Source organism: Serinus canaria, chromosome 5 (assembly GCF_022539315.1).
Source record: "Serinus canaria isolate serCan28SL12 chromosome 5, serCan2020, whole genome shotgun sequence".
NCBI classification, from domain to species: Eukaryota; Metazoa; Chordata; class Aves; order Passeriformes; family Fringillidae; genus Serinus; species Serinus canaria.
In genome coordinates, this window is record NC_066319.1 from 13351755 (window position 1) to 13470197 (window position 118443).

The 118443-nt window shown below is 41.3% G+C and overlaps 3 protein-coding genes across 6 annotated transcripts in view; all 3 read right to left on the bottom strand.

The window, feature by feature from the left end:
- The window catches only part of PLEKHA7 (pleckstrin homology domain containing A7), a 144898-nt gene extending 140971 nt beyond the window's left edge, over positions 1–3927 (bottom strand). For all 3 annotated transcript variants that reach the window (XM_050974958.1, XM_050974959.1, XM_030240013.2), the window contains exons 1-3: positions 3817–3927; positions 3643–3719; positions 3457–3514 (exon numbers count right to left, since the gene is read on the bottom strand). In XM_050974958.1, the coding sequence (XP_050830915.1) occupies positions 3457–3514; positions 3643–3719; positions 3817–3899 (218 nt within the window). In that variant the 5' untranslated portion in view covers positions 3900–3927. The remainder of the gene's footprint in view (positions 1–3456; positions 3515–3642; positions 3720–3816) is intronic.
- A 43014-nt stretch (positions 3928–46941) lies between these two features.
- RPS13 (ribosomal protein S13) lies at positions 46942–51094 on the bottom strand. Its single transcript, XM_030240684.2, has 6 exons — positions 50973–51094; positions 50672–50720; positions 48986–49064; positions 47938–48107; positions 47607–47707; positions 46942–47019 (listed from the first exon to the last, which is right to left on the bottom strand). Exons 1-6 carry the CDS (start codon positions 50993–50995, stop codon positions 46986–46988), a joined length of 456 nt encoding a protein of 151 aa, XP_030096544.2. The 5' UTR covers positions 50996–51094; the 3' UTR covers positions 46942–46985.
- A 656-nt stretch (positions 51095–51750) lies between these two features.
- PIK3C2A (phosphatidylinositol-4-phosphate 3-kinase catalytic subunit type 2 alpha) lies at positions 51751–101789 on the bottom strand. Of its 2 annotated transcripts, none has more exons than XM_030239987.2 (33): positions 101677–101789; positions 89187–90361; positions 83577–83677; positions 81744–81901; positions 78738–78858; positions 77995–78106; positions 77357–77436; positions 77180–77243; positions 74724–74867; positions 72688–72730; positions 72387–72600; positions 72145–72267; positions 70560–70727; positions 68242–68350; positions 67352–67494; positions 66545–66733; positions 65988–66081; positions 65637–65731; positions 65129–65309; positions 64483–64587; positions 63385–63477; positions 63006–63135; positions 61419–61555; positions 60602–60771; positions 60179–60335; positions 59650–59759; positions 58262–58469; positions 56349–56473; positions 55833–55950; positions 55659–55740; positions 55127–55236; positions 54775–54900; positions 51751–54195 (listed from the first exon to the last, which is right to left on the bottom strand). In XM_030239987.2, the coding sequence occupies exons 2-33, from the start codon at positions 90294–90296 to the stop codon at positions 54013–54015; spliced, it is 5103 nt and encodes a 1700-aa protein (XP_030095847.1). In that variant the 5' UTR covers positions 90297–90361; positions 101677–101789; the 3' UTR covers positions 51751–54012. The 2 variants fall into 2 exon arrangements, with proteins under 2 accessions (XP_030095847.1, XP_030095846.1); XM_030239986.2 differs by having other exon boundaries at positions 83577–83683.
- Positions 101790–118443: the final 16654 nt, after the last annotated feature.

The window sequence follows — 118443 nt, forward strand, 5'->3', positions numbered from 1 at the left end:
ACATGGAGATCTGGAAGAATCAGATTATACATCACTTATTTAATGTTTTATGTCCTGATTTTAGGATAAGAGACAGCACTGCCCTAACAGGGCTGGCCACTATCAAGAAAACCTGAGGAATATTTGGAAGAGAGAAAATAATTTACAAAGCTATGGATGAGCACAAATGGGAAGAACTGGAATGTAGCCTCCTAACATAAATTACAGTTCTTAAAATTTAAAGCAGTGAAGAAAAAGAAAAACCTGCATGTTTCAGTCAATTGGCAGCATTCACATGTGCTGTCAGTGTGGGTGTCTTCCCTAAATAGGCAAACAACCTAAAATGTAGAAAACTGAGAAGTTTTTGAAGCCAAGAAAGCACTTTTGTTGTTTGAGAGCATCACAAAAGCAGAGGACTCTGTTCACTCACATGCAACAAAGATGACTTCATGTTGCAAGAGGTGCAGAGAAGAACCACAGGAGAATCAAACAGATGGAGAGCCCTTCTTAAAGGGCTCCACAAAGAACTTGGCTTGCTCAGTTGAGCAAAACAAGGCTAAGAGGGAATGTGATTCAGACAAGCATCTCGTGTAAATCACCAAAGGGAAAACAGCTCCCCTTCCACTACAGGACAGCTGCCCAACCACAGAACAACAAAAACATGCTGAACCACAGCACATTCATTTGGAAAGCTTCTATCCAATGGAAGTGGAGTTTAGGAAACTTTCAAACTCCTGTTAGGTGGAAAGGGGAGAAAAACTTACCTGGTTTTGATATGAAGCTTGACCACCTTATAAACCTTTGTTTCACTTTATGATGAGTGAAAGGTGATGACTTTAAGGTTTCAAACCTTTGTTTTACTGTATGATGCTTCAAGTTTGTCCACAGTATTGAAAGAAGCAATAAAGACGTGGAAGTAAATGGACATAAGATTTCATAAGTTTTTTTACAAAAAAGACAACTCACATCCAATATTTTATCTAATATTTTCATGACCTCTGTCCCAGAACTTAGTTGTGTAAGTGGAGTTAGGCAGTATATATTGAAATAAAATGTTTGATTGAAGTTATTTAAATAATAATAATACTTAGTAATACTTTTAATTTCATTAGAGAAATAAGACTTACAAGATCCATTAAATGGCCAATGTGGTTAAACTACAATAGGCTGTATTAATTGTAGAAATTACCACAGGGGGGAGGGGTTACTTGGAATGTTCCTCCCGACACCCTTCAATAAATTAGTATCCAAGGAGTAACAATGTGTTTGTGAAATTTCTCTTGACAACACCAGACTGGAACTGTCACCAGTACAAAGAGGACTGGGTAGTTATCCAGGAATGTTCATGGCTTTTGAGAGCTGGAATGCCAGAAAATGAAATTTAAGAGTAGAACATGTGAAACCATGCATTTAGGGGCCAGTAACCTTTTCTGTAAGCTGAGAACTCATCACGTAGAAGCAACACAGGAGGAATAAACAGAGCAGTGAGGTATGGAAATCATCATCTAAGGATACTGATGTTTACATGAGCCCAACAAGAGCTCAGTAAGCCCATGGAAGAAAAAATGAGAAATTCCACTGGGCTCAGGGAGCCCTTGAGCTGAAATCAGAGAGGTTAGAGCAGTGCTGGGAGAAGTACCACTGCTGAAGAGTTAAATTTTGTATTCCATATCAGGAGGATCTTTGGTCTCAAGCAGTTCAACTGAACAGATTTATGTTAAAGCATTGCTTTGTCTCCTCACAAAACTTTGCCTGTCTAAAGATGACAGAGTTTATTAAACTGCTCAGTAAAATACACACTCCATTCCTTATTTCATTTCCTGCAGCAGTTCCAGCTCAAGGTAAAGAGCACTATTAGCACAAGTTATGAAAATGCACTGCACAGAACTCTAATTCAATGGATCAGAAATCAAAAGTTTTGCAACTGCCTGACAAACAAGACAAGAGATGGTCTGACAAACAGAGCAGTTGGGAAGAGGAATTTAGGCTGCTGTAAAATTGCACGAGTCAGTTTCTGGAAAAGACAGCAAAACAAACAGATGTATTCCTACACCTAGGAAGTTTATGTACCCATGTAAAGGATCTGTTTACAGTACATTTACAGACTGGACATTTTAGAGCTCCATCTCTGGCCTGTGCAACCAGCAGAACTTTTATTCCTTATTTTCAACACACTGGCCATAGATAAAGGGTGGCAGCTCTAAGTGTTACTGAGCTGCTCTCCAGTGCTTTGCTACTACCTCCTCAAGAGTCAAGGGCTAAACTATCTGCCCAGCCCAGCCCTGTAAGGAATTCTCTGGCTCAGACAAATGAAGATTGAATGCCTTTTTTCTTCCACTTTAGGTGAAAAAAGGACATTTTAGGATCATCTGGAATTTTATTTAACAAACATCCTGCATGTGAGGCATTTGTTATACCTTCAGCCAATTGCTCCTTCACCCAGCCCAGTATGGTTTGGAAGTTTGGTATTTACTAAAAACCCAAGTTACCCAAAGATTTTGGGGTACATTCCGCAGGCATTTCAGCACTGGACAACTGTGACACCGCTGTCAGCATTTATTGGGGCAGTCCTTAACAATCTGGGAGTTCTGCACTGGAGCAATGAGTCTGAGCATTTTCCAGTCGTTTTCTGTTGGTTCCATTAAATTTGTCAGGCATTCAGATTTGCAAAGGCAAACCCAAAGACACACGTGACACGTGACTCTAGATCCAAGATGTACCAGAGTTTTACTCATTTGATTAAATCTCTACTTTTACATCGGTGTTTGTCTTTGTAAAAGCCTTATATCTGCGATGTTTGAAAGAAGCTCTCTTAGTTATCCTACTTTACTGCAACACGCTTGCGTCTCATAGAATAGAAGCGCCTCAATAAGCAGCACATCCCTGCTTGTAACTGCTCTCTGAACAAGAAACGCCACATGAAAGATCCCGACAGCCACCACCAGCCCTGGCAAGTCAACTTCATCCACTCAGCCCCGTCTCCGGACAGAGACACTGGAAGCCTTTCACTTGCAAAACTTCCCGAGGCTGCGTCCACAGCCGCGAGCCATTTAAAATAACAAAACCACCATTCACCTTCCACCTCGGCCGGCTCTCGGCACGGCAACGCTCCACCTGCCGCAAACCTCACCGTAAATAGCGGGGAGGGGGGGAGCAGCCAGCTCGCAAACAAACACACACAAAAAAACCCTAAACAAACAGGGAAAACCGAAGTGCCGCCTCCAAGGAAACCTGTTGCTGACCACCGCCGCAGCGCGGATGGGGGGGGATCCCGCATCCCGCCGCGCCCGGAGCCAACTTTCCCGCTGGCACGGCGCAGCCCGGTGCCGCTGTGGCCGGCGCGGATCATTAATGAGCGCGGCGGACGTGCGGGGTCGGTGCGGGGGCGGCCGGGCTGAGCCGGGCCGGGGCCGGGGCCGCGCCGGCAGCGCCCCCCGGCCCTGGGCGGTCGGCGCGGGGCCGGGAGCCGGTACTCACTCGATGAAGTAGCTGGCGCCCTCCTCCGAGAAGCCCTCCTCCCATCCGCGGGGCAGGTCTGCAAGGCACGGGGGACGGGGAAAGAGAGAGAGAGAGAGAGCGGGAAGGAGGGGTGAGAACTTCGCCCGCGGAGCCTCCCGGCCGCGGCGCGGGAGCGAGGAGGGGGCGCCGGCCGCGGGCACCCACCTGAGCGGATCATGTGGCCGGAGTTGACGGGCTCGCCGGTGCGCGGATGCAGCCAAGTAGTGCTGCGGGTCAGGTCGCTGCGAGGGAGGAGAAGCGGAAAACATGCACCTGTTAGCGAGGGCGGCGGCGGCGGGGCCGCGCTGCCCCCGCGCCCCTCCCGCGGCTCCCCCTTACTCGATGAAGAAGACGCGCCCGTCCCTGCAGACGCCGTAGGACCAGTGCTCAGGTAGAGTGTCCCGCCCCACCGCCGCCGCCATGTTCGCCGTGCGCGCCGCCGGCCGGGGCGGGGGTGCGGGCGGGCGGACGGCCGGCGCTCGGCGCCCAGCGCCCGGCTCTGCTCGGCAGCGCCACCGCGGCGCGGGCGGGGGGCGACACCTCCCGCCCCTCGGGAGGCCGCGGGTACGGCGGCGGGAGCGGGAGCCCGCCGTGCTGCCGCCCGGCTTTGTCCGCCGCTGCCCCGCGCCCGCCCCCCGGCCCCGGCGCGGCGCAGCGGCCCCCGGCGGGCACCTCCGCCGTCACCCCCGCGGGCAGCGCGGCGCGACGGGAGCCGCACATCCATCCCCGCGGGCGCTCTCTGCCCGGCGGAGGGACCGGGATTGTCCCGTGGCCCGCTCCCGGAGCCCTGGGAGCCGCGCCCGGAGCGAGGGATGTACAGGTGTGAGCGCACCTGGCTGCCGCCGTGCCCCGGGGACGCGCTCCCGCGGCGCCAGGTGAGGAGGGACAGACAGGCCGCGGGGACTTTGAACCTCGGGCACAGGGTTCGGGGGCACCGAGGTTAAAACATCGCACACAGGCAGCAGCAGCAGCCGGCCGACAAAGCAGAGCTGTCACCGGCACCGGGAGAAACCTGTGCCAGCCCCTGTGCTCATCCATGACCTAGAAAAGTCAGGAGAGAGCCCGCTCGGTGCATTTCAGTGGGGCTGGGCCGGCTCCCCGTCAGACCAAAACCCTTCCTGGTGCCGGTGTGGTGTGTGAGGAGCTCCAGCTAGAGTTAAGTGCTCCAGTCAATCAGAATGTGGTTGTGGGACAAAGTGGATGGGACGAGCAAGGAGTGGTGTGCCCTATAGCAGAGCCCGGAGGTTTCTTAGTCTCATCCTAGCGCCAGCCAGCAGAGCAGGGATGGGTGCCAGGTGGGGAGTCCTGGCCAGCGCCTCGGCTTGGCCGAAGTGCGAGCTGCAGCAGGACTGACAGAGCCAAGGGGTCCAGCGTGCAGAAATGCCTCTTTCAATGAGGGCAGCAGCGGCGGAGCCAAGCGTGGCTCTGGGGATTCGTGCTGTTCTCATACTAGGGGAAACAGAGGGATCCAAAAGGAAGGAAATAGGACATTCGCAGGCTTGGCGTGAAAGGAGAGTGTTAAACGGGAAAGACAGGCTGCAAAGAGGGGTGGGAAAGAGTAGGTGGGTCTGACTGGGGTCGGGTTAGTAAAGAAAAACAGAGGAGACCAACTGAGGACACGGCTGTGGGGGAGAGGGAGAATGCCAGCATGCAGAAGGAGAGTGTAAGAGGGCAGAGTGCTGCAGAACAGGGAAAATGATAACGTTTGCTTTTCCTTCTAAATAACCGAAATAAATCATCAGAAGAAAGTAGGAGGCCAGAAAAACAGCAACAGACAGGAGAGAGAGGGTTTGGTTTATTTCACCCAGTTTCAGACAACATTGCAGGTCTGGTGCATCAGGATAGCTTTGTGCAGACTTCCCTTTTTAACCACTGTTGGAGAAGATACTATACTGTATTTGTACACACCATACTAGTGTCATCTAACAGCCAGGAATGGTCATTAACAATCCACAGAATTTTAGTTTATCTGCAGTTACAAAGCAGGAGAGAGTATCTTGTAGCCCTTTATCCTAAGTCAGAATTGTGATTAAAAAAAACTTCTAATAGTAAAGCTTCTGTGCTGCCTTTTAGGTTTTTTTTTTTACCTTATTGGGTTTCCATGGCAAAGTTTTTTTTTTGGGGGCGGGAGGGGGCTGCAGGAGTGGCTTCTATCAGAAGCTGCCAGAAGCTTGCCTTACATCCAACAGAGGCAATGCCATCCAGGATGGACACAATGCTGGCCAATGTGTTGGATGAGGGATTTTAAAAGGAAATAAAGTTAGCGTGAAGCAGGAATTGGGACCAGAGAATGAGTGAGATGATGTGAGATGAACAGCCCTGCATGGTGAGGCAGCTGTGCCCCTGCAGCCCTTGGAGGACCACGGGGATGCAGAGATCCACCTGCAGCCCGTGGAGGACTCCACTCCAGAGCAAGTGGATGCCTGAGGAGGCTGTGACTCCGTGGGAAGCCTGTGCTGGAGCAGGGACCTGCACACTCAGGGAGAGAGGAGCCCGTGGTGGAGCAGGATTGCTGGCAGGAGTTGTGACCCTGGGAGGGACCCACGCTGGAGCAGCACATGGGAAAGGACTTAGTTGGATAAGTGGATGGAGAACTGTCTTCCAGGGGAGGGACCCGATGCTGGAGCAGTGTGAGGAGTCCTCCCACTGAGGAGGAGGAGTGGCAGAACCAACATGTGATGAACTGACCTCAGCCCCCATTCCTCATCCCTCTGTGCTACTGACAGAGAGGAGGTAGAGAATCAGGAATAAAATTGAAGAATGAGGGGGTAGGGGAAGGTGTTTTTAAGATTTGATTTTACTTCTCAATGTACTATTCTGATTAGATTGTTAATAAATTAATGTCCCCAAGATGAGTCTCTTTTTCCCGTGGCAGTAACTGGTGAGGGATCTCTCCCACAAGCCTTTCATTATATTTTCTCTCCCCTGACAATTTGAGGAGGAGGAATCACAGAGCACCTTTGGTGGGCACCTGATGTCAGTGTCAAACCCACCACTGAAGCCCTAAAAATTCTGGTTAATTCTGGTTAGGTGTGAGTTATTACGGAACTTGCAATAAAGTCAGTTCCAGTGCAATTTCACAGTCAATCAAATAGAAGTTACTTTGTGTCATTGCATGTTTAGGTCTGTGCAGAAGAGATTAAGCCCATCTCTTACCCTGGAGTCACTCATTGCCATGATGCTCTGGAGCAAGTCTTCTGTGCTCCATCAGCTGCAAGAACTCATTGTTACATTTAGCTTCTAACTCCACCAGGACAAAATAGGCTTATCCACCTCAAATGAATTGTAACTTAATTGATCAAACATTAGTGTGGTTTGGGTTTTGGGTCCTAAAAGCATCTGTGCTGGCTCAAACAAAATGTCTGTTTAGCCTAAAATTCTGTCTGTCCCATGTCCCAGCAGGAGCAGGTGCCAGGAAAGATCACAGGAGCCAGACAGTCATGGGCAGCTCCCCAGCTTCTTTCCTTAGCTCCAGTACCTGCATCCAGGGCTTGCCTGCAGAACCTGTGGGCTCAGAAAGCTCTTGCTCAAGGTGCTGTTTCTATCTCTAACTCCTAATGGATCTTTTCTGTGAACCTGTCCAGACTAGAGCCCACATAACTTCTATCACCCTGCAGCACCAAAGTGTTCCTAATGCTCATCTTACCTGAGCTGTGTATGAAGAATCACTTTTTTTTTTTTTTTTGTTATGAACCCAGATCCCATTTCATTGATTTTCTTCAGTTCTCAATGAAAGAGACTAGGGTCACCAGTGCAGCCTCCTGCAGTGTCAGCACTGATTTTAGACCAGTGGCCCAGGCCTTTGTCCAGGTTAGGATGTGAAAATACTCCAAGGACAGAAATGCAACAGCCTCTCTTATCATTTAGTTCCCATATGCCTGTGGTGAAAATACCTCCATTATATCAAGGTAGAAACTCCCTGTTTCAATTTGTCACCGTTGTCATATGACCAAATCTTGAGTTGATGCATCATGGTGCCTGAGGCATTAGCACATTATCACATACTCCTGCATATTACAGAGAATCCATTATTGAAAAAGCATATTTTCTCACTGTAACTTGTAGAGCTCTATTCCAAAATTAAGATCAAGATGAAAACATAGGCTAGATTCATGAAAGTTCACAAGCTGACTTGTGTTGGCCTCATTAGGGGGTAGGTTTGTGATTTAGAGCCCTGGAGGAAGAATGCCTCCAGGCATCTTTCATTAATAAGTTTACCAGATTCTTCTGTTTTTTCTGTTGGTTTTGGTTTTTTTTTTATGTCAGGCTCTAGTTCCAGTCCTCCCTGGCTGATACCAGACATTTTTCTATTACCTATCATTCATTGCACTCTGGAGGCACTGTCTGGAAGAAGCTATTTGGGGTAAAATTAGAACTTTAGGGCCACAATATCAGGAACTCAGCTAAAGGAAGTGAAATATGGTCTTCAACAAGGGTCTAATAAAAGCTAGGATATTTGAGGCTCCCTTTGTTGATAACTGGGTAATTCAGGGAGACATCATGAGGTCCCTGAATACTGCAAGTTTGAACCCACTTTTGACAGCTTTATAGGAATGTGTCACTAATGTTACTTGCTCTGTCTGCATCCTCTGGGAACACTTTTTTTGATGAATTCATTAAATTGGGAGAGCAGTGATACATTTTAAAGTATGCCAAAATCTGTGTCTGCACTTTCATTGAAACAGAGAATCACAGAGAAGTTTGGGGTGGAAAGATTCTTAAAGATCACCTCCTTCCAATCTCCCTGGGGGACAGGGACATCTTTCACTACCCCAGGTTGCTCAGAGCCCCATCCAACCTGGCTTTTAACACTGCCAGGAGTGGGGCATCCACATTCTCTGGGCAACCTGTGCCAGTGACTCACCACCCTCACAGTAAAGAAGTTAATGCTAATATATATTCCAGACCTGTTCTCTTTCAGTATAAAACTATTACCCTTTTCCTACCACTACATGACCTTGCTATTTCCAGAATAAACTCCATGAATATGGACATCCTTTCTAACTCATCCCTTTCTTTTCAGCCCTGGCCCTGACAACCCAGTTCTACCCTGGCAGTGGCAACATCCCAATACTCTCATTTCCTCTTTTTTTCCACTTCCATTACACACACCCCCACCCCTTACACCATTCAGGTCTGCATGTTTCCCTGCACTTTTTCAACCCTTCATATATGCTATAACTTTTCAACAAAACATGCAGTAGGAATCTGCAAATAATGCTGGAGACCCTATATGAGAATTACAAAAAAAAAAAAAAAAAAAAAAATTTCTTTCAGTCACAATTAGATCCAGTGTCTAGAAGGTTAGAGACTCACAGCTGGATTTCAGCATGGTGTGTACTCTAATGATCTATTTCCTATTTTTCAGAGAATTCAATACAATTGAATTTGATGATCTTAGAGGGCAAAAGCTGCTGCTATTTCAGGAAGCTTAAATGAGGTACAATGCATAGAAAAGCCTGCTAGTTATGACTTTTTCATCATGACCTGTATATTTTATAAAGCATAAGCACGACTTATAAAAGGTGTGAGGCCAGACAGAGGCAGAGCACTTGAAGAGTAATGAATCTGAATTATTAAATCCTGGTTAAGAAAGCTTATAAGCCATAATGCAAACCCTGTATAATGCCCTTTAGCTGCAAAACATGTATTATGCCTTTTAGCATGATTTTCCAGCTCTGCTTGGAACAGCTGAGAATTAAAATCATGAAAGGTTTCATGGTGAGACGGATTAATTTGCAAGACAATTTCAGAGCAGTTCATTGTCTGATTATACTGAAATATAGGTTGTGCAACCACATTGTTCTTCAGAATTGTGCAGTGTGATTCCCTTTTAGCAGTGGTAAGTGCTCAAGACACCAAATTAATACATTGATTCTTAGAAGTAGAAGAATGCATTAATCAGACAATAGGGGAAATAGGGAAGAGATCTTGGAGACTTTAGGCAAATCCACAATCAGGGAAAATTTCCAATGCCATTACTATAAAACCACAACACTTTTTCAGATTATGGAAGAACTACACTAAGGAATCACTGTGGTATATTTGTTCAAATTAGGAAACAACTTCAGCTATTGGATTCTCAGACAGCATGAGGAAATGCCATCTCAGGGGAACAGTACCAACAGAACTCATCAATTTGAAAAGTGGCCACACACAGCTAGAGCCAGTATCAGGCTGCAGGATGAAGAAGCACTTAATGAAATAGACTGAACATGCAAAAAGATTTTTTCCCAGTCTGATGTCTTAAGTTTAAAACATGAAAGGAACAAATTAAAAAGATTCAAGTCCAAGACCAAACATTACCTTAGTGGGTAGGGAAAGCAAACAAGATAACAAAAAGATCACTGTTGTATTATTTTGAAACTAAAATATAGTTGATGAGATTTAATACATACCAATCAATTTTCTTTCTTGTTCATCCATGTCAGAGTGAGTAGAAAACAGGCTTGTTTTATGGCAAGATAAATTTAAAGATAGATGATACATAGAAATTTTCTCAAATTTAATGGGCAGTAAAGCAGCCTAAGTAGGAATATTCTCTTAGGTATTCCTAAGGTATTTCCCTTATCACCAATTTCTAAAGGCTGACTCAGATAAAATTTTGGTCAGGGAAATTAGAAGTATGATTATTTTGTCTCAAGTCAGGAGCTATGAAAAGATGATCTCACAAGATCCATTTTAGTCTATATTTCTATGAAAAGAAATGCTGGTTCAAAATGTGAAGATTTTTAGAAATAGATGGACATCCAAAGTTGTCATCAGCTGATAGGTACCAAAGAGCACCTTTATTGACTGGCTATCTAGTTGACAGGAAGAACTCACAGCAACCTCTTGAATTTAAAGATTTCTGTTATTTGCTAGGAGAGGAAGGACAATCCCTGATACAGCTAAGAAAGATAAGCAACTTGCACAATGGTACTACTGATGACATGACTAAATATAAAGCACATACTTGTTCCTGATCTGGAGTGTTTTCTGTTGAACCACACAACCTACAGAAGTCAGGAGAGCTAGACAGAAGGAAGGGCTGCAAGAGGCACAAGACATGTACAAAAATTTGGCACACCATCTGCAAGGCATCACCCATTTCCAGTCTAAGCACTTTCCAGGACAGAATTTATATATATATATATGTATATATATATATATCTTAGTACAATGCCAAATAAATCTTGAGCAGAACAGAAAATGTATTGTTGCCAATAGATTGTGTTTTACCTTTTTATAAGTGCTGACATTAAATGAAACATCTTTTATGCTTCATATACTGGGCAGTTTTTGTTATGGGGAAAGTGACAGCAAATTTTAGACAAAGTAAGATTTTTGGAGTCTATTTTCCTTGCAATAGACTGAGAAGTTTCCCTAAATTTCCACAAGACTTGTGTCTCAGAATTCTAAGAGCACCAAAAGATAAATATAGCTGATAAAATAAGAAGGATTAAATAATGGTAAATCTATTGTTGAAGGAATTCCAAATACGGAAAAAGGAATTATTCATTTTCCTGGCCACTGGAAAGAATATAAACAAGTTCAAATTGTATCCACAGTTCCTTTGAGGAAGATGTGGAGCATGACATTGTACAAGAATAGTTTGGAGGCTCACTGTCTCCCTGTGCAGCAGGATCTGACTGGAGACTGCACACAGGCAGCAGCCCAGACCGTGACACTGCTGGGCAAGACAGATGGGAAAATGACATTGAGAAGGCAACACTGGTGCTGCATAACAAATCCAAACTTCTCCTTCCAAAACATGCTGAACTCTGCTCTGAGTAAAAAAAAGGTCATTATCTTTAGTTAAAAGGTTTTTTTCAAACCACTGTCGATTTTCAAAAGTATGATCTCACTGAAAGTACCCTTTGTGAAATCCAGAAGATATCTTCAAAATAGTTCTGTTTTCCTTACAAATGTCCTTCGTGTGTAAAGACATCTGACTGATTTACCTTCTAGATGCAAACATCTGAGTATATCTAATTATCTCTCTCTCACCTGAATATCCATTTGCCCAAAAGAATTATATTCATAGAATCAAGTTATGCACGTCCCCTGAAATGCACAAAAATGCACACAAAAGCAAAAATGAATGAATGCATTCCCTAATTACTGTAAATTTACAACTTCCTGTCACACAAGCTTTATGATTACTATATTTAACATAGTCCCATCTCCTCTTCATTTTCTCTCTTTTGCATTTCACAAAGTCTCAATAATTTACATACCCAGCACCTAGAATCCACACACTAGGATTGTGATTTGGTAATCAAAAATTAAACTAAATAACTCATAATTTTGTCATGACAAGTCTTATCATTCCATACAGAGGTGGCAATAGTTAAATGTCTGAACAGTGCTCAAGTTGTCTGTAGAAGGGAGAAATACAAAAGAACAATTGTGTGCCAAAGTCACAGGATCATTTCCAGAAATTTAACTTACATTTTATAATGAACACTTAAGGGGTTTTTTTGGTTTTTTTCCCTTGGCAAAGGACACTGTAAGCCTGGCAGCACTGAGAAACCCTCAGTTCTTCAATACTGATGTACCTGTGACTATCAACATTTGGTTGTTTTAAAGCAGACACTTGAAGTCAATTCCATATTTATGAACACAGACTCCCTGTCACCCCATGACATCTTGAGTATGAAGAGATCCTTTTTTAAGAAAAGGGACAAATGCAAACACAAACATCACTTATCATTAAGACTAAAATCTTCAAGATTTTAAATCAAACTTTTCAATTTTCTGATGTTTCCCCAGGAATTATGCATTTGATTTCTTTCCCCAATATGAGATGCCTCACTTTATTCCCATCAAAGCTTTTTTCCCCAGTTTTGAGTCCACCATTCCATGACTGCTATTACCCTTTTTCCAGCCCTTTTGGCAACTGCCATTTTTTGCAATTACATATCATATTTAGGGCAAGCAGAGTGTCACATATTCCCACTAGGACTTTTCACTAGGACATTTTTCTAATGAAATTTAAGACTTCTGAATTCACTTTCCAGGCTTCTCCCTAAGCTGGCTCTCCATTTGCTTTGGAAGAACCAACACTTCACCCTGGAGTGCCCACAGTAGCAACAGAAACTAACCTGTTCAACAAGATGTTTTCAAATTTGAGTATGGCCAAGATAAAACAGATTTTCACCTCATTTTTCTTAATATACCCATGAATAACTTGCTGCTACTCTGTAGATCAGTTACCACACCTCTATGCAAACTAACAGCAATCCCCACACAAGACTCCAGACAAGATTTCATTTTAGCATCTTCTGCCCTACCTTTCCAGAGATGGTACTTTCTCAGCAGGCTTGGAACTTGCCAAGGTCTCAGTCCTCTTCCTGAAAAATCTTTTGCCAGGCAGAACAATCTCTTCCCATTGTGGTCTCCCAAATCCTTTTTCAAAGACCCCTTTACAAAAGAATCTAAGATATTGATTATCTGCTTGGCTCCAGAAGGAGGTAGCTGAGGGTTAATCATTCTCCCTCATTTTTCTGGCAACATGGAGTGTACATACCTCATCACAGCTTTCCAATATCCCACTTCTCTCCAGTTTCTTCCTGCTTTTTGTTACAACCCTAGCACATGTACCTTCTTGACAATCCTCCACATCTATTTTTGTTTCTTCCTGTGCTTGGGCTCAGGTCCTTCAGTGGTTTTCATTCCATAGTCTCCTGCTGCACACCTGTACCCCTTCCACTTCTTGCTTCAATGATTTGCAGCAGCAATCAGTTTCCAAAGGCAATGTGATAAACCATCTATATGTGAGCACGGCAAAAACAGTAGCTATAGTAACAGGAAGGCTTTAAACAAAACTGAAAAAAAGAAAAAAATCTGAGAGATATCACTCAACTGTTCCTCCATCCCCAAATATTGCACAGTTCCATGAATGCCCTCCTGTGGTTTTCTTTTGCCTGATTGTATCTCTACCTAGCCCAAAATACAGGGAGATAAAAATAAAACTTTATTTTTCTTGGCTTAAGGAGGAAAAATAAATAAATAATCACACACAACAAAACTAGGAAAAGGTTTTCTCTTTCCCTGAAAGAAAGAGAAAAAAATATTGAGTTTTGGAGTTTGGAGTTTAAGTTGCAAACCCAAGGCAGGCAGAAGTGTCACTGTCCCAGCAGTAAGGCCTCATGTTGATACCTGTGACCCATCTCACTGTCACACAGAGCTGCAGAGCCATCTCTGACAGTGCAGAACAGCACAGGTAATTTAAAAACACAGGTGCAAGAAAAAGAACCTTCTGCAGGTTCTTGAGCAGAACTCTTGAATCTAACTGGGCTGAGTCAAGGTAATAAAGAAAATGCTTTTTTTCTAAATGTCATATATTTTTCATTCCCTAGAACTTGTGTAGGTGGACTTCCACAGAAAAGACCAAAAGTGAGTCAGGGCCTCAGCTCACTTGACCTCTCAAAAGGTCACAGAACATTGTTCAGTAATTCAGCCCACTGATACCTGAGTCACACCTTTTCATTCCTGTATGTTAGAATGTGCATGTCAAAATAAACAATACAGAGTTAATTCATACTGAAAAAGCATCATTATTTTCTATAGATTAAAAGAAACTAAAGCAGCTTTATTTACTGTAGCATTATCTTCCAAAAAGTTATTCTTTCTTATTTGATCCTTCTTTCTTTGAAGGAGTAGGACTATTCCATATATCTTTTAAAAACATACAAATGTGTTGCTCTTGTCAATAAAACCCACCTGAAATAGATTTCCTTTTAATCAGTGAAGTAAGCAGCTAAGCAAATCAAGAGAGAGAATTATGTATTTCTGTAAAAAATTGTCAAACTGGAATATTATTATATCTGATTCAATTTTACACATTGACATCTCTCCATTGTTATTGATTAATGGTTAAAGCTCTCTAAGGTTGTTATACAACACTGTTATAAATAACTTTTATTATTTAGATACATAATGGATGTGATCTCTACAAATGATGAATTGTATCCCCCTTCTTTATTACAGCATCCTCTGAAATCTAATTTAAATAGTAGCTAAGCAGATTAAATTCAAAAGCAAGAACAACAGCAAGGCAGTTTGCAAAATGATAAATTTATGGCGTTTTTCTCTCAGTGTTGTAGAGTTTTGCCCCAGAATGTTTTATAAAGTATCATCTTTCTTAATATCTTATTAGATCTCTGTAATCTGGATTTACATATTGATTCAATCCCTTTCAATGTCAATCAAGACATGAAAATGTAATAAAAAACAACTCTAATTGCTCCTCGGAGACTTTGCAATAATTACTCCCATATCATATCAGTGAGGCAGACTTCTTTAACATGTTCTGGTTTCCAAGCATAACAATTGTACGTTTCTTTTGGGCACTGCAGACTCCTCAAATCAGCATTTCACTCACTGAGATGTTGAAGGCTGCCTTAACAACATATCACATAGGGGCTACAGTTGATCAAATTGAAACTGTATTCTGTCAACAATAATTATGTGGGTGTTTTGCTCATTTCCTGCCGTAGCTGTCCCATGGCAACAGCGTGAAAACAGCGCTCGTTTTTTAAATACATAAATGACTGCTTTGATGACACATTTCTGGCTCAGGTTTGGTGAAGGCACGCTGAAAACAAAGACTTTTTTGAGAAACTATCACAACTACTCCTATTATATGCAAATCTGTAGGGAATGTGCTAATTCCAGAGCGGCAGCTTTGCTGTAGTAGTGGCAGAAGTGGCCCGAGGCATTTCCAGGCTGACAAGATGCCAGCATTTGCACTTCTGGCCATTCTCTCCACCCTCGGTGAATTTCACAAGGAAAACCTCAACCGAAGTGCATTATTCCACTTAACCCTGCCTTTGGGGTTAAGGCAAACCTGATAAAATTACACTAAAATTCCACATTTTATCAGAATTATATTTGTCTGGAGTGCTGAAAAAACAGCTGGTGGTATTGATGATTTTGTCACATAAACTCTGGTACATAATTATTTTGGTACATGGGAAATCAGCTTTGCAATTTTCCATTTTAACTGTTTTGAGAATATTTACTTTTCTAAGATTATTTTACAGCTTGTGAACCAAGAAGAATAGGTATTGTATTAATAAAGCAGTTACAACTTGAATTAGGATATTGCAGGTCTTACCCTTGGCTCTGTGAACATCTAAGTTCTGATGTAATAAGACCTGATGGCAGGATCAAGTGCACCTACAACTCCAGCCTTTCAAATATCAGCTTCACTGAGAAAAGTAGCAGAAGTGATACCATTATTGTTATTGTTTTTCCTATTATGAGCAGCCCAACTAAACTTATTCATTTAAGTTGATACTAATGCAATGGGAAACATCTGGAGATTAACAAAGTGGACCAGATTCAAGCTGGATTTTTAGAAGGAACCATTTAATAACACACCATATGTCCCTGGGAGCATCCTTTCTTTTCATTTTAACACTCTAAAGGGATTTTAAGAACAAAACGTAGCACTAACAAAATGTGAAATCCATAGATACATGTATTTAAGATAAATCTATGATACAATTCAAAGACTAGAACAGTTTTTGCACTAGGGGAAAGAAACATGACTAAGGCACCACATATTGTCAAGCTGTAAATTGGAGTATTAACAAAGCCCTGTGTGCCTGGAATGTCCAGAGTGAATCTTACACTAGCCACATATCAATTGTCTTTTGTGTTGTCACATGGATGTAAAGGAAACCCGGAGTGTTTGCTATCAGCATCTGATTAACCACTGAATTCTAACCATAGTTTGGGAACAAAGAACAATTTTATTTGATGCCAACCATTGTCTGTGGCAGGGAAACAGCACAGTTTTCATTAGAAGAGGGTGAATTTTAATTCTGATAAGATGTGGGGATGAAATGCTAACTTAAGCCAAATGAATATTCATATAGGAAAGTGAAAATAGGTGTCAAGGACTTGCTGCACTTAAGTCCTGGGTTACATGAAAACTGTACACCATTCAACAAAACAACAAGGTTTCTAATGATTACTTTCCCCATATAATTTATTCATCTATTCCAGAGCAGTGTTTCAGGGCTTAATGAGTATTTGTAAAGCTCTGACTGAAATGCACTCTCAAAATGCAAAACATTAGACCATTTACAATGAATGAAGTAGTGTAGATTACTGGTTCAGAAAAGCCACTGCAGCTCATCAACATGTGCATTTAAAGGGTGTTTTACTTCTCCAGGCCCCTGTTCACAGTCCTATGCAGTTGAAAGGCTAAGTGTGCTTCCTTCCCACTGAATCCACTCTGATGGCCAGGGACAAAGGAAAAGTTGAGGAAGGAAAGGAAAACTTTCTCTCATCTCTTGTTTCACCCCATGTCACCCATATTTTCCCCATATGAGGCAATCTCACATCACACCTCAAAGAACTACTAGGAGAATAAGTAGCAATAGAATGGTCTGGGTTGAAAGACTATCTCACTGCAACCCTCCCACCATGGGCAGGGACACCTCCCACTAGACCAGATGGCTGAAAGTCCCATCCAGCCTGACCTTGAGCACTTCCAGGGATTGGACATCCACACCTTCCCTGTTCCAGTGCCTCACCACCCTCACTGGGAAGAGCTGAAGTCACCTCTAGATCCTTGCGTGGCCCTGTTTCTTCCTGGAAGATCAGCCTTCTGAATTGGAAAATCAGAAATTTCCCAGAGCTTTCTGACAGTCTCTGGTACAACAGATTCTATGAACACACATGGCAAACAGGATGACCTCATGCTTCCATGTGCTGTCTGCTTGTTGATGTGATTCCCCTGCCCATTGTTGCAGTGCCATTGCACCTGTTACAGATGCTCTAACCTCTTTAAACTAGACAAATATCTATTAAAAAAAAAATTCAAATGTTAATTTTCTTTAACTGTATTTTTTTCTTCTTTGTACACTTTACTTTATCACAGTTAATAAAATCTCAAGGAGCACTAATGATGATAAAGAGTAGTCCCAGTAATTCTAAAGGAAATCCAAGACTTCATAAAACCAGATTTTAGTAAGAAAAGAGAAAGATCAGGCAAAATAAAGATTCTGGGATTAAGTAATCCTTCTTTCCACATTAACTAACTGTTGCCCAGACTCTTTAATTCTACATCATGCTGTGCACAATAAATGAGAAGTCAGGAAAGGCAAAACCTTGGCTTTTAATGGCTCACATCTTTCTGCCCACACCTTTTCATCTCTCCTACACCTGTCAATGGTGGTAATTTCTACTTTCTTACTTTCCTCATGCATGGCCTCTACTGCATCTTGGGACACAGGGGAGGGTATAGTTTATGTTTATATACATCAATGCCAATGTACAAACAAAAAAATCAAGCTGTCAGTGGTTCATGGCAGCCTTCTGGACAGAGAAGAGCCCACATTATTGTTATATTATTTTTATTAAATTAGCCAGCTTGGAAGTTTCATGTCAGTTTTCCTCATTAGCCAGGCATAGTAACTAGTTTGGTTGAAATATAATCTAATAAGGAGTCAATGGGGGGGGACTGAAGGAAAAAAAATTAAAAGCAAAAAAATTGTCCAGAAGAAACATGACTGAAATCCCAGATGATACCAATTTCCTTGGCAATACTTTATATGCAGATAGTATTTATAGAAACCAGCATCTCTCAGAAATAGGCATTACGTTAATTAAAATGTGTTGTAGCCTAAGATTACATTTTATTAATTCCTGTTTGCAAGAAGGTCATGTCTAATGATTTCCTCTTGGAGTTACTGGTTTTAGCAATCAGACCATTAAAGATTTTGATTCTTGTTCTACTTGTGAAATTACTCAGATTCTTGCAAACACAAGTGCCAATTCCCTGATCTTTTGGTGCTCCTTTTAAGTTTTTGCCCCAGTGGGATTTTCTTCTTCTTGAGAGAAAACAGCTGCACATACAACATCAGGAATTGCAATTAATTTTGCATCAGTGCAGAATAAAAGCCACGTGTTCAGATAACCAGGATACTCCAGCGTTCCAAATACCCAGGATAAATTACTGTAACAGACCAATACTGTTCTCAATTGCATTATCTCTGCATTCAGTGCACAATTGCAATTGTGCTTTACAGCTGGCACAAATATACAATTCCTTGTGAATAATTAATGCTGAATTACACTGTAAAATAAAGTATTCATGACATTTTACAGAAAATCACATAGGCAAAGTTCTCCTGATGAACGAGATATGAATTAAACAATAACCACCTCCTTCACTTTAATGCCTTGGGGAGTGGGAACATGTTGACCACTCTCAAAAGGGTGTGTTAAAACCACATCTTTTAAAGCATTTTGGAAGCATACAGAAACTCTAGAGAGAACATCAGAGTGGTTAGATGGACAGGCAGAGGCACAAAGAAACGTGACATATTTGTCTGTTTCAATAAAAGGCAGTTTGGCTTGTCCTGAATCTGCTCAGAATACCCCAGTGTCTAACATCAGTAGTAGCACTAGCACATGACACACAGCACATTCCACCCTTCTAAGTAATATTAACATAAGTTTCAAACCCTTCTAAGTAATGTTAATTAATCACATTACTGACCTGAGTTCTCAGAGAGATCGAACTGGAGGCAGTTAACCAATTAAACACGAGTGGTCAGTGCTGTGGAAAATGGGGCAGGAATTTTGGAACTTCACACCTATTTTGCACACCCTGAAGATTACTTCATTCCTCTGAATTTTGGGCAAGGTGAGCACCTATGATTATTTATGGTGATTGAAAGCATCTTGTGGAGCTGACACATGCTGTGGTTCTGTGCTAAGGGTTCATTCTTGTGGGTGCTTTTAAAGATGCAGCCTCCTCTCGTGTTCAAACACCAGCTCAGCTGTCCCTGGTGATTAATGCAATGTTGGCACAAGAAGTGCAAATACCTGTAAGCGTGTCTCACCTGGGGTGCCTGATGACCTGAAAGCAAAGAGCAGGTACACTGTGAAAACTGAGGAAAGGGCTTTCAGACAGGGAAGGGAGACCAGGAGAAATGCATCTCCTCCCTAACACAATAAGGATCAGGACAGATCTCCAGCATTCTTTGGATTTTTCCAGTTTTACATGTCCTGAATTTGTTCTACAATTTAAAAATTCTCTTGTTTTGACATTTGCCTAAGCAAGAACATAATTTCTAGTACCTGCTTTTGACTCCTGCAGGAAAGTCTCACAGTGAAAGTAGCTGTCATCTAAAGAGGCAGCAGAAAACTTGTTGATCAACTTGCTGCATTCCTGTTCCCTTAAGAAATGAGTTCTGAAAGGCTTCTTCAAGAAACGAGGAAAACTGTTGCATACCAACAGTCGCAGGCAATGTTTTCTAGAAAATTTTAAGCTTGAGCATCTACTAAGGTTTTGTTCACATAAAGAAATCACAATGTAACTAAATTCATTTAGCAACTTGCTTGGTGAAGGGCTATACTCCTGCTGTGGGAGCATGCCAGTTTATTCAGAGAGTCTGAAAAGCCAGATGTGTTGTTTTTACCAGGAGCAAGGGCACACGACTGAGGACGATCTGTGCAATCTGCAGCTGAGGCAAGCTGAGGGCACAGCTCCAGCTTGTTACCAGTCCCACATGGCCAAAGTGCCCTTGCCAGCAGCACAGCAACAGTGAAAGGATTTGAGGAGCTAAACGGCATCTCCTCTTTATCTGCAAGCAAAAGAACAACGTTGCTGTTCTTTTCCCAAGCCTTTAGTTTGGCTTTTCTCAGTCCTTTCAGGTGATGTGAAGCACTCAAACATTTCTCTCTTCCCATCTGCTATCCCCTTCCCTTCCTCCCCTAACCTGACCTGAAATAAATCCTGCCTTCAGACTTGACCCATACTTTGAAACATCTTCCAAAAACCATGCAGTTGCAAAATGTACAATTGCTATCTGCAGTCTATTCTGCAAAGTTTTGATAACATAGCTTGCCAGATAAGAATGTGAAAAGAAATCCATATCTTAGGTGGCTACATGGGCAAAATGACAGAATATTTTGTTGGCTTACTTGGTGGCTTTCAGGGAAGCGAGGAAATAAGCCCACTAGAAAAACTTCCCTGTGTGACATGCTGCATCTTCCATATGGCCCTCTGCTATCCTGGCTGCACCAGCACAGGCAAACTAACAATACTTCCAAGTGTGAGATGTGCAGGTTTCAGAACAGCATTCCAGTGGGAGTCATTGTAAGCAGTTTTAGGACAGAACTTGTCAGGTTTGGGGAAGAGACTGAATGCCATCACACCTGCGACAGCATGGATGAAATGATCCAACAGCCCCTACATTTCAAAATGAAAAAAACCAACCAACTGAAGCCCTGAAAAAAAAAAGAGCCAGGCCTCAGAAAGAACAACAGCAGAACAAAAGTAGTTACACATTAGCCAGCACACGAGCTCCTGTGTGGCTTCCCTGGCTGAGGAGAGCATGAGCCAGCAGGGCTGTGACAGCCACTGACACGTCAGAGCTCCTTTGCCACACAGAGTAAAAATATATTACAAAGCAAGAAAGGAAAAAACATTTTAAAAAACAGCTTTTCTCTATCTCCAGTCTGTTTCCCAGACACCCAGCAATCTTTGAAAAAGAGGGAGAAGGGAAAAAATATTTTCAGGAGTGGCAGTGCATCCACAATTCCTAGCAGCAGGCAAACTGAGCAGGCTACAGTGACCACAGAGACCTTAATTGCACCCAAGGTGCTACTGACAGTGTGCCATGAAAACATCTGCTGGAAGATCAGTCCTATGTGGAAGAGTATAAAAAGACAGGAGAGACAAAAAGCAAGAAGCGAGATGAAAAGTAACTTGTCCAAAGGGTAAGTCAACATTCAAAGCACAAGCAGCCTCCTGAGTGTGCCTAAGGCCAATGCCCTGCCCTTCCTGCCTGGGGAACCTTTCTGTCTGGCTTCACTGCCTTCCACCTCAAACTCTTCAAATGAAAACTGTCCAGGGGCAGTCCACTTCAGCAGGTCTTGGTGGGTCTCAGGACCCAGGGGTAGATGCAGAACAAGGCAGAGCCTCTGAGCCAAGGAGCAGTGCATGGCTCATTCTGCACAGGGTGTGACATCAACCAGCCTTTCTAGGAAGCGGGGGGCTCACAGATCTGCAGCCAAGAGTTGCACAGCAAAGCATTTCACAGGTGGAAAAGGGAAAAGAAAAATGGATTCATTCTAAGAAGTAACAGTCTTCCACATCCTAAAAACCTGCTTGCAGCTTTGGGAAGTTCTGCAAAGTGGGGAGGAGCTTCTTGCTTTGAAGCAAGGAATTATCTCTGTTGTTTCTCCTGGAAAGGGAACCCACCTGCTTGATGGCCTTCTGCAACCTGCCTTATCATTTCCACTGCATGAGATTTCAAATCTCAGGCTGAAAATAATTACATGCAGCTTTTATAGCTGAATTAAGACCACCTACAAGTGCTAGTATCTCTGAAGTGGGGTAACACTATTCCTCTGTGTGTAGGAGAGAAATTTAGCTGTAAAAGAAGGGGTACACTGTGAATTATTTGTGATGTTTATTTGTGCTTTACTAACATTGCTTTGCAAAACAGTCTGATTTACATTTGGTGGCATTTTTTAAGAATATTATTGGCATGTTTAGTATACCCCTGCCAAAAAAACCACAGCAGAAAATTAACATGCAAGGCAAAGAGAAAAAGACCAATTCAAATCCCTTTGGGATTTTCTTAGGAATCAAAAGCCACTTGGAGTAAACATTTGCCAGCTCAACAATTTGACATGTCCTATACACATCTCTCTAATAGCCTCTGTAATAATTGACAGAGCACAATACCTAGAAAAGGTGCCAGCACATCACAAATATGAGGCTGTTGATAGGATTAAGCATTATCCTGTCTCACCAATGAATAAAGAAAATTATCCTGTCTTACCAATGAATAAAGAAAATAAGAAATGGAACTGTGTAGGGTTGAATAGCACTGAGTCCAAGATACACTCATGACAAGCTTTCGGTGCTTTTTGTGCACGACAGAGCTTCACTGAGAAGGTCATGCATGAATTCTGAAAAAAATGGCATTATTACTGAGGAATGCCAGGCAAAGCAGGAAATAATCTTTAATTAATTTGTGAGGAACTTTCATTTGGCAGACACAGTCTGCCAAATAAAGACAGAACAGTAGCTTTCTTATTAAGCTGATAAAATCGACCAAAAGTGAAGAAATCCCATAGTCAAAAGGCATTAGAACAATGTGTTTTTACTAGGAGATGTAATAGAAATCCACAGGGAATCCTGGCAATGCTCACCAGGTATTTTTTCTCCTGAAATCAAAAGTATTTCTGACAGAAAAAAGAACAAATCTTTACATTTTCTGCTTTTCTAGACTTTGACTCAATATTTGATCTCAGGCAGAGTAAAATGCAAGCAGATTCAAACTTATTAATTCTATCAATGCAAAGTGCTGCACTTTGTCTTTTCTTATTGCTATTATTGTCTCTGTAATTTCATTTCCAATTGCCACCTCCATCTCCCACCGGCTTGCCCAGGTATTAAGGGATATTTTTGTCATTTGTAAAATGCTGGGGAAACTCGTGATAATAGCACTTCATAAACGCCAGGTGTTATTTTAGTGAAACTGGGACAAACTGCTAGTTTCAAACATAATTGGCTACAATGGAAAAAACTGGAGCATCTGTAGAAATCTGGGCCATGGTAAGTGTGAGGTGCTAATATTTATCCTAATTTGGCAGCTTTGTCTCAGTTCATAGGAGCTCACCCCTATGCACTGAGGTGTGTGAGCAAAAGAGCGTTAAAAGAATTTTATCTTTATTTGAAAGTGCTTCCTGGGAACAGGAAGCAATTCAGCAAATCAATGTGTTTGTTTTTCACATCCACAAGCCAAAATTTAAATCTCACTTAAGCCTAAAGGGAAACAAGTTGGGCGATTTCAGCGTAATCCCTTCAGAAATGTATTCTCTTCACAGGAACTCTGCTCAGCACAGTAGCAGCTCTGTGCAGGAGAAGCCTCACACTGAAACATTAGAACTGCTACAGTTTAAGTTAAGAGGGAGAGTCTTTGTTGGCAGCCTTTATAACAATATCCTATATAAATTCATAAATAATCTTAGCATATTGACATCCTGGAAAGGAAATATGGAAACTTGCCTCGGAGCTGCCTGCATTAATCTTCATTCTATCCTGTACTGGCATCTTTCCCAGTTTCCTATGCCCAAAGTTCACAATGTCTGTTTTCAAAGGAACACACTGACCCTTATAGAGAAGAGCCCAGAAAGCCTGATTTGCTACTAGTTTTAATTTTTATATCCTCTTTTCCTAAAAAAACGTAGGTTCTGAAGTGCAGCTTCTAATGAGCCAACAGAAAACAGCTTTAATGTGAAAAAATTTGGCATGCAAATCTGATGACTAAGGAATGTGGTTTGATCAGACCACTGGGCCTTACAGAGAGAGAATAAAGTGGCAGTATTCCATGGAGCTACAGCTCATGGTCCAGTCTCACTAACATGGACCAACACTGGCCAGCAGCTCTTTACCATGGGCTCTGAGCAGCTATGCAGGAGCTGGGCCCAGGGAAAATCTCAACAATGTTTTCAGTCTGCAAACCCCTTGCCATGGCCAGCAGTGATTTTGCCTTTGTCAAGCAAATTTTAGACTCCACACACTCCCTCTGAGTGGGGAGGGAGAGGTGAGATCAGAGCCAAGCAGCTGATTGATAGCTGCAGCGCAGACACACTCGTAAAGTTCCTGGAAAAATCAAGTACTGCATGCTGTGAGACAAGGAGGTTCAAGGATTTCTGTGCACCAGAAGCACTTCTCTCTTCCAGGAAACTGCCACAGCAAAACACTTCTAGTGGATATGCAGATTGATTGGCAAAACAGGCCTCTCATAGCCATCAGAAAAACACCCTCCCTCTTGGTGAGACAAGGGTAACAGCCATGGTACCTGTTTCTCATGTGGGTCTCTACAGCGACTTCAGGAGCCTGGAGTTCACCCCTCTTCTCAGCAGAACATGAACACACCATCAAATCTCATTGCATACCTTTGATTTGTCTGCTTCCCTTAGAAGTCAAGAGTCCTGGCACCTGAGCTTGGGAGGAGACTGCCCTGGTGGAGCTGTCCCAATGCTCAAAGCCCCCAGCTCCCCTCTGCTGAAGTGCAAACCCATGCAGTGCTGAGTGTCCTACTAGCACGTGCACTCCTTGCATCTCCTTGGAACCCCTGGCACAAGGAACAGGGCTTGCTGAGGGGTCCTGGGAGAAGATGTACTTGTCCTGTTCTCAAACTGAAGAGACTGTCACCAACTCAAGGGGACATGTAAGACAAAGCCTGGTTTTGGGGTGTGTATATAAATCTATAGGGACACCTGACATGGGTAACCATGTCTATCACTATGCCTACCTCTGACTACCCCAAAACGTCTTTCCAAGATCTTACTTTTTCCTTCATGGTGTGGTGATAATGCATTCTGGGTTACAATGACTACATAGTTTCCATACTAATCAGCTCCAAGGTCAGCAGAGAATACTGCCTGCTGTTCTTGCTTATCTAAGCTAATTTATTGAAATTAAGTTAGTTTACCTGCTGAACTCTATGAAATGCATTCAGGGTATTCCTCAACAATCCATGATATTAGTCTCTAGGAAAATCAGCAGCAGGAGATAAGATTAATACCTTCTAAAACCTTTCTAAGCAAAGCTCCCCTGTAGCAAGGTTGTTACCCTATAGCTCCTGTCATATACAGCTCATACTGTGCTAATGGAGATCCACACTAGCAGAGATTCTAGGTCAAGTTTCACACACTTCCAGCACAGCTACTATGGATTTAGGCTGGGAAATTTGAAAGAAAAGTTTGTCCCTCACTGATACCGTGAGGATGTGAGGACAGTGTGAGATGACTGCCTAAATTAAACACAATGCAATTTTTATGCACTGGAGATCAAGAATATCTTTGTTTCCAACATTTTGAAGGTTTCCCTCTGATGCATGCTCATAATTCCCACTGATATGTACAATACAATCCAAGCCCCAATTCCCATTATCCTGGCATACTGCTCTCAGTGAAAAATGAAAGAAGATAACAATAAAAGGGACATTATTAAAGCAGGTAAAACTTCCCACAAGAGTAAATCTTGAAATATGTGTGTTAGATGAATGGACACAGAAACTATTCACCTGAGGCTGCCTTTATTACTCAACTAAAAAGATATCCAGGAAAAAGATATCTAGGAAAAAGATATTTCCACTGCTTTGGCACGAGGCACAGCCTGCATTTGCTCCCTGAACACACTCATTTTTATATAAACACCAGGGGCTGGTCTAGCCAAAGTTTCCCTCCTGTAGCTGACACAATTTGCAATTTGGCTTTATCAGCTGTGCATAGGAAAGTAAAGACACCACACCCAGGCTGCTCCTTGCACCTCTCCTGCTCCTTCTCCCACCCTGCTGGAGCTGCTGCACAAAGGACAGGCAGCCAGGGCAGGCTCAGCACAGAGAACTCCATGTTGAAGGCATTTGTCAGCAAAGCCCAGTGCCTGTGAAGCCTCTGGTGTTATGAAATAAAGGAGTCACAGCCCAGCAGACATCCCTGCATTTTGGGCTTTGTTTTGAGATGGGACATACAACACAGTATTACCAACCTGCATCTTCAGACCTGGGTCAGTCCCTACAATTAACAGTAGCAGCTTAGAAATATTTTGAGTTTTAAAAAGTCTTTGTTTTCTGATCCTTGGTGTTTTCCAGTCCTAGGTTCACACTCCTGAGATCCTAATCACCCTCAGGAGAACTGTAAGCATTTCATTTTCAGGCAAAATCAGTCAGCCTGGCCTAATGCCATGACTCAAGGCTGCTAAAAAAAAAGGGGGGTGAGGGGGGATATGGAGAAGAGCATTGAATACATGATAAAGCATGAAAGCTACCAATATACAATTCAGAATTGAATTTTACAAAGGTAGCAGCCAAAATTACTCTGTTTCTAAGAACTATTCTAACACAGCAGAAAGCAAAGTTTAATAAAACCCCTTAGGTTTGCATTTTACTTGAAAACTTTCTGGCAGGGTGAAAGGCCAGGCAGAGACCTTCACTTCACCTGTCACTTGACCTTTTCTTGGAACATCTTTGTTACTGAAGGGCCAAAATTTTGCAGCAGTGAAATATCAGTGTATGGGAATGGGAAGCAAGGGCAAAGGGATGCACATACAGACAGAAGCTCATGGAAGAGCAGCCAAACACAAGCAGAGTAGCTTCAGGATTTATTTCACTCTGCTCTCATCCCAGCCATGCAACAAACCAGAGGAAGGATATCTTATGATTGAACACTGGCCTGGAACATCTGAGTTCAGTTCCCAAATATTTCATAAAGTTTCAGACTCAGTTGTCATCTTACAAATATACAAAGGAAAATAATGTTTCGTTTCCTGCACTCTTGTTCTGTTATTTTCTTCATATTGTGAATCTGCCTCTTAATTGATATGGGCCACTTAGCAAAAGGAAGCTCTGATTTCAGCAGGGGCCTGTAGCTGCTGTAACAGCAAATCATAATCTGAACCAAATCCCACCTCAAGTCTTTGCAAAAGTTCAGCTCTGGATCTGCCTTTTGGAGCAGGAACATTCTGCTGTAAACAGCCTCTGAGCCAGTTGTGAGCAGATATCCCACAGTTCATACTCTAGCTAGCAACCTTTAGCTTTTTGACTAAAATACTTAAAGAATCTAAAAATACAGTGTGACATATATCACACTGCCTAAAATTCTACTTTCCCTCCCCTCAAATTTAATGCCTTTTATTCTGAAATGGGAAAATGGCAAAAGCAACAATGAAAGGGTGATTATTAATCTTTGATCCTGAGTCACTTTCTCTTACAGAGCCCTATTCATCACCTCAGGAAGTGTGATACAGGAGCACTCCCACAGCCTGATTAAAGGTCCAGGTATGGGGTCACACAATGCACAAAGAGAGCTGCAGAGTTTCAGAGAGCAACGTGTATTTAATGTGTGACTAAAGGCAAGCACGATAAAGAAGGCAATAATGAACATTCCTAATGATTGCCATAGCTGTGAAACTGCCACAGAACAGTTTGAGGTAATTGTGGGGAGAATTTGAGTTGTTTGTTAAGAAAGAAATGGTCAAATCTGTTTTCCAGAGTGCTAGCCTGGGTGATTACAAAACAGAACTTGCTGGGAATGCCAACTTGCTGGAAAATGGCAGTGTGCCCTCCTCAGCTGAAAACAGCCAAAGGGACCTAGGTTTTACTGGCTCACCCGAAAGCTGAGGAATTAGAATTGAAAACAAGCTGGGTGAGTTAGCTAACAACTGGGATTTCAGGTTTGTCAGCAAAGAGATGCCTCAGAGAAAGGTCAGAGGTTACACCTGGAGATTTAGAAGATAAAGACAGAGTTCAGACAGGCATCAAACCCATCTGGTCCCTCCAAAAGCAAATTGTCATGAAGTCCAGTTCTGAAAAGAACTTGGCTTAAGATGCAAAATTCATTACTTCCTAAGGAAGATGTTCACCCTTGCTCTCCCTTCTGAAATGAAGAATTAGAAGAAATATTAAAAGAAAAAAAAGACAAAAGTCTGATTAAAAAAAAAAAAAAAACAGCTCTTGCAGGAGCCCCACTCAATCCCAGGTGACTGAAACACCAACCCACCTGCAAGCTCTTACTCCTACTCCCTGTAAGGATTACTTTTATGGCAACAACTTCCCTATGAAGGAATTACAGCTCTCTGAAAAGCACTGAAATTGCAGATGACAACAAAATTGTCTCTGTCTGAGAGCAGGCAGTGCAGGGAGAGCAGCAGACTCGCAGCCAGCCCACTTTGGGAATGGCATCCCAGCCCCGCCGCCCCGCATTGGGCAGGAGCCTCTCTTTTCACCAACACAAAGGAGGACGTGTGAGCATGAAATCCACTTTGAGCACTGCTCACAGGGTTGAGTCTAAAGACTGCTTTGGCCTGGCCACCATGAGGAGCTGCATTTTGATGTTCACAATGTTAGAAAACACCTTTTTTCTCCACCCCCCCCCCCCCATTCATTGGATTTTTATGTTCTAAGTCACTTTAGGAATCCAACTTAAGAACATAACTCTCAGTATCTAGAATTTATATAGTTTCCAAAAGGGAAAAAGCTGTAAAGATTACAGGAAATCAAGAGATTTACTGTTAATCTACTAGTCCCTCAAGATTTCTGCATCTTTGGCCAGACACAAAAAAGCAACTTTCTTTTGTGAAGTCATAATTTACACTCCAGCGTAACACTGCCATATTTTTAAGGTGGTGATCTGGCAAGAACTGGCAAAACACAAACAAACAAACAAACAAACAAACAAACAAACAAACAAACATATTTTATATGCATTTTACTAGATCTAACAGCAATTCGGGCTATTTCAAGAACTCTGCTCAGTTTGTCAGCTGATGAGCAACCTTATAACTAATATAAACATAAAGTCTTAATCTAAACATAAAAGATTGCCCACCTACTCTGTCAACAGAGGGGGTTTTGTATCTCCCAAAGAAATTTGGATTACACAGAATATAAAGAAGGGGTTCCCATCATTTAATAACAAAAACTATTAAATAGCATACACTTTTCATTCAGACCTGGATTTAGTGAAAAGTATTCTGAAAAGTCCTAAAGTGGCTATCAGATATAATGTGGGCTGTTGTGCTGACAACTGTATATGAGCAGGAGAAAAAAAAGATTTTGTGACCTTGTTTCTGCATGTACCTGTGAAAAAAAAAACAGCAAGAAAAACCAAACAAATCCCAAACAACCTCTGTTTGTGAGGGCTCATGAAAAGCTATGGATCTATAAAGCTCTGCAGTCCTTTGTCTCATCTTGCTGCATATTAGGGATATATTTCACATTCAAATTTGACTTACAGCAATAAGCAGCCAGTACAGTTCATGCCCTGTGTGACTCACAGATTGTAGTCAAATACACTGTTTCACAAAAGGGGTGTCAAGGACTCTCATCAGCATTCTAGAAAAAAACAGAACCATCTCTGATGATTCAGGCACTAAAATCCCCACACATTTTGTATCATCCTTACTTAGAGACCTGAAGACACTAATGGCTACCAAAGATGAAGCACAGATATTTCACTATGGCGGCTCTGCATTATGTTATTCTAAACCTTTTCTATTTTTTAGTTTCTAAAAAAGCTGCTGCATCTATCTACTGTACTGGAAAATTCAGTGGCATGAATGGTTCTAAATTTAGGATGCAGGACACCACAGCTGCGATAGCATTTCGGAAGTGGAAGGCATAGTGGGTACATGACATATTTAGATAAGAGAATTATTTTTAGTCAAAATGAAGCTCAGTTTTGGCTACTTTAGCAAGTGCACTAATTTGGCTAATCAGTTCAGATAGACTTTATCCCAGCTCCCATTCTCACCTACAAGGTACTGCACACTGTGACCCCTTCTCCCTATTTGTCTTTTAAAAAATTATGGGTAAAGCAGGAGAAAAGTAATAATAACCTTGTCACATGCATTTCTGCTACCCCTTCCTAAGCATCCAGAGGCAGATACTTGGAGAAAGCCCAGCAATCTGTCTAGACCACTACACTCTGATGTAGTACAGCCATGCTCTCCTCTCACCCAACTGCTTTTGTTGGTCTCCTCCAAATGGAACAAATTATCTGTTGATCCATTTCTGCTAAGTTCAGCATTTTATTGCACCAAAAGAGAGTGCAGTCTACTATCACTCTTCCACTTACTTCAAGCTTAAAATGTTGCTCCATGACTGGATCATTTTTCACCTATTGTTTTTTTAAACCCCTTAGCAACTTCTCCCCATTTACATCCTTTTCTCCTTTAAACACATCTTGTCTTCAGAGTAATCCATCCTGCTTTCTTAAGCCTGAGCCTGGCTTCTGTAGGATCTCGATTTGACACATACTTGCCATGTCATTTTTAGATAGCAAGCTCTCTATCACATGGAAACAGATCATTGACAGCCACACAGTGAAGTGGCAGTTTTAAGATCAGAGTCCAGGCTTTCAAGTCAAGAACTATCAGGGACATGCTTTAAAAAAATTAGTATTGGCTTTTGTTGACAGAAAAAATGTTTTTAATACATTTCAGTGAAAATCAGTAATTTGATCAAGACTAAAAGCAGTTCTAATTTGTAATATTGAAACAGATTTTAATTAACAAGCTGCGCACAAATGAAGGTTAATTATTTCCAGTCTAATCCATACCAGCTTCTCAACAAAAAATTTCTTTTTTTTTTCTTTTTTTGAGGAGAAATTGGCAGTCATATGTTTCAAGTACTGCTGCAGCTCTGGTATCCAACCAGGAAAGTATAGGTGCAGTGAATCTAATAATTGTTTCATATAACTGGGATTTTGGCATCTGCAGCAGAGCAGTAGATTTGTACTTCTCCAAAAGCACAGAGCTCAGCAGACTGGGTTATGTGCTTAAAAATGAATCTGGGTGCTATGGAGCCTTACCCAGCATTCAATATCCCCAGAGAATTCCCAGTCTGTGGCTCCACAGAGCCTGGAGTCAGCTCTGGAAATCATAGAATGGCCTGGGCTGGAAGGGACCTTGAAGATTATCCTGTTCCAAGCCCCTGCCATGAGCAGAGACACCACCCACTGTCCCAGGATGATCAGAGCCCCATCCAACCTGGCCTTGGACACTGCCAGGGATGGGGCACCCACAGCTTCTCTGGGCAACCCGGGCCAATGCCTCACCCCCCTCACAGTAAAGAAATTTTTCCTAACATATAATTTCAACCTGCTCTTTCAGTTTGAAGCCATTCCCTGCTGTCCTGTCACTAGATGCCCTTGTAAATAATCCTCTCCAGCTTTTCTGTAGGCCACCCTACCCAAATATACACACATGGCCAGATTCCTCTCTCAGAGAGACCAACTAAACCACACTGTTTTCAATGGAGTCACACTGGAGAGGGAAAAAAAAGGAAAAAACATATTTAGATTATCAGCAGCATGATGAAATTTTCAGCTCCTTGAAATTTTCCAGAGCCCACAGTCATATCAATGATGCCTTTAAGAAACTCAAATCTCAATACCAGAAATTAGGCCCCATTCATTATTTTTATCCCTTAATCCTGCTGAGCTCCCAGAAGATTTGTTGTGCTGCATTTGAATTTCTCTTGCAGCATTTCAGCGTGCAGTATTTTGATGGAAGGGTTCCACTACCCGAGGCACACTCTGCCAGCTTATCACACCAACACTGCTCTCTTGTGGCAGACACTTCAAGGGAATGCTCTACACACAACTTGGCCAATACAATCCAGTGGGATAAGGGTATTCACAAAGCACCCACCGATAAAAATGGATGCCCACAATTTCGATAGATAAAACAGACAAAAAGCAACAGCAGATCATTAAGTTTGTCTTACTGGATATGAAATATTCAGGTGTTCATCCTCATGCCTCTGTCATTGCCAGGACTTTGCACAGAGAGCTCTGCTTTTGCAATTCTCTTTTCTGAACTTTTCTACTGAGGTACCTTTATCAGACTGAACCTAACAGCCTTTCTGTGCCGTTTTAAATGCCTTTCAGAAATTCAAATCCACTCCTCAAAATGAAACACCATTGTTTCTATCAACCCTCACAGCTACCTGACAATTTGAATTCACCATTTATAAAAATATTAGTTTCCCAGGCATGTTCATATTAGCAGGCTATGCAGACAAACTGCTATTTGCATTCATTTTCTTCAATTGAAGATTGTGATGAAGGCACAAATTCAATGAGCAGGAGACCAGGTGGCTACAAAGTTGCCTAGAAATAGGAAAGGGAAACCAAAACTGCAGTTCAATTTGATAACTAAAGTACCTAAATCATCCAGAGTTCTAATGGATTTTTTTCATTTTCATGGCTCTGAGAATATCACTGATGCCCTGGAGGAATCACTGATACTAGAGGAATATCACTGATACTGAGGAATTGTCCCCTGGATAAGCATTAACCATCAGATTTGCTACTTTCTTATTATTTGCAGATTTAAAAATGAAAAAAAAAAAAGTTGGTTTTCTTCACGATGGTAGGAAAAACTAATTTGAGTGTAGCATGGACACCAACCATCAAAAAGGCAAATATCCCCTGGACAGGCGTGCAACAGCTCACAGAGCACACAAGTCTGACACTCACAGTGACACAGGTGCAATCACAAGACACTCATTTCAAACAGAACACAGTGTTAGTGACACTTTGCCACAAGAGGCTCATGGCATTACAGTGAATCCCTAATAAAGGGTCACAGTGCCATCAGCAGAATTCAGACAACCCACAACATGGGAAAAACCCCTCAGCTACAGGCATGTACCCCAGTGTGATAACTCACTGGTTTGCTTTCTAATGCAATGCAGCACATTCAGGTACTGACCATAGCTGAGTAGGTGGGATCACTGATGGAAGCAGGTGGTGGATTTTTACCAAGTGACAGCTTGTCCTTCTTCTCCTCTGCCTTTTTCTTTCTTGATGCACTATTTGACCTGCAGAACTCAAAGCTGCTTTGTATTTGTTAGCAGAAACCAGAGGCCCTTACATGCAAATCTCTCACTCTGGCCAACAGCTCAGTCCAGTCAGCCTCAGGGTCTGCTCTTGCAGCTCCCATGCCCTTTGCCATTGGATTGTGCCCTCTCCATGGGAAGGATTTGGATATGCTGCACCTTTTGTGAGCAAGTTAATTGAGCAGCTTCCCCAGGCAGTCCCCAGGAGTCAAAGCTTTCTGTCTACTCAGCTTTTCCAGAAAGGTCATGACAGTGATGCCAACACTTGTTCATCCTCCCATTGCTTCTGTTTATAAACGCTGGACAAACAGCCCTGCCAAGGCCAAGAACTGCAGCTGGAGTAGCCAGCCCTCATGGCTCCTGAGGGGGAGATCCAGGGAAGCCACTGGCCCAACACACCTGCAACAAGGCCAGAGGAAAGGCCAGCAGCACCACTATTGCTCTGGAACTCCAGGAGGATGGCCCAGAGCTGAAGGACAAGAGTTTCTGTGGTGGAAACCCTGCCCTATTCCAGCCCACACAGCTTTTTTTTGGCTACAGAAAGATGCAAATCCTTAAAAAGGGTCCCAGGCTAAGGCTGATTTTGCTTTGTCAGTGACAACCCACCGTGTGACAGAGCACAGGCATCCGGTGTTCCACTCAATTGTCATGTTTTGATTGCATCTGTCACACACTGGTAGATCTTCAGGTTGAGGGAGATGATGAGCTTTTAGTTTTCCTTTCTCCCAGCTTCGCACTGTGCGCCTCTGCAGGAATGAACTTGTCAACCCAGATGCAAAATGAATGAATGGCTTTTAATCACTTTGATAATGTTAACGTTATTGCTTTGACAGAATAGCAGCAGATACAGTTTGCTGATTCAGCCACTTGTATAACGATCTAATGGGCTTTTCTGGCTAATGCCATGCTCTAAAAATATACACTGGACTAATAGATGAGCCTCTGCTATACTGAAAAACAGGCTCATTAAGACAATTCCTCTGAAAAGTGGCATTTTTATGACAAGATACTGAAGCATTTAATTACCCTCTATCCTGACAGAGCTGAAAGAAATTAATTAAAGAGAAAAAAAACCCTTTGCAGAAATGTAGCAGATCTTGAGGTAGGAAAAGATGCCAACAGTCAGTAGTGTAAAGGGAAATCTGAGAAGTGTGAGGCTGTTTCCCCAAAGGAAACAGTCTGTTGATAGGCCATAGATTGCCCTTCATTTACACCGAGCAGAAGGCCAGGTTCTGAGAGGGGAGTTGTCATTACAGCACAATTAATTTTCCCTTCTCTAGTCTGTGCCAAGAGAATATTGGCTGCTGCTGAAGGACGGGGGATCCAGAGGTTTGGGAAGGCAGGAGAGACTTGGGTGATATGTGAGGTAAGGCACTTGTTTTCACTGTAGAGCTAGCCTGGATTATCCGTCCTTAAACTCATTCCCTGCTCTCCAAGGGTACGTAAGGAGAGCCAGCAGCTCTGCTCAGACTGCAGCGAGCACAGGCGGCTGGCCCGGAGCGCTCAGCAGCGCTGGCACACGGCACTTATGCCGGGCAGCAGCGCTGGGTGACACTGGGCACAGCCCCGCAGCCAGGCACCCTGGCACGGCCCTGGTGACAGCCCTGCAGCCAGCCACCCTGGCATGGCCCTGGTGAGAGCCCCATAGCCAGCCGCACTGGCACAGCCCTAGCATGGCTCTGGTGGCAGCCCCACAGCCAGCCACCCTGGCACAGCCCTGGTGACAGCCCCGCAGCCAGCTGCCCTGACACGGCCCTGGTGACAGCTCCACAGCCAGCCACCCTGGCACAGCTCTGGTGACAGCCCCACAGCCAGCCCTGGTGACAGCTCCACAGCCAGCCACCCTGGCATGGCCCTGGTGACAGCCCCACAGGGCCCTGGTGACAGCTCCACAGCCAGCCACCCTGGCACAGCCCTGGTGACAGTCTCACAGCCAACCACCCTGGCACGGCCCTAGCACGGCCCTGGTGACAGTCCCACAGCCAGCCGCCCTGGCATGGCTCTGGCACAGCCCTGGTGACAGCCCTGCAGCCAGCCACTCTGGCATGGCCCTGGTGACAGTCTCCACAACCAGCCACCCTGGCACGGCCCTGTCATGGCCCTGGTGACAGCCCCACAGGGCCCCGGTGACAGCCCCGCAGCCAGCTGCCCCGGCATGGCCCTAGCAGGGCCTCGGTGAAGCCTCACAGGGCCCCGGTGACAGCCCCACAGCCAGCTGCCCTGGCACAGCCCCGGTGACAGCCCCACAGCACCGCACAGATGGCATTAGCTCAGCGCTGTTGCTGGCCCTGCCACCAGACACAAAAACAAACCTTATGCAATCCCTGTCGCTTCTGAGGCAGAGAGCTGCTCCTGCCTTTGCTCCGCTTCCCGACAGGGCTGTTTGTGCAGCAACGTGGGAAAACAGATCAGAGAAAAGACGCTGAATTTCTTTTTAAAAATCAACTAAATAACCCCTCTAGTTGCTTGCTTCATGATTTGGTTTTTTCCTTCTCAAACTCTATTGTCTCTCAGTCCAGCTCAGCACCCTGCTGACAGCCAGAGAAGGGCAGAGGGGTAGGAAGAGGGCCTTGAGGAGGAGACTGCTAAATCCCGCTTAAGCAGGGCTGGGATCACATGAGAAATCCACAGCCCGGGTTATCCCCACTGTAGCCTCAAGGCACATTTCCTTACAAAGAGTTAACACTTAATCAGCTAAAGACTTCTGCATGTGAGTGCAGGCTAAGTCAGTGGCCTGGCTGGACCTCCCAGCCATGCAGGGGTGAGGACAGGCCCAGGGTGACCATGAGTGGAGCAGATGGAATCCTCCCTCCTGCAAAGAACAGCTTCACTGGCCGCTGAGAAATCGTCAACTGCAGCCTTTAGATCTTGCCTTTACAGCAAGTTCCAGGCTTAACACAACCATGGGCCGTGGCCTGTGCCACACAGACATGGGGCCTGCAGCCCTGGTCCTTTCTAGCAGCTCCCTTCCATCTCTGTCACAGGCACACGTGGGTGACACTGCAGGGAGAAGAGTCTCACAGAATAGGTGCAACTTCAGCTGCTCAGACAGCCTGTGCCAGCACGTCTTACAGCGAAACAAGGTTGATTATTTTAACCCTTTTCCTTTTGCTTCTTCTCTGCTGGATCACTGTTCTGAGTCAGCAATGTGTGCCTGGGTCTGAACCCCTGAGCCAAAGTCACCGACATGACCAGGAGAGCTCACATCCTCCAGAGCCAGAGGTTCACTCTACCCAAAGCAGAGAAGTGTGCGTTACTCTTTGCATTTTATTCACACACGTGTGTGTGCAAAAACTGGGGTTCTTCCATTGTTGGAAAAAAGCACAGCCACACACACCTGTTCATTTCAAATACCACGGTCCTGGCAAGCAGACAGATAGCCAAGCACCCCTCTCTGAGCCCTAACCACAGGCTCCACTTGAGTCACAGCCTTAGGGGGCAGGTGTAGGTATCTGTGCCAGCGGGAGATGCATGGGGTAACCGGACACTGCCAGTGCCTCAGCCGAGGCACACCTACCCCCTGCCAGGGCACACCTACCCCTGCCATCCCAGCAGGCACACTGACCCCCTGCCATCCCAGAAGGCACACTGACCCCCTGCCATCCCAGAAGGCACACCTGCTCCAGGGCACATTTCACTCACAAACAGCCAGCAAGGCTGGGCACACGCCTCTGTGGCTGGCACTCTGCGCTGGGGACGCCCAAAGAACAGGCAATTGGCTGCACAGGCGAGCGTGCTGCTGGAAAGATGGGGCGGAAATGAACTAGATGGTCCATCCCCCGAGTGCCTCCTGGCCTTTGGCTGGCACTGGGAGGCTGGCACGGAACGGCCCTGCTCACTCTCACCCTGCTGCCCCTTCCTGCCTGGCTGGGAAAGGTGACCCTTCCTGGCAGGAGAGAGAAGGCAGCAGCTCCTTCTTTGCCAGAGCCACTCCTCACTGGCACAGACAACACCTCTGTCTGAGATGTACAACGTTTTTATTACTGCAGTTAACAGAAAGAAGCAGCTGTTCAAACAACGTATAGAGGCGAGTGCTAATTCTTTGAGGAAACATATCCAGCTCTGTAGCACATCCCTTCCCTCCATCACAGAGGATAAGAGAAGGACTGAAAACAGCTGAGTGGACATAAAGAGCTCACAAATGCCTTATTAATAAGTGTGTTGGATCTAATGATCCGTGAAACTGAAATGAGATTATTTGGATTATCTCATTAAACAAGAATAATAGCAATAGTAACCGGGTAGTAATTAACAGTGGGCCAATCCAAGGACAAACTAAGTAATAAGGCCAAAAAGACTCTTAATTAACACTCTGCTTGTTTGTGCCTGTACTTCTACACCCAGAATTTATGAAGAAACAAAAAACCGTGGCTAACAAAACTGCCTGATTTGAACAACCAGAAAAGAAGCCACTGGCTACCCACACCTGCATAGAGCATTCAGTCTGAAAACTAAACAATGACTAAATTGTGCTATTTGGGCAGAGCCAGCCCCGAGGAAACAAAAACATGTAGCCAAAATATTAAACTGATTCCAAAGGCTCAGCAATTAGCAACCGGCTCCGGGCAAATCTGCAGGGCAGGAACAGAAGAGAAACAATCCATAATCTCAGCCTTTCTCAGGCTTTAACTACCAGCCATCACAGCCTCCCAACAAAAGCATAGCTTCTCCTCAAAGCTTGAGAGCAATTCCTGAAGGCTCCAGTGCATAATTTGAAGCAAAACAGCACATGAATTTTAGCTTTAAGGCGTTGTTTATATGTAAGTATCAGAAGCTCTTTGGCTCAGGGCAAAGAACAGGACACCTCTCCAGGCTCACAGGGACGATGGGGCATGAGGGATTAAACATGACAGAATCAGCCTGAGTGGCATTAGGTCAAAAGGTCCCTGGTATTGAAGCCTGAAGTAATTACTGTTGAGCAAAACCCAGTGCTCCCCTTGCCTTCCCTAAGTACTCCTTACTTACCAGGAAAAGCAGGCACTATAAAATACAGTGCAATACTAAAAGGCTTTCCCAGGGGATTGGATAAACAATTCTAAAAGTACTGTCCTCTCCTGGCTTAATGCTCCAGGGTTAGAGCCCAAACAAACACCAGGGACTGCATTTACCAAAGGAACTGAAATTCAAAATGCCAGGACACAAAGCATTGATCTCCCTTTAAGACTTGGCTTCTACATACTGAATTATTAACGTTAGCAAAGAAAGAAAAATAAAAGGGTAATGGAAGGAAGGTACCCTGAAGAAAGGTGTCTTTGTTACCAGAGTTATTACATCAAGAACAGGAACTGCACCCCTACATAACACACTCATCATTCTCCATAGAGAATGGTGCAATTTGAATCTTGCTTTTGTAGCAAATTTGAACTGTAAAAGAACTATGGGGGGGTTAATTAATTAAAAAAAAAATAAAAAGACAATGTCTTACAGACATTTGAAAGATAAAGAGAAAAAAAAATGCAAACCCAGTGACTGCTCAATTACCCTCAAGGGTAAAGAGGCAGATTAACCTATGAAAAGCGCTCAGATTAATACAAGACTGAGAGAAGAAACATTTGAACAATAATTAAAAGGGAAAAAACTACTCTTCTAAGAAGTTTGGGGTCCCTCTGAGAGGAACTATAACACTGCCACATATAAAACTAATTATCCTAATTTTCTGTTTGATTTGCCCCTCACTGGGCTGCTTGGGCTGTGGCTTGTATCCATGCTGAGCAATGTCTCTGTGCCAATGCTTCTTTCTCTTGGCTGTCCCCTTTTTATCCAGACCTATGTGGGTCACAGAGCAGGGAGGGGAAGAGAGCCTCCCAGAAAAGGCATTGGTAGCAGCAGCCTCCTGCTACCAGGGCCACACCAACCCATCTCACACACAGTTTCCCAGATTTGCTGGGTTGGTGGCACCAGGCAGGCATGGAGGGAAAGCTGCTCAAGTGCCAAGCCTCCCCCAGCACAGTGTGAGCTGTGTGACCCACACACCCACTCACTTCTGTGCTGCCCTGAGCCAGCTGCCAGCCAGAGCTGACCCTGCAGGCAGCATGGCAGCAAAGAGCATTTTACAGACACACGTGCTGCTGGGATCCTCCTCTGCCTCCCCTTCCTGCTCTACCTCCATCCTTGGGTCACATCTGCTGCCTGCACACTGAGCTGCACCTGCAGCTCCAGACTGGATTGCAATTCCAGCAGCTGCAGCAGGCTGCTACACCGAAGTTGCTCAAAGGGTAAACTGCACCCTACACTGTCACTGAGAGAACTTCTGGGTCCTCTTTGCTGGGTGGTGGCAAACAGTGGAGCCAAAAGTGCCTGTGGCAGGAGAGGGAAAGAGGGTCAGATAACCGGAAACAGCCACACACCTGATAAACAGGGTGCAGATAAATGAACACAAATGGGGCTTGGTGCTTTTTCCAGCTATGGAAGTGGGGAATCTTTAGCAGATCACCAGATACACCACCTTGGAGGGGAAGTGGTGGAAGAGACAGCACTCAGACTACCCCAGCTACATCTAACTGGCAGTGTTCAGAGGAAGTTACAAATAACACACATCAGGACTCCAGGCATTTGAACACACTCCCTGATGAGTTTTAGTGCTTTGTTAAGTGCAGGAGTATGTAGGGACTAGGGAGCAGAAAAAACCCCACTGCTTGAAATAAATACCCAGCACAATCTAATCCATGGTCTATTGCTGGTTTTTGTGGCCATAAAAACACTGCTGCAGACCTCCAGGACAACCACACCATAACACTTCTTCACAGCTCCTGTATCTTCCCAGGAAAATACACGCAAAGAGGTATCTCAGCTCACAGGAGAGGAAATATTAAGACTAAAAATACAGCCATCACCAGCTCTTTTATCCACATCATTTGCTTGTACCTACTCTGTAGTCTGATGCTAACACAGCTTTCTTTCACTTCTAACACATTTCTAACACAAATGTTGAAGGATTAAAAGTTAGGATGCTTAGAGAAAGGTTTATTACTTAGGGTATTGCCTAATAAAAGTTCTGCTTTTTAACACTGGCTGACACACATTCAACATGTTCTAGGGGTGTTTTTGAGCAAAAATTCCCACAGATTTGCATGAGTCTGGGAGATAGAGATTTGTGCAATCCACAAAGTGTCACTTGAGGAAGTTCCCATGCAGCCTGCTGAACCAAATCCAGTAAAGTGTCTGTGGAACACCCCTGTAAATCAGCACTTCAGCACATCCCCTTTACTGTTGGTGCTGGCTCTTGCATTACCCACCTCTGCAGCTTTCCAAAACTGCTGCTCAGTTCCTTGTGCTTCCAGAGTGAGCAAATACATCAGAGTGGAGTGCAATGCATGTGCTGTTATATCCAGCACTGCTGGTAAACCTCAGGTTCACCATCCCAAATGCCATTTCACTTGACCTTCAATACAGGGCAAGTGAGGGACAGAACCCTCCAGTTTAACCTGGCTGTCGGTGGCATGCTGGAGAGAAAAACACAAGCTTGGAGAGCACAGTGGAAAGAATAATCCCAACCCAAACTGCAAGCTACATAAACAGCCTTAAACTGCTGCATGCCATGGGATTACCCATCAATGTGAGGAACTGCAGCCAAAGCCTGTGTTTTGTTAGACCATATCTATCGCTGGGATCTGCAGTGTGACATTTCCGATTACAGCCGCTTTCAGAGGAGCTTTGCAATTTTGTTGGGCAGACAAATCTAATTGCTGTTTAATACCAAACAATGCTACAGCAGGACATGATTGCTTTGCTTAAATAACATTGTTCCATTAAACTGCTCCGATTTAACCCTATTAGTTGGTTCTCTGAATCAGAAACAAGGCTGACAGGAATCATTCCATGAAACAGAATTTTTTACTTGACTGATTTACAGCTCTCAGAGTTTTATTAAACAGCTGCAGAAGGGACTGATCTTTGTTAAGAAGAGGAGACAGAGTTTCCAGAGATCACTGAAACATAGAATTTACCTGTACTGTAAGGAAAATCCTGTATATTTGGCAGCCTAATTGAGGTGAATATTGTGCAGGAATTTACCACAGAACTTGTAAGCGAAGAAGTTTCAAATCAAAGAAGTGACAGAGTCTCAACTGTACAACAGGGCCAAGCTCCTTAACTTTCCTGCTTTTTATGTCCTCCTTCCCTACATCCAAATTTGCCAGACATAGAAAGGCAAACTAACAGCAGGAGACCAGATCACAATCTGCTTTGAGCTGACAGAAGAATTATGTGCCCAAGAGCACAATCAGATGGACAAATCTCAGAGACAAAGCTGGCTCCATTTCCCTGGTGCTCCTTTAAGGAAGGAAGGAAGGTCCAGCCATGCTGTGCAGGAAGAGGTTGGGGAAGGGTTCCCTCCACTCTAAGCCTTGTACCTCCATCAGTGCAGAGGGATTATTGTAACTGCTGTCCACCAGAGCCACACTCTGGGATCCTGTGCCAGGAGTCAGTGCCATGGTCTGTGTCCCAAAAGCCTCTGTGAGCTGCCTCCATGCTCTGCTCTGCACCACTGCCCACACAGGCCATTTACATATAAACATCCAGCTCTGGTTAAAGTGCAACTATCACAGGCAGGACACCAGACTGGGACCCAGGACCTCGGAGCTGGTGCCAAGCTCTCCTGCTGCCCCAAGCAAACCCTTTCACTGCTTTATGCCTCTGTCACCCTGCAAAGCTGGGGGATGTCTACTCTGTTTTCACACAAAGCATTGAATTTATGGGTCAAAACTACTACACAAGAGCTGGACATCAGTGAAATGGTGTCTCTGCAGCATCAGAGAGTGTTGCAATTCCAGAAAACTAAACACTCTCCAGAAACTGACTATTCCCAGGTCATTACCCAACACACAAAGAATTTGGGACCACTGAAACCACCATCACCTCCTTGCACATTACAGGAATGTTATTTATTAGTAAGGGCTTTATTTATTATTCATGGATGGTTTTGAGATCCTATCTTGATTGAGGCTACATAAATACCATTTAAAAATATTATTTTTGTATTGCTGATCAGATACAGTACTGAAAATAACAGAATACTAAACCAAAAGAGAATCCAGACCTGAATCTACTGCTGAAGAAAGTTATCAGGAGCAACTACCTAAGTGAACTGCAAGGAGAAATCTGTAGCATAAGTTGGAGGTGTAAATGGAATACCCAATATAATAGATAGGGCTCCATCAGCAGTTTCTGAGAATTTATCAATTTATAGTCCTAGTTTGGCCAAGGCCAGCAGAGCTGAGCAAGATGGGATGGACCCACAAAAAAAAAAAAAAAAAAAAAAAAAAGGCAGATGATATGGTTTTTCTGTAACATCAAAGCAGCAGGAAAAAAAGGAAAAAAGACCTTATGAGGAAACAATTTCTTTTATAGCCTGTATTTGACAACAACTTTCAGTGTGCCCCCATGTCCACTAAAATATACTATACTGAAGGAGATTTCCTTCCCCTTCCTTGCAAATCTCAAATGCCTTCACCATCAGAACTGCTCCCCATAGATTCAGATCATTCCCAAGTTCATTTAACCGGATTAATTTTTAATGGCTGTCACTGGTTTCTTCACCCAGTCAGTCAACAGCTTCTACAGTTCAAAACACCAGTCACCCTCTTCCCACTCCGGAATAACACAGGATTCGGGATCTGCGGAAATTATTCATCTGCATCAGAAAGAACTTGAAGGAGCAGTAAAAGAGATTGATCCCTGACAGCTGCACTAAACTTGAAAGCCCCTTCCTGGCTCTGAAGAAGGAGAATTCTGACCTGAAAAGGGGTCTTGAGTGAGCAGCCTCAAAGGGAATAAAATATCAGCCTGTAAAACCAGCAGTCACTCGAAAACTCAGGTGATCTTTTAATGTAGGTACACCTCTAGCCTCAGGCACAGCCGACATAATTACCTGCCACCCAGTATTGCAGCTCAGGGGCTGAGCTTCACTTCCTTTGCCCCAAACACAGAGAGAGGCTGCAGAAAGGGGCTGCCAGTCCTTCTGTAGCCACCAGGCCCTGTAGCACACTGTACAATGTGTAGTTAGTTAAGCCTCACATCCCATACATATTGCCGTGCCGTTATCATTATCCTTCCTTATCGATTCAGCTCCAGTTAGGGCTGCACCTGTGCTGGGTAACATCGCTAATAAATCCCGAGGCCAGAGGAAAGCACCCTCACTGATCAGCACCACTGTTCAGAGGCAAAATTTGTCCTGAAAGCAGGCAGGAGAGGGGGGAGAGAAAAAGAAGGAAGCCTTCATGTGCAACCATGTCCAGAAATCCTTGGAAGCAAGAAAAGGACATTCACGGACACACCATTAGCAGCAAGTACTGTGGAAGCATTTCCTGCTGCCAAGATATGTGCTGGCCAAGGAGGGAGGTTACCAGGGCAAAGCCACCCATTGTCATGCAAATGTGCCGAGGTATTGAAGGGACTTCCCAGCAAGAGCCGCATTTTTTCACGAGTTTGATCCCAGCATTGAAAGGAGAACAAAACAACTGCATGAACGTGAAGCAGCATTAGCTTAAGCCAGAATCAGCAGCAATCCCAGAGCCCGGCGTGCACTGGACCTGCCTTTGGTGAATTCCAGAGGCTCTACTGCTCTTTATTTAAATGGGGATGGGGAAAGAAACCGGCCCGTGAGCCCCGAGAAACACGTGAGGTGCTTTTTAACTACACTGTGTTTCATGGTCTGTAAGTGACACTGAAAACAGTGGGAGAAAGTGACACACACAGCATCACTCCAAAAACACCTCGGTGCACTTTTCATTCACTCTTTGCTATTTGGTATTAACTTGCAAGGAATGATTTTTTGAGCTGAAAATTAAAATGCACCGTGGCAGAAAATGCAACTGGAAACAAAATGTTTTTAAGAAAAAACAAAGCAGCACATACTTGCAGCTCTACGTTTATAAATCCACATAATTTCTTGCCTTTTTTGATTGCCACTGCTATACCTTGGTTGACTTTTTTTGCCCCTTTTCAGCTAAAGAAATGGTTTCCAGCAGTGGCAATGACTTAACAGCAGAGTAACTGGTGTTCAAGTCTCCTTACTTGAAATAAATTACTAAGGTTTTTTTCCCACAGAGGTACCTGTAAACAGGAACTGTCAATCAGAAAAATTCAGGGGTAAAAGATGGTTTATTTGCCTCTACAACAGAACCAGTCACACACCGCCAAAGCCTTCAGAATAAAAGAGATACCTAGCACTAAGAGAGTCCACTGGACATGACTGAATCAAAGCTTTCCCTTAAATCCCTGCCAAGGCTAATCCTTTTCATACTTAACAGTCACCTTTGAAAGGCTTTCCTAGAAACAGAGGTAGAAACTGCACATGGCATGTATTGATTCAACCAAAGACCTTTCTGGACTTACCATTCCAGGCTGGAGTGAAGAAAACATGAAGGTGTGTTCATACATTTGAGCACTGCCCTAGCTGACCCAGATCAGGGTGGGCTAAACTCAGGTTACCTAAAGGAAAGGAAGAAAATTGCCTTGACTGATTTGCAAAAACGGGGGCTGCTCTTCTCTGGAGAAGGAAGGGCCAAGAGAGATGGAAGTGAGAGGCTGAGAGCTCCTTTCTGATGTGTGCCCAGCAAAAAGCAGGAAAAATCTCACACTGGGATAGGAAAAAAAAAAAAAAAAATCATTGTCCAGATTTGTACCTGCTGGGAGAGCAAAAAATGCCACTGGAGAAAAAAGCAATGCTGGAAATTTGTACATTGGTGCTGGGAATAAGGCAAACCAGTATATTCTGAGGGTTAAATCAAGGCAAGGGAAGCCATAAAGCACGTGACAGTGACAAGAGAAAGCAAGAAGGCAGTGGGACCCAAAGCCTGAGAACATCCATGGTGCTAAGGGAGAGGGAAGCCAGTTTGTGCTAGGCCTTAAAAAAATCAATTTTGAGCAACTATATGCATGTCTGGGTTTATCCCCATTACCACAGCTCTCCAGGCAAGAGAAGTTACTGTACCTGTACAGAGAGTGGAAGGCTCCACTAGGTCTCCTGGGCAGCAGGATCACCAGTGCTGGTGATCAGAACAAGGCAGAACAGTTAGCTGACTACCTGAGAGAGTTTCACAGCCCTGTAGCACAAATGATGAACTCACCTGATGCTTCCAAGGAACCCCTTTCTTCCTGGAGCACATCCCTCTGACACAATGCTCAGTTTCACAGGTTCCAGGGGGGATTTACCCCTGCCAGAGCTTGGCTCCACTGCTCCCACAGCAGCTGCTGAGCTGACAGCCCTGGGGTTGCCCTGGGGCAAGTGAACCCACCTCCTGCTGTGGCTACGGCAATCCAAAGGGTAAAGGATGGACAATCTCTGGGCTGCAACAACAGCACCAGCAGGTCAAGGCAGGGGATTCTGGCCCTCTGCTCTGCTCCAGTGAGACCCCACCTGGAGCACTGCATCCAGCCCTGGGGTTCCCCAAGGTAAAATGAATGTGAAACAATTGGAGCAGATCCAGAGGAGGGCCATGAAGTTGGTGAAGAGGACTGGAGCAGCTCCCCTACAAAGACAGGATGGGAGAGTTGGGGTTTTTCAGTCTGGAGAAGAGGCTGTGTGCAAACCTCAAGGCAGCCTTCTGGTCCTGAAGGGGACTCCAAGGAAGCTGGAAAGGGATACTTCATCAGGAGCTGTGGTGATAGGACAAGGAGTAATCGGTCCAAACACAGAGAGGAAGTTTAGGTTAGGTATTAGGAGCAAATTCTTTGCTGTGAGAGTGGTGAGGCATTGGAACAGCCTCCCCAGGGAGGTTTTGGCTGCCCCATACCTGGAAGTGCAAGACCAGACTGGACGGGGCTCTGAGTTGTCCCTGCCCAAGGCAGCGGGTTAGAACTGGGTGATCTTTCATGTTCCTTTCAATACAGGCCATGCTGATTTTATGATTAATCCTACTGAGGACAATTTACCTAAACCAGCCTGTATGATTTATAGGAAGTACAGAATCTTTAGCAATATAAGCAGAACTCTGAACGTATCAATTGCAACACCATTACCATTCCTCAGCAAGAGATATGGTGCACGCCTCTTCTGCCATCCTCAGGAAAACACCCTGAGCTCCAGCAAGCTCCCGAAGCCGCAGGAGCAGCTGGCAGCTCGGAAACCCTTCGTGTTCCCGGGCGGGGAGCGGCCCCGCAGGCGGCGCTGCTCGGCCCGCGGAGCTGCAGCGCTCCCGGCTGCGGGCGCCCCCTCGCGGCCGCGTCCCGCACTCGACACAGCGATCGGCAGGGAGCGAGGGGAGCGCGGGCTCACCCAGAGAGCAGCACCTCGGGGGGCGACTGGAACGCTGCACCTGCCTCCCGACCACAGGGCTGTGTTTAGCTGCGCCATCTGCCAGGGGAATCCCGTTTTTCTGAGAAATCCAGGTCCTGCTAGTTATGATCTAGGAAGTAGCTACTACAGCGTACAAAAATGACATGGCTTGGATCAATTTACCCAACTTCTCAAGGTGATGAAAGTCAAGTAATCCACCCACACTTAAAAGCAAATTCCAACAACTCAGAGTAACTCCATTTATAATTTACTCCTAGAAAAGGAGAAAAATTTTTTCTATGTTTTAATATGTTTTCTGTTTCTTCAGCAGAAAAATTACTTCAGGTAAAGCTATGAGAAATCTGGAGACACAACACTGGCAGCAATGAATATCCAATAGCTCTTGCTCTTAGGGTTTAGGGAAAACTATTTCAGTAAAGACACAACATCCTAGAGCAGCTAAAACTGCTGTCCACATTTACCCAAATCTCAAAGATTACTCCTAAAATTACTTACAAATGACAGCAAGTTACTGCCAGGAGCTGGCTGAGGTTTGCTTAGGCTCTCTGCACAAGCAACAGCTCCACATGACCTGTGATGAATTAATTAACCTCTCCAATTTTGTTTTAATCCCTCACCTCCTGCATAACCCCTTCTGCAAATTCTGTATTTCTAAAAACCAAACCAGTTTAAGCACAGACACCAACATCCAAGCTGGTTCAGCACTGCAACAAGCAGGACCCAGATATGATACTGCAGGACAGCAATATGGAAACCACAGCCTGCTCCACTTGGAAAACGTCCTGTTGACATGCAGCTTCCTAAAACAAACAGAAGCCTCCAACACACCAAGCACTTAGAGACAACACAAACTCAGGTAACGAAAATTTATTCTTTCAGTTAATCACAGCCAGCTCTTATGCGACCAGGGCAGAAGCTGTTGATGATTCACTAAAAAGAGAGGAAAAGAGAGAAATATTAATTGCAGAGCAGTTTTTCAAACTAGTGATCAAAAACAATGCTTCAGTTAAAAGTTTTAGCTATCAGTTAACTACTACCAGCAGCTAAATCACTATTTAAAAATTTTTATGGCCTAAGATTTCACTCTTCCTTTTACAATAAAAATCCTAGGGTGACAGCACAAACCTATATATTTAAAAACCAGGCTAGCTGCACTTGAATCTCCTTGGGTAAAACAAGGCTAATCCTAACATTTGAGAGAATTCTATGGTGGTTACTTCTCATTGAGAAAAGCTACAAGCTACTTTCCTTTTTGTCACAGCTACTAAGCTCACTAAGCTTTGAAAGTGACATGAACTATAAAAGTACCTGAGAACAAAGACAGCAGTTGAAAGTGTTATAAAAATCACCTGGTAGTGACTTCATTTGTTGGGACCATGATTTTCATCCAAGAGTTACAACATTTTACCTAGGTGTAAGTTTCATGGATTTTTCAGCCGATTCTTAATGAAAATACTTGCAAAGTTTACAAGACCTTGCAGTCCTCAGTGCCAAGAGGAATGCAGGAGAACACTTACTACTTCCAGTTGGGTGGCAGCACTCTCTTGGTTTTGTAGTAGCGAGCCAGCCTATGGATCCTGCTCTCGATCAGAATCAGGCGGAACTTGGCATCTTTGTCCTGGGAAACAAAGTTACATTACAACCCCAACATGACAACTACTTTTTAAACACTGCTTTTACAATCCTTTTCAAAGACTCTTCTCCTTGCTCAAAATGCCTGCCCAACCTCAGTTTACTCAAAAGGGGGCAAACAGCACACAAGGAGTCTCTGCTTTGTCAAGCTGTACCTGAACTAGTGTGTAATTTAAAATCTCAGGCACTAAGTTATCTAATTAAAGGAGCACTCACCTTTCTGTTTCTCTCAAGATGCTTGCGAACAGCAACTGCTTTCTTGATCAGGTGATAAAGATCCTCTGGGAGGTCTGGGGCCAGTCCCTTTGATTTCAGGATTCTCAGAATCTTGTTGCCAGTAACAAAACGAACCTGGGCAACACCGTGGGAATCCCTCAGGATCACACCTGAAACAAACACGAACATCTTACACTGAAAGGAAGAAACATGCACCAACAATCTTGTGAAACTGACCTTACAGTTACAAGCTACCCAAAAAAAGATCTTCTCCAAGTTAAAAACCTTTCTAATGGCAGAAGAAATGGCCGGCAATGAGTGAGCAAAATACAACTTATAGAAGCTGAAACACTTTATCTGGGAACACTTAAAAGCCAACCGACTCTCCCATCATGCTTAAGCAGGTAACACACGAGGTGCTCATCTTTGCCAATACTATTGGAAAATTTTCAATAGGACTCATTAAAGCAACATATTCAATCATTCTGTGGATCCCTCTACAAGGAATTAATACTGCTTTCAGGATTACAATAATAACAAACCTTCATTTACACAGCACCACTCACACTGCATACACAGCTCATGGCCTCTGTCATGCAAACACTTCAGCATGGAAGGGTTCAAACCCCAGAACCAGCCCATGGTGCAGCTGCAGTGCTCAGGAAACCCCACAGGGCTCCTGGTATTGGAAAACTTCCTCCAGGAAACTGGGCACACCAAACTTCCCTATAACACTTAGTAGTGGCCATTCCTGAGGACAGGCTGTAAGATGAAACAGATGCCTCAAGTCTTCCACTTGAGAAAAAACCAGAAACAACCCACCAGCTCACCAAATATGCTCCCTGCAAGAACAACACACACAATGTCCCAGTGGCAGGATATTAACCCTGGGATACCACACTCAGTGGTACCCACAGTGAACACAGGTACACCAGAAATGCTGTGCTCTCTCAGCACCTTATTCACTATAGGTTAAAGGAACAATTACAATATTACAGTCAGAAAAATGTGGGTTTGTCCCCATTCAGGAGTGGTTTATAATCCTTACCAATTTGGGAGGGAGTCAGGCCTTTTTTAGCCAACTTGTAGATCTGTTCCTTAAAATCATCAGAAGTAAGTTTCAGCCACTAAAGAAAAAAAAAAAAAAAAAAAAGCCAAACTTTAACAACTGCTTAATACAGAGGCAAGCTACATGAAAACTTTAAATATATGTTAGAAAGAGGTGCTTCGTAATGCTCAAAAAAACAATCAAGAACTGAAATTGCACTTTTAATGATAAAGAAATTTTTAAGAATATAATAAACCTATAGTGCTAGTGAAATGTCATGAGGGAAGGCAGAGGTAAACATGAGTCTCCATTGTAAAAACTCCATAAAGCCTCCAAACATCTGCTTTATAATCATTTCACTTTAATTGGCACACCAGAAGTAAAAATCCAATGTTACAGACAAAAAAAAAATCACTGTCCTTGGGAAGGAATTCTTTACCTAGGTCCTTTGACAAAAACAAAATTGAGACCCATTTAGCCACCTCTCAGTAAAGTTACTACAGAGAGAAGTGAAAAATCAGACCTAAAGTATACTAATAATTAAAAAATTAAACGAATCTACCAAGATAGGACTGTGCCTTTTCTATTAATTTTAAGTTAAACAGTACAGATAAAGCCACTGCTTCCATGATTATTAATGAGAAAACAACACCACCAAGTCACATTATCCTGACTTGCCATGAGCTACAGAAACTCCTGATTTTTACTTTTTACTGTCACAGTATGAAATAGAAAAGCACAGCAAAAATTAACATGGAAGTGCTCAAAAGATCACCATTTAGGACAGAATCTAAATAAAACTAAGCAAAAGAATCCCCACAGGGTTTTTTGAAAACCAGTATAGCATTTATTCATCCTAATTGTTATTGAACTGTTTAACCATCAGTAGGACTTCAAGCAGCTTCATATTACCTTACTTTTAATTGTATCTATTTAATTTCAGATTTTATTTTTATGTTCTTATTTCACTGTTTTTTACTTCATGCTTTTCCACATGGACCACAAATTGTTCTTTCTACCAACAACGAAATCCTCCAAAAAAATGATCTTGGAAAGAAAGACAGAGAAAGCCTTTTTAATTGGAAATATTCTTGAAGGAACTAAGAGCACACCAGAACTATCTCTTTTAGTCCCCTGACCAACAAATTGGTTTGAAGCATTTTTGAAGGCAATCGATTTATTCCACAACTGCAAATACGAGTCTGGATACAATGATTTAATGTCCAGGAATTACCAGCCTACAGGCTCGAAGTATCTGAAGAAATACTTAAATAGAAAACGAAAAAAGACTTCTTTGCCAAACAAACCATCTGGCTAGAAAAAACACTTGCTTCCTCAGTATACTAGGGATCATCTCAAAACCACGGAATTTTCAGGGCTGAGGAACTTCTGGAGATCATATAAAACAACCCCTCCCCAGCGCAGGGTCATCTAGAGCAGATTATATATAGAGCAGCGCATCCAGGTGGGTTCTGAATGCTTGCACAGAGGGAGACGCCACAGAGAGACCTCTGCAGGAAGCCTGCTCCACCACATGCCAAGGAAGCATTTACACAGGCCACAATTTGAAAGTGATGACGCCGAACACGACAGATCTCGTTTTCTTTCCCTCCGCGGGCACTGCGAGCTGCGCTGCGCGTCCCGGAGCGCGCACGGGGCGGGGAAGGTTCTGGGGAAGGTACTCACCGTGGGCACGCTGCGCCTGTAGGGCAAGGCGGACTGGGACAGGCCCTTTCTGCGGGAAGAAGCACATCACACACTAAGCGCCCGAGCTGAGGGACTCGGCCCTTCCGCCGCGGCCCGAGCCTCTCCCACCACCCCGCCGCCATGTCCGCACGGCCGCCCGCCTCCCTCGCCATCCCCACACGCGCCGGAGCGTTCCGCAGCACCCTTCCCGCCCCCGGCCCGGTTCGCGGCACCCCCCGGCCCCCCGGCGCAGTTCCAGGGCGTCCCCCAGGCGCGGCCCCGGCCCGGCCCCGCGGCTCACCCCGGAGCGTGCATGCGACCCATGATGGCGGCAGAGCGGAGCGGGCAGAAGGAGCGGCTCCGCCCGCGCGCTTCCGCAGGAAGTGGCGGGCCTGCCCTGACTCCGCCCCGTGCCCGCGGCAGCCAATCAGCGGCGCCCGGACTGCGCGGCGCGCACCCCCTCAGCCGTCCCGCCCAGGGCCCCCCACCCCCAGCCCGTTCCAACACAGAGGCGGCCACGCGCTGGGTTTTATTCCAGAATAGTGTTTAATGTACGTACGGCAGAGTTACGGAGTCACAGCGAACGCGCCCCAGCGGGGCCATATTGTACATCTTTATTATCGTTTAATGAAAGTATTTGGTTCTCAGAGATACACAGACGGAGGGAAGCGCCCTGCTCTCGCTGCCCCCCGCCCCCCCAGCGCGGTGCCCCCTCAGGGAGCGCCCGGCCAGGGGGACACGGCGGGCCCTGGGGGAGCCCCGGCCTTAAGGCGGGTCACGGCGGGTCCTACACAACCCTACAGTTGTAAAAATAGAGAAAAGAGCGTTTACCAAAGATCGCACATGCGTCCAGAGACAGGCAGCTGTCGTACAAAGGCAGTAATAAAAAGTTCAGTGCAAAGTTGGAGGTTAGTAGAGGAAGAGGTCCTAGCGCAAGCTGCTGCTCTCGGATACCAACACAAGGTCTGGAGGGACAATTACACTGGCTGCAGGTCAAACGGTGCATAAAAGATTTTTTTTTTTCTTTTCATTAAACAAGATATAAAAAGCTGTTAAAACTACATTTTCAAGCTACTTAGCATACTGGTATATTCCATCCCAATCAAATATTTCCCTCTTTCACATCCATCTCAGTTTTTCTATGTAGCACGGTAAAATTCTTATTGCAACAATCAGTTTTTTCGTAATTGAGAATAGTGCAAAGAGGTGCAAACTTGGTGCTGGTCCTGGAGAGGCCAAGGCCAGATCCCACAGACAACATAAAATCCATGACCATAAAAAGTTCCAGCCAGTGACGATTTTGAAAAAGAAGGGAAAGGCACAAAATGAGTTAAGCTATGAAGAATAAATCAGAAGTCAGGACATGTGCTAACAGTAATACAGTACTATACTTTTTTTTCAGTCCAGACAACTGTTAAAACTGCAAACAATTTTTAAAGGATTTTAGTTTAATTGTATTCTGTGCTGTAAGACACTGTGCTTTAATAGCAAACTGCAAAAAAGGCAGTCCATATTGCTTTCATTTTATTTCACAATGGAACGTTTCACAAAAACAGTAGTCTACTTTCCTGTGTTTAAGTGACTTGTGATTCTAATGATGGAATGGAGTAAGTCTCAAAAGCATCAAGTGAGCAGGAAATATATCAGTTAGTTATATAGTTTATTATTTACAGGCTATATACTAAATGAAAAATATGCAGAGGATGCCTACTACAACTGGGATTTGTTAGCGCCCATTAGTATCGGCCCAGTTTCTAACATTCAAGGTATCACTAGCTTTTTAATTGCAATAATTCCTATGAAATTGGACCGTGAATCATTTAGGCACCAGGAGATTCAAGTTTACTTCTCTCTTCTTTATTGAAGAGAGATTGGTCAGTAGCAGGGGAAGGAAGATTGGATTATAAAATAGGTTTTTAGTGTTGGGTAGACGGAAGGCTTTCCCTGTATTGTGTCCTCATTCATAGTTGCATATTTCACTTGAAAAGTTTGCTTCACGATTTTGGACTAAAGAAATGTGCAACTTTAGAGCTTTCTTTACACAGAACATGAATATCCTAAATCCCAAATAAGGTGAACAAAAAGGTGACACCTGTAGTGCAGAAAGGCCTAATTAAGTAATCAGTGGTACAAATGGGAGACAGTGACATTTGTACTCCTCTGTCACGATATATTCAAATCTAATGTTCCTTGAAATGAAGTAGTTTATTGGGAGTGAGAAACAGTATTGCTGTGAACTGCTAAAGGAAAAAAAAAAAACAGCCAAGTTCCTCTCTCAAAGCTGTTAATATGAACTAATTTCTGGCCTGCAATTCAGCCAGCAGTGGTGCTTTTCAATTAGAGGCCACCCTTTCCCTGGAAGCACAGATGCAAATGCCACTTTGGATTAGTGTTTGAATCTGTCCCACACTTAATCACTGCAGTATTGAAAAGTTCTAGAAATTACAACAAAAACCCCCACTGAGAAGCCGGGTACATTTCCCACAGTACCACATTCAGCCAGTCTTCATTCAATTTTTGGAGACCATGGGTAGAAGATGGAGTAGAAAAAAAACTTATTTAAGTTGAACAAATTGTGAAGATTAGTATAAGTGATGCTATTTGTAAATAACACATCCTGGGAAAAGGCTTCCAGTAGGACCTGCAAGGTATCCAATATGAGAATGTTCCCCCTGTATAAGGAGCTCAAAGTTAATATTGTATACATTTTTAAATACCAGAAATGAGGTAAAAGAGAAGCATTTGAATTATAAGGCACCATTATTTACAACTTCCACTATTGGCACTCACTCCAATAAGTCTCAGAGAAGCATGAATCTGGAATTAAATGTTCTTAAGGAATTTTTCCAGCCCTTCAACCTTCATTTCTACAGGTGTGTGTGCAGACACCAAAAGTTTACCTGCTGTTTTCTGTGATGTCTCATTAGTAGTGGGAATGTAATCCTAAAATATGCAATTTCTTTGATGTTCTCCAGCATCGTGTCATGGATGACACAACAGTGACAACAAATTAAAAGCAAAAATGCACTGCATCCACTGGCCTAATGACTGAGTTATGGTTCAACCAACCAGCATGGTCAAACTGCTCAACTCACCTTCACTGATGGTTTAAAAATCCCTTCCTTTACCCACAACTCTTAAATGCTTACAAGCGATGCTTTGATAACATCACATGGGTATAAACCAGGTTTTTCTTGCAATCCTCCAAATTAGGCTACCTGAACATTGGTCCAACATATCTGTTGAAATGGAGAGTCTCTTGTTTTCAGGTGTACAGGTTATCTTCAAGTAGGAAGATGCACAAAGCACAAGTGAATACAACTGTTCTGGTCCGACTGAGGTCACAGGTAGGGTACAGCAGTCAGTCGATACCAGCTAACAGTCTCCTTGCTCAAGTTGAAGTCCTTCAGTGGCAGTGTAATTCCACCTAGGAAGAAGTTCTCACGTAACGATTCTGCACTGAGCACACTTAACTGCAGCTCCCTCTGTTTCAGAGTCTCCATGCTGTATCCGCTGTACACGAGCTGGGAGGTGAGAAGTGAAGAATTTTCTGGTTAGCCAAAAGAAATTACCCAAACTGTGCTTTCTTCTGCCTGCCCAGCCACTGACAGATGTCTGAACTACACACTGTGACCATTCAGCGCATCCCTTTCTCAGACAATGGGCTGAAGGACATCCCTGTTTTATTTCGTGCTCCAAATGTTAAGTATTTAAAATTACTGAAGTACTGTTTACACACCAAGAGTTCTGAATTAATGTTTCTCCACATCATGAGTCAGTAAATCCAGGGCTGGGGGAGCTTGAGTTTAAGATTCCTTGCCTTCTCCACATCATTCCTCAGTCAGTCTGAGAAATTTCTGCTTCCTTGTAATAGCACACTGACCCACTAAGATGCTTTATAAGATTTTTAAAAGATCTTATGCTATAAGATGCTTTATATCTAATCAGGGCACAAAGTTTTTGGAAACAGTTCATTTTCCATTTATACATATTCACGTATTTTTTTAGACTATTTTTAGTGTAAAGCAGTAATATTTTAATTACTGCTTAGAATAAGAGATTATAGTAAGTTATAGGAAGCCATCACATAAATTTTAACTTGCCATTTCATTGAAAGTTGGGTTTCTTGTCTTCCGGGAGATTTTGGTTTTGCGTTTGGATGTTTTGTGCGTGTCTGGAAGTAAATAGGTTTTCACATAGGGATTTGGATCTGCACCATCTTCTGTGACCTACAGCCAAACAAACAAGGTAAGTTAGAAAACTAATTAGTGCATAACTGCATATTCATTGTCAAGTGTGCAGACTTTGCAATCAAGCTAATCAAAAGCAGCAGTTAATTAAGCAGGAAAATTTAGAAGAAAAGAGAGAGTTTCATCATTCCTGCATCAATCTAAGTCAAGATGGTAACTGAGAAAATGGAAAGTTTTTGGCAGTGAGGGCAGTATCTCCACTTACCAGGTCTTTGATGTGCATCACCATGACAAATAGAGTGCTATTTCTATAGGATATGGATAGCTTCACTTCTCCACCCACTTTGCCTGAGGTAGGACTTGATGGACTTGTATCTGAAACAACATACAATTATTTCTTCTGTAATACTGGTACATTTTCATCACTACTACACTGACTTATCACATATGGAAACATACAAGCCTTAGACCAAGTTCAGTTCCTGATTTTATTTCTAGCTCTCCAACAGAGGAAAGGCTACAGGCTCTAAAGGTTTTTGCATTCTCTTGCAAGAACCAGCCTGGAGGTTTGGAGTGAAAACCTGAATAATTCAGGCAAGCCATAAACAAGCCCCAAGTGATCACACATATTACTGCAATTTTTGGTATGTATGTCTTTGAAATTGTATGTAGGCACATTTGAAAAGGTAGTGATGCAGCTTTCAATGAGAGAAAACTACAGTTAAGTAAAAAACATTTCAAAGATTCAAGCTGTAAATGTGTCAAACCATATAATTCAATTTATAAACATCCCTTACCTGCAGGTCTGGCTATTCCATCTATTCCTTCCACTTTGTCATCACGAAGTAATGGATGGAAAAAAGTATAAACAAGATCACACTAAATTTGGAAGAAATGTTACATGTTAGTTTAAGTGTTAAAAAGCGCCAAAACTTGAAAACTTGCATTTGATTTAAATTATGTGCACTCACTTCTGCCACCTCTGGAGAACTGTTCATCAGGCTCTGTATGTAGCTGTTGAGCTCCACTTTTCTTTTGGCTGCTACATCTTTGATATGTGTTCTTCCCAGGACCATCTTATTAGGAAAGCTACATGAGAAGAACAACACCGAGTTTTCAGTTACTTTATCAGAAGTAAGTACAGTGGGATTCCATTGTCATTTCCATCCTGATGTGCTGACATCTGGGGTTTTTTTGCCAATCCAGAGTAGAAACACAGCATGATAGGTTATGACACTCCAGAAAGGCAAGGAAATATTTATAGGTAATTACAATATGTGATATGACACACAGACCACAACACTGAGATGCCCCTCTGGATCTCCTCCTTAAAACTGAGAGACAACTGCTTTCTCTCTTAATTGCCAGCTCTGAGGTCTAGTTTGCCCCTCAGCAGTTTTGTCTCCATTTCAAGCTATTTCTTCCCTCACCCAGATGGGAGCAGTTTTGTTGCTTTGGTAATAGTGATGAGTGAGTTAGGAACATACCCTGGTAATTTCCAAAGAGGAAAGAGAATGCCAAGTTTGTTGTGGAGCTCCTGGAACTCATCAAATGTTCGGAAGACAAATGTTGGCTCAATTTGCCCTTCTCTCAAAACTCTCACTACATAGATCTGCCCAAAACACAAAAATAAAAGTAGCTGATATAGAAACATTTTAAAATGGCTTAACAATATAACTTCCTTCACAATCAACTCCTTCTCCTGTAGCAGCCCTTCTCCTGAATACATATCCCATGACTACAGCCCTTATTCCAACATTGGCATTTCATAGTAGAGTTAGAATTCTAAGTAGCCCTTCATGGAAAGTAACATCACATGGTCTTCCCACAAGGTAGATCCACAGCTGACAGATGAAGAGTTAAGATGAAGACAGGTAAGGCTGAACTGTGCACAATCTCCCTTTGAAGCCTCACTGGAAGTCCATACCAGGTATACAAAATGTTAACACTGGTGCAGGATTACACTGAGACCTGTATCTGTGGGGCCAGAACTACCACAGAACCTTTCAGGTGTATTTTTTCAATTCAATTCCCTCCTGAGTCGAAAAAATTCCACTTTTAAAGTGATAATTTGCTGGGAGGATGCAAGTGCACTGCATTATACAAAAATATTTTTTTTAAGTATTGTGAGTCACAGGATACATTCACATTATTCAAGGGAAATGAAGTTTGAGAGCTGCACAGAAAATTCAGTTCAGCATCCTCATTTAATGGGCAGAGTAGTTACACTTTTAACGTATAATTTAACTTTTAAAATCTAGACAGAATCTAGAGCATCCTAACAGTTTCCTGGAAGAGGAGAGGCTGTTTTGGCTTAGACCAGGATACTCAAATACATTTATTATACAGTGATTCAGTACAGACCTCTTCACTTCCAGCATTAGTCAGATTTCTTCTGCTTTCCCTTGTTGGTGTCTTACCAGATTAAGACATTTACAGCAAACACAGCTTGGAGAGAGATTTACATTTCCCTCTGTCAATATAGCTCATGTTATACAAAAGTTCAGGACAATGTACCTTGAGCTGATTACTCCAGCCCAGCAAATAGCAGTAGAGGAATAAAACAACTAAAAAAATTTGAAGAAGGTTGCACATCTGCATAGGGACAAAAACATTAAGTCTCAAAGTGTAACCCAGGTCTATTAAAATCCTGAGGGCAAATTGCAGTGGTTGGTGCCTCTAGTAAGACTAAGACTGTAAGTGAATTAGTAGAGGAAACGATGCTTATACTTAGGAGGAACAAATCAAACTTTAATGGAAGGTCAGACCAAAACCAGAGTGTCTCATTTTACAACTCCTACTCAGGAAGGAGCCATTTTACAGAAGGCAGCTACATAAAAGCCCATCAACACGACTCAAAGTTCTCTATTTTAAAATAATCTCCACCAACACTACTTCTGCCCTTTCTACTTCCTTCTAGATGCTTTTCAAGATGTGTTTTCATTTTGCAAGATATTATGGGATGCTAGAAATGCCAGTCTGTACTCTAGCAGTGCTGATGCTGATTTACCCCGGCCAGCAGCTCAGCACCCACACATCTGCTTGCTCACTCCCTCCCCCTCACCAGTGGGACAGTGGGGAGAACAACAGCAAGAGTGAGAAGATCCGTGGGCTGAGATAAAGACACTTCTGGGTAGGGAAGGTGACGCAAGACAATCGCCACAGCCCACAGGCAGATCCATGCTCAGCCAGTTCCCAAACAGCCACTCTGGAAGACAACCCTCTCCCATCTCCTGCTTTCTTCCCCTACACCTGCTTTTTATTGCTGGCAGTGACATTATACACTGTGGAACAGCCCTCTGGCTGGTTTTGGTCAGCTGTCCCTGTCCCTTCCCTGTGTCTTGTTGGAAGAAAATACTCCATCATCCTCCCTGAGCAGAAACAGCTCCCAGGTACTTACATAGTGTTTATCTGGGTTGTATCTCTTCTGATACGTGAACACAGACACTTGTTTGATTCGGCCATCTTGTTTGAGAGAATAGGTTTTAGCAGAAAACGACAGGATGGGCTCATCATTAGAAGGCAGACCTGAGAAACGCAGCTGAGCCAAGTTGTGAATGAAGAAATTGAACTTTGTGGCAACACTCCCCAGACTGGATTCGATCAGCCTAGAAAAAGGAAATGTCAAAACACACAAAAATGGTTCTGTCAATGCATCAGACTCAAGCTGAAGAAAAATAAACCCTATTTCTTACTGACAAAGAAAAGGTTTTTGAGTGATCATTGGGCTATATAAATAGTATCATATCAACATTTAATAGAAGGCTCAGTATCCAAATTTGGAATAGGTTTTTAGTGAAGACATGAAGGCTTTCCAGACACGCATCCAACTTTGGAGCCCTGGCAAGACATGGACTGTTGCAGCAGATCCAGAGGAGGGCTACAGAAATTATCAGAAGGATGAACACCTCTCCTGTGAGAACAGTCTGAGAAAATGGGGATTGCTCAGACTAGAGAAGGCTCTGGGGAGATCTTATTGTGCCCTTTCATGGGGAGGCCATTCCTACTCAAAGGGAACTTATAAGATGGGGACAAACTTTTTAGCAGCACCTGCTGCAAGAGGACAAGGAACAAAGTGTATGAAGACAGATTCAGATTAGATATAAGAAAGAAAATTTTTTTACAGTAAGATTGGTGGAACACCAGAACAGGTTGCCCAGAGAGGTTGTAGATGACAGGACACATCTCTGAGAAGTTCATCTAGCTGTGGATGTCCCTGCTCAGAGCAGGAAGATTGGTCTTAGATGGCCTTTAAAGGTCCCTTCCTGCCTAAACTTTTCTATGATTCTAAGTTGCATGCACACCACTGCAGTTTCCTCTGTGTATCTGAAGTACAGTAACACTTTTATAACACATTGCAACATCTCAGTTACACTGTATGCACTCCTCCACTTACACTTGGCCATCATCCCTCCCTCCCCAGTGTGCAAAAGCACTTCTCCAAGAGAAAACTTCTTTACCACGCTTTCCATCATATACTCTGCTATTAAATAATTTAGGATGTATTCAAAATGTAACTGTTAAACAGCCAGACAGAATTATTTACTCTCAGCACTTTAAACCAATATTTCACACCAGGTCACCCCTAAAATCTAGGCAAGGTACTTTAGCACAAGCATTACTCTTACACAGAATTGATCTTACTTATGTAGTTAACTGATCTTTCATGATTGTACAGTGTAACTGTTCAACTTCTACAGACATGTTTGTGACCATCCCTAGTAGGTTTTTTCCTAACAGAAATCTACCATTAAGAGGGCGATATTTTAGTTTTCCCTTATCCAGTACCTTGTAAAGAAAATGGTGGCTTCTGCATCTGTTGTTTGGGGCTGGAGAGCATCTTGGACATACTTCAAGTCCTGAACCCCACTTAGTTCTGGTAGCCCAGAAGAAAGCATCTACAAGAAATTGAAATTTAGTTTTAATGCAATAAACCAAATACGATTTTATACTGAAACGATTAAGACTCAGACCCTCAAATTCATTTGTAGCTGCACTAATTTGCTTAATACTAACAGCAATAGACACCAATTACTTAAAATCAGCTGTTATTCACTATTTCTGCTGAATTAAAAGCAGTTAAAAACTCTTTGCAGTGCAATTTGTGGTAGTATATTAGTTTTAAATTTTCAAGAAAGAGGTAGGCAGTAAAAAAGCTTAAAAGATTCCAAATGAAGCTTTCCCAAAAAGTAGATCAGATGTTTCTGGCTTTTAAAAAAGGCATGCATTATGAATTTCTGCAGCATAAAAAGCATAGTTTTTAATACAACCCAGCATGACAGATCTATCAATTCAATTGAATGTGAGAAATGGTTACCAATGAAAGTAGGTTAAGGAAGAGGCTGGCATGTTTCCTTATCAAGTTGTAAGCTTGGCAACAGAGATCCACAAACAGCTGAAAACGAATTGTGGGTTTTTCTCCCCCGTTAATGACATAAGCCATATCTGATGTCAGCACAAAAGGAGCTCGATCCCTGTTCAAAAAGCACAGAATTTGTGAGTTCTTCATAAGGTCTCTTCATTGTTATGTGCTTCCTGCTGCCCTCCATCCCAGCCTGAGGTAATGATATTAAATATTCCATTAATGCCGTTTCACAGGTTTGGGTTGGGTTCCTCTCCCAAGTGCTGGCCCAGGTTACACAGCACATTGACATGGTTCTGGACCTACAGCAGATCTCCCAGAGCAGCACTTGGAAAGAAAATCACTTCATTCTCTACATTGCTAAGGTACAGAAAATACCTTTTGAAGCTACCAAACATTTGTGCATGTCCCAAAAACTTCCCAAAGTCGATGTGGAACATATGCCCGGTGTTCCGGAGCATGATGTTATCGTTGTGGCGGTCACAGATTCCCAGGACGTAAGTGGCTACACAGCATCCTGCACAAGAGTAGATGAAGTTCTCTGAAGCCTGGGAGGGAGAGAAAAGAAGTGAATTGAGATCACATATCAGTGGAAAAACATAATTCATGTTTTCAACAGTCAACCTCAATAAGTGCCAAGTCCAACCCCGGCAAAAAAAATTTCCTTTTTTTTTTTTTTTCCCCAAATACTGTTCTTCAAATAGTTAGCTTTGCCAAAATCTCTTGATATCCCACTTTCTAACAAAAATGGTTATTTTATTTTTAACATAAATGAAAGAGAAAAGAGGACTTAGCAAAGAAAAGGGTACAAGACTTGTATTTCCAATGCATTGTAATGGCATTATAGACCAAAAAAAGATTTTAATTTTTGAATCTCATGTGTACAAGAAGAGGCCACTGCTCCTAAACTACAATTAAGAGCAGCCACTATTCTCCCCTCTTAAATTTAAAGTACATTTTTTCTATATCCAATAAAAACTCTTGATGAGAATCCTGAGAATCCATCTGGCTCCTTTTTATAGGTGGGGGGATTTTAATTTGCTCTTTTTCAAGTATAGAAAAAAATTAAGTTTCTTAAATATAAAAACTAAACATTTCAATTGAAGACCTGGAATATGAATTTCATTCTTTCATCAGATTGTATTTAGCCCTTTTAAATGATCTTCAGAAACAAAAAACAGTGCTGCAAAGTTACCTTTTCATACTCCTCCTCTGTAGGATTATACTTCCGCAACCATTCAGCCAGAGGCTTGTCCTTAAAGGAACCTGTCACTCCATATTCCACTTGAATTTTCCTAAGTGTTTCTGAAGCAGGAACAAGCTCAACCATGCCTTGAGATAGAATAAAATAAAGTGTATTTAGCCATCTCCTTAAGTGCTGCTGCATTTTTATTAGTCATTCCTAACTATGATCAATCTTACAGTTTTAGACCAACCTCCTTGAAAACCTGGTCATGTGTAAAAATAATTCTATTAGTGCCCTAAGCATTTCCACAGACTATGTTACAAAGTAAACCATGAAACATGCAGCAATCCAACTTAGATTATTTCACTACAATTAGTTACAGTTGCTACAATACATACTTAAATTATACTTTGAATAATTATTTTCTACCACACAAACTTTTACTCTAAATTGGGCAAAACACTTTGATGCTGGCAATTCCCACACATTGATAGTGAATTAATCTAGTAACTTTATCTGCTGTCAAGTGTTGAAACAGACCAGACAGTGGGCTTCATATGTGGCCTTACTTTGGAGAAATAATTTGCTAAAAATATTTGTACAGCTAAATCATAAAAGGAAAACATTTAGTTGAGTAACAGAATTTTACTTCTATTTTGGCAAGAGCTACTAAAGGTACATATGTAATTTACATCCATTTGACTCTTCCCCTTCAATCTTTCGAGTACTTTAAGGACATTAATATTAGCAACAAGGAAAAAAAGCTACATAAATCAAGTCATCATACAGAGTAGGAGGAAAAGCCATCTGTTTCTCTAAAAAGCAAGTCTTACATAAATAGAAGCTTTTTGCTTAGTTTTGCCAACCTAAATTTCCATATTTTCCATGTATTTAAGAGTTTTGGTCATGCTGTTCATCTGACTAAAGAAATACTTAATTTATTGTTTAGCCTCTTAAATATCTTTGGTTTCCATTGGCTAGCTCTAGAGAATTAGCTAAAACTAGCAAAAAGCATGTTCAAGGTGCAAGGCACAGTATTTGCACTCAGACTTCTGTGACCTACTTTCAAACCCCAGAGACAACTTCATATTGCCAAGGACCTTTCACCAGAATATGACACAAATGCTGGGGGACAGTGTGTGCATGTCAAGGGCTGGTTCAAATTTTTCTTCTTTTTGCACGTTTCAGTACCAGAATAATATCTCTGACTCAACTGCAGCAGATTCCAAATACTTCAGCATTTTGGCTTGCATTGGAATACTTTCACCATAATTAAACTTTCAGAATAAGGACTGCTGTACCAACATTATTTTCTTGTGTTGCAGTAAGAGCATGAAGAGCAACCTTGATTTTTATCACTGTATTTGTTTGTCCCACTGTTCACTGACAACAGAACACTCAAGAAAACAAATCTGGATGCCCCTCAGCCATCGGGAAATTCAGAACAATCAAAAACAATTATTATACTCTCAAGTACTGAAGTTCCTTGCAGTGGAACTGTTCCTTGGCACCTTCTGCCCAGAGGTTTTTCATTATCAGAGTGACAAGAAATTGAATGGGGGAAGCAAAGATCAAAAGCAGCATCTGGTTTAGCACCTCGATCTTTTCCAGTCGAGAGACACTTGAAGATAACCATCCTTAGATCCAGCCCCTCCTGCAGCCAGATCTTATCCATGATCTTAATCATTTGTAAAGCCAACATATCTTGTCTCAGATCTTCTCCAACCTTAAATGGAAAAATAAAAAGTTAACCAGTGACACAGTAAACTTGAAATAGAAAAAGGCTACAATTAAACTTTCACATGTGGTAGATTTTTATGTTTTATGGACTGTTCACTTGTTGCTTTCTAGATACACGGGAACAAACTCATGGAATAACTAAGCTTATTGGTCTATGCTAAAATTAATTGATACCAATGAAATAGTGATCATCATTCAACTTGTTTATTTTCTCCAATACACATGTAAGGCCTACCTTAAACATCACATTAATTTCTTCTCCCAGTGGGTCTGCATTTATCAGTGCAATTTTGAGTGGTACTGCATTGGAGCTGAAGAAAGAACAGGCCTGCAAGTAGATTTAATGTCAATGGTCAGAAAGGACTATTCCTGCTAGCCCAGAAAACAAGACATTCTGACAACAAGCAGGTTTGACACACAATGTGTCTATTCAGACTTTGAACATTTCCACTGTGGTGAATACGTGCTTCCTTTGAATAACGAGCCCTTTGGCTGTTATTTGTTGAATTCTTGTACAAAAGCCAACAGTGCTGCACAGTGATGTTTCAAACATTCTGAAGGGAAGAGTGAATAAAACATGAATAAATATTTTATCAGCAGCTTTTTCTTGAAACCTAGATAATATATTAAAAATGTGTATTTGTGTGTTTCACAGTATCTTCTCATTTATCTGCTTTCAAGTCCCTGCTCATGATTTAATAGTTACAGTAGAGAAGGAAAGTGAGATGAGCTGTCTCTCAAACATAGGATTAGTTCAAGCGTTAACAAACCTTTAGGTTTTCAGTCATGCATGATGATATAATCAAGACTGTGGTTGAGCAGATATTGTCAAACCTTGCAGAGTTCTGGAAAAATAATTTACCTGCTTCTCCTACATTATTACTTGCTGGACCTTCACAATAAAATAAAGCTACTGCCTCACTCTCCAGCATATCTGGACACAATCAGTATCAGGTAGTTTCACCGTATTTACTCACTGCTTGAACTTTATATTCTTGGTCAATTTCCTCTTTTGATTACTAATGCACACAGGACATTTTCATGCACTTTCAGGACAGCTGGTCTCAGGAGACAGGGTCTGAAGATGTAATAAGTTATTATAGATATATGTCTATGTTTTTTAACACAAGTGCCTTTGTTGGTTTTACACTGTATTTGTACACATTTTATCTTTGCTCACTGCATTTTGCTGCCTTATTCAGTGTTTTTGATTAGACCCCATCTCCACAGCATAAAGAGCTTCCAAGTACTTGAAGTGGTCTTTTTCATTTGTAAAAGCTTTACCTAGATGAAATTTTTACAGAAGGGTTTTGAAACCCTGAATGTGCAGTACCTTAATATTTAACTCTTTTGCCACAAGACTGGGATTGAGAGGCAAACGGCATTTGTTCTTCAAGAAAAATAACTGCACACGCTCCATGCCATTTTGCAAGGCAGCCTGCAGACAGAAAGAAAATTCAGCTGACATTTTCCTCATTGAATCATTTACAGAAAACTTCTGGACAAAGTTACCCTCAAGGCACTATTTTTACTTCTCAATGTCAAAGGAATGCTAAAAACTACAGCTCCTGGTTTGGCTATGACAAATACCTAAGCTTAGCAATGTAACACTCATCACACAAGTTTGTGGGGGCTTTTTTGACTTAACCAGATGACAGCATTCCACTCTATCAAACTCTAAGTTCTATCATCAGCACAAAACCAGATATCCCATTCCTTTGCATGATGAGATCATTCTTCAGCAGCAGTAGCTTTAAATTCATTTCCAGTTGATCATACACAGAAACAATCCTATACTTTCTTGCCCTGTCACCTCACCACCATATGTTTAAGGTGACAAACTTGACAGAAGCATCAACTTCATTAAACTTTGCAGAGCAACAGGTTCATAAAACTTCCTATACATTTACATAACATTTTGAATTTAGACTAAAAAGACAATTAAGTGGATTAGTTTTGAATTAAAAATACATACACACCTGCCGAGCAGATCCACTCATTTGCTTTACTCTTTCTGCTACCATTCCAAAGAGTTGCACTAGCCTGGTCTGCTTCTCCAGCTCTTCCCTCAGCCTTTTTCCACAGACTGAAAGAAAAGCTCCCAGAATTTGCTCATACCTTACACCAAACTTTGTATCATACAGTGTATCCTTAAGAAGCCTGAAATAAAGGATGTAAGTTAAATTTTCCTATGGAAAATACAGCAAACAATGCAGTATTAAGACATTAAAATAGTTTATTGAATCAGTACTATGTATGTCTGAAGTTACTGATATACAGGATAGAAAAAAACAAGAAGTTTGTGCTTTGCAGAGGCACTTTCATTAAAAAAAACAAACCAACAACCAGGATCTACATTCTGTATAATCACCATTCACAACAACCATTGTTATGTTATTGAATGATGATGTTAAGAAGGACTTTTTATCTGAAATATTAATCTTGTGGCACCCACATGACACGAGCAATGCACAAAGAAGCCCTTACCAGTACAGGTAGTGCGCAATCCGAATGCTCCCCAGTGCCCGAGCCAAAAGAAATTTCACAAGAGCACTGTCAAGGTAGGTTTCATACTTCAGTGCCTAAATACAATGGAAATTACATAAATCAGGTCTGCTTCTCATTCCTGATGAAGACATATTTTGTGACTAATGAACTGACAGAGTTACTACAAATAGTTTGGACAGTCCCAAAGAGATGATTTACTCAAATTGTTTCCCCTACTGTGCATTCTAGTTAGAGGCACACAACTGCACTTCTGCAACTGGTCAGAAGCAATTCCTTTGGGTTTTCAAGAGCCAGAAAAATTCAAACCTCTGTGTAGGCAGAAAGTCTTACCTGCACAAACTGAGGGAGGAAATCTGTTAACTCATCATCACTCAAAGTCTCCATCCAGGTTACAGCTGTATTTCGTACTTCCTGATCAGCAAACCTAGAAAGTCACCACAAACCCACATCAAGCTTTCCCTCTTCATGTAGGATTTTTTTCTTTTTTTTTTTTGAGATCAGCTAGATAGAAAAGCAATCATATAAAATCTTTAAAAGCTCAATAAGGGACCTACAAGGCCCTTCATCTCTTAAGATGGAAACACATGTGCATGTTTAGGGCAAGCACACTCAAAACCTCTCAAAACGCTGGCTGTATCAACTCCTGTCCTGTTGCATGTTAAACTTCAGAACCCTAACCACAGTTGCTGTGCTTTCACTACATGACTTGGTTAAGCATACATCAATAAAGTAAGCATGGGGTTCTTAAAATTTTTAAAAAACATTTAACCTTTTCTGCAAGAAACTCAGCAGTATTTTCCCACAGAACACCATTCCAGGATCTTCTACCAAAGAAGAGCAATTTAATGCTGAACAAAACACAAGAGAGTTCATTACAGTTTTCTTACTTTGAATCAAGTAGTTCCAGTGCAGCTAAGGGTGATAAAGGAGGCCACCTCTGAAGTAATGAATATATTTCTGGAAGACTTGCCCAGTCCCAGTGAGGGGCACTAACCAGTATTTTTGGTAGGCTATTAGGATGGCTATGACAATAATGTCTCTTCTCCCACAAAAATTCTTTATCTTCTTTTGACAGCCTGCAGACAAGAACATTTCAGAAAAAATAAACCATCACCTGAATAACCCCAGTGCCACTGACTGTTGTATTCAGACAGATAATTTAACACACAGAATGGAATTATATTGAAATTACTCTTTCCTCCACAAAATTCAAAACAAGAAGCCAATAAAGCCTCAAACATTAAGGAAACATTTGTTCAGATTTATAATTTGGGCAGGACAAAATGCAGTTTTAGTATAATCTGAAATAAACCAAAAACTTTAATGTTTGGTGCAGATGAGCAGGAAAGGCTGCCAGAAAAGCTCCCATGGCACATGAACAGCCACTGCTGGAACACCCTGAAACTGAGAAACTGCCAAGTAGGAACAGGTGACTACAACAGGCAGGCAAAGGGGCAGCAGTCTTGTAGCAAAAAACTAATAACACCAGCCAAGGAAAACAGAAGGAAATTCATTAAGACAGTACCATGATTTCACATGTTTAATTTAATCTCTTGTTTAAGCCTCTACAGGTCTCCAAAATATATTTTAAAAAATTAACAGAAACTCAAGCATATATAAGCATTCCATGCCCTAGTTATAAATTGTCATGTGCAAAAAGAGCCCAGCTCTTTTTGAAGAAGAGATGGACATACCCAATGGTGCTATCCTTGGAGAGAATGGCAAGGAGACGTTCTCTCAAAGGTTTTTCTAATGTTTCTATAGAATGATGCACAGTAGTCTTTGCAGCTTGAGGAATTTTATATTCAATATCAAAAGTATGGGATGGGAAATCAATCTGAAAAAGAAAAAAGAAAAGATAGATGATGCAAGTCCTGCAGTAGACAAAGCTCACCCTTCCAGCAATCTCAGATGTTTGGGTATCTGAACACTTTAGTTCTACAAGTGAAACAGTCCCCAGATACTGTTTGCTGAGTTTTTTTTTTCCATCTCAATTCTTCTACATGACTACAGCTCCTAAATGTACAGCTGTGTTATTGCACAATGCAGTGGCTGGAGCACTCCTCAGAAGAGAAGTGAGAGTGCTTAGAGCAGAGATAATCAGAGCTGTTCAAACCCACACCAGTGGTTTCCACCCAGCCACCCACTCAGGCCATGTTTTGGGACTGCTGAGCCATGCCTAGCAAGGCACCTTCCCTTTGGAGAGAAAACTGAATTGAGAAAGAGGAGTGCTTATGTTCTGTAAAGGAGCTGGAATTGCTATTGCTGGTGTCCAGACCACTCCCATCTCAGCACACATTTCTATGGATTGCTTTCAAAAACATTCTCTCCCAGTTCTGACAGCATGTCATGCCAAAGCACTTCTGATTTCTCTTACTTCCAGACAGTTATTCAATAACAGATTTGCAGAGACTTCCAGGATCTTCCCATTCTTTGCCCTTACAAAGTTTAGTAATCACTATTCTATACTGACTTTCAAATATTACTGAGCAGTACTTTCCCTCTCCCCAAAAAATTCACCTAATATGATTTAAAAAACACAATATTCACACAAAGCCCAGAGTAAATCAGAAATAAGTACAACCTGCAATACTATTCTGTCCATATTTCCTTTCTTACTGGTCATCCCTGACACATGATGTGGATGTGATGTGGTCCACAGCTGCAACAGCTTTGTCCCACTAGTTAACAATCTGAGAAAAGAACATGTACAGGTTATTAGCATCACAGTCTGTTTACTTCACCAAAATATTAGTTGCTTAGTTGAAATTAATTTAATTTACTGATTTTCACTGGCTGTCATCTGTACTTTAAGTGCTTTAAAGGGATGCACACAACTTTTAGGTGGAAAAGGCAAAGGAAAAAGTTCAGTGTTGATTTAGTTGACACAGATAAATTAGGTGCTCCCTGTTCTTGAAGTCAGAAAAGGAATACTTTTGCCTCTGAGAAAAACTGAAAACACACACACACACACACACACACACACACACACACACACCCCCCCCCTCTCTTTCTCAGCATCTAGAAAAAAGGCCCAGGCATATTAATCTTACAGGCATCACCATTTGCTTGGACTTCTCAAATTACCAGATTCTGCAAGGGCATATAAAATGACATTTCCATTTGCCAGTGTATTCCCAACATTAGTACCATTTCCAGCTGTAGTAGAGCACAACTGAAGACACTTCATAAATCAATTAAGTGTTGAATGTTAGGTACAGAAAACTATCACTCTTTTGAAATCAAAATGTTGCTCAAAAGACTGCTTGAAGGCCAAGCCCTAAATATATTTTGCAAGACATTTTAGGGTTTATAAGGATTTCAAATAAAGAACAGGTCGTTCTATGTAAATATTGATTAACTAGGAGCTTGTCATGCCAATAAAGATGACCAAATCATGCCACTAAAGCACAACTGAACAGCTTATTCTTTTTAATAATTCTCCAATTTAACACAGTTGCCACAGCCTTCTGTCCCATCCACAAGTAATGATGACTTAAGCCACTCCACATGCACTTCAGCAGAAGGAATTTTAACTTAGCCATGGATTCTTCCAAAACACATACATGACCAGTTTTGTTCTCCCCATATTTCAGTTAGTTTCAAGTTGTAGCTCCTGCCTGACATTGATGCTATTTTCAACTGTAACTGGAGTATTTGGCTACCAGTTTTAATTACCCAGGTATGGATTTAATTCATGTGGATTGCAAGTGGGTTAGACCACTAAGCATCTCTATAGCTCTTACATAGAGGCTACTCAGCAAGCCCTGGCACAACACACACCATTGTAGTGCTCTGCATAAACAGAAAATACAGTTTTCTCCCCATACTAACTCCTATGAAGACAAGATAAATTTGCAATTCAAATAAAAAGCAGTGCTTACAAATACTGTGAAATGTGGTATTTAGATAGGAGACTGAAATGCAGCATTTAAACAGAAGGTTGAAATAAGCATGGTTTTGAAAAGAAATCCAAGCTTTGGTGGAGACTGAAAGCAGCTGCAGGCCATCTTTGCAATGCAAGAAATCCTAAACTCTGTGACACTCTCAAGCTGTTGGAATCATCACCAGACAAAAGAGAAAGCAGAGCAAGTAAAGCCAAACCCAGAATCAGAGAGCGCAAAGCACACAAAACAGCCACAAGCAACAGACAGCAGTAACTGTCCAGGAAAGATCTGGCTGCCTTTCTGCAGCCTTGCTGGACAATTTAAACCCCCAGCAGGACCTAGAAATCAGCAGCACACATAAATAGGAACCCTTAAGCATGAATGCAGAAGCTGTTTTGCAGTGGTGTGATCACTTCTGCACCATGATGTCTAATTTGGGCACTGTGGTTCCAGCCTACTGGTTAATGTCTCACTGAGTAGCTGCCCCAGTGATAAGTGGTTTGGAATGAGCTTTGTAATCAAACTTGGAAGAACAAAGCAACTTGAACCAATCCAGAAGCACTCAGCTTAGGGAAGTTACAGTGAAAAGCATGTAACAGAACCCAGCAGCTCTATTTGAAGGAAAGCCAGTTCAAACCAGAAACATGCCACAAGTTTAACGCACTTGCTAATTATCCCTTTATTTTAATTGTTTCAAATAAATCCAGCTCTAAATCAAAAGAAATAATTTTAGAATATTCTGGGGTATAATCATCCAAACAATATTCAACTTCCTCCAGCAGTGAAGTTTTTTCCAGCCAGTTAGATGGAAATCCTACAACACAAGACCACGTTTTTTTCCTCTATTTAATGAAATGTATTTTTTCTGTATCAGTATAGTTTACAATTCCTACCTTTATCATGGCCTACCATATTCAATATCAGAGAGTCAATTTCTATAGCTATGGGTGTGGAGGAAGCTCTACACAGAGCAAATCATAATAATAATGATCTTACCCGTGGTTTGGATACTTACCTCCTAAAATCAAACAGAGGTAGAGAAACCTGACCCAAATTCTCTGGGCCCTTCCTCTGCTTATTTGAGTCAGGGGAATTCCCACTACTTTGATTTAAGATTCCAAACAAAGTCAGACGTAAGACTGATTCCAAAGGCAACTGTGAAATCTGGATGGGGAAAATTATTCTATAAAATAAAAGTATTAAAAATCAGTCAATTAGAAAAAAGGCAGCAGTTAGTAAGTTACAGGCTTATCCATATAATCCATTTATGCCTCTTGCTTTCAAAAAGTCAATTAACATTGAAGAACAAGTGTTAAATATCCATGCAATCATATTTCACTCTACTTCATTTCCCACACCAATGGTTTGTAAAACCTGCTCAATTACACTCCTGCACTACAGTCAGATTTGGAACAACCCTTTTAATCTCTGTCTGTTAAATCACACTCCTTGCACAGAACTGACTAGCCAGAATAACCAGTTTTCCCACTCCACTCACTAGGAAGGGCACACAGAATTCCATGTTAGCCACCTCCTAATTTTTCAGTTTGAAAGGGTCACCTGCCAATAGTTTCCCATCCAAATGAAAGAATCAAGAACTACTAGAAGTTAAATTCTAAATAGTACAAAACCCATAAAGCAAGCAGCTGAGGAGTATACACTTCACTGAGCTATTGAAGCTTCCACTTTTGCTTACACTGTTTTTACTGCCTAAAAATGTTCTTTTAGTTTGATTTCTCTGTAATAATGACAATTGCACTATAAAGCACTACACTGCTGTCAGCAGCTTTTGAGCAATCTAGCAGACCTTCCACTGTAATGCACTAGTACCTGCCAACAAAAGATGTGACAATTAATCCCATGCATCACCAATAAAAAAAAAGGTAACAGGAGTACTCTCTGAAGGCAGGTGTTCTAGAAACTCAGTGCTGATCTGAAATAATTTGTTCATCACAAACTTTCAGGGTATTCCTTAGGGTCTATCTATGACCTTTAAAAACAGTCAGGAGAGTAGATATGGGGCACCATGGAGCTCACATGATGCCTCAGCTATGACAAGCTGCCTGATAACTCAAGTGGCAGAGATGAAGCTGTGCACAGATAATGAAAAATATTCCTCTTTCAGTTAGCAGATACCACCTGCCATGACCTCCCTATCCTTCCTCTGTATGCCCTTCCTTCTTCCTCTCTACCCTCTGTATCTGGAATAAAAACTGATTCAGCATTCATGTCAGTAAAAGTGAGACATTGTTTTTCCTCTCCATTTATATAAATTGAGCAGTACATACAAGCGAGCTTCATTCTTTAATCCCTCTTACAGCAGCACAAACCATTCCCATTGCAAGGAATGTTATGATCTTCCCATCTCCCTGTAATTTTATGCTACAAACAAATTAGCACCAGGCACCTGTCCAGCATGTCCATTCCCCCTTCTACAATGAGCACTGAAATACCATTTGGAAAAATATTTCTGATTTTGATCAGTAAATTGTTCTTTGGATGCTTGAAATGGAAGTAGAACCAAGAGTTGATAGAATGACAACATTCAGCAGCTAGCTAAAAGAAAACATTTTGAGTTTTAACAGACTAAAGTCACTTACAGTTCATCCCATTTAATCAAGTAGAAGAAGTTCTTATATGTGCCAACTTTCTTGGACTGAACAGGTTTGAAGAGATCTTTCCCATTATGAGTGAGAGAACAAATCAAGTAGTATTTTTCATAACTGGAAAAGGAAAAATTTAAACATAAAAACATAAAAAACCCATAAAAATATTTAGATTTGTATGTGTATATATACTATATAAATAAAAGGAGGAATTTTACAATAAGTAAGTCACTTACTTTGACACCCAACCAGAAGAAATTCCATGAGCAGCAAATATTGTGAACTGGAGATGTTCTGTAGCAGTCCAAGCTTCCTTGGTACTCTTACTCTCTTCTGCAGAAATTGCTGCTGAACTGCTACAGGAATTTGTGTGGAGTTGCAGAAGGGCCTCAACTGCTCTTGTTAACTGATCTATGCTCACTTTCAGAGGGTGTTCAGGCCGCAGTGAACCTAAATGAAATTTATTTTGAATGCACTTCTTCCTAAATTAGCCACCTCAAAACAGTTTTTAAATAAAAATTGAAGAACTTTACTCACCAGAGGGGCTCTTGCTATTGTCATCACCACATTTTAAGGATACCTATACAATAAAGTCAGAGGAAATTTCAATACTGAAAATCCATATTAGTTTTAAACAGCTATGAAGTATCTTATAGAGAAATTATGAACTATCTGAATTAGACTCATATTTAAGTTTATGTAACACATCTTTTCACTCAAAGTTCCTCAAGAGTTAACTAACAGCATCACAATTTCCATATGATGCAGCAACTATTCACCAAGTTCAAAAGCTCATTTTTTTGTCAAGTCAACTGCTTTGACATTCTTTATATGGATTCCAGAAAGTACATTGGAATATTGCCCAGGCTAATCTAACTTCTCTAGGCAGAGATAAAACTCGCTCAGGGCTGTTATGGATGAAAGCAGAAGTCTTTAGCTTATTGACCAGTAATTTAAATCTGAACAGCTTTAAACAGCTTTTTTTTGTTGTTTTGTTTGTGGCATTTGGCAAGGCACCTTTTGCTGGCAGAGTTATAAATTTACTAAATAAAAAAAAACATTAAACAACTGAGAAAATGAACAGTAAGGACTATTACTTTTACTATCTCTGTTTGCTTCTTGGTCTGCTAAAATGGAAGTCTCAACATGATGCAACATCACAGCAATGTCTAGTCTCAACAAAGACAATGTTGAAAGCTAGAGGTGACAAACAAATCATGGGAATTCACTCCCTTCTAATCAGCAAGTGTTTCATGCCCAATTCAAGTCCTGATAAAACTAAAATTTTTAATGAAAACTAAACTTGTGGTTTAAAATCAAACCCCAGTGAATTCCTAACTTGCTACAAAGTTTGCCACAAGTGCTGCAGAAGATGAAAGCTCTCCTTACACTTGCAGTGTACTCACTGAGCATCTTCAACCTAAAGTTAAAATATCAAAAAATTTCACATTCTTACAGAAACAGGGTCACTTCTTCCAATCACAAAGAATTACTTCGAAAAAATAAAATCAACAACAGCTTACAAAAGATTACAATGCAACAGTCTCCAATACTTATGGCATTTTTGTTTCTGAAAGCAGTCCTACATGCCTTCATACACATTTCTGTGTAAGCCAATGTCCATCATAAAATAATGGCAGGGTTTTGTTCATAAAATCCCACCTTTTTCAAATTCTACTGGAGCAATGTTATTTTTGGGAACTATTTGTACACTGTAATCTAATTATTTCTACAGCTTTCTCCTACCAAAAAGCAAACATTGAAAAAATATTTATATGCTGTATTTTACTACGTTGTCTTAATGTCTTCTGCACTTCCCTGTAAGAATTTTAGTTCTTGTGACAACTATATTTATCTGTCTTCTGCTCAGTATTACAAACACATCACTGAGCTGATGAGGCCAAAAGCAAATAGAGCATCAGGTGAGTTGCCACTCTGGTAAGGCAGCAGGACTACAGAAATAGCATTGTAAGATTATTTTGCTTCTTTATTTGCACACTTCTCCACTTCATGACTGTTTTTGACAACATGACTTGAGACTGTCCTGCTCAACTGAACCATTCATTATAAGGCAGCTGCATCATGAAATTCTGGGCTGGTTGAGAGATTTTGGGTTTGTCCTTATGCTCAGGAATGCAGGAGAATGAACAGTTAAGAGTTTTAAGATGCTATTGCTAGTCACAAACATTATTGGAAAAATACATGATGTCAATTCCTCCTTTAAAGAATAACTGCATTAATTTTAGACAGCATGAGCTCCTGTCAGTTCCCCTCAGTCAGATTTAGTGGCATCTGCTGTGACACAAGTTTCTAGTTACAGAATCAGAAAACAGTACTTTAAACCAGTTTTTAAACAGTCACTATTTAGAAAAGGAAAATACTCCCAAAGCAAGCTATTAATGCAGCAGAGAGACGTCAAATGGAAGATATCAAGTAAAATAAATAAATAAACAACACCCAACAAAAAATCCCAACAGAACCCTGACAGAACTGTTGCCAGCATTTCCAGCTACTAAAGACTGCAAAATAAAATTTATCAGTTAAAACATGCAATTTATAGAGTGAAAGTTTACCTCAGCATTTTTAATCCTTGGGAGATTAACAGCCCTCCTGAGCTTCTTCACTGATTCCGTTATTGCAGGAGTCTCTACACAATCCAATGTAGAACAGATTTTTCTGACAGTCTTAATTACATGATCTACTGCTTTATGCTGGTTCTAATATGAGAGAACACATTGATCTGATCACAATTGTGAAAGCCAGTATTGCTTTAATGTTTCTTAATGAATTGCCAAGAAAACAACACTATGAGATGCACATCTCCATTATATTAAACTCTGGTGGAATGACTGGAATAAAGAAAAACCTCAGTATTGAGAACTTCCTTATGAATGCCAAAAACACAGTAGTACAGATTCTAGATGGGGTGCCAGGAAACATTAGGAGGTTCCCAACAATTTTTTTATTAAACTGTTGGCAAACAATTATTTTCTAATGAGATACTAAGCTCAATTTCCTTCATGGACTAAAAAGAAAGTGCAGTTCAGAAAAGAATATTCAATTAGTGTGAGGAAGCAATGCTAAAGAAGCAGTGCTTCAATTTCAGCCCACAGGTTTAAGTTACACTGACACTTCTACTACTAACACTACAGTACTGCTTCCATGATGGAACTAATCTTTTCTACTTCACTTTAATTTACCTTTGTAGGCTACTTAAAACAAAGTTGAGCTGCTCCTAATATTCTCTTCCTTCTACTCTTCCAACAGAGGAAAAGCCACTCTAGTGAAATCTGAATTATCCTAGGTTTCCTGGGGTTTGTTTTTTAATGTAAGGAAAGTCTTGACCCAATTTTAAAGAACACATGTAGAAAATTAAAATATTTAGTTCAAAATAATAGTTTACTTTTTAAAGTAGGTTTCTTTCACAATAACTTCTGAGCACTTACAACTAAGTAAGAGGAATAACTACTGCAATATCCTCTCACTAAGATGTAAATTGATTCCCAACCACCACTCTCCCAGACATATCCTTGTGGCCTTCCTACAAATGGATAGCAAAGAAGCCATTTGAATCAGAAAGTTTTAAATTGAGAGCTACCTGGCAACAATTAACTGTTCCGGTAAGAAAATAACCACAGAAGTAAGAAGACACTGTAAATATTTAAGCCATTCTTCCAAAGCTAACAAATTGAAGGTAACAGCTTCTTTGTGACATGGAAAGAGAAATTTCTACTGCTATTTTCCTCACAGGCTCTCAAATCTCAATAAAAAGACAACTGATAATCTTCAGAATATTCAACAATGTGAAATCAAAGCCCACGTGCAAATTATTTATGGAGCACCCTTCTTCACTTGGATTAGCAATCTTCAGCTACTGAATATGTAAAGGAATTCACTTCCTGCAGTAAAAAATTCAAATGCAGAACTGCTGCTATTTGGACCTAATCATCACCACCTACAAAATACATCTCCCAACCTCAAAAAGCTCCATTTCCTACAAGCTCAGCAAAGGGTAGAACACAAATCTGAATCGAGATGTTTTGCATTCCTCATCTCAGCCTGTGAAATCACAGCTAAACAAAGAAGCTGAAGCAGCTGCAAGAGCAAAGCAACAAAAGCACCACCATGGCAGGGAGCAGTAACAGCTCACTCCTCTACAAAAAGACTGTGTTCAAAACCACCCTTGAGAACGTGGTGAATCACCAGCAAGGGAATTAAATAATATTAAGGGAGTATGGAAATAGCAGACAGCAGCTTGTTCAGGCCTGCATTCCTGGAGAGGCAAACAAACATAGTGGAAATGAAAAGTACTGCAATTAAGTCATTCCTTTCAAGGCTGGTTAAGAAACACAGTTATCTAGTGTTTAAGCATTTAAAACTCCAAGTTACATTACTATCAGCAGTTAAAAGCAGCTTCTCCTTTGAGAAATGAGCAGGTTGTATCCATAAGCTTTTGCAGATGGCATATTACTCTAAACTATTTAATATCCAAGCTGCTTTAAGCTACCTGTCATACACTGAAATAGACACATTTTTGACAGGGTATTTTAAATTAATTGAATAAAGCAGAATAAAACATTATTATGCTTTGTGTAGAACTTCCTTGTATGTTCCAAACCCGCTTCAATTCTAACTCCCATTGTACACAGCTATTCCTGCTCTCTATCATGCAGATTTTTATCTGTTAGTAAATACATCCTTTATGGCTGTCAATAACAGCCATGGTCAGAATTCAGACCTCTTCCTTACTCTCCTGAATTAACCTCTTGCAGCATGTTTGGGGCAGAGGTTATTTTGCACCCCAGGACCTACTTGGAAGATACATTTCTAGTTGTGATTACCAGGTAACAGATATCAAGAAAAGCCAGGAAGAAAAGAAGAACAGAAATCTAAATACCCCTGATTATAATTTCACATCTGACAGCTTGCTCAGATTTTCAGTTTCCCCAAGAAAACCTGCAAGTCTTTCTGCCAGCTACCTCACCAGTGACTTTGGTCAGGCTACTTTTGGTTCAGCAATAAACCTTACCTCATTCTTAAGGGCTATGTTAACTTGCTTGTGATACACCTCAAGAAGCTCTTCAATGGAAGACCTGCAAGAAATAAAACTCTTGAACACAAGTACAAGCACAGAACAGAACACCACCTTGGTTAGGGATTCAGCAGTGATCAGCACTTGATTATTAAAATAACCACAAAACATTACCTTATGATAGGTTCTCTGAAGGGCTTTTCTACTTTGTAGAGGTGTTTGGTTAGATGTACAGGTGTCCTGTCATCATCTTCCTGCAACAAAATATGAGCTACTAAGTCAAGTTCTCACCTTTCTATAACATGCAGACTGTTTTAGAGAATTAATTACTAACACCTGGGGTGTTGAAGGGGAAACATACAAGGTGATCTCTTCAATGGGAAAAAGAAATAACTACTTAATAGCCTGTGAAATGTGTTCACATGGGGACAGAGGGAAGGAACAGCCATCAAGTGCCCAACGATGCAGATACCAGATACTCCTTCCTTCCTCTTTGATGGCCTGATACATCCTTTATTAAACTCTTCTCAAAAATTGCTCCCAACTTTTATTTAACTCTGAAATTTGTTCCTTCTTTTTCAAGCCTCAAGTTTAGTCCCACTGCTAGCACACCTTTCCTAGGTATAAAATACTTGGTTGTAGGAAGAGGCATTACCCATAGTTATGTAATTTGCCTTGTGAAAACTCAGTAAAGTATTTCACTTCCTGGCAAGATAAGAGGATAGCATTTCCCACAGCAGGCAGGCATGCTGATGTGTCAGTCACACCAGGAGGTCAGGGCCCAGCAGCCCCTGCAGAGCAGGAGCACTCACAGTCCGTGCCAGGTCGCTGCAGATCGCGCTGTGGGTCAGGAGCTGCAGGCTGATGTCCGTGTCCCACTTGCGGCAGCTCTGGATGTACTCGTGACTTCCTATGCAGTGCTTGCTGAGAAACAAAAGCAGGCACAGTCACTACCAAAGCACTGCTTGCCCAAAAATCACACCTAATATTCCAGGCAACCTGTTGCCATGAAGTAAGGCAATGGTGAATCGAGCTCCACGCCATCCTTGGTCTGATTTTTACTTCTGCACAAGTTTTGATACATTATTGCAGATACCTGCACTTGTGCTAAAGCTCCTAACCACACTGAAACCAAACGTTCTAACCCAGAATGGGGCTTTTTAAACCATTGCTTTTGGAGAAAAAAATACAACAAAAAGAACCAAACCAAAAATCAAACCAAGAAACAAATAAAACCCTGCAAACCACAACTTTTATTAGAAAACAGTTTATCTTTTTTTTTTTTTTTTTTCAGTTTCTGAGATTTGAAGAGTGGTCAAAAGCTACAATACAGAAATGGTCTAGAACCATGCATTTGCATTAGAACAGAGCTGATGACAACCTACTTTGCTGTATCCCAAAGCAACTCCAAAAACTTCTGATCTTTGTGCAAAGAGTGACTCCCTTTCATTTTTAAGGTTTCTTTCACACATTTAATCACCAGAGATACACTTTCTAGTAACTGTGTCACAAAAAAAGCATGAAATTAAGTATTAATGAAAAAGAGTTTGCTTACTTCTGTAAAACTTCTTCTTGGCCACAGACTTTCAGGATATAGCTGCCAATGTCCACTTCATTCAAGTCATCATGCACCCAGCAAAGTGCCTGCATTATTATGAGCTCAACAGGGGAACTCACTGTTTAAAGAAATTATATCTAAAAGTTAAATACAAATCTATAGCGAGTGATATTAACTACTCTTCACTCACAAATTGTAGCTGTTTAATGAAATTGATTTTTATACTTGTAGAGAAGACTTTCACATTTCTATTATCACCTAAATTTCATCATCTGACATCTTCACTTTTCTCCCACAAAGAAAGGTACCTCATGAAATTTGACTGCCATTATAAAAAGCCCCAAAAAATCTTTAAAAATTAGGATACAGTGTAGTCACTTAACCAGAAGTACAAACACAGTCTGCAGGACTGAGGATAGATATTTACTTTCTTTGTTTAAATTTTATTATAAATTTGCCCTATTTAGCAAGGACTTCAAATAGGTAAGTGATCCCAGAGGCACTTTCAGTTTAAAAAACACTATCTGAAGACTTGGAGATTGAACTCCTCTCTTTGCTTGGCTTTTGAGGAACTGAATATCAGCTGCAGCTGAGGCAAATCCTACTCAAAGTCTTTTCCCCTTTTTCCTTTCCACTTGTCCAGAGAAGTTTCTAGTCAGTACAGAACAGATCTCAGTAAGCATCACCAAGCCTGTGCAAACTGCAGCTCTTAGCTACCAGTACTTTTGCATCAGGCTTCAAATGCTTTTTGGAAAAGTCTCTTTTCCCTCCAGCATCTACAGAGCAAAAAAATAATCCCAGTCAAACCCAAAATCCATTCCCCCACAGCCACCAGCTGTCACCAACTAAAAATACAGATAAGTTTGAATGAAACAAATGCCTAAATACAAAATGCTCCCTAGCCCTCCCTACCTAGTTTCTGATTATCTCATTCAAATCATTTGCAAATAATATCAAAGTGCCTCATAATTCTGTAAAAAACCTGTTGTATAAAAGCAATTTTATATTTTGCCAGTAGCTTCACAGAGTGGTTTTTTTCCCACTCCAGGGACCTTCCTGATTTTCTCAAATTTTTTTTAAAGAAATGTTACTACTATGGTGGATACAGAGAGGTAATGCCACAATATTTTCCACAAGATAACACATGTGCTTCATCTCATTAAGAAATGATTTATTATTACAAGCATAGATGTGTATGAGTACATATGAAGAATAACTGTGAAATTCAAGAACAAGCAATGATGGGAAGTATAAATTCAGAAACATTGAAGTCGTTAAGACTGTTTAACTTATTATTGGGTGAAATGACTGTACTACCTTCAGCAGAAAAGATATCTGGGAGTTGATAAAGAAAAAAGATGCAGTGATAGTTCATGCAGGGATAGTTTCTGTGCTGTACTCACAGGCTGCACTGCCAAAGGTCTGTCAGCTCTATGAAAACTACAAAGATGTTACCACCTTTTCTCTGCCCTACATCTTATTCAAAGACATTAATTTCTTGCTGACACACAATGTTTGCTCAGACAGAGCAAACTTCCATGCAAAGTTTAATAAATGAATGCAAAATGAATCCAAATAAGCTCTAAAGTTCATCCATTTCCCTCCTGAGTCCTTTCTACAAACAGCTGTCAGAGCACTGAGAGGCTGCATCTCCTTCTGAGCAAGACTGAAAGCCACACTGAAGTAAAGCAGCTCTAGCAACAGGATGCCAAGGTATGTAGCAATTTGACCAAGAAGAGAAGGAACTGAAGGTAGAGAATAACTTTACATACTCTCATTACTGGTCACATACCCACCCTTCACCAGCTATGGAAGACAAGTAGTTTAACTGTGATTAGTTTCAGCAAAATGGGAGTAAAAAGTGTTAAGAAGAAAGTATGTTGGGTTAGGACACAAAACACATGCTAAGCTAGTCACAAAAAAAACCAGAAATAAAGGGCTGAAGTCCTAACATTTCAGTTATCCTACCAAAGCCTTCTGTAGGAAAGGATTAAGCCTGTAATATTAGCAAAGTGCAGTCTTAAGGATTAAGTGCAGAAACCCTTCCTAGGCTATATTTACAGTCCACCTCATTTCTTAACAAAAGATTATTAAGTCACCACAGAATAAATGTAAGGTCCAGCAAATGAATATAGAATGAAAACCCTGATGCACTGAGAGCTTGTTTTTCCAACAGAGCAGCAAGGTCATGTGAGTAACAGAAAAACTCCAGGTATTTTGAGAACAACCAGCTCTGAACCATCTACACTGTGAGAAGTTGAGATCCACATGTTAACCCTCACAAGTGACAGAAGCATAAAGGCAAAAAAGTTTATTACCAGTTATTTTATCAGCCAGAACTGCCAGAAGTTGACAGCATGCAGTTACAAATAAAACCACTGTGCAGTCAAGACTGCACAGAGAATATGAATTTATGTAGTACAACCAGGCAAACCTCAAAGGTCCACCCCAAACCAATATTCCTGGCTACCCACAAAACTGGGACAGCCAGTTGTGGCACATGCAACAGTATTATTTTAGTGTTTGTGTTCCTAAGCATGTATTGAAGGCAAGTAATATATAGTTTCAGTGTTTATTCCTATTCTCCAGCAGCAGTTTGCATGAATTTTCAGATCGCCTACAAAAATTTGTTTTAAAATATATTAGTGTTGAAATGAAAATTAAACATTAAAAATCTCAGTCCTGGTATCATTATCCCCTCAATAACTATAAAGTAAAATGTCTTGAAAAACTGTTTTATTCTATCCAGCTATGGACAGAGGAGGTTTGCTGGACTTTCCCTTTTTACAATCAATATTTCAGTTTGTTAACCTCTAAATATTTTCTGATGGAGGCACTGACCCAGAAATAGTCCTTTCCCCAGTTCCCTTTTCCACATTTCCCACAAACAACTCCTGAACTCCTGTCCCTGAGACCCAGGGATTACAAAAACTGCAAGGCATTGTCCTGGGCTGAGTTTTCAGCCTTTCACAAGCAAACTCAACTCAAGAAGCAGGAACATACCATCACATGTGAAAGTTACTGGCTGCTGGAATTCTTCGATTTCTATTGAAACCTTGATACTGGCACTCTCCCCACTTATATTTCTTTGCAGCATGATTGGACTCAGCACAAAACCTGGGTTTGTTTGCTGATCAGTACAAGGAAACTTGGTCCTCAGTCTGGAAGAAGAGAAGAAACATTGCAATGGAGAAGGCCAAGACTAAAGCAAAATAACATGGTAATAACCACAAGGCAGAACAGTAAAGACTACCTTTGGCTCTCTACCTAAATTGCATGTGCAAAGCACCATTTATTTTTTCTACTCTCAACAGGACATTGCCCACAATAATTATACAACTAGTAGTTAGATAGGAAAAAACTCTTATGTGTATAATTAGGCAGGTTTTCCACATAGCTTAAAATGTTTAATAGGTCAATTCTTGCAGGACATATTCAACTTCTGCAGAAGCTCTAAAATAGTTCTTTAAAAGGTAATCCACAGTATTTTAGAAAAGTTAGTTTGAAAAAAAAAATAAAAAAAAAAAGAACAACAAGCCTCTTCACATTTCAACTTTCAGAAGTCTAATCTGAATTTAGATACCATGCAGAAGGTAGCTATTCCAAGGTACCTATTCCAAGCTATGGAAGTTGAGGAAGAGGCTTTAATTGAGGTAAAGGCTTTTATTTAGGACACAAGCAGCACAGAACCTTGTTTACCTACAAGTGAATAAGCCATACTTTAAAAGCTGCTTTTAAACTTCTGCTATTTAACATGGATAAAATAATTTAACCTTAAACTTCTGCCAATTTCTAAGTAATATTATAGGAGATTAAGAACAGAACTACTCTATAAGGATAATTTATTTCATCATCTTGATTCTGGACAATAGCAAGATCCTCCAGCAAGAGCTGTCCAGTTGAAAGCCCATCAGTATTTTAAACACTGGGTCTTGAAAGAAAGGCTAACAATTAGATTTAACCAGAAAGTGTTGCAACAAGCCTATCCTATGTGAGCTTTGTCCTAATCATCATCAGTAAGTTTCCCATAAATATGATTTTTTTTTTTTTGTGGAGTTTTCATTTCACAAACATTCCTGCTTTTAAAAAAAACATAGATCTCTATATCCTCCAATTATTTCTTGAAATTTGATCTCAGAAGTAAAAAAGGCAAGAGTAGTTTGTAGTAAGAAAAACACAACAAAATAATCTCAATAAATTGTGGCAGTAAGAAAAAAATCCCACACAACCTTTAAGAAACTTCACTTGACTTTTAGGGATAAAGGCAGAGACAAGTTTAAAGGCTTTATGTTACAGAATTCCGGTTGTGGAAGAAACAAAAATAATAGCATTTAAAGGTTGGAAATCCACAGAGTGATAGGACATTGTGAGTGTCTCAGCTAAAAAGAAAAAAAAAAGACTTTAAACTCTTTCAACAGAAATTTTAATGAAAAAACAATGAGACAAAGAAAAATACTTTGAGGATAAAAAGGATAAAAACAACAAAAAGTGAGAGCCACAGGACCAAAACAAGAAAGAGGACATATGATAATATAATAATCTTAGTAGATCTTAACAATTCTGTTGTATTCTTGAAAAAAAATAAACAAACATATGATAATATAATAATCTTAGTAGATCTTAACAATTCTGTTGCATTCTTAAAAAAAAAAATAAACAAACCAGGACAAAGCCAGGAAAAACTGAGATAAGAAAAGGAAAAAGGATACATACTGAAATCTATCCCATCAAGAAAAAAAAATATAGACTGTTCCTGTCAAGCTAACTGTAAATGAATCATTTAGGCTTTTTTTTTTTCCTCTTCTAAAAGTTAATTCATATTCAGCCATTTCTTACTTTGTGACTGCTTCAGAAAAAGCTGACAGCTCTTGATTCTGCCCTTCAATTGCTTGGAGAAGCACGTTTTCTGTCAGCGTGCCAGTGGTCCCATTGTCTTTCTGCAACTCAAAGATAATACAGGATTTAAATAGCTGCAAACATATTCCTAAAGCCAGCAAAGCCACATGCAGATGACAGCTTTTCATGAACCTGAGGTTTACTATTAGTTTTATGTCTATTTCTACATGGAGAAAACCATGTATCACTACTAACTTGAAAAGTATAGATTCACTGGAGCAGTGGCTCCTTGACAGCAGGTCATTTATTTGCCAGCATCATTATCACTTAATATTAAGTTGCAAGCAGTTCCTGAGCTCTCAGAAGTGACCTCTTCCATTTGGATTTGAACCACAGCTGGAGAAAAAGCACATTTTTCCTCCAGTTCTGCAATTCAAATTCAGCATAGTTCCAGAAAGAACCACTACATATCACTGGTGCCCATGATTCTCTCTTCCTACAAAGCAGGAAAATGCAAGTTGAACATTGGAAGGAAATAGTATTCAGAATGAAATTTACAACTAACCCCATGGAATCAACTTATCACTGTTTTAATTCCTTATGCAAAATGCTCCCATCACCTCCCAAAACTGTAAACCACAATCTTTAAGGTATGCAACTCAAAAATCAACTGCTAAAAGAGAGCTGCACTTTCAAACAGCAAACTCTAATAAACTTTAAAAACCAAAACAACAAACACAGAACTGCAGCAGATTTTAAATCTGTATCTCTTTTCTGATCCAATTCACAACACATCCATACAAAAGCTGGAGTGAGCAAAAAGCAGAGAAAAGTTGGAATAACCAGTGAAACTCAGCTGTCCATGGTATAGCAGCCACCCCTAGGCTGAAGGATTTGTGAAGCTCCTGCCAGATCCTCCCTGGAGTAAGTTACAAGACCAGTTACATCTTTCACCCCAAGATCTTAAAATGCTTATAGAAACCTTTAATCCAACCACAAGGCCAGGAAAAAGCAGACTGCACTACAATTGTACTGAAAATCACCACAATTTATTCATATTTGAATAAATTAATTAGTATGTGGGTTATTAATTATGAGCCCAAGTAGTCAGCTAATTTCATTAGAGTGTATCAGACAATATAGTTAAATTAGACTCTCAGAAAAGGGGTCAAATCTGAGAGAGCCACATACTGTCAGGTCTTTTCCTTTGAGCACTTTTTTCCCTTCAAATTAACTTCTTTAAGCAGTACAGCATAAACTTGGAAGAGATGCAACCTATAATTGCCACCTGAATTGCACTTAAACCTAGTTATTTCAGCTAAAATATTGGTTACATGAACACTGATCAGTCAAAAGGGCAAATTCTGTGTAATTGGGGATTAGCCATACCACAGGAGACAATCAGAACAGGAAGCTGTAAAGCCACAAACTTTGAAATGAGCATGCATAATTCCTTAAATTTAAACAGGTTCTTTTATTGTAACATCTCAGACAAGTTCTATCACATAAAAATTCTGGGCAACCTCACAAGTCCTGCTAAGCTGTGCAGCTGTATCTGTAAACACACTCTCTAAGCACTGGCACCACCACCAAAAATCACAAGGAGAGAGGCAGGGAACATACCCAGGGAAAGGCCAATACCCCTGAGGGAGGTTAGTCACCTGCTGGCTGGCACTCAACACCAAACTCAGCCACTGCAAATCAAGAAGCTGCATCTACAGATGTTAAATTCTATTCAAAAACTCTTTAAGGAATACTACAAATAGGATGAAAGCATTAAACAAGGGGCCTGCTTAAATAAAGTCACACCAGTGATGAAACACCACTTTATGCCACTATGTGACACTTTTGAATTCCTTACAGAAAAATTTGCAGGTTATTCTACTGTTAAATTCAAAGTTTGGGGAACTAGCAAGGCATGTCAACACATGCAAGATTAGCCAGGGTTAACAATAAATTCTAATCTAATGAGCAAAGAAAAAAACAGATTTGGTTATCCATGGTTCACCTCAGGGTCACAGTTGGCTAAGGAGAGAAACCTCATGTCATTAAAAATATGTAATGATGGAAAAGACCTCCTGGTGGAAAATTAAGAACAGCAAACACCTCCTTATTTTCAGCTGAACTTCAACATCAACTTTTCATCACTTTTGGGAAAATAATTTCAGGACAACAAGCTCTGAAAAACTAAGAATTCTATTTAATCCCACTGGACTCAGATGGGTTTTGAGCAACAAGTAAAATTTGAATTTCTGTAACTTCCACTTGGGCCACTCTGGGAGGTGCAAAAGCTATCAGTCAAACAGGAAATAACTTGAAAGAAAGGAGTTCAGGCCAAATGAGATAAATAGTTCATGTCAGCACAGGCTGCAAAAATAGAAGTGATCTGTAAATACAATTAATCTGAACAATGACAAACAAACCCAAACCCCAATAAACTAACAAAAAGTCAAGTTCAATAAAATTCTGTGAGTATACGAAGTCACAATACTCAGCAGCTCTGTGGAAAGCAAGAGAAAACAACACATGAAAAAAGATAAAATGATGCATTATGCCTCTGCTTTCAGAAATGAGTGACAAACACTGAAGTATTTAAGGGGGAATACTAAATGTATAGTTACATCAAATATGAATATATACATAAAATAGGCAAAAATAAGAACAGATACAAATAGATACTTCACCAAAACAAAGCAACCTATTGATTCAGGCATTAAACAGATAGTGATAAGGTTTGATAGAATCAAAATACTAATATTTTTTCTTAAGGTGCAGCAAGACTGAGTTTTGCAGGAACGGTGTGGGGGGAATGATCCCGACTTGTTAAGATGTAAGACTTAAAAATATACTTTGAAGAACAAAAAAACCTGGGTAAATTGGGTAAAATACAAGAAAACTGCCAGAACGTAGAGGCTACATAACTCAGCTTCTTATTATACCAAGTAGAAAATTATTTCAACCAGAAAATAAAGTAGAAACAAAGGATAGGCAAAAGAGAGACTATCCAGGTTATATTTCAAGTATATCCAATTGAGAGACTTATCTTTAAATGTATTTATTTCTTCTTTAATAACTCAGCAGAAACAATCCTGGTAACTCAGTCTTGTATCATCACCTACCTTCATAACACAGGCTAGAACTGGAGTGTGATGCCAAAACATTAGTGGAGGAGCAAAAGTGCAAAGTAAATCTCAGACCTTCAACTGGGCATTCACTGCAGAAGTCTGCTACAAACTGAGAACTTGTTTGAAAAAGATGGTGACTTAAAAATTAATTGCCTACAAAATTGCTGTTGTGGTGCTATCATAAATAAAAGAGTACCAAGCAGGATGGCCCTGCCTGTAATGAGGGTTTATTGCTGATGTACAAGGCACGTGGTACCCTGTGCTCTCACACAGACAGCTAAAATTCTCATAAGTCATCTTCAAAAACATAAAAAAGCAAAGAGAAGCTCTCACACAGAGCTTGCAGTGAAAGCTGACAGAAAGTCACCATCTCTTGTAACATGTTGAGGTAAATATCAAAATGATTCTTTCATCTTAAGTACCTGCTGTTCCATCCTGAAAGAACATTTGCTAAGAGCTGGTTACAAATGTGTTCTGCTGAAAATCAGATGACTGATGAGGAGGAGCTGGAACAGCCTTTAAATCAAAAGTGGCAGGAAGAAAAGACCACATGTGAAGGCAGAGCTTGAACTTCATTTATGAACCAGTAGTCAGTACATGACATGCAAATAGCAGGAGACTGGACCTTATCAACAGGAAAGACCCTTTGAAATCCTATATTCTTGAAAAAACCTGGAATGTGTAAAGATTTGATTCAGCAACATTCAAACATTACTTCCTACAGACACCATGTGAGATGCACTGATCCACTGCAGCCCAGTTATTAGCCAGGAGTTAATTACAGCCAACCAACCAGCACTGAAAAACTGGTGACTGAAAAATGTGACAAACACATCACCAGGTGAGAAAGCAAACTGAGAAGCAAACTGCTGTAGAGCCCAAATTTACATGCCTCTCCAAATACTACTAAATAACAGAGTTAAAGTATCACAGCTCAACAGCAAGTGGGGGGGGGGGAGGAAATTAAGTCAGACCCAAGAGCTGTACACATAGCACAAAACCAGAGATAAATGGATTTTTTGGGTTTCAGGGTGGTTTTTCTTCTTTCTCCATTGGCCTTCTATTGAAGTTTTGGCAGAATACTGACACCTAACCCAGAAAAAACAGGAAATCCTTTAAATGAGGGGCCAAAAATTTCATTTCCATGGAAATTTACACAGCCGTTTAGGCCACAGTCTAGTAAATATTCCTATTTCTGAGAAAAAAACCTCCTCCAGCTTGGAAGTGGGGAGGGAAGATATAAGGAATTATTTGGAAAGTATCCTTGAGTGATAACAGTTGGTTTTTTATGGCATGTCTCTGGCCTATTAAAAACACCTAAAAAAACAACACATAAGATTTAAAACAGCTGTAAGCTAAAGTCTCCAAAGCAAACAAATAATTTAATTCCCATTTTCTAACCAGTTTCTACAAATACAATTTTTTTGGCCATTATCACACTTGCCAGGGTGCTGGCTTTTCCACTGAAAACTTCTCCACTTCTCTTTTATTCTTTGCACTCCTCCAAAGAAACCCCAAAACCCAGAAGTATTCATATCCACTTTCTAGTGAGCTGACTAATATTTCAAAACACAATGTGGTTTTTTTTTTTTGGTTTTTTTTTTTGGTTTTTTTTTGGGGTTTTTTTTGTGGTGGAATTATTACAGAAAGAATTAAAAGTATAGGAAAAGTTAAATAACCTACAGTTCTTTTACTGGACTTAGGAAAAAGCAGGATGCCCTAATGGGGTGTAATGAAGCAGGTGAGACTGTGACAGTATTGATCACCTGCTGCACAGTTTGCTTTTGACACAAACTGCATGTGCTCCATGCTCAAAGACAGGAGTGCCATAACTAAAGCCCCTGCTCAGAGTTTGGTTTTCAAGGTTTTGTTAAAGTGATCCTAGAGAAGAATCTCTCAAACATTTCTTGCCCTGCCTGATAAAAGTAACATCACACAAACGTGGTTTACCTTCTCCTAAAGCAGTACAGTGTTTCTGACCCAACAGCCACTCTACCACCCAGCACAAAAACAAAAGTTCTGTCTAGCATTTCTACACAGAAGGAAAGCTTTCTACCTACAAAAGAAAATTATTGTGGTCTTGTAAAAGGCAAGATAAAACTTTCAGTGTTTAGCCTCCCACCTTTTTATTTCACAGTATCATGTGAAATTGCTCATAAAATTGAAATATTTATCAATGTGATTTAGACACTTTGTTGTGCTGAGTATTATTTCTATTTCTTACTGGAGTGTTGAATTGAAAACCAGCAATTTCTCCAGTAACTATGGAAGGATTACACAAGGGCAAAGGTATTTTGGGAGATAATTCAGTAGTATTGTTCAATTTTCTGAATAGCACTAATCCATATGTCATAACATCACATTATTTGGTCACTGCTCAAGCCAAGTAATACACATAAAATAAATAAGAGACCTTCAAGTGTCTTTAAATATTGTCATTAAGCTTCACTGTTATACTGCAATTTCAAGATACTGATTGACATACCTGTGATGTTTGGCCCTGTAACTTTGCAAGCTGAGTTGTTCTCATGTTTAAGGACTGACTCCTTGTGACTGTGGCTCCAGAAGATTTCCCATTAACCTTTCTTTCCAGATGACAATTTACTAACAGCTTTTCTTCCAAAAGAACAGCATCCCAGGGATCTTCAGCAGTCATACTTGAAGGCCTCTCTCCATCACCCTCTGCCTTGTTTAGAGTCTCCACAGTGTCCACTTTTGGTTTACTCAGAGGATCCAAATCCAGCCAGTCGAATTTACTGACATCCCCACAGCTCTCTGAGGCTGGCAGGTTGGACACTGCAGACTTTATGGAAGTCATCTCTAGGTCTGTGCTCGACCTCCCGTTCCTCAGGAACTCAGAAGTGCTTGCAATTTTGTCAAATACTTTTGCCATTTCTGGTGTGAGCACTGGAGGGTATAAAGGTAGGCCTCCGTGTGGATGGAAAGGTGTGGTAGCTGCCAGGGGGTAGGAAATGTATTGTGACTGTCTAGGAAGACCAAGATAAATAGGCTCTCTAGGGGGATAGGATGACATACTTGGATGGAATCCATTCTGAAATACACCAGTCTGTTTTGTGTAAGAAGCTGAGGTGTAAATAGCAGGTAAAGTGCATGTCACAGGTGCTGGTATTCCAGGTGTCCACTGTCTCCTCTGACCCGTGGGCCCAAGATAAAATTGTGAAGACACAGATGGGCTCAAAATAGGACTTGCTGGTAACGTAGGTACTTTACTGGATTCAAAATTGTCATCCAGCAGCAGTTTCTCTAGTTCAGCATGAGTAAGCTTCTCTATGTCAATGGTACTTAGTTTATCTTCCATGCTCTTGGCATCAGCCTCTGGAAACACCATGAGATCATGGTCCTGCTTGTTATGAGTCTGTGCTTTTTGTCTGGGGCTGCTTAAAGAATGAAAGGTTTGTTTATTACCAGCTATACCTCTCTCTTTCTGCATCTTGGCTAACGCCTCAGCTTCCATCTGCAGTGCCTCCTCTTTGTCCACATCTTTTGCCCTTGGGGCTGCCAGAGAAGGTGAGGAGCGCTGTTTGAATCCATTGCTGCTGGATATCTGGGCCATGCCGCAGGAGCAGATGTCCATGTACAGCAGCAACACTTCCCTTGCACTGGTTGTCCACCCTTGGCTTCAGAGCGGATTTAGCAGACCTGAAAAGGAAATGAAACATTAGAAACACATGGAAGAAATCATACATGGATCATACATGGACAACTACTGCCACACACCACCAGCTGACAGAGTGGCACGTGTCCTTCAGAAACCAAGGATGTAAAATTCTGAAGAGGCCAATTTTTGTTTATTTGAGGGGAGGGAGTGTCAACCTTAAAAAGAAGCCACATAAATAAATTCATGGTCACTGAATTATGCAAGACCCACTGATTTTTCTTACTCTGCCCACTGGTGCTAGTAAGCACTTGGTTGCTTTTTGCACCACTGGACCCAAGGCTACACAAAAGGCACCTGCAGGTAGGTAGCGGTTTTCAGACTGGAACAATTACACAGGTGCAATCTTGGGAGTAGAAGTCATTCTAAAGACTGTACAAATATAGCATTGATAAAGCACATTATCAAGAGGACTTCCACCTTACTTCACTAGATTACAAAACCAGACCTTTCAAACTGCTGTACCATGATTGGAACAGTCATAACGACACTGAAGGACCTCTCATCCTTTGGAAAATATTGTACTTTACCCTCTTAACAAGAAAAATAATGTCTATGAAATGATATTTCTTGGACAAGCAAAATAAGCTATTTAAGTACAGCTGCTCATTGACTAATCTCTTTAGCAGCCCTTTACAGGAAGCGTCACTCACTACTAGGTAAGGAAAGAAACTCCAAAAGGTCACTTTTTCTTAAGGCCTCCACCAATAAAATGTTATTTTACATTTCTCCAACTCCAGTCTTGTGTTTAGGACTATGATACAACTTCCCATATTCACCACAATCAATATCTATGCAGATTCTTTATTAAAATAATCTTGCAAGAGATTACCACAAGAACTTTTGTTATTTTTCAGCATTATTTCTATTTTATTCTGCAGCTTTTTGCACACAGCAGGGTCTGAGCTCAGGAGATAAGATGTCTTCCAGCAACAGCCAGTATGCACACTGAGCAGCAAGATAAAAATCAGGAATAATGAGTTTCTGCTAGGAGGCTTACATAATCAGCAATCCTCATTAAAACACAGTTTCACTGAACTAGATGAGCCTTATAGATGAAAATCATTCAGGGTTTAAATCATGCACTAATCTACAAATTAAGAATTCTCTGCAGCAAATAAGGCAGATAACTCAAAATTCCTTATGTTCTCTTTCAATTCACACCCATTAGAAGGGTTTGGATTTTAGACAGGGTTTTTTTTTTAATCAAACCAGTGAGATGGGCTTCAAACAAAGTGACTGTATTTCTCTGGACTCCCCACACAGACAGCAAGATTCTTAGCAGATTTATAACAGATTCTTGAAATTCTTTAAGTCTGGCTAAGCTTTTGTTTTATCTACTTCATTTCAATGGCTTCTAGTGTGAAGGACAGACATCTTTATAAGAGGTTCTATACATTTCAGCTCAGTCTGAAGACAAATCCAAGTGAAACCCTTCACAAAGCAAAATTAAATCAGAAATGATGCTACAATTACCCAGACAAGATTTACACAAAAGAGGATGTCTTCAGAAAGACTGAAGCAGTGACAGACTAGCAGAATTATAAAACCCTGAAAACCACACAACTCAAGTCTTGGGGGATAAAGTCATAAAGGAGGAGCTTTGGAAGTTACAGGTATGAATCAAGCCACAGGATAATGATGTAAATACTCAACACAGATGAAGTCTACAGAAGAAAAGTGGACACCAGAGCCTCTCCTGTACAGTATATGAAGCAGCAGAGTTTGACACCCATTAAAGCCATAAATATTGCCATTAGGAAGAAGTCTTGCCCTGTCTGCTTCCTATCTCCAGAGCTCAGCATAAAACATAATCAGGAAATAAATTTTAAAAACCCAAAACTACTTTGCTGGGCTCCTTTACAGACAATGTAGGTTTCTGGTGCCATTAATGGCACAAATGTGGCCTTCAATTATTATTCAGCAGGACAATCTTACTGAAACTTCTCCTGAAGATGTACTGAGTATTTTGTAGATGCTCTAAGCCTACAGCCACATATAATATCCTAATATACTTGACACCACCTTCTCAGACTGTCTAGAAAGCTAAGCTGGCTTTAATCTCTTCATTAACTTACAGCTGGGTTAAAATGCTATGTCAGATTTCTAGATGCAAGAACACCCTAACTTACAAAGTCCTCTTGAGAATTCCTACTTGGCTTTTCCAAAAGCAGCAGCCTGAGGTAAGTGCAGTTTGAAGTTCTCAGAGTGTTGCTGTTGCCTAAGGATTCTAAAGAGCAGCTGGACTTTTCCCTGAACTTTATTCAAAAAAATAAAATAGAATCATACTTTCCAAGACTATTCAGAACTGCTTGGGCTACAACTTACAAGATTATCAATCCATTCAGGTGCTGTTTGATAATTACAAGTGATTTTTTTCTTTAGCAGACGAAAAAAAAATAATTATACAATCTTCAAAGTATTTACATAAAAACAACAACCAGCTCTTAAAAGAAAAAAAAAAAAGCCTTATTTGTCTGCTGAAATCAACGGCTTTGACCTCCATATCACCAAGGAGTCTCCTGTTCACAAGAGGAGTCACTGTTCCACAAAGTCACAACTGCAGATAAACACACATTCCTTAGCTCTCAGAATCATGGGGCACAGCTACCACAGCACCTTCACTCACAACATCTAGAGAATCCCAGTCATGCACTAACTGCTTGTTTATCTCACAATTGCACATTACAGGGCTGTATTTCAGTCAGTTTATGACAGCACACTTGTACTGACAAATCCACTGACTTCCAGCACTCAAGATAGAAGGTTATTGTTAGAGGTTATCTGAAAAATTGAATTTCAGCCTTATTCTTTGTAAGACAGCCTCAACAGCATACATACACGTAATATGATTGCTGTATTTAAGTCCTGTCCTTGGGAAACTCCTAAAGTCAGTGTATAAATTTCTATCAAATTTCATAAGCAGACTGCAGGTTTTTTTCAAACAGTTTGACATTAAAAAAAAACCTGATACAAAAAAATCTCATGAAATTGCAATATTTTTGGCAAAACTTCATCCTGCATGCCAGTTCTAAGCTGCAAATTCATATAACACATCAGAAGAAAAGCTCCCTAGACATAAGCATGATTAAAATACTGACAGACCTCCTTTTAAATGCTAACCATGCAGCATTAGTTAACTTTTTCACGTAAGTTTAGCTTCCCTTTGAACCTCTTACTTTGCTGCCATTTAAGTTCAAAGGCAGAGAGTGAGCAGAATTTAAACTTCTCCAACATTTACAAAGAGAAGGGCAAATTCCATCAGGATCATCTATCAGCAGGGAACTCCTCAAACACTCAGAAAAATAAGTTTCAATTCAAATCCTGGAATCTTGAACCACTACTGACCAAGCTATAGGAACTCACCAGAAGTTTGCAACAACTGGAGGTCACTGAAGACCCAGAAGTGATCTTTACAGAGCTAGGACTGCTCTCATCTGAGCTGCTGCACACTATTTTAAGTAACAGTAATAATCAGTTTTCAGCTGTCAATCTGTTCACCTTCAAGAGTGCTCCTCTTGCCAAGCACTCTAAGAACGTGAGAAACATTTCATTTATTTTTAAAGGAAAGCCAGAAGCAATTGAAGGGATTATAACAGAAATTCAGAAGTGATAAAACAATCCCCTTCACCACTTACCTGTCCCCTAACTTTGAAATTAAAGAGACACATGCATATTTGGGTGAAGTCACCACATTTCCACTGCTCTAGCAGAACCTCACCTGCTTCCTTTCAAAGTGGGTCTAAAAACTCAACCACACCTTTTATCTACAGCCCTGACCAAGGGTAACGTCTCTTGCAGTCAAATTTCACTAATTTGGAGCAGTCTTTTCCTTCTCAACCAGCTGTGATCTGACAGCAGTCTGCAGACCCCTTTGGCTCTGGTCTAGCAGAGTTTCTGCAAGAGCAGCACTTCCTTGGTATCAATTATACATAAATGTGTTTAGAACCTGAAGTTAATCTGATCACTCAAGTACCTGTGCATTGTTATATAATTTTGAGTATTGCACATCACTCATTCTTTTAGATGAGTAAAATACTATTAAAAAAAACAAAACAGCAAGAAAACTTATTAATACTCAAGAACCAAGAAACTGCAAGATGTCTGACCATCTCCTTCAGAACAAAGCCTCTACATGGAATGGAACTGAACTGCAAATCAGATTTTCATTTAGGCTTAAATTAAAAAAAAAAAAAAAAAAAAAAAAAAGCACTAGTTTTGCAAATAGATAAAATGGAAGCAGGAAGAAATTTCTTTCCAATAAGGAATTTATAGTTTTCTGGTAAGGAGATTCAGGGAACCAATACAGGACATACATCTCCACCAGGACAAAGACTCCCAAAAGCAAAATTAGTTTCCTATCTTAATGAGCAAGGGATGACTTCAGCAGACATAAATCGTTTTACCTTAAGCAGAGGTAATCTCACCATCTGCTCATGTACATGTCACCATTCTTCTCTATTCCAGATGAGTTGCACAGCTTTCTTTTCTAAAGCACCCAAGGCTTGTAATACCCTATTTATAATTTGTTCTACGCAAGCACAGAACATATTATTTGCTAATTTCTTCACAAGAAGTACTTTACAGCTATCAGAAATCAGTGCACATGAATTCCCTGGAGTCCAAGCACTAAATACAGAAGCAATGATAACAAGTCAGGCCATTTCCTGCATTCCTTATAAAGTAAGGCTCTGGCATACAGTGGCCAGTGCTTCCTCAAAACAAGTGCAATTTTCAAAGTAACTTTGAGGTTATTTTGCCATTAAAGAAACCAAAAATAAAAATATTTGAAGCATTTGCCTCACATTGGATCATAGCTAACTTAGGAATTAACAAATCTTGCCTGCATACCAGAGACAGTAGCAGTTTTATGGGAAACCAGGGAAAACTTAGCAAAATGTGACAGCAGTAATATACTGTGGAAAATATTAATCATCTGCAAAGGAATTCATAGCCAGACATTTGCCACAGCAGGAAAACTTCTTAGCAAAAAAAGAAAGGAAAAAGTCACAGGAACTTTGATGTTCAGAAGCCCTCTCTGCCAGATGCATTCAGATTGCTACAAACTGAGAAAAAAACTGAGCACAAGAAGTCATGACACGACTTCTTGAAGTAAAGCTGTTATTCTTTTTAAATAATGCTAGGTTTAAACTGGGGGTTTCTCAACAACAAACAGTTCTGAAAGGTCAGTGTTAAAGCTATACAGTTCCATCACACTATCTTTCCACTAAAAACTTAGTAGCTTCTCTAATCCAGTCATTTTATTGAAATTAGCAAGTGCTTCCTTACAAATGAGATTAACACAGTTCACCAGAAAATTGAATCTGTTTTGTTTCAGCTCATATCTATAGAACCTTCAAAGACAATTTCACTAGCTCAAATAAAACTGCAATCTTTAATTAGGCACAAACCATGAACCAACACTCATCTCACTTGTTTTGCTCAAATAATTCAGATCATAAATACCTAAGCAGGAACCGCATCTCTTCACTCTGATTTTGAAATTTCATTGACGCCTAAAAAGTACAATTTCATCACAAAACCTTTGATCTCAAGGGCTAGGCAAGAATAGGATGTTTTTAGCACTAGAACAGGAAGTCTCAGCTTTTAAGGTCTTTCAACATCAGCAACAAATCCCTTGAAAAATCCAACCTCAGCTATTTCACTGCTTATAAAAATTTATGAACTATTGAAATCAATTCTTACCCAAAACACTGTGCAGAGGATCATTAGTAGATGTGGCACACTTTGCAGGTGTTGTTAAACTTGAATCTTCAGGTTTTGATCAATGTTTCAAGAGAGACAAAGCATGGATGCATCTGTAATGATGTTCCAGCCAGATCTCAGGGCATGTTTCCCATGTCCACACTCTTCCCTGCAATGCTCTGCACCACTGGCCACTGCAAGCCCTTCCATCAGTAGATGTGGGTACATGCAGATTGGTACAGCAGGTTTGTAGGTTTACTCAGCACATTTCTGCTCAAATTTTGAACCTAACCACCACTCCACTTAGTTCTGTTAAGAGATGGGGGTCATAAAGATAACTGAATTCCATAAAAACAAAAACCTTGACCCTGCCAAGAACACTGGGTGTCACAGCTAGAAGAAAACTGCAGCATGAGCTCATACAACTGGACACTGCAGATTTATCACCAGGATAAACTTTACCAATGATTGAATCATGGCAAGAAGTCCTTAAAGCCAATCAGCAGAAGACACAAATCACCAGGAAGCCTGGAATGGGCTTCATCAGTGGTAGAACTACTCACCAAACTTTTCCTCCCTGTATTTCTCCCTATCCTGTTCTCAGCTCTTTAATAGCATCCTCCTATTCTGTTCCTGCCCAGCATTTTCTGGGTGCAGGTACCAGAAAAGAGCAAGAATGAAACTGATGGCATCCCAGGCTGTCTCATTCCCATGCACTTGGCCAAGATAGTTTTTTCCATGCCTTACAGCCAAGCTTATTACCCTCATTGTTTGACAAAGGCTAGGAATTCTAGTTCTGTTGCAATGTTTCTCCTTACAGAATAATGCTTTCAGTTCCACTCCTCCTGCTTCAAAAGCCTGCTTTTAAAACCTTTGTACTGGTTCCCTTGCTCTACAGTCACCTCCCAAGTGGTGCTTTTCTCCACGTCACCCTGACGTACACAGTCACTCCACCAATCCTGCTTTTCAAAGGCTACTTGAAAACACTCAGGCAATACAAACTTTCACACAGAATCAACATTAGCTGCTGGCTTAAGGGAAGGCTTTTTCCTATTCTTTAAGTGAGGTCATTGTCCCAAATATTTTGATTCCCCAGCTGAATAACTGGTGCAGTAATTCCTGACTTGCAAAGTAATTTTATTCTGGAATATCACTTTCATGGAACAATTAAAGCTGGAAGGGACCTTAGTTATTCATGCAGTGTGGGGCCTGACCCCAGCAGAGCATAACAAATTACCTGGAGCATGTAGATAAACTAGTACTTGCATTAATCCTGATCCCAGTGGTACTAAACAGAAGACAGACAACATTTAAAACTACATATCCAATTTTATCAAAACTACAGAAAGTGTCTAGTGTAGGTAGAACGGAGAAAGAGGAAAGAAACAGCTGTGCTGTCTGCTTTAATTACCACAGCAGAGATGCCCAAACACCTTCCACGTACTTCTATAATATTTTGCAACATAGGGACAGAACCATGTTAAAATCTAAATTATGTGCATGAAGTAAGCCCTGCAGACATCCTCCTAATGTCACAAAACATTGAAAACACAGCAAAATGCAGGAGGCTCATGATGCAAGAGGCTGCTAGCACAGGGAGATGAAAACAACTCTCCCCCACAGAGATCCTATTTTATTCACTGTGCAGCAGTGCACAATATACACCTTCAACAAAACATCATCAAAAACATGCATGGGGAGGAAACAGACACCTCAGCTGTGGCCCAGACCTAACTCTGTATCACTGTATTAGTAGCACCCTACCAGTCTAACCTAATGCAATTCTGCTGCAGTAGCCAAATTATTTCCACCACTTGCTTCAGCAGCTGAGTTTCCCCTCAGGCAGGAAACTTGCACAGTTTCAGATATAACCAGCAGATGCTTCTTAGTCACACACCTCATATTCACAGGAGATGGAGCAGAACTGCTGATTACTAATTGACAGAAGAAATGCACCATTCACGTGTACCTCTGGGCTTTATCCATTAGAAAATACTAAATGCTTATCACATGTATTGATTCAACAATTACAGGGTTTGTTTGGGTTTGGTTTTTTTACAGTACACAGGTAGAGACCTGAACAGGGTGGCTACACTCAGACCAAAGGTTCATCTCTTCCTTATCTCGTCTCTAAAGGTGGCTTTGGAAATGCAAATAGGAAAAAGCTAAACCAACACAAACACTTCCTCAAAATACCTTTCTAGTCTCCACTAATTTGGCACTCAAGTACTTCCTGAATCCTGAGGTAACTTCTCTAAGATGAAGACTCTTGACGAACTTTTTCATCAGGAATTTGTTCAGGTGGATGCTGAACTCAGATAAACTTCCATAAGCTCTCACCATATAAGAGCACTGTCACCACGCTCTGCTCCTCTGCTGGGACTACAACCTAGGCAGAAGATCAGATCAGTTGTTGATGACATGTTCTTGGTCAGTCCCTTACAAACATCAACTACAACACTGAAGCCTACAACCTTAATTATTTCCTCTGGGTCACCATGCACTAAACAACCTCCAGATCTGAACCAGAGACATTCCCCTAGCACAAACAGCACAAGGTCCTCACACACCACACACTGCAAGCTGTGGCTGGGTTTTTGTAAGTGATGTTTGGTTTGTAGCTTCAAATGACAAGCTATATGAAAGATGCAGACATACCTTCTCCCTCCTACTTCCATTTCTTCCCTCTGAAGTGACCACCACTTGGACAGCTTAATCTAAGGAAATGCTTTCAGGCTGCATTTCTACAGTTACAGACTGTAGAAGTAATGCTTCTCATAACTTTTTTTTATGTGAGCATTGACGAAAGCATTTCATTCTAAACTTTTTATAGCTTAAGTGAGGTTTATCATTATTGGCACACTTTGAAACATTTCCTCCTTCCCTTCCCTGACCAGTCAGGAAAAACTTCACCATTCTTCTCACAAAGTTACATCACACCAACCTCCTCGCCTACCAAGGTGCTGGATGATGCTGTATTAGATGACTAATTTTATTGATGATAAAGACTGAACCCTGGTCCTGGTAATTAATTACACATCCACATGTTCTACTTAAAATAGAACTATATGTTTACACAGTTACACAGTTACACATATAAAGCAAACAACTTACATTTGTGTAACATTCATTTTAAACTTGTTGTATTACCCTGAAAACAAATAAACACCAAATAATTTCTGTACTGACTGAAGACACTAAAAGGCATTACTTCTAAAACAAAAACCTGGAAGATCTTTATCTGATTGCCTTTAAGGCTGATGTTTTATTTTATCAATTTTAGTCATGTCATTTAGTGCTGGACTTCAACTGGCCTACCCATCAGTGTTACTTCACTGCAATTTTTGAAGCTCCCATAAGGCACCCTTAAGATTGTTCAAGAGTTTAAAAGACAAACAACATGCAAGCCTTCTCTAATAAAATTCAAATCTAGCATTCATTTTTCTAAATAACCCCATACCGTCTGGTTTTGGTCCCACATCAAAGCCTAAGACAACAACAAGAAAAAGCCTTCCAAAACATCACCTCAGCATTTTTATTCCTTAAACAACATTTTAATCCAAGTGTCTCCAGCTAGGCAGCAAATACAACAGCAACACTGAGGAAGAAATATCACCAGTTTCAATTTGGTTTGAGAAGCAAGAAACAAAGGAACACAGAATCAGAAAGTAATTTTTTACTTGACATTTTGAAATGCATCATTTTCCATTTCAGGTGTTCAGTTTTCTCTGTTGGTACACAGAGAGCAACTCAAATCAGACAAAAATCACTAAATCATCAATTTCCATTCAATGATTATATGTCCTCATGAACCTTTATGTTTGAGTTCTCAGAGACAACAACAATAACCCACAGGAAAGAGGAACCTCAAGTACATAAATCAGGGTTACTAATGCACTGTAATTAAGACAAATCTATTTTATTAAATCAATCAAAATATTAAATATTTCCTGAGATCTGCTTTTTATTTTTCATAAACAATCATCTCTAAGAGACGTAAAATAGTATTCAAATACAGCACACCATTTAAGCAGATGAGACACTAAACAACCTATTGCTTGTCTGGTTTGTGATCCTTCTCCCCAGAAGGTCATTTAACTTCCAGTATTTGTGTTCTCTCCCTCTGCCTTTATCTTCTATACAGCTTTCTTTCACTGTCCCCTTATTCTTACCAGTTTTGCTCCAGCTTGCTCTTACAAAAGAACAACCCCAAAACCCAAACAGAACTTGGTGGGAATTATAATCCCTTTCTCCCCTTCCCACAAACGTGCCAAGTGAGGCCAATTTAAGCAACTTCTCTTTCTCCCAGATACATAAAGTTTTTTACAGGCCACTCTTAGGGTTGGGAAAATGAAGCACACAACTGCCTTCAAAGCCAACATAGCCATATAAAAAAATACTTTTGTCTGATTTCATTTCCCCTGCCCCATTTCTGCTTCCCCTTTGGATTCTTCATAAATCATCCATCACTACTACTCGGAACACAGCTTATATTCAAAGCAAGTATTGCACAACATCTTGTACAAACATCAGACATTTTTTCTTACATTTTCAGTTCCCTTTGGGATGAGATCTGCATTAAACATGCAATGTTATCGGCTAAAAACTCTGCATCTTTCTTCTACCCCAAATCAGTTTAACTGTGCTATGCTCTAGTTTCAGGCTTGTAGTAAGTAATACAATGAGTAGAAAGACCACCAGAAACTTCTTTTCTTCCCAAAGCTTCTGACTGCATCTTGCTATCACATCCTTCCCGCAACAACAGCACAGTTGAAGTGGGAGGTTACTTGTGCTAACAAAGGTGCAGGAGCACCTTTTTTATTGTGTTGATACAGAATAATAAGCTAGACCGAGCCAAGAACAGCAAGGCACTCACAAACTTCCACGTATCGCTAGAAATATCGGCAAAGCTCCCGGAGGAAACAGCAGAGCTGTTTAGGGATGAGCTTTGTAAACATCCAACTTTTTCTGGAACCACAGCAAAGCACCAACCCGGGACGCGCGAATCCTGTCCAAAGCCAACAAGGTGATGAACAAAAAGGAAACGTAAACCTGCCGGGTGTCTGCAGCGACCGCCAAGGCGCCCCCTACGCCGGGCACCTCCCGAGCTCCCCGCTCCGTGCCGGTGACAGCTCCCCGCCACCCCGGAGACTTCACCGCCGGGTCCAAAAAGCACCTCCGGCACCTGCGGAGCGCGGGCAGCAGCTCCGGACGGCTCCGCGCCCCGAGCGGCGCCGCTCCAGCGCTCCAGACGCGCAGTTCCCGACTGGAAGCGCTTCTCGCAGGCAGCGCCGCCGCCGCCCGGCTCGGGGAGCCCGCAGAGCCGCGGGACGGGACGGGCCGTGCGGACAGCGCTGCCCCGGGCCCGGGCCCGCCGCTCGCAGGTGCCGCCCGGCAGCGCGGGCAGACCGGGGCCGCGTCAGGGCCGCGCCGGCGGCGGCAGCGCCCGGAGGCCGAGGGTCGCGGCGACCCCCGCGAGGGGCGGGCGAAGCGCGGCACGGCGGGGAGCGGAGCGGGCGGCCCCCGGCAGGGCGGGGTCGGCTCGGCGCGGGGCCCGCAGCTCGCCCCGAACCCCGAGGCTCCCCGCGCCTACCTCGGCCATTTCCCCTCGTCCCTGCTGCTCCCGGCGGGAGCGCTCCAGGCTGCGGGCAGCTCCCCCCGCTCCGCCGCGCTGCGCTCACTTCCGCCCGGCCGCGCGGGGCGGAGCAGGGCGGGGCGGGCGCTGCGCCGGGCCCGGCCCCGGGGCCGCCTCACCTGAGCCCGCGCCGCCGCCGCCGCGCCCCGGCCCGCACAAGGAGCCCGTCCCGCCGGGGCGGCCGTGGGGGGGCCGCGGGGCCGGGTGGCGCTGGGGTGACTCTCCGTCATTTCCTCCCCTTATCGCCCGATCTTCCCAAGAATGCTCGGCATGACTGGGAACTTGCCCAACGCACCAGAAACGTCCGTCGGGGGGGCTGGAGCCGCGCCGCGGACACAATGGACTTCCTCAGCCGCCGGCAGCGGGGGAAGGGCCGGGACGCGGCGGGGACGCTGGGGAAGCCGGGGAGCCCCCAGCACGGGGGGCTGGGCTGCAGCGATGAACATCTCCAGCGACTGCCGGCGGACGACCCGGTGGTTTGGAGCAGCGCAGAATTTTGCTTAACTAACTTCAGAAACTACTTGGCCGGCAAGGGCAGATTCCTGTTGTCAACTCCAACCTTCCTGACATACCGAGACGTTTCAGAAAGACCAAATATTTTGGTTTGACCTTCACAATAACTTCAAAAGAACGAAATGCTTTGGGTATGCCCTAAAGTATTGCATGTGGGATTTCATACAAAGTTTAGACAATGGGCCTTTCATAAGATCAAATAAAAAGCTGTCATGGACATTTAAACGTAGCAGTATTATTTTTAATGTAGATCTAAAAGAATTCCAGAGGGAATAACTTTATATTCCATCCCCTCAGGGATTACTTAAAATAAGGGAAGTATTCAGTTTATGCTATTGGTACTTTATTCTGCATTTTTAGCACACTGAAATTCTGAAAAATACAAAACACTTAATGAAGCATAGAAGACTCATGAAAAGAAGACACATAAGTTTAGAAGCTACAATATAAATGAACTATCAAAAATTAGTCAGGAATACATTGCTGGCAGTCACTGGATATATATATATAACCATCATTTTAGGATCTAAGCATTTTCTATTGGATAGATCTTGACTTGACACCATTAAGGTCAATGAAAGTCCTTGCAGGTGATTCAACAGGAGCAAAATGGGGACTTGGAAGACTGACATAAAATGTGTTCCTGGAGAATCATCACAGACATGACTGTAATCACACAGATTAAAAAAAAATTACCAGAGTTCTTACTACCCTTGTGATCTAAGTCATCAGGAATTTTTCATGCTGACAGTCATTAGGAGTAGAAATCAATCCTTTCTAATGACATTCCCGTTTTGACAATCAATTAGCAAATTCTGCTCCATTTTTGATCACAGAGTGGGGCATCAGTAGAAGAAATCTACTCAAAAAAGGAAAGCTCAAGGTTCCTTTCCAGATGGTCTATCCAAAGCCACCTTCTTTTCAGATGGCATTTTAGACTTTTTGTCCTGGCAGTCATGTCTCCTGGCCACCTCCTCTGCTGGGCTCCTGTGGTTATCCTGACCAGGAGAGTGCTGTACTTGGAGCAATTAGTGACAGACATAAATGATGCTTTCCAGAGCACAATGTCTTTCTGCTGGATCCTCCAGCAAACCAGTTCCATGGTGTTTGTGCTGCTTTCCCCTTCACACACAGGTCACATTAAACTGCTCCCAATTGCACCTATGACTCACTGGCCACAGGGTTTAGTCCTGGGATAACCATTTGTCCATGTTTCATCCATTGCTAAGTAAAGGAGCATTAACCTGCTTAGTCTGAACAAAAGACACTTGCCACACCCAACAGTTTCAACCAGATCATGTTGGAATGAGATATCTCTAAGGTCCCTTCCAACCTAAGCCATTTTATGATTCCATGATTCCATGATCATGGCTATTTGATTGACCAACATCCACCATGTTATTACATAATATGTGACAGTAGGTCAAATATGAATCTTACTAGTTGATATAGGAAAGATTACTTGGTTCATTCTGTGGATTAGTGAAGAATTTTAAACTATTATCAAGCCTGTCTATCAGTGTCACCCTAACTGTACGAACTGTCTGGGCCTTTACTTGGAAATTCCTTCTTGTCAACAAATTTTCTTGCTATTCCACACTTTAAAAAAATAATTTAAGCCCATCCTTTTTAGCACTATCTCATTTTTGAAAGGTATTCTGAAGGTAGTTCATGTTAAATAGGCACTGATTTCATATTATCACACTGAATACAGAGTGTACTATTCCTTCCTTTGCTTTCCCAGAGTCACAGAGTGATTACAGTTGGAAAATACTTCCCAGATCACTGAGCCCAACCTTTGACCAAACACCACGCTGTCAACTAGATCGTGGCACTCAGTGCCATGGCCAGGCATGGCACTTTAACACTTCAACACCTCCAGGGATGGTGATTCCACCACTTCTCTGGGCACTCTCTTCCAGTGCCTGACAACACTTTCAGTGAAGAAATTATTCCTGATGTCCAGCCTGAACTTCCCCTGGCACAACTCCAGGCCATTTCCTCTTGTCCTGTTGCTGAGAGAATAGACCCACCCTCACCTGGCTACAACCTCCTTTCAGCATTGTAGAGAGCAATAAGGTCTCCCCTGAGACTCCTTTTCTCCAGGTTAAACAACCCCACTCCCTCAGCTGTTCCCTAGACCCTTCACCAGCTTCCTCACCCTTCTCTGGACTAGCTGCAGCACCTCAATGTCTTTCCTGAATTGAGGGGCTCAGAACTGGACACAGGATTCAAGGTGCCATCTCACCCGTGTGGGCTCCAGGGGGACAATCACTGTCCTAATCCTGCTGGCCCACACTATTTGTGATACAGGCCAGCACGCTGCACTGCAGAGCAACTTAAACAAGAGCACTTTGGCCTCTGCTTTCATTGTTTCTCAGCTACATCCACATCACCCAATACCAATTATCAGGTGCACTCTGGAAGTGGTACCAGCCAGTTTTAGAAACAGTATTTGTATGTCAAATACCACATAGCCTCTCCACAGCTGGGCAGCCACAGGAGTTCTCCTTCAAGAAAGACAGCTGGTTAGCCTTGGAAGCTCAGTGACAGGCAAAGTGACACTTCCCTAGAGAGCTGAGTCAAGAAGGGAACAATGGCATAGCCTGCAGACCTGCTTAGGAATGGATGATTACAAGTTAGCCATTCCCACATGCAGAAATGAGCCAGCTATAAAGTATTTCTCATACAGGAAGTTACTAATGTGCCAATGTAAAAGCTCTGCACAAGATGAGTGTCTCAGCAGCCTCACTGTCCTGTTCCTGTGTGTCCTCTCTGTGATACACAGACCAAATGACACAGTTGCCCTGACAGTTTTCAGGAGATAAAACTGTGATAAAAACTATGATATTCTCACTTGGTAAAACTATGTCTTGAAAAAAAAAAAACCACTACAATTTATTACATAACATTTTAATGACAATTTAAATTGCATACCACAGACAGAATGAATGAGAGAATTTGGTTAAATGTTTGGTGAGAGTAAGTGCTGTGCTTGCTATGCTGATAGTTAAACATCCCAAAAGAACTGACACCCAACATATGCAAAGACCAAATCAGCTTGTGTAACTAACAATATTGACACTGGTATTAACTGGAAATATGACAAACTGTCACTGGTAGATGCTTTTTTAAACAATATCTAGGATACAAGGAAGCCTGAATTATACTGAGATCAAAAGGACGCCTACACATAACAAAGCTTAACAAATGTGTTGTGATGACTATAACACATGGGAAGTAAAAAACAAAGCAAAACCAAAACACACAAAACCCAAAAAACCAAACACCCTCATAAAAACAAAACAAAACAACAAACTAAAACAAATCACTTTAAAGACAAAATGTCCTTAATTTTCTTCTCAACATAAAATGCATTTATATGCCCCCCAAACTTAACAGGTGACTGCCTTGAGCTACTGGAATTGCTGCTTGCCTTTAACTAACTGGAAGGAATCAACTTGATGTCTATTGTTAGAGTGTCCTTTCTGTAAATGACAAATTGTTAGTAGGAGCACAGCGATTATTTAAAGGACAAATGTGCTTCCTGTGACAATAGGAAGACAGAGCATATCCTACCAAGGACAAAGACCTCTGCACAGAATCCATGCCATGTACCAGAACATGGTAAAAAACCCACACCCACTTTGTGCAGCATGGAAATTCCCGGGATTTTGTTCACTGGGGTGTGGACTGCAACACAAAGTTTGGATTTGAAAGTAGACCAACTCACACTATGCAGAAAAAGAAAATCATGCAACTGCATCTACAACTTCAGTATGAGGCTGCTCTCAGCATAGCTGCTAGATTCAGTGATGTTTGAATTAAAGACAGAACAGCTTTTAACTTCTTATATTTATCTCGTTATATTTTCTTAAATACATCATGTTAAATATGCTGACAAACTAAGCCTAACCAGACTAAACACTAAAAAAATCTACCAATCCTCAGCTAATCAAGACACTGATAGCCTCAAGGTGACCTGTATATATTTAAAGGCAACAAGTTTTAAGGGCTAATTTTGGAACAGCTGGTAATTTGTATCAAAATTGCAGCCAGGGGTTTTTTAGTATCTAAAACCTTTTTTTTTTTTCTCTGAAGACCAGCAGAGGGAGACAGGTTCTGATTTACTCTGCAAGAAAACAGAAGATTGTATTACTTCAAAAATGATACCCTCTGAAAATTCACTATCATTTCCTATCTTAGGCTTGTAATGCCTTTTCTTGGTCATTTTGAACTCTATTATTAATACTCTTCTATTTTTAGTGCTTATTCCAAGGCTAAAAGGCTATTGCTTGCATCTGAAGATGTTTAGCCAACAGCATGTTCCTATTAATACTTCCCTATGGTTTCTCTCAGGGAGAAAAGGGATATCAGTGTTAGTAATGACTGAAAGAAAAATTAGGCTGTGGTTTTGTTTTTGTTGTTTCATTGTCATGCAACAGCTTGCATGTGTTTGCAGCATGTCTAAAGTCTGCATATGGCTCTCAAAATCTAAACAATAACTTCAGCTGGCTTTACATATGAGTTCCATATTTAAAGACTAAATATAAGAAGCAAGTTCTGTTCTAAAGTAAAAACCACAAAACCAGCTCCTGGTGGTTTCAAGTGCAAGTAAAATGTTCTCTTGGGTTAATTTCTTAGGACCCAGGTCTTGCTTCAGGAAATGGGAATTTAGGCATTACAAGCCAAAATATTGCTAGAGATCTTGGCACAGAAGCTAAGGTATGTCTCATATAGTTTAGGCAATATGTCTACAAAATGACATAACAGAGCATACATTTGAAATTAATAAAATATTTTTCATATTTACCCATAGTTTGCAGATAAGTTATGTCCAGAAGAGCTAATAGAACAGGGACCTGAACAGAAATAATTTTACATTTCACTAATTGTTTTACTGTAAACAGTTTCTTAGCTTTTTTTTTTTTTTTAATTTTCATAAACTCCCTTTTGCAGATGGTTTATTTACTCAGAGAAGAAACTATAAGAAATGCTTTTTGGATAGAATGTGTTCTAAGCAATATGCACGACTGCTGTAGTTTAAAATAAATTTAAAAAAATTAAAATTCTGAATATTCCTAAAATAATGTAGAAGCAGAAGAGTTAGAAAATGCATGCAAAAAGTGTGTCAGTGCTACCGTGTAGTCAGGAGGTACAGTGGGAGAGTTTTCAGTCTGTAGTTTGCTGTGCTGAGGGCTATTACTGTAAGAAAGGTGCCAGAAAAACCTGTGTGAGAAACTGTGGGCAACAGGATGCGTGCCTGGAAATAGCAATCATTCCTGGGGCAAAGATAATTGAGGTAATTGGGAAGCCTGCTAGTATTTAAAATCCCAATCACAGCCAGTCATGCTTAATCAGACATCCAAAGGCAGAGGATGATAAAACTGCATATTGAGTAATCACTTGAATTATTCCATATCAAGAAGTTCAAACAAACCAACCAGCATTACCAGTAGGAGTCCTACACAGGAGAGAGATTTCCACAGGCTAAGAAAGGGGTTATAAGGTTTTCTCCCAGCTGCCCATATTTCTGTAGCTCTATGAAAGATCAAAGCCCTTCCCAACAAAATCTGGTTTTTCCTTTCTGGTACAAGCTAATTGCATGAACTCCTTGTAGCTACCCTATTTCCTCAGTAAAAAAAACTTCAGTTCTTTAAGCATTGCAAGCCCATGGAAATATTCTATATTAAAAAAGTATTGAACCATTCCTTATGTTATGCTTTTACTTGTAGTCACACAGTGTATATGGCACAATGAAATTATCCTGTCAAGTACATTCATTGAGGTGTTTTCATATCCCTCTCCAAGTCTAAATATGTCGTGGCTCTGGCTCTTAATACTTGTATTTTGGTGTACAATTTTTTTGTAGTTTTCATAAGGGAAGTTAAGTACACAATGTTCCCTGGAGGACATTTGTAAAACCAGTTTTCAGGTTAAGGGTCAATGATCCAAATTCTGAAAGCAACAAAATTATTTTTAAATGCCTTAAATCCTTGCCAATATTCTTTAGTTGCTAAATAGGCATCTTCTACTTAGGGATGACAGTTATGTAACAGCGGAGCACTGGCACATTATTCAAAGGGATTTATTGCTTTCCTCTGCTGCTTGTATTCATGAGTAGAAAGACACCCATGCTTGAGGGACTAAACTGGAAAGAGCTTTAATGAAAATGATCTCTGACTTTGGTGGAAAACTTTTCAGATAGCATTGCTGTGGTCAGCCCCCAGAAAAAGGAACCGAATAACATCAGAGGCCAACAACATTAATACGCGTCACAACTCACTGAACAACTTACCACAGAGTTGGTGTGAGTGGGAGGGAAAAAAAGCAGTGTGTGGTCATGTGTGCACAGCTCACTGAGAAACTTCAGCTGATGGATGTACCACAGAGTTCTGGCCTTGTTACAAACCCTATCTTTGTGGATACGCCATCCAACAGAACAATTCCAAGTGTAGCAGGAACTCCATCTGGATTGAGCTGGAACAGCCAAGTGTGGGTGTGCAGAGCACATTGGGAATGTCCCTCCTGATCTTCAAGGCTGCAAGAGAAATCACCTGTCAAATCACCTTCTTGGACTCCACAGTCATCCTCCTGCAATGAAGCAGTGACACATTAGGCTGTGGAGAAATACAGCCCTTTCCTAAGAACACAGGCAGTACTGAAGCATTTGGAAATATTAATGTTAAGAAGATTAGTTGTTTTCCAAACATAAATGCAGTGTTAAGCCTTAAATAGTAATGGTCCTTTGCTTGAGATATATACTGAAGAGTAGCTGAAAGATGTGTAAGAGGATATGGATAAGGGAATGACACCACAGTATTGGCTAATTCTGCCTATGATACCATACCTTCAAACTAAAACCTTCAAGCTGAAAGAGAGTAGGTTTAGATTGGGAATTAGGAAAAAAACTTTTTACTGTGGGGGTGGTGAGGCACTGGCACAGGCTGCCCAGAGAAGCTGTGGATGTCCCATCCCTGGAAATATTTAAGGCAGGTGGGATACAGCAGCCTGGTCTAATGGAAGGTGTCTCTGCCCATGGCAGGGGGTTGGTGTTAGACGATTTTTAAGGTCCATTCCAACCCAAACCATTCTACGATTCTATGTTACCTAGTTTGCCACGGTGAAGCAATTATTCAAGATTATGTGTGTATGTGGTGAAAGGATAGAGTGGTCTAACAACTCTTAGAAGCCTCTAAATCAAATCACTTTTAGATACCTTGTTTTAACTAAATCCCAGGCTTTTCAGGAAAAAAAAAATTAAATTGTGTATATGTCACCTGCAAATGTTACTTCTACTAAAATACTGCATAGTCTTTTGGGAGAGCAGAAATTCATGATCCAAGTCAGGAATCACATCATCAAGCATGATCTTGGTTTTGTGTTTAAATCAATGGAAGTTGTGCTCTTTTTTCACTGAAAGAGTAGCATAAAAAGAATAAATCTGTCTTTGCCTTATTCCACAAAAAGCAGTGGATGGATCCACTTGCAGTGTTTTGGCATCCCCAAAGGTGCCTGGCTGAATACTTACCCATGGCAGCTGCACATTAAAATACCACACTAATGAAAAGTTACATCCTCCAGCTATTTATTCATTCTCTGTTAGCAAAGGCATCCTGTCCTCCTTAGTCTCACATCATTAAAAACAAGTCCAACTCCTGGTCATTAGGTTAAGATATAAAATTCCCACCTCTCATGTAATATTAAAAACCTCTAAAAATCCACAAGGTTTAAGCCAGAATTTTTCTAAAACCTGGTAGTCATTGTAAGATTTAAAACCTGAATAAAGATTAACTACATTCTCCTGAAGCAGCAGAGAATACACTGATCATCCCTGACCTCTCTCTAAGGTTGAGAGATACTTTAACAGCTTGTTCTAAGGACAGACAGAAGTACACTTTTTTCAACTCTGAAAATATATTAAACACTCCCAGTCTTTTAGAGAATTCCCTGGATATTTTTGAGGATGCACACAGCTTTCACTAAAGGGGGAAAGTACAGATTGGAAACAGATGGGGTTCTTTTTTTTTTTAAATAAACTGATTGCTATCACAAATCCTACAACTTGGAACAATCAGGCTAAAAGTCCTATTCTCAATTATGCCACTTCTACATCCTTATTTTTTCTCATATCACAGTTTCATAAGCTCTGCAGCCACTGCACAGTTTTCTGAGGAAAAGGACAGATAGCCTGACAGCTGTAGAGAGCTTACACTGAAAGCATTTAAAGAATTCTTCTTTAATCTGATTTTGGTGGAAATTAAGCTTTACTCATGTTCTATTTGCACTGAAATTAACAGGGTTGATCTCAAGGATGACTAAAACATCCATGGGAGCTTGGAATCGGAAGGAGGGAAGGGGAGGAAAAGGAAAGGAAAAGGAAAGGAAAAGGGAAGGGAAAAGGAAAGGGGAAGGGGAAGGGGAAGGGAAAGGGAAAGGGAAAGGGAAAGGGAAAGGGAAAGGGAAAGGGAAAGGGAAAGGGAAAGGGAAAGGGAAAGGGAAAGGGAAAGGGAAAGGGAAAGGGAAAGGGAAAGTTTCTGTGACAGTGTGTATCACAATACAGTTTGTTGAGATTACATCCAACCCCTGAATAAAGGGGATTTCCAGCAAGCCCTGGAGTATTTTCAGCCACTGAAAATCAGGCCACATGGTGGGATGTGGTTAAGACCAGAACTGGAGTATCCAGCTTACCATAGGCTGGATGACACTTTCTGGAAACAGTGTCATAATTACCATAATTATGACACTGTTTCCGGAAAGTCCCTTTTAACACTAAGTTCCTTTAGAAATACTAATAATGTTTTCATTTATTTTCAGATATCAAAATTCAGAGAATTCACTAACCTTTTGGAGTTAGGGAATAACATTCTTCCACAGCTGCCCTTTCCCCCCTTTCTTAAATAAGCATGTAGGTTAAGGAAACTCAAATAAGCCTGATAGATTATGTCACCATATAGAGTTTCAGTGACCTAGCCCAAGGTGTTTAGGATGAAAACAGACTAAGACCCTGGAACTCATTAGAAAGCACAAATTTAAAATTAAAGAACAAATATTGTGTTACACTCTCAGCTAAGTGCACATATGGAGATTAGAGGGGACTAATAGAGCATGACTGGCACCTTTGCAAACACAGGACTTCAAAGATAAATACACTGCCTACTAATGGCAAAAGGCAGACAGATGTGATGACGGAGGTAAAGCTTGTATTGAAAGCTTTTTTTTTAAACCCATGTTTAAACTGCATATCCCTCTGTGATCATTAGCACTAGAAATGAATGTTTCAGACTGTTGTAGTGAGGGAGGATTTAAAAGAATCTGACAATGATATATTCACTTGCTTTGAAAACTCTGAAATCATTCACTAACTTGACTGCTGTCTACTACTCTCCCCTAGTGGTACACAAATCAGAATATTTTGATGCAAGACATCAGTTCTGGCCCCAAATTTGAGTCCTATGAGGGACCCAGTGCCTGCAGTTGTTAATGTGAAGGGAATTTTGCCTTGACCAGATGATAAAACCTTAAGATTATGAATATTGAGAAAAAACTGTGCAGTCATTTCAGTGGGTAAAGTTCCTTAAAAACTCAGAAAATGGTATCAATTTTAAAATAACATTTTAAAAGTAGTATTTGTTTCCATCTGTGCAAGTAAAGCAATCCATTCAGCACGCAGACCACATAATTTGTTGGGTAGGCTGGAGAAAAATTACTCTTCAGGAGGACTTGCAGGGTTCCTGGGTTCCTTTGGACAAGAAATTTTGGGAAAAGGCTTCCATGGAGAGATGAAAAGGGACTGTTGTGTGACAGGCCTTCCAGTTCCCTTGTAATGAGACAACTGAGCCTGCCCTATTTCTAAAATGAAGTTATACACCTGTAGCCTGTAGAGTCTGATAACACTTTTACAACAAGGAACAATTGCAGAGCACTTTCAGATAGACTGATAAAAGCTTTTACTTCATATATTACACTTTTATTGGAGGAGGATATAAAATATGGAAGGATGTGGGAATGAGGCCAGGAGATGACATCAGCAAAGAAAATAAGATCCAGAAGAACTGTTAGGAACAGAAGAATAAAGAACAGAAGAACTACTGTTGTCCTGATCTATTTTATAACTCAGTCTGTCCCTCGTTTCCATCTCCACTACGTTCCACGACTGCAAACACTGCAGCAATTGCAGCAAATACCATAAAGAAAGGCAGCCTTAGCTACTTTTAATCCAACATCAACACCAGAAAAGTAGGCAGCAAGTGGCTAAACAGTTCTAGGAAGTTCTCAACTGCTGGTTCACAGGGCAGCTTTTTCACTTCTATGTTGTATCAACAAGTTGAAATTTGGCTGGCTTTTTATTTCCAGTGTTGTTGCTGCTCCACAATCTGGAAGAACTTCTCTGCTTCACAATCTATGGAAACCTTGGCTTAGTATTTCCCTGTTTCACAGAATAAGTATGAATACTAACCACGATAAAATATTTCATACTAAAACTGCCTTTAAGAAAGAGTGTCTGAATAATTATGTGATGGTCATTTAGTTGCACAATTGATTTGATGCTGGCCTTCCAAAATTATTTCAAAGGTATTACTTTGCCTTTGGTACCATACTGCATTCCTTCTTCTGCAAAAACATATTCTTGAGAATAATTAGTCATAGGATTATGTGACAATCTTGGTCTTCTTCCTCCACAAGGTTTTCTGCTCTCTTTGCTTCAAACTGTCCTTTTCCTGTCTCCCCTCCATGGACCCATGTCAGGAATTAATCAGGTCAACAACATAACTTTTCATCCAAATTAGATACATTCAGTAAAATAACTAGTAAAGATACAAAAGCAAGTGCCTACATAGAGTCCATCTTTTGAAATAAAACTCAAGCTGTGCAACAAAATGTTTTCCTGATCTGAGATACTCCAGGATACATAATTTCTTTTGAAAGAGTTTGCATTATGATGTATTTCCATTCCTCTGCAGCACAGAGAAGCCTGTGTTTCCACTTGCTAGACACACAGCCGTGCAGAGACAGAAAATTACAAACATTGTTCTTTCAAATATTCTCACCCAGCCTTATTTTTATGATTACTTTAGGACATGAGGAAAAATATTTGCAGTGCTGCATTAAACATACATGAATTAACAAAGAATAAAGATCAGTGGTTGATAAAGTACAAAGGGTGACAGAAGCAGAGTGAAACAACTTTTAATCTGCTTTTATGTTCAACTAGGGTTTATGTAGGTCAATGCAAACCTTGCAAATTCCCCTCTGGCACTTCATTTGTAGAAATCTCCCTTAAAAATTTCATCAAAGAAAGGAAAAGTCGGGATGATGTCCCTTTCTGTAACAAAGTTGCTGCTTGTCACAGATTATTTACACATCTTGCTCCTAATACTACTTCTGAAGAGAAAGTGTTTCATGTCTGAGATAGACTAAATGTTTCCTGATGGCCAGGGTCCAAAACAACACAGGATGGAGCAGAGCTTACAACCATATCCTCCTATTCTTGTAACATTCAAATTTCCTCAGCAAGTTTTTCAGGAATAAGATAGTGTCAGGTCCAACAGGGACACCAACAATACTTTTTACTAAATACTGCTATACTGCTCTTTTTTTTTCAGTGTGAGAAACAAAACCATATCCAGTCTATAAGTCATTGTTCCAGTGAGCACACAGATATATTTTGGGTGTTTTGTTTCCAATTTTCCAAAACTGTCAATATTGTCAGTTCTGGCCTACAGATGTCCACAGACATGCATGTTTCATTTCAGCACAATGGGATGAAACAGTGGACATAAGGGCTTCATGCTGGGGACAGTCCAGAAAGGCTGGGGAAATGGCTTCCAGACCAAAATACTCTTACTACCCTCTGACTCAAAGATTCAGTCTTCAGCACTTCATTCCCCATGGAAGCGCAGCAAGGGAAAATGACTCAGACAGGGAGGGGACTGGGGAGTGAGAGCCACTTCTGCTCAAACAGCTCTGAGGGGCAGAAAAATGAAAGGCCATGAGTCCTGGTTTAAATTTTTCATTTTCTTATTTTACAGAGGGTGTATGTTTAAAAAGCTAAAAGGGAAAGGCAGACTTTTGGCTTGTACAATTCATGCCAACGAAAGGCAATGGCATTTTTCATCCACAGTGCTTAAAGAGCAGAACTGTACCTTTCACAATACACACAGGAAAGGGAAAAGTGTGCCCTGAAGTTTAATCTCTTAAAGATACATCAGATTCCACCTCATATTTCCTCACAAAGCAGTTAATAAGCTTATACTTTAACTCTGATTTGCAATCCAGCCCAAAATGGGGGATAAGTCTTAGTCTTCACAGAGCAGAAGAGAGTAGAGAAATTTCAACATGCAATACCAAGGAAAGACAGGCACCAATGTTCAGCATGTACCACTGAATCTGCCATAGGATTTCATTGTTTTTTTCTTGTTATGACAAATTGTGACCATTTCTCTTTTCTTCCAGCATGCCACTCTTCATGGGAATAGACCTGCATGTCATACTTACCACACAGATATACAATGGATTTATGCTGCAATGTAACAATTCCTTTCATGACATTCTGTTATTTTCCTAGCAATTCCATTATTCCTAGCACTTGCTATTTTCATCTCCTCTAAGCATTGCACTAACGATACCACAGAACCTTCTTATTCCACATCCACAATCTGAGCAAAAAGAGGAATAGATTAAAAAAGCCAAGGCTGCCTTTTCTTCAAGGCAAGTCAGTTTACATTACTGACATATCATTTACTGCTTCACCACCCAGTTACTGAATATCATGAGATACTCTGCAGATATGAAGCAAAATGTTTTCTTTCTGTGTTGTTCCTCTAAGTGATTCCTTAATTCTAAGTCATCAGCAAACTTTCTCACATCATTTTGTGCCCCTTTTGGGAATTCTATTATAACACTGAAGCACACAGGCCAGGTATAAATTCATAGGAAATACCACTGCTGACTCCCCCTGCCATTAGTCCAAGGTTTATAAAAAATAGTAGTACATAAACTTACCCAAACCCCTAAACATCACAAGAATAAGACCCCCATACTGACTGCCCTTTTTTGCCCATCAATAACTGGGTGACAATCACATGCATATAGACATGACTAGAAAAAAGCCGGTATAATTTTAAAAGACATTTTAAAAAATTACTACCACGATCTCGTAAATATCTGATGGATGCCTAGCCTCTGCCAAATATTCAGATGCTAATGATTTGCTTTGTGATGAGAGGGGCACTTATAAACTGCAAATAAGTTGAAAAAAAAGAGTAATAAAATATTGACTTGCACGAGAAATCAAATAAAAACTGCACCAGAAATCAAGTGCTACATTCCCCTATAATGAGACCCTTATATTATTTCTTGTTGCATTTGAGATTTGTGTGATACACATGCACTATATGGCTGTTACCAAAAGCCTTTTTGTTCTATTTCTAAAAAATGTTTCCATTACTGGAAATGAGGAGCCAAAAAATTGTTGTGATACACTTCCTGCTGCAACCACAGCAGGAAGTGTATCTTTTACTTCTTGCTTTTCTTGCTGTTTGTTATCTCATTTTCAATGCACCCTCTCTTCAGTTAAAAGTACCAAAATTGATCATAACAACTTAGATGTCTTACCTGCCTTCTTTTTCTGACTTTTCCATGTGGCTTCAAGTCTGAAACGATCCTTGTGTCCTGTACCAGTATTAATACTTTTCTCCTCCTTCTGAACAGTTCTCCCTCAACTTTACTCTTTACTTCCAAATATATTATGGGTCCTACCTCAGTTCTAGCTCTAACTCTCAGTTCCCTCTTACTTTGGAGGGAACATCATGCCTTTTTCTCTGAACACATGTCCTTCTGTGTTTCTAAAGCAAATATTTCAGGCATGATTTGCTCTGGTGAAGCCAGGTTTGGCCATCACCAATCACCTCCTTATTTTCCATGTGCCTTAGCATAGTTTAAGAATTCCCATTGTCAGAGGGGTCATTAACACAGCCCCAGAAAGCTGGGGATGCACCTACCCTGAGGTTTTCCACTCTTCAGTTAAAGGAATTTCCAACCTGACATGAAAAAAATCATGTATTTGGAGAGAGAAAAATAAATAGCACAACTAACTAGGCTATGGTACTTATCAGCTTGTGATTGAGAGGGGATCAAAACAACCCTGAAACAGTCAAAGCTATGATGGAAATCTTTTCCAGTCCAAGCAGCAGGCTAGATAACAGCATAGGGCCTGTGAGAAGAAAACAGAAATTATCATCTTCCAGCTGCTGGCTATTTGTTTCTAAAGCTACAAAATCATAGAATAAAAAAACCCTTACACATTCTTTCAAATCTAAACTGATCCTCCTCCAGCTTAAAACAAATATCCCCTGTCCTGTGACTATGTGCACTTGTAAAAAGTCTCTCTCCAGACTTCCTGTAGGCCCTTTAGGTACTGGAAGATGCTCTAAGATCTCCATGGAGCCTTCTCGTCTCCAGCCTGAGCAATCCCAGCCATTTCAGAGGAGACAGCTAGCTGGAAAACAGCTGCACCTCCAGGGAAACCAACTCACAGCTGCTCTGATCCTCACCACGCCCACCCTCTGCCTGGACATGAACACATGTGCACCACACCAACCCTTTGCACACCTGCATTGCAGTGGCCTCGTGTGCTTGTTGAAAATGACAAATTTTCTAATCAATTTTTAATTAATTGTTTTAATCAGTCACAGTCAGTATATTAATTATGAGCAGCATGCTAGTCTTAAATCACTTTTAGCCAGCACAAGACCCTAATAGGCTTCATTGAACAAGGGAGAGAGTGAAGGATTGTTTAAATTGGATACAATCACAGAACCACAAAATAAGCAGAGTTGGAAGGGACCCACAAGGATCATGGAGTCCAACTCCTGGCCCTGCACAGCATCAAACCCAGGAGTCACACCGTGTGCCTGAGAGCATTGTCCAAATGCTTCTTGAACTCTGCCAGGCTCAGTGCTGTGACCAGAAGAACAGAATTCATAGACTACACAGATGTTTTGCAGAAATCAGAGCATAAAGAAAATCTAACAAAGACTCAGTATATGTGGGTTGGAAAGTCCCTAATGGAGGAAAAAGATACTAAAAAAACTAAAAATATGGACTAATTAGCATGAGCAGTGAGAAATCAATACCCAATAGAGGATAGAATAGTAATGAAGGATTTGTGCTGCTGAGCACAAGGCCCATTGCACAGGAGTCTCATTCTCCTGTCCATGCCAAACCCACTTGGATACCATGGGGGGCTGTGTCACAGGCCTTGCTAAAATCCCAGTAAATGACTCTCACTACTCTTCCCTTGTCCCACAAGAACACTCCCTTCCTCCAGGCAAGGTTCATGTTGGTCCCATCACAGCTTGTCCTCACAGATGATGTCACCTCATCCTTCTGTGCCTCCAAGCCACCTTCTGGCAGTTGTCTGAGATGGGCAGGCTCTCCCTGGAAACTTGTGGGAAGGCTCCAGTACAGGCACTGCCTCTGGCTCTTCCTGCAAAGCAGGAAGGTGTAAACAGGAGGCCACAAAAGCAGGGAGAAACTTTGTTCTTCATATGAGCAGATAGTGAGGGCATACTTGGTGTGCTGTTGAGGGCACCCCAGAGGATGAGGAGGCTCCTGGGGGACAGTCCCTGTGCCCAAGGAACAGCCTTCTGTGCAAACAGAGAGCCCCAGGAGAGGGGCCCTCAGCCCCCACCAGCCTCCCCCTGCCCCCACATCTGGGCACACACTAGAAAAGAATGCTAAACCACCACAAAGCTGTTTCTACAGTGAACTGCAGTGTAGGAAAACGGGCTTCTAATCTGGAGCAGTATCTCTGTGAGAGAAAGGGAAAGCTCCAGGTAGTGCCAGCCCTATTGCTTTAACAGCTTTGTAACCACAGATGTCACCACAGGCAGCTTACATCCCCATTTTATTCTCACCTGCAGAAACTACAGTTTCAACCACCACTTTGCCCTCATTATAATTAACCCTCAACCCCGTGGCAGTTTTAAGTTTCTTCCACTGGCTGAGCAAATCCCTCAATAATTAATTTTCATCTTTGATTTGTATAAACTATTGCAATAGTTTCTTAAAAAAAAAAAAAGCCCAAAGTTTACCATGTACATACTTATCTTGTAAATCAGAATAACAGAAATAAAATGTACAGTGACAAAAGTTTTTAAATCATTTGTACCTGTTAGTACATCTCTTTAAATAGGAGTACAGGCTTAG

Coding starts and splice junctions, on each gene's coding strand:
- RPS13 (XM_030240684.2), bottom strand. CDS start 50,995: ATGGGTCGCATGCACGCTCCGGG. Junction 48,108..48,985: donor CCTGACTCCCTCCCAAATTG/GTAAGGATTATA, acceptor TGTTTGTTTCAG/GTGTGATCCTGAGGGATTCC. Junction 47,020..47,606: donor CTGCCACCCAACTGGAAGTA/GTAAGTGTTCTC, acceptor CTCTCTTTTTAG/TGAATCATCAACAGCTTCTG.
- PIK3C2A (XM_030239986.2), bottom strand. CDS start 90,296: ATGGACATCTGCTCCTGCGGCATGGCCCAGATATCCAGCAGCAATGGA. Junction 83,684..89,186: donor TACAGGGCCAAACATCACAG/GTATGTCAATCA, acceptor ATTATCTTTGAG/TTGCAGAAAGACAATGGGAC. Junction 56,474..58,261: donor ACAACCCAGATAAACACTAT/GTAAGTACCTGG, acceptor TGTTTTGGGCAG/ATCTATGTAGTGAGAGTTTT.